Source organism: Balaenoptera ricei, chromosome 4 (genome assembly GCF_028023285.1).
Source record: "Balaenoptera ricei isolate mBalRic1 chromosome 4, mBalRic1.hap2, whole genome shotgun sequence".
In the NCBI taxonomy this organism is placed as follows: Eukaryota; Metazoa; Chordata; class Mammalia; order Artiodactyla; family Balaenopteridae; genus Balaenoptera; species Balaenoptera ricei.
Genome location: NC_082642.1, coordinates 64773180 through 64917358, shown reverse-complemented (window position 1 = coordinate 64917358; position 144179 = coordinate 64773180). Strand labels below are relative to the sequence as shown.

Sequence of the window (144179 nt, the reverse complement as noted above, 5' to 3'; positions counted from 1 at the left end):
ATTGATAGTCAGAGCCTAGATCTTATTTCATTTGAGGTTTGCCAAATGATGATATTTTAAGTCTACTATTCCTTGAGTGTGAGGATACAGCTCATACAGGAAAGGCAGGTTCAAGCTTTATTCTTTTCCAAATATTTAGCTGGTTCACTAACATTCTCCAAAGGTGACCAATGAGATTATTTTTAAAATGTCATTATGCCTTTTATAATAAATTTATTTAATGTTTGTCTTAATGCTCAAATTATTCCATCTTTGGCCAGTTGGTGCTGTTTCAAGTTGGTGCTTGAGTCTTGCACATAAGATTTTTAACTACTTTTGGGAAAAGGGCATAGACACTCTTTCCAGAACTTTCACTCATAGAGCAGTGGTGTCCAAACTTTTTTACTGTTAACTCTCATTAGAAAATATTTTCAAGTGTGAATCACCACTGTATGTTTATTTATAGATTATACACATGTACTATTATTTAATATATTATGTGCATAATAACACCCCAAATAGAAAGTTTAAAGGATGAGATGAAGCTGAAATAAATAATGTTTTAGAAATCATGGCCACCTAGGAGATCACTGGATATGGCTCTCTTAGCCAATATCTTGGCAATGGCAGGGAGCTCCACCTTTGTCTGGTGAAAGCCAGCCATCATAAAAGAGACTAGGCTGCTGGCCTCCAATACTGGGGCCTGGAAAGCTCAGTCCAGTTTCCTGCCAAGAGTCTGGCCTTGAGCACAGCTGAGATTCCTAAAGTGTCCTGGCACCCCACCCGGCTCTTTCAATGTCCAACAATCTGGTGAGCAGGCCTGAGATGAGTAAATGTTCAGAAGAGGAGACACACAGGCTGGCTTCATAGATATGGAAACAGAATCATATTCATCTCTCCGAGAAGGAAAAATTTGAAGTTAGAAAGTGTGACTTCCTTTGAGAAAGGAATCAGCTGATTAAAAAGAATTGATAAAGCAAATTACTGAAAAGTACTTTTTCATTGCCTTCCTATGCTGATAAACGAAGCCAAAGGATAAACAAATATTTATGACTCAGGCTGCTAAACAGAGGACTTGTTTAAGTAATCTGGTTGAGACAAACTCTCAAAGACTCAAGTAAAGATTCTGCTCCATCACGAGTAACAGATTTCCTCAGTTGTGCTTTTATGATATTCAGTTTATGAGGACTCTCTTACTGCCAAATTGTTTTGATATTCAACTAAATTGCAAACCTTCATGCTTGTCAATAACTCTGAAACATGTTTAGAAATTGTGAAACATTAATAAGTAAGGCTGGTGTTGGAAGTAATGGTGGTTTATGCAAGGACCCTGTTGTTATCTCTTCAAGGTGTCTGAATATAAAATCAACTCTGATATTTACAAAAACAATCTTTTGTTCTCCAAAACAATAAAAAAAAGTCAGAACAGCATCTGGCTTTTGAAATGGTGCCCACATTCCCTGCCTCTCTTTTGTAAAAGTTTAAAAGCAAACCTGGATAAAATAAAAATTTCTCTTTGACAGTTTCTAAATTTGAACATGGAATTTTACTCATAATTTGCAATTGTAGCAAAGAAAGTTAAGAGCTGAAAGGACCTGAGAGAGTAAGATCATCTTTAAGAAGCAGCAGAAACTTCTAAATGGTTCATCACCTGAAATTTTACTCTAAGTTATTCATTTCTATGAGTTAAGGGTTGCTAACCCTAGAAGAATGCAAATATGCCAAGGAAGCAGAATATAATACTGCTAACATTTTGGGTGAATCAGTCAGTTTTCCTACTGATTGAAGCGACCCAGGCAGAGAGAGTTGGCAAATTTTTTGTGACAATCTCTTCAAGAGATGGGAAATTTTTTCACCTACTGACTATTTTCTGTACAAACACTTAAGCCCTGTTTTTGTAATGCCAACCACTCTTACTGAAAAATAAAATTTGACCAATTTTAGCATCTATACTAGAGATTTATCCCAAAAGTTCAGTTCTCAAAGTTGGAAACAAAAGGCCTGAGCTTTTTATTTTGTCACAATCACCTTCACCTTCAGGAGGGCTGGCTAGCTCTTCAATTATGTGATGATGACCCACCACCCTTACTGCTTCATTTATAAAATACCTTGGGATTCTAAATGATTTTTCTACAAATGCTCACCATCACCAATTTATCCAAAAAGGAGACAAGTAAACTACATCATCATGGAAAAATCTCCTATTCTGTGTGATTTCCCAGCTGGATTAAGTACTTAGAGGCCCTGGGCAGGCAGACAGACGTTGAAAAGACAACTGTGCTCTATTATGTAAACAAGTAAAAACAATTTCAAACTATAAAATACTTGTATGGAATCCAGCAAAGCATTTGTATTTCCCATGATGACCACTTCAATTTATTTTTCAAATATAAAATATCAAATTTTTTTTAAAAAAGGTTTTTTGTTGCTTCTCTTTTTGCTGATCAGCATGTGCCTGATCTTCTCCTCGGCTGACCCAGTCCCACGTGTTTTCGTCACAGAAGACAACTTGCTACGTAAAGCTGGATTCCTGTCAGGATTTCAGTTTCTTGGGAATGGGTTTACCAGTTAATAAACAAGTTTTTATTAAGCATTTGCTAATGCCCAGTACTGTGCTGAGTACTGCAGGGAACTCCAAAGCTCATAAGTATGCAGGTGGTATTTCATTCCAAGTGTTTATAACCTGGGAAAGAAAGGTGAGTACGTGAAAAATGTCAGTTGTTACACAACATGGATCTGGAATTGAGTATCTGGGGGACACTCTGGAAGAAAGTTGGACTTGTGGTGTTTTTTTTTAAATTACTTAAATTTTATTTTCTATTTTGAGTAAAAATATTCAAAATTCCAAATTCAAAGTTCCAGAGATATTCCTCTCTCCCCTATCCTTCAACTCCAAGTTTCCTCCTCAAAGGCAATTGACATTACTGCCTTTTTGTATATTTTTTCAGAGATATCTCATGCATATATAAATAAATGTGAGTAGATATTTTCTCTCCCTTTGGAGTTACAAATTGTAGCTAGTCTGTGCCTTGAAACACAGAGGTAGTATGGTGTAGCAAGCTATCAAAAGCTGAGGCTCTGGGTGGGGGGCTGAGAGCAATAGATGAGGGAGATTAAAAGGTACAAACTTCCAGTTACAAAATAAATGTCATGGGGATGAAATGCACAGCCTGGAGAATAGAGTCAATAATCATGTAATATCTTTGTATGGTGACAGATGGTGACTAGATTTATTGTGGTGATCATTTTATAATGTACAGAAATACTGAATCACTATGTTGTGCACCAGGAACTAACATAGTGTTGTAGGTCCATTATTCTTCAAGAAACAAACAAACTCACTCACAGAAAAAGAGATTAGATTTGTGGTTACCAGAGGTGGGAGATGGGGGGAGGAGGAATTGGAGGAAGGTTGTCAAAAGGTACAAACGTCCAGGTATAAGATAAATAAGTCCCAGGGATGTAATGTACAACATGATTAATGTAATTGACACCGCTGCATGTTATATATGAAAGTTGTTCAGAGAGTATATCCTAAGAGTTCTCATCACAGGGAAAAACATTTTTTTTCTTTTTCTTTTCTTTTGTATCCTTATGAGGTGATGGATGTTCACTGAATATACTGTGGTAATCATTTCATGATGGACATAAGTCAAATGATCACGCTGTATGCCTGAAACTTATACAGTGCTGTATGCTAACTGTATCTTAATAAACTGGAAGGAAAAAAAAAAGCTGAGATTCTGGAGCCTGTGTTCCAGTCTTGGCCCTGTCATTTTTCACCAGTGTGACCTTGGGCAAAAGTCACTGAGGCAGTTCACCGATCTCTAAAATGGAGGAAAGTATGAGTATCTGCCTCTTAAGATTGTTAAGGATTAAATGAGCTAAGGTATATTAAATGCTCAGAACAGTGCTTAGCATGTAGAAAGCACTGTAATATGTTAGACGTTACTATTTTCACATAATATGTCTTGGAGTTTGTTCCTTATCAGCATAAACAGAAGACTCTTATTTACAATTGCTTAATGTTCCATTGAAGGACATACTATATTGTGCTTGGCCTTGAATGATGAGCAATATTTAGAAAATTAGGAAAATAGTGGTGTTATAGGGCATCAGGAGATAGAGGAAAAGTAACAGGTTATCACTATGCACCTTCAATTGGCTAAATTTTATTTATTTATTTATTTGTTTGCCGCGCCTTGCAGCTTGCGGGATCTTAGTTCCTGGACCAGGGGTCAAACCCAGGCCCCCTGCAGTGGAAGCTCAGAGTCCTAACCATTAGACTGCCAGGGAATTCCCTAAAATTTAAAAGACTGACCATACAGTGTTGGCAAGGATGTAGGAACAAGTGGAACTCTCTCACACACTGCTGATAAGTAGGTAAAATGGTGTGATCATTTTGGAAAACAGTTTGGCAGTTTGGCAATTTCTTATGAAGTTAAACACACATCTGTCATATGAGTCAACCATTGCACTGCCAAGTATTCACTTGAGAGAAATAAAAATATATATTTGTTACTGGCAAAGCCCAATGGGTCCCTGGGGAAAAATAAGATGGTATCTACGTGATAAGGTCTAACCTCTTCTTTTGTGCTTAGTCTAGTTTCACTTGCTTTTAGGGGGCCGTGTGTAGTGGCCTTGCGCCTCACACATCGGATTAGGGTTCCCAGCACAGAACTGCTGCTCCTGACACCCCAACTTGGCAAGCTGTGTACAGAAGTGCTGCACACGACACCTCAATTCAAGACAGTGACTGCGGACCGTGTGCAGACACGCTGCCCCTGGCACTTCAGTGTGAAGTGCCGTGAGCCACAGAACTTCGCCTGACCCGCAAGCACTCCAGCCTTCCCTCTGCTCATAAGAACCCCAGAAAGCAACCCAGCCCAGGGCCTTTCAGAGAGAACGTGTACTTTAGAGCTTCAGCTCACACCTCTCCATTCTTTGATCAAAGGATAAAGCTTTCCTTTGCTTCTGAACCAAACTCAGTCTCATTCTACTGGCATGAGGTACACCAGGCAGGAGGATCCTTTTTGGGACCTAACTGAAAAGGGTCCGTAACAAATTCTGGCGACCACGAAGGATGGACTGTGGCCTTTTCAGCCGCACCTATCCACCAGGCTCCGGGCTCACCCCGGCTCCAGAGGGAGGATGGCAGAGGTTTTGGGAGGTTTGCGTAAGGATGACTGACTCTGATCTTTGAGTTCACTCCGATGGGGTAGAACTTTGGCAGCCTTTGGCCAAATTCAGAGCAACTCTGCCCAGCAACCCAATACCCAGGTGTGGTAAGCACACAGCGTGGCCCCCAGAGTCATCTGGACTGCACCTCCTTGAGGGGATCACACTGTGGCAGTGTCGGGGACTGGAGACTGAAACTCACACGTGTCTGCCCACTGCCTCTGGCTGGCCTCCCACGTTACCAGACAAGACGGGGCCAGGCAGTCTTGCCCACTGTGTTGCCGGTAGTGCTGGCCTCTCGGCCCCTGTACAAGGCAGCAGCAGCTGCAACAGGGCTTCTTGCCCTCCTTGCCAACCTCCAGGGGTCAACAGTGCATTCTCCATCATCACAGTTTGGTAAAGGAAAGTGGCCTGCCGCGTGAGTCAAGAGGCTAGATGGGGAAAAGGCCCAGGTAATAAAGACTGCCTGACAAAACGGAATGAGGGCAGAGGATCTGAGTTCAGGAAAAGGCACCAGGGACACCTGAGTATGAAAGGGCCCTAGGTACAAGACCGGTGACTTGACCGTTTCTGGTCAGTGACAGTCTCCCTGAAGTGGGCTGGGAAGCCCCACGAGCTGCTTGCAAGACCAGGAGCCCCATTATCAGGAAGGCCTGTGAGCTGCTGGCAGGAACAGGAAACACCCACCGTCTGACCTCTCCCTGATGTCTTTTCCTTCTAATCTTCCAAGCTCCTTCCCCCTTCTGCTTGCGAGGCAAGCCTCGGGTGATTCTTTATCAACTGAGGTTCCACGGACACTCTTCCTGGTATCAACCCTCGAGATGTGGGGAGTACCCTGGTGGGGGGGATCCCTCATGCGTTTAGCTCTCACTTGGCAGGAAGTCTAAAACTCCTTTCCAGCTGAAAGAAGGAAAGACACCCGCCTCAGCTAAGCTGCTCTGACCTGGAGGCAGTCCCGTCTTCAAGCACCGACTGAGAGTCAAGGGGAACCCCCAATCAGAGCTCACTCCTATTTGGGTCTCTTGAGGAATCCATTAACAGCTGGGTGCTGGTTCCAAATTTCCCAAACTGGAAATCTTATTTGGGTCAAATCTTGTGGCATTTGCATGCCAACAAATCACTCCAACAGCCCCGATGGTAGTTGGAAAAAAGTCATAGTAAGGGGTTGAGGGAAGATCCAGAGGGGTTCCTGAATTTGATTAGTGGAATCTTTTAGACCCATGACCCACATGGGCTGACATCTAGAGCCTCCTCAATGTACTCCTAATGGGGGAAGAAAAGGCCATGGTCTTTTAAAAAGCCTGAGAGGAAGTAGACAAAGAATAGAAACAATGTAGGTCATGTTATTTTCAGACCAGGAAGTCAAGGGGTCCCAGATAACAAACGCAACTGGGACCACTGAGACAATGGATAAGGGGGTAGAAGGCAAAGGCTAACCAATTATAAAAATATGATCCTAAAGGGAATCCAAGCAGCAGGAAAGACACCTGTCAATTAGAATAAGATAAAGGAAATCAATCAAGAGCCAACGGAAAACCCTTTGGCATTCCTAGACTGCCTCAGGGAATGCCTTTGAACATATGCTACAACTGACCCTGGGTCATTGGAAGGGAATGCAGTCCTGAGGTCGTGTTTCATTTCCCAAAATGCCCCCGACATCAGGTGCAAACTTCAGAAACTGGAAATAGAACCAGATACCTCTACCCCTTGCCTGGTTGAGGTTGACTACCAGGTGTTTAACAACTGAGATATAGAGGAAGAAACGTCAGAAGATAAAAAGGTGTGGAGGCAAGCCCACGTCCTGGCTGTTGCCCTTCAATGTCAACTGGTCACACGGGAATCTGGACTAACTGCCCAGACTCCATTGAGTGACCCCAAGTCCCCACCGAGGGATAACAAGCCAAGGAAACTAGGACCTAATCAGTGCCCGTGTGCCACGTGTAAACAAGAGGGACACGAAGGAGAACGCCCTTGCCACTCCCAAAGGGAGACAGAAATGGCAGATCCTGGCCACTACCCTTGAAGGCAGATGGTCCAAACAGATGAAGAATGATGGGGCCATGGGGCTCCTAAGCTGGGGCTCCATCTGGCCCCCGAGGAGCCCTGGCTAACATTGGACATAAGGGGAAAGCCTGTCAAATTCTTAGTCGACACCAGTGCCACTTACTTGGTTCTGAAGACCAGATCAGGCAGACTCGACTGCAAGAGTTGTAAACTTCAAAGTGAAGTAAGTCAAACAGAGATAGACAAATATCATATGATATCACTTATATATGGAATCTTAAAAAATGATACAAATGAACTTATTTACAAAACAGAAATAGACTCACTGACAAAGCAGACTCACTGACAGAAAACAAACTCACTGACTCACTACCAAAGGGGAAGGGGAAAGGATAAATTAGGGCTTTGGGATTAATATATACACACTACTATATATAAAACAAACAACAAGGACCTACTATATGGCCTTGTATATAATATATATACTTGAATATATACTATATTCAATATGTTGTAATAACCTATAATGGAAAAGAATCTGAACGAGAATACGTATACATATGCATAACTGAATAACTTTTCTGTACACCTGAAACACTGTAAATCAACTATACTTAAAAAAAAATTGTTCCTCTGGATGTAGAATTCTAGGCCAACAGTTATTTTCCCTCAAAATTAATAAAATATAATGAAATTAGTTTTAAAAAGAGTTGTAAAATTATGGGGGTAGCAGGGAAGGCCCAAGACCAGGCATTCAGAGAGCCATTAGACAACCCAGTGGTTACTATAAAAACCTGTCACACACTAAATCCTGCCACTTTAGTACCTACAGAAACAGGGTCCTTGGAACGTGATTGTGTAGAAACAATAGATACAGTCTATGCCAGTTCCCCCAACCTAGGAAGCGAGCCTCCCCAAACCCTAAAGAGGAATGGTTCATGGACAGGAGTCGTTTCATGAGGGAGGGAAAAAGGCTGGCAGGATACACAGTAACCTCTCAGACTCCAGTAACAAAAAGGATTACAGAAGATGGACAAGCGTCCCTGAAAAATGAGGGGCAGGACAAAAGACAGAGGAGGGATTTGTCACTGCCAAAGCCCGTTAACAATTCCCAGGAAATAAAAACAGCATCTGGGTAATAAAATAAAGTCTCACGTTTTTCTTTTCCTTTGTGTTTAGTCTAGTTCCACTCGGTCATAGGCAGCCGCGAGCAGAGACCTCGCACCCAGCACTTCAGACCAGAGTTCCCATCGCAAAACGGCAGCAGCCGACACCGCAGCTCCAGCCGTGTGCAGAGACGCTGCGCACGACACCTTAATCCAAGATGGCGGTGGTGGGCTGTGCGCAGAGGGGCTGCACCTGGCACTGATACGAGTGAATGCCACGAGTAGCACATCTGCGCCTGCCCAGTGAGAACTCCACCCCACCCGCCCCCGCCCCGCCCCGCCCCCTCCACGAGATCCCTATAAAGCAGCCATGCCCAGGGCCTATCGGCCTGTTGGGGAGAGTGAGTGCTGCAGGGCCGAGCTCACATCTCTCCATTCTCTAATCAAAGAATAAAGCTTCCCTTTGCTTCTAAACCGAACTCGGTCTCCTACTGGCACTGGTGACACTGGGCAGGAGGGCCCTTGTTGGGGCTTGACTGGGGAGGGTTGGTAACACGCGGACTTGTACGCAAGTGGACATAGCAGCTTTGTTTTCAATTGCCAAAACCTGGAAACAACCCAGTGTCCATCAATGAGTGAGTAGAATAAACAGGTTTTGGTGAATCTATACAGTAGAATACTATTCAGCAATAAAAATGGACAAACTAACGATAAATGCAACGTGGATAAATCTCAAAATAATGTTGCAAAAGAGTATATACTGCAATGAGTTCATTTATATAAAATGCTAGAAAATGCAAACTAGTCTATACTAAACAGAAAACAGATTAGTGTTTGATGAGTGGATGAGTGGGGGTGAATTATAAAAGGAGACTGGGGGGGATGATGAATATGTTTATTAACTTGTGATGATAGTTTCACAGGTATGTACATGGGTCAGAACCCATCAAATTATGTGCTCTAAATATGTGCAGTTTATTGTGATAAAATATACCTCAGTAAAATTGGGGAAGGAAAAAGAAAAAATTGTATATATTCAAAACAAAAGGGTTAGAGCACCCATAATAAGCTAATAGAAAAACTAAAATTTTTTAAATATCCAAATACAGTTCATTTGAGTATGCATACAAAAATAGCATAATACCAAATAACCCCCAAATCACTTGCATTTAGTTCTGTTTCACGCTTTCCCTTCCTTGCTTCCATACCCAAACTGAGTATGTTTGTAGGAGAGGAAAAATCTTTCCTTCTACCCTTCTATGGTCTCAGCTGGGTCTCTACAAAGACAGATTAATAGCAGAAAAACAAACAGAAGTTTGTTAACATCTCACACATACATGGGAAAAACTTGGGGAAAGAGAAGAGTAACTAGAAAAGGTGGCTTAGAACTCCTGCTTTTATAGCATTTTCAACAAAAAGCAATAAATTTGTAGAGAAATGACAAGACAAAGGAAAGCAGTTTTAGGTTTCCAAGGGTGGCAAACGGTGGGAAGGTAAACATATAGGAGGAAAATAATGGAGTAAGGTTTGTTTGCAGATTCCTTGGGTTGTCTCTGGGCTCATAAGAGTCCAGAATCATCTCTAGTAAAGGAGAATTTATATCCTGCCTTTAGGCAGAAAAGGTGGAGAGTATGGACAGTTTTTCCTCTGTTTGCTTCTTCTTAATTGCCTTCAGCTCAAAATAAATTTATGTCAAAGAGTGGTATTTGGGGGTGACATATTCTGTTTTCCTCTACCTTCATTACTCAGTTGGGGAATTTTTTTCTTTTAATTGCTTTGTTTAGTCACTTAATATTTACTTATTGAATTAAACTGGTTTTTTTTTTTCCTTCAGTAGGCGATGGGAAAGAGCTTGATTGGGATGTGTGTGTGTGTGTGTGTGTGTGTGTGTGTGCTCTTCGAGGTGGGATGTGTGGAGAGGTGGCTAGTAAGTGGCAGGGGTATCTCTAGTCAAAGCTGTTTCCCTTACACCAGTGATTCTCAAACTTTTTTGGCCTCAGGATCAATCTTGCTCTTAAAATGTATTGGGTGCCTTAAAAAACTTTTGTTCAAATGTAATGTATGTCAATATTTACTGTGTTAGAAATTAAAGCAGAATTTCAAAAACATTTATCAATTCATTTAAAAATAACAATGAACCCACTGCATGTTAATATAAGTAAAATATTTTTATAAAAGAGATATTTTCAAAAAAAGTTAGTGAGAAGAATGGCACTGTTTTGCATTTTTGCCAATCTCTAATGTCTGGCTTAGAAAAAGACAGCTGGATTCTCTTCCTTCTTCATTCAATCTATTGTGACATCACGTATCATGTAGCCTCTGGAAAACTCCACATGTCATGTACAGTCATGAGAGCATAGGAGAGAACAAGGCAAATAACATCTTAGCATTGTTAAAGTGAGAATTGTTTTCACTCTAAGGACCTCAGTGAGAGGGTTCGGTTTTTTAAAAATTTATTTTATTTATTTATTTTTGGCTGTGTTGGGTCTTCGTTGCTGCGCGCTGTCTTTCTGTAGTTGCGGCAAGTGGGCTTCTTATTGCGGTGGCTTCTCTTGTTGCAGAGCATGTGCTCTAGGCGCGTGGGCTTCAGTAGTTGTGGCACGTGGGCTCAGTAGTTGTGGCTCGCAGGCTCTAGAGCGCAGGCTCAGTAGTTGTGGCACACAGGCTTAGTTGCTCCACTGCATGTGGGATCTTCCCAGACCAGGGCTCAAACCCATGTCCCCTGCACTGGCAGGTGGATTCTTAACTACTGTGCTACCAGGGAAGCCCAGTGAGAGGGTTTTTACCAGCCCCAAAGCTCTTCTCTGGGAGAGACCTTGAGCCCATGTCATTAGGACCACCTTTGTCACAGCATCCAGCTGACACTCTACCCTGTTTTACAAGAGTTACCACTGAAAGAGGGTCAACAACGTTCCCAGTTTTACAAAATATTTACCAGATAAAACAGCTGGAGCCTCAGTAATGTCGGGGAAAGTGGATATGAGGCCAAACATTACAAGGAATGTTTATGTATCTGATTAATATTTGTCCTCAAAGCCTTAAAGATGTATCTAAAACTGGATTTTAAAAAATCTTTGTTATGGCCAAATTACTCTGAAAACTGGCCCACTAAATGAAACACCTGGAGTTGCATAAGGCCTCAAGGGAACAGTCCCCTGAGCATATTTTTCTTGAATGGCACAGAGTTTCACTGTTTTCATAGACAACAATAGTCAGTCGTTAAGGGCTCTTTTAGGGCAGAACATGGTCTTCCAGTCAGTCTTGCCTGAACCAGTGGGTTAATTTCATGTGATGTGCAGAAACCCGGTATTGTGTGTTAATGATACTGTTCCTTACCACAGAATTTGAGAGCTAATGGTAATTGCGCCTCCAGGAAAGGTCTAACTTCATTTAATGTATAAATTACATAAAGCCTGTTTAAGGAACGAAAAAGTCAGTAGGTTTTTGTTGTGCAATGGTTCTTGAGGTTAATTGCTTACTTTCTCAGCGAGAAAAAAAAAAATTAAAAACCAGAGTAAAATTCCAATGGCAAAATCCCTCCTTTCCTACAGTCAGATTGCTTCTTTTTGCATTTGATCATGTTTACTTTCATCTTTTCAGTGTAGTGCAGAAGATACGTGATAAATAGGTATAGAACACTACTCTTGAGGGCTTTACTGGAACTCATGGTACAGTACTTTGTAACTAAAGAATGAGGACGGGAGGGTAAAGGAGCTTGTTTTTTAAATTTAGAACAAATAAATATATGCAAAAGAACCTGCAAAAATATAAATTGTTTTATTGTCAACAAATGTTTATTGAACCCCACTACGTGCTCTGTCATCAGTATCATCAAAGGGTGCTGTGCTGGGCAATGTGCAGTGTATGCACAGGTATGAGGTGTCCTCCTACTCTGGAGTAGAGATAACACTTTGGTTGTAGAGATAAGCACTCAAGGTAATACTAGATCAGAACAGAGATGCAGCATTGTATTATTATTATAATATTGCATTATTATTATCATATTAGATCAGAGCAGAGGTGTGACAAAACAGTCAAAAGGCTGAGAGATCCCTTCTGCTATAGATTGCATGTTTGTGTCCTCCCAGAATTCATGTGTTGAACCTAATCTCCAATGTCATGGTGTTTGGAGGTAGGAACTTTGGGAGGTGATTAGGTCGTGAGGGTGGAACTCTCGTGAATAAGATTCGTGTCCTAAGAGAGACCCCAGAGAGCTCCCTAGCCCCTTTTGCCATGTACCAACACAGATCAAGATGGCTGTCTATGAACCAGGAAGCAGGTCCTCACCAGGCACTGAATCTGCTGTTACCTTGATCTCGGACTTCCCAACCCCTAGAACTGTGAGAAATAAATTTGTGTTTATAAGCCACACAGTCTGTTAAAGCAGCCCAAAGGGACTAAGAAAACTCCTGTCTGGGAGAAGGCTTTGTGGATCTGGTGTGATTTGAGCACTCAAGTTCTAGAAGAATAGAGTCATGTGGTATCACTAACACCAGCACTATTCTTCATGATTTCCTGGCCTGAAACTAAGTTTGCGGTATGTTGAATGTTTGAAATACCTGCTAGTATAAACCTCTTTGTTTCCCACAACCCCACTCCCCAAGATTTAAAGAAGGAGAGAACCAAAGAATTTCCATTGTGAAATTTTTTAATGAGTTTAGTGTAAATGATTCAGAAACATAAGGATTTTATTTCCCTTAAAATAAACAGAGATCCCAGCCCAAGGGGAAAATATGTGGCCAGTGCAGCTCGCTGTTTGCCATGTTCGGGCAGGGTGTGAGGTTGGGAGGACCATTTGACCAGGGCTTCTTTGCGACATGTTGAGCTGACTGCTGTCAAGGACACTTTTTGCTATTGAGCAAACTGATGGTCATTCCCATTTTGCTTGACTAAATAACTTTCTTGAGAAAAAAAAAATTAGACATTGTTAATTAGATATTTCCCTAGAAAAATCTAATGGAGTCAATTCTCTTTTGGTGTTGTGTAGTAAAGAGTCTATCTTTTACTGCAAAAAGAGGTCTGGCCTTTGTCCTTTGTCCTCAGTTGCTGCTTTTTTTTTTAAAATTTTTAATTTTATATTGGAGTATAGTTGATTAACAATGTTGTATTAATTTCAGGTGTACAGCCAAGTGATTCAGTTATACATACATATGTAACTATTGTTTTTCAAATTCTTTTCTCATTTAGGTTGTTACATAATATTGAGCAGAGTTCCCTGTGCTATACAGTAGGTCCTTCCTGGTTATCCATTTTAAATATAGCAGTGTGTACATGTCAATCCCAAACTCCCTGACTAACCCCCCGTCCCCCCTGGTAACCGTAAGTTCATTCTCAAAGTCTCTGAGGCTGTTTCTGTTTTGTAAATAAGTTCATTTGTATCTTTTTTGTTTTTTTTAGATTCCACATATAAGCGTTATCTACGATATTTCTCTGACTTATTCACTCAGTATGACAATCTCTAGGTCCATCCATGTTGCTGCAAATGGCATTATTTTATTCTTTTGAATGGCTGAGTAATATTCCATTGTGTATATATATATATATATATATACACCACATCTTCTTTATCCATTCCTCTGTCGATGGAAATTTAGGTTGCTTCCATTTCTTGGCTATAGTAAACAGTGCTCTGATGAACATTGGGGTGCATGTATCCTTTTAGACCATGTTTTTCTCCAGATACTTGCCCGGGAGTGGGATTGTAGGATCATGTGGTAGCTCTATTTTGAGTTTCTTAAGGAACCTCCATACTGTTTTCCATAGTGGTTGCACCAATTTACATTCCCACCAACACTGTAGGAGGGGTCGAAAGAAGGCATACAGATGGCCAAGAGGCACATGAAAAGATGTTCAACATCGCTATTAGAGAAATGCAAATCAAAACTATAATGAGATATCACCTCACACCAGTCAGAATGGCTGTCACAAAAAATCCACAAACAATAAATGCTGGAGAGGGTGTGGAGAGAAGGGAACCCACTTACACTGTCCTCAGCTTTTTGACAGGAGAGTCTTTGTTAGCCTGGGGGCCAGGCAATTAGTCACAAACTGAGGTAAGGTGGGTGTTTTGAGGTGGTATCAGTGGACCTCTTGAGGGGCTGGAACTTGAGGTTACCCACTGGATAAAGACTGGACACCGAGGCTGGGGTAAACTTTCTTGGTTGATGATATTCAATGCGTATTGTCACACATCAATGTCAAGAAAGTGACAGTATCATGACTCCATGGGAAGAGGAAACAGAAACAGCATTTCGTACTCTCTTGGACTCTGTCCTGTGTACTTCTTCCCTTGCCTGATTCTAATCTGTAGTGTTTAGCTGTATTAAAGCATAACCATAACAGCTTTCAGTGAGTTCTGTGAATTCTTCCAGCAAATCATCAAACCTAAGAGTGGTCTTGGGAACCCCTGAACTTGCAACTTGTGTTAAAAGTGAGGTTGGTCTCTTCTGTGGACTGTTTTCTTCTCACTTCTCAGTTGGCTAAACTCTCACAAGTTTAAAGGCACATCTGTATGGCCTGCAAAAATCCCTACCAGCTCGGCTTTGCTGCCTGAAACCCATCAATCCTGACCTATCCTAATAAAGCACAGGCCAGGATATTTCTCCCAATATTTTGGTCAGGAGAAATGATATTAAAATAAAGATAAAGGGCAGTTTGGGAAAAGAGGATATATATACAGATAAAGCTGTCCATCAAAGTACTTATCAGAAGAGTGAACTGATTATATAAATTATGATATTCCCTAGAGTGAATATTATTTTAAAAATCAGATAGATATTTTTGTCCTAATATGAAAAGATCTCCAAAATAGTTTATTAAAGTATAAGAGCAAGATGCAAAGAATTAGCCTTTTTTAATTTTAATTTTTTAATTAATAACTCTGAAGCAAAGGGGTAAATGCTTTACTGAAGAAGTAAAGAAGTTTAAACAGTTTTCTTTGGGGGGGTGTGTGTCCTAACTTGGGCATAGGATTTGCTTATTGGGGGACCTGGAATTGTGAAACAGAAGGAAGAGAAGTCAGTACAGTGTGTGTTAAAGAGGAGGTTACTCTTAACAGTCTACTCCCCTCTGGGGAACCCCTGAGAAAATGTGTAAAACGCCTTCACAGTTGTCAGCTCAAGGGACAGAAGAGGGGAGCATGTACCTCCTGCACAGCCCCCAGGTTCCCCTTGGCCAAGGTTTGTCCAAGGCGGGTGTGCACTTCCTGGCACATCCAGGCTTGCACCTGCAGTAGAACTCTGGGCAGCTCCCCCCAGCCTCCCTCAAGGTGGCGGCAGAGGAGCTCCAGGGCCAAGAAGCAGAGCTCCTGGGTTCAGCCAAGGCAGTGCTGTCCTGTGAGGCCTGCACACACCCGGCTGTCCCAACAATGCCTGCAGCAAGCCGTGGGCTCGGAGGATGTCAGTCGGGACACAAAGATCTCTGACGTGGAGTAGGATTCTCATATTAATCCAGATGCTGGACTCCCAGAAGATGTAGAATTTCTGGAATCCCAGGTGCAGTCATGACCCGGGAAGACTCAAAGTCAGAACCGAGACGACTGGACCAAGGGGAGGCCACCACTGGCCCTGCTTTCAGGATTTCTCCCCGCTGCTTCAGCAGTATCCCGTCCACACCCGTTGACGGCGGGGGCTCTCTCCTCCACAACTGTTGCTGATCTTCTTCCTCCCTTTCCCCCCTCTTTCTCCTGCCTCTGAAATTCTTTCATTGCCTGACAACCCATTCTGTATTTAAACATACATAGCCATGAACTTAGGTAGTATTGGGGGGATTTACATCTCGTTTCCTCAGTTGGAGGGTTAGCTCCTTGAGGTCCAGAGTCATGAACTGTGTTTCTCTGCACCTATCAACACCTGGTAAAGGAATTATGGGTAACAGATGGCCAATCCATATGTGGTTGATTGTGGATGCTGGCCCCATGCTGCCAAGCTCCAAGAGCAGCTAATTTCAAGGCAAATGAATGAGAACAGCAGCACGGCCAGGGGTCATGTGTAACAAAGGGACTAAATGTGCTTGTCCTCATCGAGGCAATGAATAGATGAAGAGCCAGCTTGGGTAAGCACATTCTGCTATTGGCCTAAAGTTCATTTTCACAGGGACATTTCTGGTAAAGCCCTGAGCTTAGGACTGCCTAGATAAGAATGCACATTAGCCAGTAGAGAACATGACAATAAAAGTGAAATGGGGAAAATATGCCTCAGAACAAAGAATACGATGTGCTTGCTTTAGGAAGTAAGACTCAAGTCACGAGTTATAGAATAATCAATACCTTCCGCCTTCTAACCTTAACGTTTAGGTCAGCTTCTAGGGTAGGGGGCTGCGGCAGACCAGTATTCATAGTTCTTCTCTCCTTCCTGGATTGCTCTTTTGAAGCTAGGTGGCCTTGTGACTTGCTTTGGCCAACGAAGTATTCATGGAGGTGATGCATGTCATTCCCTTGCAGAAGCATTTAGGAACCGGTGGCCAAGTCTCCAAGCTATCTTCCTTTGCTGCAACAATCATGGGAGCAGGTATTCAGATAGAGTTGCAACAAAACCGGGGCAGGAAGATGGAGTGCGTACACTTAACCTATACTTACTGAGCCCCAGCTGTGTGCAAACCACTTTTAGATACTGAGGATATGGCAGCCTCTACTCTCTACTTTCCTGTCTGCAGGGCAGACATCTATTAATATTTTGACTTATATAAATCAGCATTTAACTCTGGCTGTGACTCACGAAGGGAGGTAGAACGTGTCAAGAGAGCACATCACATGGACATCCTGAGGTCTAATGACAGAGTTCATTTAACAACAAGTAAGAGTTACCAGTTAAAGAATAGCCACAGCTGGGGTTCTGAGGCAGAGAAGGGAGGAGTGAATCTGAAGAAGAAAAGGCCAGTATGGCTGGACAAGAGAAAGTGAGGACACGGTCCACCAGGCTCATGAAACACGTAGAAATCACATTGTACGGCCTTGTGGGCTTTGTTAAAGATTTCAGTCTCTTTTTCTAAAACTTATTTGGGTATTCCTGAAACAATTAATGGTCATGTATCACCCTCCTATCATATTTTTCTCCACCCCGGAAGCCCTTGTGGAATGGCACGGAGTTCCTTCTTGCTGAGAGAGATTTAAGCAACCTGAGAGATTGCGCACGTACTCCTGTCCTATGAGGTTCTTGACTGGTGTCTCCCACCCCTCCGTAGCTCCCACCATCCCACCCGCCCAGTATCGGGCAGGGTTCTTCAGAAGAGACCAGGATCTGCTCTGGTTAGATTGGCAAAATGGGATTTGTTACAGGTACTATATCAGTTATGGAATCATGGGAAAATGGATTCTGAGTTGTGTTTCCAGGAAGACCCTAAAGCCACCCCATATTACTGGGTCACCAAGAAAACTGCTGCCCTGTCACAATGAGGCCACTGCCTGTTGAAGCTGGAAGCCACTGCTACAGCTGCTGACCCAAAACCACACACATCAGGAAATTGGACATCACGTAACCCACCCCTCTCCCCATGTACCTCAGCTGCAAATTCAAGGCTTGCACAAATGCACCGGATCAGCAGAACCTAAATCACATCCAGAGCCTAGCTCTGGGGGAGGCTGGGAAAAGGCGTTTTAAGTCTGTAGTCTCTGCAGTAGGGAAAACCTGCTGGATGGGGTTGAAAGAGATTTTGAGCGTGTAATTCATGGTGTTCATCACACCACATATCGAAGGAATCAAAGTGAGATCCCCGCTTTTGAAAATCTTCCAATTCTCACATTAGCTCTTTAAAATCCTCTACTTATCTAGTGCCACTCTCCTTGTCTTTCTATTGTCTTTTCCCCTATCAAGAATAAAGCCACTGGGCTTCCCTGGTGGCGCAGTGGTTGAGGGTCTGCCTGCCAATGCAGGGGACACGGGTTCGAGCCCTGGTCTGGGAAGATCCCACATGCCGCGGAGCAACTGGGCCCGTGAGCCACAACTACTGAGCCTGCGCGTCTGGAGCCTGTGCTCCGCAACAAGAGAGGCCGCGATAGTGAGAGGCCCGCGCACCGCGATGAAGAGTGGCCCCCGCTTGCCGCAACTGGAGAAAGCCCTCACACAGAAACGAAGACCCAACACAGCCAAAAATAAAAATAATAAATAAATAATAAATTTTAAAAAAAATTAAAAAAAAAAAAAAAAAGAATAAAGCCACTATAGAAGTGTGTATTACTCCACTTCTTTTGCATTTGGCTAAAGCATGTGCCTTTCTCTCCATCTGTTCCTTGCTTTAGGAACATTAGAAGCTGTAAGAGGGCAAGTTACTTATCACAGATGAGCTTTGTCAGAACCCAGCACTGCGTAATGTACATATACATGCTTGTTATACAAATGTTATTTGTCTCATTATGTTCCTCTGTAAGGAAGCTGCTCCTGTTTTGAGAACATTTAAAAGGGAGCATAAGTAATGCAATTGGGATGAGCTGCATTGAGCCGCCAGCTTAAGGACCAGAGGAGGGTAGATACTTCAAACCTCTCCAGGCCTATATTATTTTCTGTGACTAATTGGACAGTGCTTTTACACCTCTCTCATTTTCTTTGCATTTCCTTTATCTTGGGCTGCTTTCATAATCAGGATATGTCGAGGTAGAACTTTGATTCTCAGAATTCTGTGAGTCTTGATGTTCTCCTGGTGCTGGGCACAGGGCAGGTGATATCTAGGTAAGGAGAATGTTGGGAGCATCTAAACCCATCTGGTGACTTTTTGAGCTCAAATGGATACGTTCCTTATGCTACAACAGCGGTCCCCAACCTTTTTGACACCAGGGACCGGTTTCCTGGAAGACAATTTTTCCACGGACGTTGGCGGGGGATGGGGGAGGAGATAGTTCAGGCAGTAATACGAGGGCTGGGGAGCGGCAGATGAAGCTTCACTCACTGGCACGCCGCTCACCTCCTGCCGTGCGGCCCGGTTCCTAACAGGCTGTGGACCGGTACCGGGGGTACCAGGGACTGGGGGTTGGGGGACCTCTGTGTCCCAATTTGCCAATAAGGAGATGGGTTCACTGCAGGAAACAACTAATGACCAACAGCCCTAAAACGGGAGAGAAGATCCCATGGGCAGGCTTGTCACTACATCCTTCATGATAACTCACTGCATAATAAGGGATGCATGGGTGGCTGATGATATAAGAGACTAAGTATTAGGGGCTGTGGAGAGGCCAGGAAGGTATTGGCTGCACCTAAGATCCTACACTCAAGACTGGTCTCTGTCCTCTGTTACCTTGGGACCCCAGAGGGGCCTTGGGTACAAGTGGAGGGCCCACAGCAAAGAGAAACCATCATTCCTACTCCCTGGCGGTTATTTCTAGATCTTCGCATGAGCATCCGATTAGCCCTAATGGTTGGAATAAATGCCAGCTACCTCATAGTCCTGGTGGTGATAATGATTATGATCATGATGACATCAGAATCTAACATTTATTGAGTTCTTGCTATGTCACAGGCACTATAATAAGCACCTGACATGCATCATCTCATCTCATCATCACAAAATACTCTGTATTATATGTTATTATTATAACTTCTATTTTACAGAAGACAGTATTGAGACTTAGAAGTTACAGATGTCCGGGATAACACAAAAAAGAAGTAGTTGAGAAAAACCTAAATGTAATAAGATTTTATTCAGGCAACATATTCCAACTCTTCTATTCTTTTGTCTACTATTTACATCTGTATTTCTAAATAATACACTTATACTGTCATTTCAACTTAGGTACTATCTATTGTCTTCCTGGTAGGGCAGATGAGAATTTATTTCTGTAAACCTCTACATATTTCCCCTTTCCACAGCCCTTCAATATGGTTATTCCAGAGTTTTGTAATATAACATTTACTGTTATATTATGACAGCTATGTAAAAACTGTTCACATCTTAACCATAAAGTATGTCAGAAATGTATGTACATTTTTTCCTGTAGTTAATAATAGCTTCATTTTTTAGTAACAGCTTTATTGAGATAAAATTCATAAAATATAATTCACTCATTTAATGTGTACAATTCATTGGTTTTTAGTAGATCCACAGAGTTGTGCAACCTTCACTACAAACAATTTTAGGACATTTTAATCTCATCGAAAAGAAACCACTTACCCTTTAACTATCACCTTCCCCTTCCCCCACCTTCCCTTACACCTCTCAGCTTTAAGCAATCATTAGTCTACCTTCTGTCTCTATATATTTGCTTATTCTGGATATTTAATATAAATGGAATCTTATATGTGGTCTTTTGTGTCTGGCTTCTTTCACCTAACATAATGTTTTCAAGGTTCATCCATGTTCTAGCATCTATCAGTACTTCATTACTTTTTTTAGGACCAAATAATATTCCATTGTATGAAATCACATTTTATTTATCCATTCATCAGTTGATGGACACTTGGATTGTGTTTACCTTTTGCCAGTCTGGCAGTTCCTCAAAACTGTTGACAAACCAATGTTGGTTTGTCTTTGCCTATCTTCTATTCACAGCTCTCGCTTTCTCTTGAGTCCTTCTGTATCTTAGAGCAGTTTTTATTTTTTTATTTTTTTTGAGTTTATGGATTTATTTTATAACTTTACACGTTTAAATTTTTAAAAATTCCGAAAAGGGAGGAGAGTTCATCACAAGCTTTATAATACATAAGCTCTGAAAGCACACTTTAATTATTTTTTAAAGTAACTGATAATTCTGAAGATTTTAACAAATACACAGTTGAATTTAAATTCCATGTGATATTGAAGATAGCCAAGTGTTCTATTCCAAGATACAGTCCCAAACCAACCAATGTTTGGAGGAGAATTTCTACAAATCAAAAAGACTTATTTTCTTTAACATGTACTAATACGTATAACAAACATTCATAACTATTAGAGCAGTTTTTAAATGCCCATAATTCTTTGATACTCCCTCCTTCAAAGAGTGGGGCTCTTTCTTCACCTTGAGTATGGGCTGGACTTAGGGACTCACTTTTAACGAATGGAATACGGTGGGAGGGATGGTGTGTGACCAGCTCATCGCAGGCATAACTGCTTCCTCCTTGCTTTCACCCGCGAATCACGTGCTCTGGCATGTCAGCTGCCAGTTTGTGAGAATATATCAGGCAGCCCTATGAAGAGGCCCACATGGTGTACCTTGGGAGAGGAGGGTACACCAGGACTGCTTTCCTAGCTCGATGGCTTTGCTGTTGTTATGCTAAAGAGTCAAACAATATTGCCTTATGCTTTTTGAAACTACCTTTTCTGCCCCTTCTCCCACTTCATCTGGATCTTCTCTTTTTGCTCATAGTATCTCTGTGCTGCTCAATTTAGATTCTACTGCCAGCAGATCCTTCTCCGTGAGGGATTTTGTCCTGGAAAGGAGAGTCAATTGGTTAGTTCTGAGATTTAGTAGGGCCCAGACTGTCCCACACCATCTAATCTTGCCTTTGCTTTCACCCTTAGAACCTAGCTCTGGCACTGTTCCCCAAAAACCCATGGGCTTCCCTGGTGGTGCAGTGGTTGAGAATCTGCCTGCCAATGCAGGGGACATGGGTTCGAGCCCTGGTCTGGGAGGATCCCACATGCCACAGAGCAGCTAGGCCCGTGAGCCACAATTGCTGAGCCTGCGCGTCTGGAGCCTGTGCTCCGCAACAAGAGAGGCCGCGATGAAGAGTGGCCCCCACTTGCCGCAACTAGAGAAAGCCCTCACACAGAAACGAAGACTCAACACAGTCATAAATAAATAAATAAATAAAAGAACGTGAATTTCTTTAAAAAAAAAAAAAAAGCAAACTGGGCTATTCATTTCAGTAACAGTCAAGTGGTCTTAGTTTGCATTCAATTTCCAATCAGTTTCTCAATCTATTTCATCTGAAAAAAAAAAAAAACCAATTAGCTTTCTATGCTGAGTGGGCACATTTAGATTTTAGGGTAAGTACCTTTGGCAGTTTGATTACAAGTTGGATGCCGTTCAGTGCCACCAGAAGACCCTTTGCCTGCTTTCGACTTCCTCCTGCCCACTTGCTGATACCCTGTGGGTCTTTCTGCTGTCAGTTAATCCGCCCTTTCCTTGTATTCGAAGTTCACAGGATACCTTACTACTTTTATAGTAGATAATTGTTGTGCGTTTGTTGTGGTGGTGGTTACTGTTAGAGGAATAGGTAGATTCAAAACTACACGATTGCCACTTTAATCTTGCACAGAAGTGATCACATTTTTAATTTCTAGAAGTTCCTTTATTCCCTAGATTTCCCCCTTTTTACATCTTCTGATTCTTGGTTTATGGGCCCAAGAACTCTCGAAGTATAATAGTGATTTAAAAACTTTTTTTCTTCTCCTTACTTTGTCCTTATTTTCTCCAAGTTCCCTTTTTCTTACGGTTTCTGCATCTCATTTTCATATCAGAGTCTTTCCTCAACTATCTTGAGGTCTTTGGCCCTCCAAGCACTTGTAGAATGAGGGGCTCTGTGTATATAGGTGGGACCTGTCAATCAGTGGTCTTCTCTGTAATTGCTTGGGCAGCAACAGATTCATTTAGTTGAGGGACTCTACACAGTCAATATCTGCAGGTTTTTTCTCTTGGGCTGGTCAGTTTCCCAGATAGGTATCCCCGCACCTACCTCTATTGGGTGCGGGAAGACGGTGATTAAGCTTGGTTGCCAGTGTGTTCTTAGAGGAACTAAAGGGGTCGTAGGGAGAGATCTCATGCTTCCGTACACAGACTTTACTTCACCCCCTATCCAATAAGGTACTCGAAACATGACCAGTGTCTCTGAATCCAGATCCTCTGTGTTTCAACAGTTTCTGAAAATAAACTTTCTATCTTTTCCAGGTGGGGGGACGACGGCGGTCTCCTGTCTGCTCCGGGGTGAGAAATGGAATTTAATAGTTTAAATTCTTATACTTTTAAACTAATCATCCTGTTTTCAGCCCTACCCATTCCTACCTCTTCCTTCAGAGTTACCTGGTATAATGACTGGTTCACTTACTGAACCTTTGGGGATTCTGAAATTTGAAAAATCTGTTACCCCAAACTTTGCAGGGAATTAACTGTAAAGTCGGGTAAACGTACCCTCCTCATGCTCTCTAGATTCCAAAATTCTGTTGGCATCTGTCCAGTTCTCTTTATCCTTACAGATTCATGAAGTGATTGTGTTTTTTTAATTCCTTAATTGTTTAAATGGGGTTCAAAAGGAGTGGAGGTAAACACATGTTTACCTTTCTCACCTTTTTAATAGAAGTTTTGTCATCCTTTTAATACATCCGTTTTCTGCTTAAATTAACTGAGAACAGTAATATTAACTAATGCTAGAAATATATCTACAATAACATGTTTTCAAGGCAAGAGGTCTGAATAGGGCTGAAGTAAGCCCATGAGACATGTAACTCAAGACACTGCATGCTGCCAGAATGCTTTAGAACCGAGTGACTGAAGTAAGTTTTTAAAAATTACATAGGATTTTGGGCTTCCCTGGTGGGAAGTGGTTGAGAATCTGCCTGTCAATGCAGGGGACACAGGTTCGAGCCTTGGTCTGGGAAGATCCCACATGCCGCGGAGCAACTGGGCCCGTGAGCCACAATTACTGAGCCTGCGCGTCTGGAGCCTGTGCTCCGCAACAAGAGAGGCCGCGATAGTGAGAGGCCCGCGCACCGCGATGAAGAGTGGCCCCCACTTGCCGCGACTAGAGAAAGCCCTCGCACAGAAACGAAGACCCAACACAGCCATACATACATACATACCTAGGATTTTTACTTTATACTTATTAAAACTTACTTAGACATTTAGGTATGGATTTTTAAAAATCATGTTGTACTTGTACATACATAAGAAGAAAAATAAAAGCAGAAATTGATTAAGGTACTCTTAAAACTTCTTTACATTTAGAGTCCTAGCCTTGTGAATCATGTTTTTTTAATATATTTTAAAAAAAATTTTAATTGTAGTAAAAAAACCCCACATAACATAAAAGTTACCATCTTAACCATTTTTAAGTGTGCAGTTCAGTAGTATTAAATATATTCATATTGCTGTGCAACAGATCGCCAGAACTTTTTCATCTTACAAAAGTGAAACTCTGTACAGATTAGACAACTCCCCATTTCCCCCTCCCCCAAGCCCCTGGCAACCACCATTCTACTATCTGTTTCTATGAATTTGACTGCTTTATATACCTCATGTAAGTGGAATCATACAGTATTTGCCTTTTTTATGACTGGCTTTCTTCTCTTATGTCCTCAAGTGTCATTCATGTTGTAGCATGTGTTATGCTTTTTAATAAAGTAAGTTTTGTGGAGAAAGAAAATGCATTTCCCTTTAAGAAGCAACACTGAAAATATGATTCACTCTGAAAACACTGGATCAAAAATTTTAAGGCCTTTGAAAGCATTCCTCAAAAATGCTTTAAAATATACGTTAGGCTGAAACCTCAGGATGGAAAAGAAAAAAAAGTATGCCTCACTTTTACAAAAACAAAAATCGCTTCAGTGCAAGAGAAATTACATGCCAAATATGTATTATCCTTGGGGTTTCATGGCAAGTAACCTTACCTATGATAATACAGTAAATATAATACAGTAACTACTCTATTAAATGCCAGCCATTAGTTTTCCCAGAGGGCTCTTAAATGAACGCCTCTGATCCTGGGAGGAGAGGCAAAACCCTAGTTTTTAGCTGCTGTAGTCTGGTTATGTTGTGATCTGAAAATTTCTCCAAATTCAGTTTCCGGGATTTACCTTCACAGAGTAAAACCCAGTGCAGAGACAAGGGGGAAGCCATTCTTAAAGCTCGAGTTGGTGTGGGAAGCCTGAGTACTTGCACAAGTTTGTATATAAAGAGAAATTTGCCAAATACATTTTGAAAAAATTTCTTTTCTAAGCGTGAGCATGGTAACCTACTGCTTAACCCACTGTATATTAAGAAATATGCAGGTGCTTTCCCTCTTGTTCTCACAAGTCTGCCTTTCTTGCACTTGTTCCTTTTCTGATTCCCTGTTAGCTCTCAGTTGCTTCCTTCTCTTGCTTTCCTCTCCTTTCTGCCTTCCTTGTTCCCTACGGTATTTTGTTTCCTCCTCCGATCACTCGAGTCCTGTGTACTTTCTGACCTTTCCTGGCTCCCTGGTCTTTCCCATCCTGCTCTGTGGTGTACTCATCTGCACATAGAACCCAGCGGGGCCTCACCAGCTGGGTGGGGTTTCACTTGGGGAAATTACCACATCCTGGAGCACCATCCAGCAGTGTTTTCTTAAGACGTGGGAGTTGGAGTCACAGCAACTGGGGGGGGGGGGGGGAGGCAGTAAAAGCATTTACGGTGATGGCTCTCCAAAGAATGACAGTGTACAAACCTCCCAAAGGTGAAATTGAGTGAAAATGACCATAGAGGTAAGTCTTGGGTGGGAGCCAGGGGACCAGTGAAAGGAAAAGCGCCCCCGGGGTGATGGTGGAATCAGGATGCGGCAGTCAGGGCAGCAGGTTGTGGCTGGATTCACAAGCTGAAGGTCTGTCTTTCCCACCCAACCTACTGAGGCTCGGTCAGCTATGGGGCTGTGGCTGGAACACTTGTCTGGTTTCCTTGCTGTCTGTTCCTGCATAAACCTGGTGGGCCGGATCCTGCTTCTAGTTTGGAGAAAAAAAAAGAATGCCCAGTTGTGACTTCTAAAATAGTACTCCGTGTGTATGGAACATTCCATCCCCCAAGCATGGAGGTGGGCTCTACAAAGTCATTTTGAGGGTCCCCTGTGTGCAAAATGTTTCTTGAACCATTCTGGAACATTGTAAGACCTATTTTATAGGGAGGAAGCCATGAACATTGTAACTTTAAGAATACCTATTAGGCCCTAGCCTAAGGACAGAATCTAAATTTTATTAACAGAATCTAAAATTTCATTTATAGCTTTATCCCTTTAGTTTAAGTCTTGAACCCTCCCTTAAAATGTAAGCAAATCCCCGGAGGGATTCATAGATTTACCCTTATGAATCTTGAGCCTCAAATCATACCAGAACTACCCTTAACCTCCATCCTCCATTCTTGCTCCAGGCAAACCAGAATTCACTCCTAGAGGCAACCCCAGGCTCCTTTAGATCTTCATACCTGGAAGTTTCTGAGCCTGATTTTTCTGCCTGGGACACTTCCCTCTCTCTCCTCTTTTTAGCTCTCTCAGTTCTTCAAAACCCAGGCAATGCCACTCATTGTTCAAAGGCTGTGCTCCAAGACAGGCTTGGTCCAACTGTGGGTTCCCTGACTATGTGGGTCTCTCCTCCCTGACAGCCCTTGCTCCAGTGTAACCATCTTTCCACCACGTTAAGACTTCAGTGACATGAGCTGTGTCTTGTTTATCATTGACTCTCTTAGCATCGAGAACAGTGAGTTCTGTTTATGGAGTGAATTAATTCTTTACTGCCAATGTGTTCAATTCTTTACTGTGTTTCTATGGGGTGTGGGTCAAGGGCTGCAGTAGAGAAGGTGAGAATGCCAAGAGAAAAAGAAACGGTAAGCCAAGAGATGCAACTGGGGTCCCTGGAAGCAAACTCCTCTGGGCGACAGTTTTGCAAAGGGCCAGACAGCTTAGAGGCATGCCAAGTGCTCTGACGCTATCTCTCCCGGAAGGTAACTTTAATTGACTGTTGAAATTTTAAAAGTATTGACACATTTAATGCACTTGCCAAAGTGGTATTTAATGAATTGTATCTCACAATAAAATAAGGCAAAGTTTAAAACTCAAATCTGCTTTGGATTTGTATCTGCTACCATCTGTTAGTTCCAGGATCCTGGGTTGCATCATTCTTATTTTTATGTTAAACACTACCAGCAATAAAAACAGAAAGTAAGGGGGAAATAAAGACAGGTGTAAGGAAGTTAGGATTTCACACAGGCTTGACAGACTCTTGTTTTCTTCTGAAATCCTAGAAAACAGAAAACCACAGGAAGATGGCTTATTGAGAAAGACACCCTTCAACTTGTCCATGAGTCAAACAGGGAACAAGAGTTCCTCACATGGAGAAACTAAACCCCAGACTTCATTTGTCAACAAATGCATCAGGGGGTCAAAATTCAGGTCCCCCAAAGCTGAAAACAGAAAAGAGAGCCATGACCTTAAAACAACTGATTTTCGACCCAGCGACGAGACACCAAAACCTAATGAGTCTGTTCTAAACATTTATTTTGTTAAATGCTTTAAATAATTTGCTCATTTTCCTTTTTTGTTTTGGCCATGCCACTCGGCTTGCGGGACACCAACCAGGGACTGAACCCGGGCCCCCAGCAGTGGCAGCGTGGAGTCCTAACCACTGGACCGCCAGAGAATTCCCCTCACTTTCCTTTTTTTTTTTTTTCACTTTCCTTTTAAATTATCAAAAGTAATATGTTGCAGAAAGGTTTAGAGAAAAATACCCTATTTCCTTTCATTCTAGCACAAAGGGTCATTTCTTCAAGATTCTTTTCAGCCTTTTATTCATATACATGCATTTATGGTCAACGAACCAGTCAAACACTGACTATCTGCTATGTGCCAGTCACTGTTATTAGAAGTACAGCCATGAAAAAGAGAACATTTACGTACATAAAGAACCAAAAGCAGATGTAATTTCTGTGTGATAAGTCATATGTAGACAAAGCAGGCTGAGGATACAGAGAATGACGGGCTGGGGGTGCTATTTTAGATGTGGTTGGAAGGAAGGAGTCTCTGATTTGGTGGCATTTGAGCTGAGATCTGAAAGTCAGCCACGTAGAATGAATGAAGCCAGCTACACAGGTATTTGTGGGAGTAGTTTTCCAGGCAAAGGGATGTGTAAATGCAAAGGCCCAAGATGGGAGTGAGCCTGGAGTGCTTGAGAGCAAGCCAGGAGGTTAGGCATGCTGAAGCAGGATGAGAGATGGAGAGAGGATGAGAGTAGTAGACCAGTCAGAGAGGTAGCTGGGGCCAAACGGACGTACTTTGTACAGTTATAAGAGCTTATAAAGCCCGCTTGATCTTACACGGAGCTGTGATCCTACTGAGACATATTATTATACTGCTCAGTTTTCATATTGTTACATGATGTTCATATGCCTAATTTTGACAGTGGCATAATATTCCATTACATGCCTATGCCATAATTACTTAAGTTCCTTTTCTGCCCTTTAGTGAATATCTTTGGCTTTCCCTCTCCCCTATTTTCTGCTTTACTCTGTTTCAGCTAATCAGCATAAATTCCCAGAACAGAGATTACAAATACAAGGGTTATGAAAATATTGCCAAATCTCTCTCTAAAGTTGTGTCATATACAATGCCGTCACTATATTATTAGATTAAATGTATTTTTAAAACACTTTAAACTTTTTATGCAAACATGTACAAAAGAAGAGAGAACAGTATGAGTCCCCATGACCACCTCCCTCTAACAATTACCAATCCATGGCCAATCTTGTTTCATTTATACTTACCCTCGTGTCCGTCAGATTATTTGCACCAAATGCCAAAAATACCATTTTACCTGTAAGCAGATTGAATGCATTTTTGGAAGTAGAAAATTAAGAAGTCTACCTTTAAAAGAAGGCAATCAGAAAGTCGTTGATATTTGTTCTAAAGTATGATTTGGAGCTTCAGGAACATGGTTAATGGATACCCATGACCATGATTCAATTAACCGTGCAAGGCCAGTCAGCTGGTTATCCCAGCGGGCAACACCATGCGTGGCTTCTCCATTTCCCTTTCTCCCCAAATCCAGTGGCCCCTGGAGTCACGTGAATTCTGTCCCCCAAACAGGTCTGGGACCTCATTCCTCCTCTCCGCTGCTGTCCTGGCTTTCATCGTCTCTTGCCTGCACCACTGCCGCAGCTTTCTCCCTGGTTTCTCTACTCCTGGTCTTGCTCTATGGCCAGCCTGTCCTCCACACTGCTACCGGGTGCTCTTTCCAAACCACAGATACTGTGGTGTCTCTCGCCGGTTTAAAATCCTTCACTGAGTCTTTCTTGCCTTGAAGAGAAAGTCTATACTCTCCAGCATGGTCTTCAAGGTGTTTGTGATCAGTTGAATATCTCTTCACAACCTCTGCCTTCCCCCCAGTCTTATGTTCATCCTCTACTCCTGACATTCTGACTCACTGTTTCCTGAACTGGCCACATTCCCCCGAAGTGGGTCCCTGTGCCTAGAAAGACCTTCCCTTGTGGCATCGTCCCTCTGCACCCCTCCCCCATTTATCCCTCCCTCATGTCCACCCACCTGGCTGACTTTCACTCACCCTTTAAGGTGCAATTTATCTACCACGTTCACCTGGAAGCTTCCCAAGACCCACCCACTGGACTTTGGACCCTCTGTGGCTTTCTTGTCTGTCTGCTCCATTAGACAGGTAGCTCCTTGGCAACAGGAACTTGTTACCTCGGTTCCCTGTACAGGATCACCCATGTTACAAACATGTAAAAATGTTTCATGAAAGCATTGGGATTCTTGGTTGTAAACAACGGAAACAAACCCCTACAGGTTTAGCTTGGAAAAGAACCTAATGAGAAGATACTGCTTGGCTCACAGAATCACCTGGAGAAGCAAGAGCTCGGTTCAGCAGTAAAGCAGCCAGAAAAGGCCCCGAATCACTCCATGGAGCTGCTTATGTGTGGTCACTTTGCACCCTCCATGGCGTGCCAGCCAACCTGCATCAGCTCTGACTCATCTGTTTTATATATTGAGGTGTGACATAAGATATTTTTTGAAGGAAGGGTTTTATAGATTTAAAAAAAAAGAAATATATGGTCTGTAAGGAGATGCCCGGGGGCCTCATAAATTGGTACTCATATTTATACTTAGGTGATTTGATAAAGATTTGTCATCTTGATTTATTTTGGTTATTGAGGAACTGTAAGACTAATATTCATTCATTCGTTCAGTTATTTGTTCATTCAACAAATGTTTACAAAGTACCTCTGATGTAAAAGGCATTGCAGAGTCCCATCTTCCTGGGAGGCCTCAGTAACTTTAAGTCACTATGCTCCTGAGAAATGAACCAGGCAGGAATTATAATTTCCATTTTATAGATGAGTAAACCAAGGCTCAAAGAAGTTAAGTGACTTGCTTACCTGATGGACCCATGAGTTGAACCAGGTTTTCCAGGTGTGCTGCCTTGGACTTGCCAATCATATAAATATTACAGAGCTCCCAAGTAAGATGTGGTCTGAGAAGAGATTCCTGAATCTGTCAACTGGTTGGTGGGTGGACCGCACCCCACCAGCCTGCAAATCTTGTAGCTGCTCAGCCTTGAGACCAAAGAAAAAGCCTGGAGACAACAGAGACGTCAGAGTTCATTGGTTAAGGGGCACCTTACACAAAGGTCCTGGAGCAACACTCCTTCCGTAGATGGCCGGCAGCGGACAGGACATGGCAATAACCTTCACTACTTGGTGGAGAAGGAGGCTACCATTTATAGGGGAACTGATGTCAGGTGGGCTCCTCAGTTACCACGGAAACCAGCAGCAGGGGCAGGGGGCAAGCACGCAGGCAGTTACTGATTAAGCCCTATAATTAAGAGGATTGGATAGTCATGTGAGTGAAGCAGGGCCTGGTGGAACAGGGGATGGACAGAGAGCAAGAGAACAGCCATCTTGAATGGCCTGACCATATATAGGCCATTGGTGGTGACCTCTGAGAAACAATTTATTTGGCTAGGCGAGTGTGGCAACCAGAATGTAGAGGGTTAACTGGTAACTGTGGTGAAGAAATGGGGTCAGCAAGTACAAACCGTTCTTTCCAAACATTTGACAGTAAAGGAAATGATTGACACAACAGTGGCTTGAGGAGAAAACAAAGAAAAAGAAGGTTTGGTGAGGCTGGAACTTGAGCACGATTGTAGGTTGAGCCTATGGAGATAAAAAGCTAAAAACCAAAAGAGAGAGCAATAAGATACAATGCAGAGAAAAAAAATTTTTTTTTTTAAATTTATTTTTGGCTGTGTTGGGTCTTCATTTCTGTGCGAGGGCTTTCTCTAGTTGCGGCGAGCGGGGGCCACTCCTCATCACGGTGCGCGGGCCTCTCACTATTGTGGCCTCTCTTGTTGCGGAGCACAGGCTCCAGACACACAGGCTCAGTAATTGTGGCTCACGGGCCCAGCTGCTCCGCGGCATGTGGGATCTTCCCAGACCAGGGCTCGAACCCGTGTCCCCTGGATTGGCAGGCAGATTCTCAACCACTGCGCCACCAGGGAAGCCCAAGAAAATTTTTTTAAGAACAAAAACTTTAAAAAGCACCTGCACATAATGGGCTTTGGAGCCGATTGCTCTGGGTTCAAATTCTGACTCTGCTGCTTACTACTTAACAGTCTCTCTGAGTCTCAGTTTCCAAAGCTATGAAATAGTGTAACTGTGACTCTTTTCATTAAGTTTACACAAAATGCCCTGTACTCACATCCTCCATCCACAACTCTCCTCACCCAAAATTAGCGTTGCCAGAAAAAATACACACAATATTTGGGACGTACTTTTACTAAACAATGATTCCTTGTTTACCTGAAGTTTAAGTTTAATCGGACGCGCTATTTTTATTTTTCCTAAATCTGGCAACCCTACCCAAAACATAATACCTTGTATCCAATGTACCATAATAAAAATTGAAGGCCAAAATGAAGAGGTAAACGGTAGGTGGATGATGCTGTCCCCTACTGGTAGAATGTGGCAACACCAACCGTCCCCGCAAAGATGTACAGCCTGTAGGTGGTTTTCTTAAAAATAGCAAGCCACCAAGAAAACAAAACAAAACAAAACAAAACAAAACAAAACAAAACAAAAATAGCAAGCCACCAGACACACTGTGGAGGAGAGGGGGAGTTTTTATTATCCTGCTAATATTTTAGTCTAAATTTACTACTACTGTAATGCCACTATCTTTTCATTTCCACTGGTACTAATATATTTCTTTTTTGCTATGTGGTTGTATACGCTTTGTCAGGGGTAGTAGAGTATTACTGCACATTCAGAACTTATGCTTTCCTATTGGATTCCGGTATACTCTTTGCATGTGTTTTAAACTGTACATCTTCACTTACAAAACCTCTTTAAAGTCACTGTCAGTACATGCCTATTCATTTTTCCTTACAAAAGTACAATGTGTTTCACATGTGTCTTAAATGTTGACACATGCAGTAGGTAAAGCCCTGGTACACAGTAGGCACTCAATAAAATTATAGCTTTTTATTTTTATTTATTTAACTTTTAAAAATTGTAGTGATATCATGTAGTGTGGTATTATTACAGTGGAACTTGGTAAGGGTGCCACATAAAAAGTCCCTAATGACGAGGACACATGAGGCTTTCTGAGTGTATTCTCTGGCAGGAGTTGAGGAAATACAAAAGCTCTCCCAGGGGCTACTCTCTCCGGATGTGTCAATTGAAGGGTCTAGGAAATGAGCAGCGAGTGCTTCACTCGCTCCCTTTATCCATCTGAAGCTCATCAGTGGTGACCGCAGTGCTTCCCCTTCCTCACCTGTCTGGTTAGGAAGCCAGGACCCGGGCATACCCCCAGCATTGCATTCACCAAAGATGTTTGTGCGTCCTTCCAGCAGCGCTGTCTTAAACGCTGTGCTAACAAGTTTACCTCTTTGTCCAGGAGCAAAGCTCCATCTACATGCAAGAAACCCAGGTCAGGCCACGAAAGAAAAGCCACTGAGTTCCTCAGGCTCCTTTGTAGGAAACGGGTCAGTGGAGCAGCAAGTGTTGAGCACCGACCGCAGGAACAGAGGTCAGGTTTTGTCCCCTTCTGAGGTGAGGTTTCACAAGGGACCAGTTCAGGGTTGTTGTCCGTCTTCTCACTTGTCTTATGGCGATCATTATGCATCTTTAATACACTCTGTCATTCACAGCAAATTCTTCTTTATTTTTATAATACAGCTAAGACTATCACTTCAGAAATGGAATTAAGATCCAGGATGGAGGAAAATGAGCCGTTCCTGCAGAAGCTGGGCAAAAACCCTGTTGACAAGTGTCTAGATTTGAACAACTGTAGACTAACAACAGCTGACGTGAGGGAGCCAGGTCTGTATGGAGTTGACCTTGCCCAGAGGCACAGAGGGCCTTTGGGCTGGGATGAGCAGGGAAAGCTCGGTCCTCACTTGGTAATCCGAGGTCTGCAGGGTGGCCCAGACAACTCAGGAAGTGCAGATGCAACGCTTTTTTTTTTTTTTAAACAAGTTAATTGATTCTTCCTCAAGCTTCAAAGATTTGAGCCGTGTTTAAGAGGGGGGTTGGTTTGTTTTTCCTGAGCAATTTTACCTCTCTACTGATTACCTCTAGCTCCCTGAAACATATCTGTTCCTGCACAGGATATAAACTCATCCATAAAACTGAGCCCTGCTGGGAATTTAAAGGGGCATCTTGTTGTTATCTGTGGAGTGAAAACTATCACTGCCAGCAATTATTGCTCACACCTTTTTACACAAAAGTGCAACTACTGTTTGTGACACTCTAGCAGGAGTTTGGTTGCAAAGAACCATCTCCCCAACACCCTGACACCACCTTTTTAAAAAACCCTCTTTTTTCAGATACCTTAAATCAAGTCTTTAATCAAATTAGGTGTGTCTACCAACAGAGGTATCAAAAGAACTGCGTTTTGAGTGAGGGGTCCTTGAGTATTTTAATTAAAATCCATGCCATTATATTTGAGACAGATCTCTTACGAGGGAGCTCTAACCATGCCTGTGATTCTCAAATGCCCATGTACATGTCAGAATCTCTTGCAGAACTTGTGGAAATGCAGGCACTTGAGTCCAACCCAAACCCACCGAATTGAAATCTTTGAGGGTGGGCCCCAGAAATCCTGTTTTTTTCCTTCTTAATATGTTCAATAGGCTTTCATACTTTATAAAGTTAGGATCATGGTGAACAAGATGAAGTTGCTAAAGTGCTTTGAATGCTAGTAGAAAGAAAACATATTTTTTGCCCCCTAAGCATGTTTTTAGAGTTTCTTTGGAATTATGGAAGGTCAGGGATTGCTATGCCTGTAACTCTAGAAGCTCACCATGCAGCGTCTGACTGCTGCCACTATTTTAACATTCAAGATAGATGTTTAAAAGCAAGCAAGCAAAGACACTTTCGCCCCTTGACTGGCATTTACATTCTTAAGTCTTGTTGCTGCAGGAGATAAATATGACCTTTGAGAATCTTGTTCACAGAGAGTAACTTCAATTTTCATGAGCAATGGAGGAGACTCAGAGAAGGTTCTGGTCAGGGTTTGTGCCAGTCTAAACCTGCACATGTTGGCCCATGTAGGTATAACAGGAACTTTGTAAGGTGGTGACTCCCAGGTGATCAAGATAAGAAAGAGAAGGTAACGGGCACCCTCAGTCTCAGCGGTCCTGCCAACGGAGTATTCCCCAGACCTTCAGCCTGAGGGTCCAATAGGACGACAGGGTGACGGGTGTCAGGGGGTTTTGCAAAATAAAAGGACCAGTATACACATTACAGTGACAGTGGTAGTAACAGTCCTAGCAGTGGAATTACAATTTCCACTACAATAAAGGAGTACTTATGAAATCTTATGGAAACACCACTGCATTTTCAGAGTGCAGTTATTTGGCGGAAATAGAAAACGTCCCAAGAAATAGGTAAAGTAAATGTCACAGTGTCTCCAGTTGTGCGGCTGAGAGATCCCTGCTTTGTGGAAAGTCAGCAAGTCCACCCTCCTTCTATCCTCTTACAGAGCAACAGGCAGTGGACCCTATTTACTACAAATCACAAATTACACACACAAATCTGTTTTTTCTTGTGTTCACTTCTAGTTGCTTTGCTGCCTTCTCTCCCAGACTTGGAAAAACTGGATATTTCCTGGAATGATTTCATAGGCAGAACCCTCCATTTACTCATGCAGCAAATGCATCTTGTCAGCAAGTTAAAAATTCTGAGGCTGGGTAGCTGCAGACTTACTGCTGATGATATTCGAGCACTGGGTATGATGAATGCTTCCCTTAAGAGATGGCTTCCCTGGAAGGATCTTTGCAACCCAAACCCTCAGGGGGGAATTATCTGGGTCACCACCCCCTCAGGTGCCCATGGACGAAGATGAGAGCGCTGCCTGTATATGATGTGATACTGTGTTGAGCACTTGTATACCTTCTAAGGAGCTGTGTAACCTGCACCTAGCATCGTGCTAAGCCCTGGGATAGAGAAGGGAACAGGCTGACCAAGCCTCTGTTCTCATGGAGTTTAAGTGGAGATAGTAACTGTAAAATGTGCTCACTTTGGGTCTGTTACCTCATCTGTAAATTAGAGGAGTTGGGATAGATAATAATTAAGTTCCTTTCCAATTCCAAAATAGTACTTCTCTCTTCTATTTTCCCATTCCCATTTTTAAAAAAATGATCAGAACAAGATTTTTCAATTAAAAGCAATGATTTAAATAGGACTAGAACCTCAATTAAGTTAGTTTATAGTATATCAAACATTGGATAACATAGAACATAAGATAAAATTTGTCATGCTACTAACCCAGCTGCTTTACTGGGTTATGAACGCTGGGTTATCTAGAATGCTTGCTGGTTTTAGATGCAATTAATACTTTTTCTGTCTTCTTTTTGTCTGAAGTTTCTTATTTCGATCATGTATTTTGATCATTTACATCTCTGCAAAGATTTCTGTAAAAGCAACAAAATTTATGCCAATGTCTTCTCTCTAATCCTTCCCTAGAAAATGGGGGCCAGCTGATGTTTCCTGGTTCACCCTTCCTATAGCTAAGGGAAAACGTTATACATCTCAGAGCTGGCCTGATCCTTTCAAATCCTAGTCCCACTTCTAATTCTCTTTGTGACCATGGACAAAATACTTAAACTTTCTGAGCCTCAGTTTTATTATCTCTGAAAAGGGGTGATATCCACCTCAAAAAAAATTATTGTGAGCATTAAATAATTTCTGTAAAGTACCTACTACGTGCTTGACACATAGTAGGCGCTCAATAATCGATAATTCTTTTTTTCGCTATTCCTTCATCCAAAATTACCTTTCTGTGGTTTTTCATGATCAGTTTAGCCCCACTGGTTAGCAGCTGGTTATCGTGTACCAGGTTCTCAAATTTAACATACTGTTACTCAGGCATGAAAAGAAGTATAGATTATTTTCTATGACTAATCTAATCTTTTTCATGATCCACCATCCTTAAGAAACCAGGAAGTGGAATTTCTGCCCTGGGACCCACTCTAAACTCATCTGGTCCAGGAGAGAGTCTGCACCCTTGTCACTAATGTTTTGTGTCCTTTCCCCTCTCCCTGAGATTTTATCCTCTTTGGAAGGCCTTCTGCATCCTCTCCACCAGGAGGGGCTTTCTTATCATCCATACTCTGCTTAGCCTTAATGGCAGATGGAGTATAAGGAGAATAAATGGTTTACTGATAAGAAAACATAAATCAGGAGGCATTTCAACATTATTACACCTGTTACAATTGCTTAGTGCAGGATTGCAAATGCCTAGGCCCTCCAGTGCCATATGCACTGCAGACAATCATGTACTCTTTCTCCCTGATCCTGGGGGATGCCTCAGGGCGATACATATCCACGCCCCTTTGACTGGCAATGGCATACAAAATGACACCTGTTTATCCCTGGCTTATGATATTATAACTCCTGGAGAATTTGCATTTTAACCTGGGGCTCCTGGACTCCAAAAACCTTAAACCATGGAATAAATAACCAGTGGCAGAAGTTCCAGTCCAGTAGTGGACGGTGGAAGAGAGGCTTCTGGACACAGTGGACCTTCCAACACTCTTAACTGGTGCTAAAATTGACTCCAGACATTGAGAAAGTACATTTGTCATGTGTGCGGCTCACCATTCTGTTCTGCCCCCAAAGCAGTGAAAATTATTCCTAAGGGCTGATCTCCCCACAATCCCCCTGTCCTCTCCCAGCTTCCGCTCTGTAGCCCTCAGATGTTTCCTGTGTGAAATGGTATCAGAAATGTCAAGTGTCACCCCCCCCCCACCCCGCACTGCCTCCTCCTCCACCCCAAGGTTGCATCACTGTTATGAGCTGCTGGTGCCTGATGCTCTCTTACTGGTTCCTCCCTGCCGTGGCTGGATCAGTTGTATGTGATATTCTTGATGTCAAAGTGAGCTTTTCCTCTGTGGTGGCCAGTGCCCTGCTTTGCTTCTACCTCTGGCCAATCTTCCTCTGGCCAAAATATAAACAGTGGTTATGCTGGGGAATAGTATTATGGGTGATTTAAATCTTCTTCATGTTTTATTTATTTTCTAAGTCTTTTACACTTCTGCCTCTGGCCAAGCTTTCAGCAATGCTGATCCCCGGAGAAGGTGGTTGAGAGAAAGTAGACGGACTGGTAGAAATATTTACTACCATAAAAACAATTCGGTAAAACCACCCCTACTAACAGGTGGATTTTTTTTTTTTTTTTTTTTTTTAACACCATGTTTGCTTACGAGCATGGCTTCAGAACTCTGGAGGTACTAGACTTGCTGTGCCTGTACATGTAGAAGCTCACCCTGCTGGGAGTGGGCAAGAACTGGGTCCTTTTCTCCTCCCTGTTCCCTGGCATCTAACCAGTAGCTGGCCCGGCTTCAATACTCCGTAAACAATGGCTGTATTGATTTTGAAATGAATTCCCTGCCTTGCGGATTAGCGATCAACCTGATCTTTGGGCCATTTTGTAACAGGAGAAGCACTTAAAGCGCTGCCTGAACTTGAGTTGAATTTGTCCTGGAACAGTAAATTGGAGGAAACTTGCCTCTGATCCTCCAGACATTCCGAGAAGGAAGCAAGATACAAATGCTTGAGCTTGTGGACTGTGCCCTCACGTCAGAAGATGCGGCGTTTGTGGGTAAGTGGAATTTGGAAGAGTCCTTCCCAGGAAAAAAATGTGAAGGCACCCATGATTGGATAGCTTGGAAATCAACGTTGGCTGTGTTTTCTCGCACCCTGAATTGAAAGAGTGGTTCACTATATCCCAGGTCACATGAAGATGTACCTCCCTCCTGCCTGCCCCAACTTTCACACCCTGCATCTTTACTGAGTTGTCCTTTAGATTTCCTTCCTTCCAGGTCAGTTGCTCCTTAGGCTGCAAAACCTTGAAGTACTTGATCTTTCTATTAACAGAAACATCGATGGCAGTCTCAACAGTATTGCTCAGGGATTAAAAAGTACCCTAAATCTGAAAGCCTTGAAGTTACATTCATGTGGATTATCACAAAAGAGTGTCAAACTACTGGGTGAGTTAGCAATGGCTAAAGTTTCTATATAACTTTATATTATACGGAAGTTTTAAGCTGTTAGGAAATACAACAAAATATAAACAGTGGTTATGTTGGGGAATAAGATTGTGGGTGATTTAAATCTTCATGTTTTATTGATTTTCTAAGTCTTTTACAGTGAGCATATACTTTCATGATTACAAAAATAATCTTTTAAAACGGCTGATTCTGAAAATGCCAGGATATTTTAGGTCGGAGAGAGACACTGTGCAAAATAAGTGTGCTACTAAAGCTGTCCATTTTTCTCTTACTTTTGAAAATGCCAGCATTATTTTACGCTTAGTAGTAGGAAGGAATTGGTATTGATAAAAAGAACAGCTTCAGTGACATCTGTAGTTAAAATTTACTCTGCTATAGAGTATCCACATTAAAGAATAGGAAATGAAATGTGTTTCTATCCCTTCAACTTCTAGAGCCTGTGAAATCCTTCTCCCTGGCAGTTTGAATAAGTCTAGAATGCTATGACAGCACCAGTGCTCAAGGATAGTAGGGGAAGATTCATTAGTTGAAAGATTTTGATCAAAACCATTGACGATCAATGCAGATCACAGGGAGTGTGTATTTGAAGCCACTGTCAGGTCCGAAGGGGTAGATGGTACAAAGTGGACAGTTATCCCACTTTCTGGGCTTTTGTCAACATAGTGTACATATTGTCTCAGTCTCCCCTCTCCACACCTGCCCCCTCTCCTGCTCCACTCCTGCCGACCGCCTTGTAATATGTCAGAATGGGGTTCTGACCTTCTTTGTAGATGCTGCTTTTAGATACTTGTGTGAGCAGAGGACACTAGACCTTTCCTGCAACAAGGAGATGAGTGGAGGGTTTGAAGACTCCCCGGGGCTGGCCACGCTCAAGCACGTGGAGGGGCTGGATCTTCACCTGTGCTCACTGACGGTCGACGACATGGTGTCACTGAGTAGGTACCGCAGAGCCTAGGGAGGACTCCTGGAACCTTGGCATGTGTTTGCAAACCTGGCAAATTTGAGATGTGCTGTTTATGAAGTTACCGGAAGGATCACATCATAAAAGTTTTGTGAATGCCCCAATATAGTATTCGGCAAATATTAAGTGCCCAGTAATTGTTAGTGAATCTAAACTCCTCCTATACACATCTGTAAAGGATAGATGTGGCGCTTGAGGGAGAAAATTTTGAATTTATGTGGCTGTTTAGAAATGAATCTGCTACTGTCACAAAGTGTATTACAAATAGGGATGTAGAAGGAAAGCCAAAACGAAGGGTGTTGAGTCTTTCTCGCTAATCAAGTGAAGCCGAGGCACTTAGATACAAATGAAGTTACAGAAAGTCAGTGGGACGGTGCATAACGGGTGTACATTACAACTTTAGGTCACTACGCTTACTTTCCTACCACAGACATAGTCCTGTAATCTGTAATGTATACGTGCAGTTTCCCCTAACAAACAGCAAGCATACTCTTGAGATTAAAGGTTTTATTCCGCCTGCAGCCACAATAAACCTTCAGAATGCATCCAGACTCTGACCATGGCTTACCATTGAGACCTCTACTACCCTGGTCCAGCCCACTGTCACCTCATGCCTAGATTATTGCAGGAGTCCAGATGGTTTTCCTGCTCCTCTGTCACTCTGACTGCATTCTCTGTTCCTTCCCCCCGTTGACTACTCCCGCCACAGCATGTGTGCAGACGTTCACGCAGACCAGCCATGCTCTGCTCTCCCTCCGTACTACCGGCTCCTCCTGAGCAGGGATGGGGTTTTTTTTTCAGTATCTCTCTGTTGCTTATGCACAGGGTCTGGCACATAGTTGGCAGCCAGTAAATGCTTGTTGAGAATGTGATTGATTGAATGAATGAATCAATAAAGAATGAGAAAAAGAATCTTTTGTTGTTGTTTTTAGTACAATTGGGGGAGAAAAACAGTAAAAATAGGTCTTTAGGTCTAATATTGATTTTTAGCCCTGCTAAGTTATTTCTTAGACTCTTATCCCTCAACTGGGGAAAATGAGAAGAGTTCAAGGCTTTCATGAAGATTTTAAAGTAGTAAACAATCCCTTTCTGAGCTCCAGGTGGAGACCGTGAGGTGTCACCATCCCCTTTTCCTTATGAATGTCGTACCTGTGGAGACACTCCTGAATTACCAGTGCACCAGATTCCAACTAATGAATTTCCCCTGCTACAACTGTGTAACATGAACGTCCTGTCTCATCTTATTGCTCAGGGGAAGATTAAAGTGCTAGAGGATCTGAATTGTTAACGCTAGTACAACAGAGGGATTAGCCTCTCTTACCTAGATCTGCAGCCACGAACACGGGTAAATGGCCCCAGAAGGGTAATGGTTATTTAAAAACTGTAGTGAATTGCATTGTTCTCCTGCTTAATTTTGAAAAGATGGAATTGAAAATACATCCTGTTTATACCTTATGATGTTAAAGAATTGAACATTCTTTTATCTGATCATTCTCGACAGCTCCAAAGGAATGGAATTAGAGGTCATTTGGCCAACAACGTTTGATTGATCATCTAATTGTTCAAGGCGCTGTGCTGTAGGCTGAGGGAATTCACAGGCAGGAGCTTCAGTCTGGTGGGGGCAGTAATAAACCAAATACGTGGTGAAGTACAAGGTGCTGGGGGCGTTAGAAGAGGGAGACACCACAGCAAGTACCTGCCCTTTTTTCCTTCCCTTCCCCTTCCTTTCTCCTGTCCTTCCCTCCTTCCACTAACATTTGTGCCTCTGATTTCCAGGCTCTGAGGCACACTCTGGGCACGAAGCAGCCCCTACACACAGAGCTCACCTTTGGGGAGGGAGGGCAGAAGACAAACACATACACAAACAAATCACGTAATGGGGGGTGCTGGGAGGAAAAGAAAATAGGGAGATGTAATAGTGACCAAAGGGTTACTGTGGCTTTGGTGGCCCTGGAAGACTCTGAGGAGGTGAGCCAGCCCCACAGAGATCCCAGGATACTGCATTTCCCACATTGGAAAGAACTAGGGCAAAGGTCTGGAAGCAGGAAAAGCAGCAGAAAGATAGCAAAGCAGGGGTAACTCCTGGCACAGCAAGGGCCTTCAGGACCCCGTTCCAGTGCTGTTAGCCACAGATATCTGTTCTGATTTCTTGATTTCATTGCCTTTCTAGTACTTCTGACTTATAGTCTGAGAAAAGAATGATCGTATCAAACATTAATTGAGTAGTTAGTGTGTGCCAGGCACTGTACCAGGCACTTTACATATACCAAGTCGTTTTATCTTCCCATTGCCTCTGTGAAGTAGTATTGTTATTCTTCTTGAGAAAACTGAGGTTCAGAGAAGTTAAGTAACTTGTCCGAAACCACACAGTTCTTTAGTAGCAAATCCAGGATTAGAACCACCAGTTCTGTCTCCAAAGTCTTTGCTCTTAACTTCTAGCCTTGAGAGAGGCTTGGAGAAGAGCCCAAGCTGCATACTGGGAAGAATGGCTGGTGTGTATGTTGTGTGTAATTGTGTGTAAGGCAGGGCAGGGGTCAGAGAGGGAAGAGCTCTGCTTGCTGATCAAGAAGACTGTGGGACCCAAACACCCTGAAGACCCTTTGCGAGATACTGCCTAAAACATGTCACTGTTGATGTTTTAATAGCCCAGGTTATCCCTTTTCTCTCGAGTTTTCAAGAATTGGATTTATCTGCCAACAGAAAGATGGGCAGCTCTTCTGAAAACCTACTCAGCAGGCTCTGATTTTTACCAGCATTGAAGTCATTGTTAATCAACAACTGTGCTTTGGAAAGTGAGACTTTTACTGCCCTGGGTAAGAGCATTCCCCAAATCCCTGCAGGCACTGGTACCATAACATCTGAGAGGGGAGGCCTCTCTTTGCCTACAAATGAATTTCATTCCAAGGCTCAGCTGTAGGCAAAGTATTAATTTGTCTTTCTTTCAGGAAATATGCTCTCTTAAAAGTGACTTTCAAAGCCACATGAATGATTTCTGGCATTGTAAATTTAACAGTTAAAATTTAAAGTGTACACAGTTGGCCCTTTGTAACCATGGGTTCCAAATCCGTGGATTCAACTGACAGCAAATCGAAAATATTTGGAAAACAATTTCCGGAAAGTTCCAAAAAGCAAAACTTGAATTTGTCTCATTCAGGCAACAATTTACACAGATAGCATTTACATTGTAATAGGTATTATAGGTAATCTAGAGTTGATTTAAAGTATATGGGAGGATGTGCATAGGTTATACACAAATACTGTGCCATTTTTTTAAAAAGATTTTTAAAAATTAATTTATTTATTTATTTTTGTCTGTGTTGGGTCTTCGTTTCTGTGCGAGGGCTTTCTCTAGTTGCGGCGAGCGGGGGCCACTCTTCATCGCGGTGCGCGGGCCTCTCACTATCGCGGCCTCTCTTGTCGCGGAGCACAGGCTCCAGACGCGCAGGCTCAGCAGTTGTGGCTCACGGACCCAGTTGCTCCGCGGCATGTGGGATCCTCCCAGACCAGGGCTCGAACCCGTGTCTCCTGCATTGGCAGGCAGAGTCTCAACCACTGCACCACCAGGGAAGCCCCCTGTGCCATTTTATATAAGGGACCTGAGCTTCCATGGATTTTGGTGTCTGCAGGGTGTCCTGGAAACAATGCCCCTGTGGATACGGAGGGACGGCTGTATAACCAGCTCTGAAGGCTCATATTCCTGGTAACTTGTACAGTATAATTTGGAATTGCTGGAAAGGGAGGCAGTTACTAGTGTGTGAGCCTAGCTGGCTGCTAGCACCTAGTCCCAGCAGGGTTTGTCGTCTCTCTCAGGAATCTCGGCGTGCCTGAAGACCATGGATACAGCCCGGCCTACATCAAGGATTTACTAAATCTGACATTTCTGCCTATGCCGGGGCAAGGGCACTCTCTGCGAGTAGAGGGAGACATTTTGAGGCAAAGGGACTTTGCCCAGTTTTCCCAAATATACCACCCAGGCATCTAGCACTTTGAGCACATAGTGTCAGGGCTCCTCAACCACCTCCAGCTTCAGTGATTCCCTGGAGGGACTCACAGATCTCACTGCTGAGATTTATTACTACAAAGGGATACAAAGCAAAATCAGCCAAGGGAAACATGCATGGGGCAGAGTCCAGAGGAAACCAGGCCCAAGCTTCCAAGATTCCTTTCCCGGCAGAGTCACAAGGACGCGCTCCGTTCCTGCAGCATGTTGTGACGACATGGTCTGAAATGGTCCCCGGGGAGGCTCTCCTGAACCTGCAAGTCCAGGGTTTTTAGTGGGGCTTGGTCATGCAGGCACCCTCTACGAAGCACATACCAAAATTCCAGGCTCACAGAAGGAAAGCTAGTGTTCAGCAGAAATCATCTTTAATTAATTAATTTATTTATTTATTTTGGCTGTGTTGGGTCTTCGTCTCTGTGTGAGGGCTTTCTCTAGTTGCAGCAAGCGGGGGCCACTCTTCATCGCGGTGCGCGGGCCTCTCACTATCGCGGCCTCTCTTGTTGCGGAGCACAGGCTCCAGACACGCAGGCTCAGTAGTTGTGGCTCAAAGGTCTAGTTGCTCCGTGGCATGTGGGACCTTCCCAGACCAGGGCTCGAACCCGTGTCCCCTGCATTGGCAGGCAGATTCTCAACCACTGCGCCACCAGGGAAGCCCCCTAAATCATCTTACTTGTACACAAACACTGTAGGCACAGCGAACCACCCTTGTAAGTTAGGGAATGGTGACAACACTTCCAAATTCCAAGTTCCCAGACGTCAGCCAAGGGCCGACCTTGCCAGCAGGACTTTGTAGGGATAGTGGTCTCAGGCCTGCTAGGTTAACTCTATTTTGTACACATGCACAAGACTAGTGTGGTTGGATTCTGGTGCTTCCTGGGTAACAGTGAAAACAGAGCCCTTCTCTCTGACCTTCCCTCAAGGGTTATGTCTGTTGACACTCCCTTAAAAATGAATTGTCCTATGGACCCGACAGGGCTATTATTAATGAAATAAATGCATTCTATTAATAAAAAATAACAAGTAGTTATTTATTAATATCTGTCAATAAAAATAAGTACATATAATTTATCCCAAATTCTAAGAACTCTCTATTTAGGGTACTCTTGCTCTTATTTTCAGCCCAAGTATTCTGTTCGACACACAGGGTCTTGGTCCTTGCCATGTACTGCTCCCAGCCCTCCCCCAGCACTGCTCATCTCATTGGCCACGTGTCTGCCAGGCAAAGTTATGATGATCAGAAGGTTAGGTGTATTAAATTCATTTTTTACTTAAGATATTTTCAACTTATCGGGACGTAACCCCACCATAAGTCAAGGGAGACCTGTTTAATTCAATTTGAATTAAGAAGTAAATCAACAATAAAAAAAAAAGAAGTAAATCAATTAAGTACATATTTCTCTATATCACTTTGAGAAAAGAAAGTTCAATTTCTTATTGATAGGTCTCTGTACCATAGGAGTGGGAGGGTGCTCTTGTTAGATATTATAAAAAGAATATATATCTACCCCTCAAACATATATTATTTTTTAGAAAGAAGGCAGAAGAGTTTAAAATGTAATTAATGGCTATACCTCGTGGATAAGTTGCTCTGGTTAATTTTAATGTTAGGGGAAACCGAGAACTAAGCAGAAAATCTTTGAATTTCCTTTAAAAATCTTTCCAGTATACACTATCTCCCTTCTTTGTCTCTGTTAACTGCAGTTAAGTAAACACAAATACATTTTGGTGTTTCAGAGTTCTAGGGAGGTTTGGCCTTGTCTCTGAATTTCAACAGCGACCAGGACATGTAAAACCAGGACACACTCTGGAAATCGTGACAAGCTGTGAAAACTGTTCGTCTCTTTCTCCCTCTTAAATGTGAAGTGAAGGAAAGAAATCTCAGTCAATAGTGAATTCCATTTAATCAAGTTTTTAAATTATTTATTTATTTATTTATTGGCTGCGTTGGGTCTTCGTTGCTGCACGTGGGCTTTCTCTAGTTGCGGTGAGCTGGGGCTACTCTTTGTTGCGGTGCGCGGGCTTCTCATCGCGGTGGCTTGTCGTTGCGGAGCACGGGCTCTAGGCGCACAGGCTTCAGTAGTTGTGGCACGAGGGCTCAGTGGTTATGGCTCCCAGGCTCTAGAGCGCAGGCTCAGTAGTTGTGGCGCACGGGCTTAGTTGCTCCGTGGCATATAGGATCTTCCTGGACCAGGGTTCGAACCCACATCCCCTGCATTGGCAGACAGATTCTTAACCACTGCGCCACCAGGGAAGTCCCCATTTAATCAAGTTTTACTTTTCTGAAGTTTCCAACATTTCTCCCAAATAAAAATAGACAACATAAACTGAGGCCATGAATTTCAGGCAGGAGAAACGGTCTCTACAACTGTCTTAACGTCACTGATAGTAATATGTTGCCCTAGCCTAGGTTCCTCAGATTCAAGGCTTATGACCTCTAAGGAAACCTAAATTATTGCTATTCTTATCGCTGTCAATTTCAGCTGAAGCCTCCATTCACCTCCCTGCTCTGGAAATAGTCAACCTTTCTTGGAATAAGTGTGTTGGCAGCAACCTAAAAGCTGCTCCTGGAAACGCTAAAGCTTTCAACATCCCTTCAGGTGCTGAGGCCGAGCAGCTGTTCCCTGGTGACAGAGGACGTGGCTCTTCTGGGTTTTACCTACTGGTTCCATCCAAAGCAGTCCTGGCACTCAGGGCCCAGCGTGCCTGCCCTGCCAGTCCAGAGGAAGGGAGGCGGAGAAGGCAGCGAGGCCTGGAGCTAAGCCCTCTGTGCAGCTTTCCTGCTCCCTGACATCTGCTTAGGAGAGAGCTGGTTGAAACAGATAAGGGCAATTCTAAAACCAAAAAGACAGTGGAGAGTGTTTCATAAAAGGAGATGGAGGAATTTCCCTGGCAGTTCAGTGGTTAGGACTCCATGCTTTCACTCCCGGGGGCGAGGGTTCGACCCCTGGTTGGGGAACTAAGATCCCGCAAGCCACAAGGTGCGGCCAAACATTAAAAAAAAAGAAGAAGAAGAAAAAAAAAGGAGATAGACATAGATATGGTGGTCGAAGAAGAAGGATTACCTGATGTAGAATAGAAAGTTGGAACACTGGATGTGGATGGGTGAGGCTCCTTGTCCTTGAGAGGTGTGTGCATGTGTGGATTGTGTTTACGCCTATACCCACCTTGGCTCAGCTGGGTGCAGTTTTCTGTGTTCACCTACTGTTTCCTGTGGATAAATTATGCATAAGCAAACAAGAAATTTGTGTTATGCTCACACTGTTCTCTGATATTTCAATCTAGTTGGAACAGATATGTGTTTTCAAAACAAGTGTTATGGCCAAACACTGTAATTAGAAGATGTGGACAAATCATTGTGATTTTCTTTTGCATTTCCCTAATGACTAATGATGGTGAGCATATTTTTATGTGTTTGTTTATGTGTTTATCTGTGTTTATCTGTAAACTGTATATATACCTTGGTGAAGTGTCTGTTCTAATCTTTTGCCTAATTTAAAAAACTGGATAGTTTGTTTTCTTAATGAGAGTTCTTTAGATTTTCTGGATACAAGTCTTTTATCAGATCTATAACTTGCAAATATTTTCTCTCAGTCTGTAACTTGTCTTCTCATCCCCTTAACAGTATCTTTTGCCTAGCACGACTTTCAGTTTGGTTATTTTTTTAAATATTTATTTATTTGGCTGTGCCGGGTTTTAGTTGCGGCATGCGGGATCTTCATTGCAGCGTGAGGGAGCTTTTAGTGTGGCATGCTGGATCTAGTTCCCTGACCAGGGATCAAACCTGGCCCACTGCATTGGGAGTGCGGAGTCTTAACCGCTGGACCACCAGGGAAGTCCCAAGACTTTCAGTTTTGATAAATATCTATTTATCTATTTGCTAATTTGATGGATAGAGCTTTCTGTGTTGCATCTTAGAACTTTTTGCAAAACCCAAGTTCTCAAGGATTTTCCTAGGTTTTCTTCTAAAAGGTTTACATTTACATTTTACATTTTGACTTATTATCCATTTTGAGTATTTTTGTACAAGGCGTGAGATATGGGCTGAAAATCTTTTTGCGTATGACAGCTCAATTATTCAGGCACCATTAGTTGAAAAGGCTCATTGAATTGCCTTTGCATTTTTGTCAGAAATCAACTGGCCAGTTTGTGAGGGTCTATTTTTGGTCTGTTCTGTTCCATTGGTCTATGCATCTATTCTTTTACTGATACCATACTGTCTTGATTACTAAAGCTTTATAGTAAGCCTTGAAATCAGGTAGCATGGGCATTCTGACTTTGTTCTTCTTTTTCAAAATCATTTTGGTTATTCTAGTTCCTTGACATTTCCATATAAATTTTAGCATCAGCTAGTCAATATCTACAAAAAATCCCGCTGGAATTTTGATTGGGATTGCATTGAATCTATAGGTAAATTCAGGAATTCAGGAAAATTCAGGAAATGACATCTTAACTATATTGAGCACTCCCATCCATGAACACAGTATATCTCTCTTTTTATGTAGGTCCTCTTTGATTTATTTCATTGGTGTTTTGTAGTTTCTACCATGCAGATCCTGCATATATTTTGTTAAATTTATATCTAAGTATTTAATTTTTTGGTGCTATTATAAACAGTACTGGTTTCTAAATTTTGATTCCCAATTGGTCATTGCTAGTATGTAGAAATACAATTGATTTTCATATATTGACATTTTATACTGAGGCCTTGCTAAACTCATCTATTAGTTCTATGAGATTTTTGGTAGATGCTGTAGGATTTTCTACATAGGCAATCATGTCATCTATAATTAGAGTCAGCTTTATTTCATCCTGTCCAGTCTCTATACCTTTTATTTCTTTTTCTTGGTTATTTAACTGGCTAGGATTTCCAGTAGATGTTGAATGAGGTGAGAGCAGACATCCCTGCCTTGTTCTCAATATTGGGGGGAAAGCACTCAGTCTTTCCCATTAAGTATAATGTTAGCTATAGGTTTTTGTTTGTGTTTTGTAGATGTGCCCTTTATCAGGTAAAGGAATCCTAATCTGGCTAGATTTCTTATAATGAATTGAAGATATTTTGTTGAGGATGTTTGTGGCTGTGTTCATGAGAGATAATTGCCTAATAGTTTTTTTGTAATATCTTTGTCTGGCTTTGGTATCAGGGTAATAATGACCTCAGAAAATGAGTTGGCAAGTGTTCCTGCTTCTTCTATTTACTGGAAAGATTTTGTAGAATTGGTATTATTTTCTCATTAACTTGAAACTTCATAGAATTGACCACTGAACTTGTCTAAACTTGGAGTTTTCTTTGTGAGAAGTTTTCAACTACAAATTCAGTTTTAAAAATAGATATAGCACCATTCAGGCTATCTCTTTCTTCTTGAGTTTTGGTACTTTGTGTCTTCCAAGGAATTGACCCATTTTACTTAGGTCGAATTTATGGAAATAAAGTTGTTTTCTTATAATCCTGTTAATGTCTGCTAATCACTCTGACTACTTCTTCTGTGATCTCTTTCCTCTTCAACCACCTGCTGCAGAAAATTCTCTGCTTTTAAAGGGCTCCTGTGAGTAGGTTAACCCCGCTTGGGTCTGCGTTTCTTAAACTCAGGTGTGCCATGTAATATAACCCAATCATGGGAACCCATCATATACACAGTCCTAGGAATTAGGGTTGAAATCTTGGGGTCACCTTAGAATTCTGATTACCACAAGAGGTTTATCAATATTATCAATCTTCTCAAAGAGTAAGCCTTTGGTTTGTTTTGTTTTCCTGAACTGGATACCATTAAACATATTTAAATTATTTCATTTAAAGTTATTAAAATTTGCTTCTTCCATTTTTAATTTTTTTGGTCTGCATCATATTTTATTAATCATAGCTCCAGCCATTATATATTGTTTCTTAATTTTTACTACTAGGTTTTCTTCCTCAGGTCAAATTTATACTTTTACATTTTTTCAAGAGTATTTTTTCCTTCTTTCAATTTTTAGTCAATAACAAGTATTGCTGTGTGTGGCTTTAAACATTGCCACTTAACTGTTTTGATTATTTCTAATAGAAACTTTAAGAATTTGTTAATCACTAGTAGTTTGTGTTTTATTCTTTCGTAAAGAACAGCATTGGTTTTTTCATATAGTAAGCTACAAAAATAGTATTTTCATGACCTATGATACTATTACCCAGATTTTAAAAAATATAACGCACATAAAATACTAAAATATAATAAATAGAGTACTCACATCATTGGAAAATTCAAATAGTATAGGAAAGGTAAAACAATGTCTGAGATTTGCTTTAAAATACTAAAAAAACAAACAAACAAAAAGTAGGGGAAGGGGACTGGATGAGCCAAGATCAGTGTAATGAAAATAGCGTTGAAGCTGATTGATGGGAAGATGGGAGTTCTCACTCCTATTCCATCTACTTTTTATATGTTTGAAAATGTCTGTAACAGAAAACTTTCTAAAGGGAAAAAGCATGCACATTATCTTTAACACTTAGCTAGGTCCTGAGAACATGGTGAGTAATGTTCCAAGACAGAAAGATAGGAAGGGACACGATCAACATGAACACCTAGGGACCAAATGCAGCTGTTGAGTGTCCTGACTGGGATGATGAAAATGATGGGGACGGAGCATCCCACTTGGTGTGGAAGCCATGATGTCTAAGGAATGATTGAAGGACCAGGGCGTGTTTAGGCCTACAGGGGGGACATTTGAGGGGACCTGACTGTTGTCCAACACTGCATGGTTGGCACGAGGAAGGTTCCCAGCAGGAACCAGCAGGCTGAGGTGGGCAGTGGGGAAAGTCAGATAGGGCCTAGAGGCATGGTTTCCTCCCGCTGAGAGTTGCTTCCCTCTGCTGGGGCAACCTGAAGAGGGACTTCTGGCAGAGTTGGGCTGGTCCCCAGTAGAGAAGCTGTGAGAGGGATTTCTCTCTGATCATCGATCAGGTTGAATGAGGAGCCTTCCAAGGTCCCTTCCAACTCTGAGATTCTACACATCTCATCTCTGTAATCCATTCCTGTTTTGGGCTGAAAAGGGAAGCATGTCCTGTCTGCTTTGGCTGTCTCTCCTAGCTCCTTTTCTTGGCTTCATCATTAACTGTTATTTATTGAGAGCCATTTTGGGTAGTACTGTGATATGTGCTATTCAAAGGAAGACTTGATCCATGTATTAAAGTCTCTAATTGACCCATGAATTAGAAATTATCCAAGCATATTTTGCCCATGGAAAGTGCTCGATTAAATAACTGTTGAATGAAGAATGAATAAGCAATGAATAATTAAACAGCATTAAACAGCAAGAAAACTATTCAGAAATGGTCCTGAGTTAAAGCCAGTGAGCCATGACTCTTCACCTTTAATTAGAGAAAGTCTGCAGTAAGAGTTGGGACTCCAGTGTAGCAGAGAGCAGGAACTTGACAAAAAAGACACTCTTTGGTATGGGATTTGGAAAGAGAAAGAAAAATCCATTTTCAAGCTGTACATGAAATGCAGAGGGGAAATTTGTTACAAGAGTAATTTCAGATGCCCTGAATAAAACTGCTAGCTAATAACATTTCATTACTAAGTATCACTCTTGTCATTACGAATCCTGGAGCTACTGTGTTGTGTTATTGGAAGTGGGAAATGGTCACACTAGAAAGTATCCTTGGCTTTTAGCATTTAGAGTGATTTTGTTTTTCAGCATCGGTAATCCAGACAGGTCACCTGGCCAGGCTGCGGAAGCTGGACCTGAGCTATAATGACAGCATCTGTGATGCAGAATGGACGATCTTCTGCCAAAACCTGTGGCTCCTCAAAGAGTTAACCGAGCTGGATATTAGCCTTCAGCCATCAGCTTTTTGGGAGTGTGGACAATGGTTTAGACACTTGTTATGTGCCGTGACCAAACTTCCTGAGATCACCGAGATAGGAATGAAGAGGTGGGTCCTCCCAGCCTCACAGGAGGAAGAACTAGAAAGCTTTGACCAAGATCACAGAAGCAGCATTCACTTTGACCATGGTGGGTTTCAGTAAGCTGACTTCTCGAGGCTCAACTAAGCTACACACCATCCTAAGGGGGAAGAAAAGAACAAGAGTGAATCCTGGTGAAATCAAGGAGTACCAGCTTCTGGGCTGTTTGGTGGGATTTACAGTACAAAAGCTTTGTAAATATATATTGTCTATAATAATCTAATGTGAGCATGTCTTTATCCTCTATTTTATAAAACAAGAATGACATTTTTCAATGGATTTTCATTTGTTTTGATATATAGTTAGTTCACTTACTGTTTAGAAGCCCTGACAAAACCGCTTAGATTCTGGTACTGCATCTCCTTTTTTCTTGCCCTGGAATTTTCTGGCCTCTCTTTTCCTAAATATTTTAAATATAAGGGTGTGTGTTTATGAGCATGTGCGTGTGTGTGTGAAATTCTAATGTGAAAGGCACTAACTGTGGAACATTTTCATGTTATCTTTACCATTATATGTATCTTAATGTGGTCCACTCACATTTTTATCAGAAAGTATTCCTTTCAGTGGTTTATTATTTTATGTTCTCTTGGCTTTTATCTCAGATATAAACCATGAACACTAATAATGGCCACTGACATACAAATCTTCATTAAAAGTGGTCGAAAATTCAAAACCCAGTATCAAAAAATACCTTGTTAAAATAAAGTAAAATATTTTGTTGCTAAAATAAACAAATTAACATATTACCTCTGAGCATTTCCTTGACATGGAATTTGCCACATAAAACCTACTTAACTCATTAAGGTTTCTGTGCTGCTCTAAGTGATTTTTGGAATTTTTTATTTTTCTCTTACTAGAGCATGAAATTCACTGCATGGCAGAAGGGTCTGTTCACACACTTCTATTCTGATATGCTCCAGTCAAGTTAGGTTTTGCTTTCTTCTTGCTACGCTAATAATTCTTATTGCAATCATTGTTTGAAAGACACGTAGAATTTGAAATCAATACCACTCTAAAAGAAAAAGTCCTCATGGGAATTCCCTGGCAGTCCAGTGGTTACGACTCGCTGCTTTCACTGCTGTTGGCCTGGGTCCAATCCCTGGTCAGGAAACCCACAAGCCATACAGTGTGGCCAAAAAAAAAAAAAAAAAAAAGGAAAAGTCATCAGGGTGAGGAGATCTTGAGTGGTATAAATGGAGATGTTTTAGGTAATGATTCTTCACTTCTTTGGGCATTCCCATGAATTCCATGAACACCTGTGCTCATGCAAAAACCTATGAACAAATGTTCACAGCAGCTTTATTCATACTAGCCAAAAACTGGAAACAGAGCAACACACTTCAAAGGGTGAATGGTGAAACAAACTATGCAATACTGCTCAGCAACCAGAAAGGAATGAACTATTGATACATGCACTACTTGGATGGACTGGAAGTGAATTATACAGAATAAAAAGGCCAGTCCCCAGGCTTCCCTGGTGGCGCAGTGGTTGAGAATCTGCCTGCCAATGCAGGGGACACAGGTTCGAGCCCTGGTCTGGGAAAATCCCACATGCCGCGGAGCAACTAGGCCCGTGAGCCACAACTACTGAGCCTGCGCATCTGGAGCCTGTGCTCCGCAACAAGAGAGGCCGCGATAGTGAGAGGCCCGCGCACCGCGATGAAGAGTAGCCCCCACTTGCCGCAACTAGAGAAAGCCCTCGCACAGAAACGAAGATCTAACACAGCCATAAATTAATTAATTAATTAATTTTTAAAAAATAGTAAGGTTATGATGCTGGTATATAGTATTAAAAAAAAAAAGGCCAGTCCCCAAATGTTACATACTATGTGATTCCATTTACATGATCTTCTCGAAATAACAAAATTACATGGTAGGGATTGGAAGAGGGGTAGGTGGTAGGTGTGACTAAAAGCAATAGCACAAGGGAGATTGGCGGTGATAGAACGATGCTGTATCTTGATTGTGGTGGTGGCTTCACAAAAGCTACATGTAAGAAAATTGCATTGGACTACACACACTCGCACACACACACACACACACACACACACACACATGCACACACACAAAAGTGCATGTATAAGTGATGGAATCTGAATAAGCTCTGTGGCTGGTAGTGATGTCCATTTTCTGGTTTTGTTACTGTACTATAGTTATGTAGGATGTCAACACTGAGGGAGGGTGAAGGGTGCATGGACCTCCCTGTACATTTCTTTGCAACTTCCTGTGAATTATTTCATAATTAAAAGTTTTAAAAGTAGACATGATAGTACAGTGAACCTCCATATACCTATCACATGCTTCTACAATTACCAATTTTTGGCAAATCTTGTTTCATTTGGATCCTCCACACTTACCTCTCCCTGATATTATTCTGAAGCAATTCCCAGGCATCATAGCATTTTTATCCATCAACATTTCAGTAAAAGAACCTTTATTTTTATAAATAACCATAACTCTGTGAATAATTTTTGTGTGGTAGGCATCTAATTCCTAGAGATTTTGCCCTCTTAATCCATCAGGGTTCATTACCTCAATTCATACATTTATAGAATTATTTCTTATTTTTCTTTACAGATTTTCCTTTTACATCCTTCTTTCCTTTCTTATCTTTTGGAGAATTCCTTCCCTTCTTTTGCAATTTCAGCAGGTCTTCAAATTTCCCAAATCCTTTGCGTACCATTATTCCACGCCACCATGCCTGAATCTGAAAACAAGAACAGTATCAGCTGGTATCACAATGGACTGGGGATGGTTACAGCTCTTTGTTCTGGTATGTAGTTTTCAAGATGTGGAGAATGGAATGTCACTAGAACTCTGAACCTTATTTTCTCTCTTTCTCAACTGGCCAGTCATCCAGGCAAAGCATTTTTCAAGTATTTGGTGTTTTGTGTGCCAGGCACTGTTCTAGACATTTGGGAAACAGCAGTTAAATACCAAAGTCACTGGCTCTGTGGAGCTCACATCCCAGGGAGGGGAACAGACAATAAACAATAAACACATGACTGTATAATCTGACAGATGGCGGAGGTGACAGTGCACAGCAAGGGGAATGGGTATGCCTGTGCCCTGCCTTCCTCTTGTTCCCGGACTACCTGCGCTCCTACCTACAGGCAGCCCTTACTTGTTCTTGAGATCCTATTCCTTTGCACCTACTCAGGAAATCTCTTCTCTAGTAGACAATTCGAACCTGCCAGTGGCTCCCCGTTTCTCTCAGAATAAAAACTCAAGTCCTGGCCTCTCACCTTCTGAGATGGCCCACACTCTGTCTGTGGAGTGTGATTCTCCCAAGGTCATTTTCACCTTTTGAGATGGACGGCATTCTGTCTATGGAATGTGTATCTCTCTAAATAAATCCACGTCTTAAACAAAAACAAACAAACAAATCCCCCCACAAAACTCAGGGCCTTGCAATGGCTTACAAAGCCCTATCCGATCTGTCCCTCCCTCCTGATCTCTTAACTCTCTCGTCCTTGCTCACTTGCTCCAGCAATGCAGGCCTCTTCACTGCTCAGACACACGCAGGCACTGCTCCAGCTCAGGGCCTTTGCCTTTACTGCTTGCTCTGCCTGGAACACTCTTCCTAATATTCAGATGGTTCACCCCTCCACTTCTTCAAGAATTTGCTCAATTGTCATTGCTATGGACTGAATTGTGTCCCCTGCTCCCGCAATTCATATGTTGAAAAGCCTTAATTCCCAATGTGGTGGTATTTGGAGATTGGGCCTTAGAAGGTAATGAGGGTGAGGCTCTCATGATGGAATCAGTGCTCTTATAAGAAGAGACATCAGAAAGCTTGCTCTTTCTCTGTCACGTGAGGACACGGTGAGAAGGCAGCCGTCTGCAAGGCAGGAAGGGAGCTCTCACCAGAAACTGACCATGCTGGCACCATGGACCATCCCGGACTTCTAGCCTCCAGAACTGTGAGAAAATAAGTTTCTGTTGTTCAAGCCACCCAAGCTATGATATATTGTAATGGTTGCCTGAGCTAAGACAGTCATTTTCCCAATGAGGCCTACCCTGACCATCTCATTAAATTGAAACCCCTATAAATCTGAAAAAAAAAAAAGATACAAATGAACTTATTTACAAAACAGAAAGAGACTCACAGACTTAGAAAACAAATTTATGGTTACCAGGGGGAAGGGTGGCAGGGGAGGGATAGATTGGGAGCTTGGGATTGACATGTACACACTACTATGTTTAAAATGGATAACCAACAAGGACCTACTGTATAGCACAGGGAACTCTGCTCAATATTCTGTAATAACCTAAATGGGAAAAGAATTTGAAAAAGAACAGATACATGTATATGTATAACTGAATCACTTTGCTGTAGACGCGAAACTAACACAACATTGTTAATCAACTATGCTCCAATATAAAATAAAAATTTAAAAAAAAAGCGCTAACTGAAGTAATATCAGATGAAAGAACAGAGATTAAATATAGTAAGTGGCTACTTTAGTAGTCCAGTAGGATGGAACAGCAGTCTGAACTCTGCCAGTTTTTCCTGCCTAAATAAATGTTTGGACCAAAAAAAAAAATTGAAACCCCTATAACACACACTCACACACACACTACTTCTGGCAATCTCAGTTCCCCTTAGCTTGAGTTTTTTCCAATACCAATTAATCACTTTCTAACATAGTATACAATTTTATGTTTTATATTTCATGTTCTTATTCCTGTCACACTAGGCTTTAAGCAATATGAGGACAGAACTATTTGTCCATTTTGTTCAGGGAATGTATTTCCAGTGCCTGGTACATAGTAGCAGCTCAGTAAATAGTTGTTGAACGAATGCGTGAATGAGGTGGGTGGAGGTATGCTGTTTTATAGAAGGTGGATGAAGGGCAGATGTGTGGATATTTGAGCAGAGGCTGAACTAAGTGAGGGCCGGTCTCATCCACATCTGGGGGAAGCACCTCTGGGCAGAGGCAGGAGCCAGTGTTAAGGCTCTGAAGCAGGAGCACGCATGGGCCTTGAAAAAACACCAAGGACCCCATTTGTGACTGAAGTAAAGTGAAAATGGGAAGGATGAGATGCAGGGTGGAAGCAGCAGATCAGTTAAGGTGGTGATTTTCCAGGAGAACAGTATTGCCCAGGAGGGGGATTCTGGAAATTTACGAGGCTTTTTGTGTGCTAAGATTTAACAGACCTCTATTTTGTGACATGCACCCTGGTCCACAAAGACTTTCCAAGAGTGTGCAGGCTTAGATAGGTTGGAAGCAACTCATTTCCAGAGCTTTAACTTCCATCCGTACCCCTCGCTGAAATGTATCTGCCAAGGAACACAACTGCTGACCCTCTAGTTGTAGCTGCCCCTTCACAACTGCCCCTCTGGCAGTCTCTCATCTACCTGAATCTGACCAGGGGGGGTTGCCCTGGACTCCAAAAACCTCTGGGACACCAAAAAAAGAGATAATTAAAAATAGTAGGACTTCCCTGGTGGCGCAGTGGTTAAGAATCCGCCTGCCAATGCAGGGGACACAGGTTCGAGCCCTGGTCTGAGAAGATCCCACATGTGGTGGAGCAACTAAGCCTGTGAGCCACAACTACTGAACCTGTGCTCTAAGCCCGCGAGCCACAACAACTGAGCCCCTGTGCTGCAACTACTGAAGCCTCTGCGCCTAGAGCCTGTGCTCCGCAACAAGAGAAGTCACCGCAATGAGAAGCCAGCGCACCTGTGACGAAGAGTAGCCCCTGCTTGCCGCAACTAGAGAAAGCCCGCGTGCAGCAACGAAGACCCAATGCAGCCAAAAATAAATAAATGTATTAAAAAAATAATAATATTGATGTTGGCTCTACAGGCTGGGTAACCAATCCTTTTGTAAGTCAGGTGGTTTCCAGCTCTTTGCCTTCAAGAAAATTGAAGTTAATTTGTCAGCTTAGAGCCTGCTATCTATTTTTTGGGATATATCTGGAAGAAGTTCAGAGATATGTGAGGCCCTGTCACTTAAAACAAAACGATATAGGCAAAAAAAACCACTTTTTCCATTCTTGTCAACTTAAGAATTTAAACAAAGTTTCTCATTTGTAAAATAAAAAATAGGAATGGAACTGATGCCAAACTTTATCTCATTCTAGCAATAATTAATATTTATGCAATGATATATAAACTATGTGAAAAAGTCTTTCCAAAAATCCTGTAAGTCAAATAATTAAATATCAAAATTTATAATAGATTTTATATTATTTTGGTCAATTTTATACTACTACTAATTGCACTAAGACTCAATCCAGAACATTACAACACTGTGATCATAGAAAAAAATTTTAATTTAAAATTTTAATTTATATAAATATTTTTGTAGCCTAGAAGTATGAGGTGATCTGTAAATGACATACACACACACACTAAGGTTAATTCTGAGGGGAAAGTGGAATGGAAATACACGTTCAAGAAGAAAAAGAAATGACATAAAATTTTGACATGTAAGATAAGAACTTGTTTAAGTATTTTGTAAATTGATGTTTACTGACATATCAAATCATAATGGTACTTAGATTCAATTGGATACATTTAAAATACTCATCTAAAACTCTATTTTAAGATGTCAGTATGTAAAATTCACTGGAAAGTAAATCCTTTGCAATGATTTAAACTTAGTGGCAAAAAAGGTTAAATATCAATTTTAAAATGTGCAAGAGGGTGCATGGCTTTTCAAAATGCTTTTAGGAAGTATCCCCCAAATATTATTTTCATTCTTCCAGTGTAGTCATTCCTGAGTATATACATATTAAAATTAATATTTTAATATAAACTTTTTGCCTTTATGTTGCAGCTCGGGCATTATTTTGATTTATTAAAATTATGTTTGTGGTAGCTTATATTATCTATGAGTTTAATTTCAGAAGCGTAAAGGAGGTATCACACAATATTTACCAGGAAAGGGAGGATGTTAGGTCTGATATGATTGAGGGCCATTGATAAAGGGTCTTACAGACCAAAGACTAACTCTTATTTCAGGTAAAATGGAGAGTTGCCCACTTCAGCAGAGGCATGGCAAGATCTGACCTAGGTTTTAACAGCGTAGGTCTGACTGCTGAGTGGAAGATGTATCACAGGGGAAGCAGGTGAGGAAGTAGGGACACTAGTTGGAGGGCTAATGCAGTCATCTGGGTGTGAGATGATGGGGGTTTGGACCAGTTGAATGAAGAATACTGAATACTGACTGAAGTGGACACATTCCTGGGCTGTCTGGGGTATCCTTATGTTTCCATGGGCTTGGTGGGCAAGGAGAGTGAGAAGGATCTTAGCCCTTTGATGCTAAGTTAGGGGCAGAGCAGAACTCTGGTCTCTAGACCTCTGATCCATAAATGTTTTCCTTTCTAATTTTTCAGCCTCATCTTACTGACTTTGTTAACATAAGCTTTTCACTCCAGTGAATAGTCCAACAGTTTTAGATAGTTTGGGAATTTGAAGTTTTGGTTTCTTTTGCCTATTTGTCGGCTTCTCATCTGACAAAGAGAAAAGGAACAGAAAAGACAAAAAATGCTAGGATGATGTTAAAAACTCTCTCGCTTAGCCCCGGGGATATAAAAGTAAGTAAGAATCTCTAGTCTCAAGGTATAGATGTGTACAGAGCAGCCTCATAAATCTATAGTTTAACACTAATCCCACTCCAAGCAACTGTGAATATGTTATACAAAATTTTTGCTGATTTTACCTTTGTTGCCATTGTCTTCATATTTCTTCTCTCTTTAAGGTACGCCCATACAGCCTCAGTGCCTTCGGCACACACTATCATTGGGGGTTCTTCCATGGGATTGCCCATCAGTGTCAGAACTTTTAGATTCACTAGACTATCCAGATTCTCTGGAAGATGGGTGATCAAGTTGTCCTCGAGCCGTAATTCTTTCAAAGCTGTAATGATTTTTTAAAAATAATGAGTTTGTCTTAAAAACAAGCAAAATTAAAGCATGCATTCTTTAGTCCAATCACTTTGAAGTGTTAGTTTCCTCCTATGCCATGTAACAAAAGATGGCACATTTAATGAGGCAAACCAAGTTCTCTTTTTTATAACAACTCAAACTTGTTGGAGCCAGTGTAAATCAGTGTTAGAGACAGGAAACTAGTAAATACTAAAAAATGTTGAGAAAGTTCCATTCCTCCAGGGATCAAAGAGAGGATAAAAATGCATGGTCAGGGGCATGACTAAGGAGTACCACATACCCACCCCTGCAGCTACTCTTTGAATTATGTCCTACGGGTATGGGCAGGCAACAGCTTCCACTCATATTCCTTCATCCTCCTTTCATTAAAGAATAAGTCATAGCTTGAAAACACATCTATAAACTTGAAGATTCAGCACATTATGGCAAAAAAAAAGTTTTTATTTGGTTCCAGTAGGATCTCAGCAAAAGCCTGTTCAGTGAATGGATGGATTTACAAATAGTGGTTTAGCCTAGTGGAAAATGTTTGCATGTTCAAATATGAATCATATATGATTTTTCATGTCAATCATGTAGCTCCAAAAGTCTCCTCTTGCTAATTTCATTACTCTGGGTCAATCCTTTTCCTTTTATTCAAGTGACGTATTGACCTAATGCAAATTTAATACAGGACCCCCAACTCCAAATTCTGGCAGATAGTAGGTATTCAGTAAATTCTTGTTCATGGCATAATGACTATATGGATGAATGCTAACTTTCTTAGCAGTTGCTATTTTCTTTTCAATTCTTAATAAACAATCTAATTGCCTTTGTGAGGCTCTTAGCTGTACTAATCTGGCACCTGGCCTTCCCCACACCACTAGGAAGCTCTGCAAGGAGATGATGGGGTAGGTCTAAGCTCTCATCACTGAGATTGATCTTTAGTAGGGCAAGGAAGCCTTCAATCATGGGAAATGCTGGCCTCAAACTCCACTGGGCTGTGGATCTACAAAGATTCCTCACCTTGTGCTTGGCAAATGGCATCTGGAAGTTGCTTAATCAGATTGCAGCGGCAATCAAGAATTTCCAAGTTGGGCATTGATCCCAAGGATACAGGCAGGTACTTGAGATAATTGTTCTCTACATACAGCTCTTTAAGACTCTGAAATAACATGAGAGTATACCATAATGATCCTTACATTGATAAAAGAATTATGGTAACCAGAATGACCTGTGAGTTCCCATGTTCTTTCTTTCTTTTTTTTCTTTTAATATTTATTTACTTAGGCTGTTCCGGGTCTTAGTTGCTGCATGCGGACTCCTAGTTTCAGCATGCATGCAGGAGCTAGTTCCCCGACCAGGGATCGAACCTGGGCTCCCTGCATTGGGAGTGCAGAGTCTTACCCACTGGACCACCAGGGAAGTCCCTCCATGTTCTTTCAATGGGGATATTATGCATTGGGATAAAGGGAAAAACACATTTAAAGAATCATCATAAAAAACTACAATTATTTTTGAGTTAAGCCATCAGTTGCGGTTCCCATGTATGCAGGGAAAAGAGAACATGGGAATCTAGTGTTTATTTGTTTCACGATAACTTTATGGAAAAACAGTTTGGATCATTTAACTACAAATATCATTTGCTCCCTTTCAACAGCTAATTCTCTGTGGCAGTTGCTACAGAACTGCAATTGTCACAAACATCAATCCAACATTGGCCAAGTGGATGTAGCCAAAATGTACAGAGAATAGGTTAACTATTTTCAGACTCACTGGGCAAGATTTTAATGTTTGCATTTCACCCTAAGATTTTGGAGAGTGTGGCGTGACATGTACAAGGAGCAAGTTGATGAAAGGAGTTCTATGAACACAGGGCAAAGGAATAGAGAATTAGGAACAGGTGAAAAGTACCTGTTCTGTACATGCCATTGCTCAGTTCCATGACTGGGAGTTATGTAGTGGCTTACACCTACTTTATCATTATTAAAGTGTAGCACCAGGAACATGAAAAAAAATTCTTTAAAGTACACATGCATAAAGACACTCTGGTATGGCTACTTTGAATGATGTCATCTTGTTGCTTTGCTAGGATTTAGCATAGTGCTGTGGACCCATCTTCAGCATGAACCTGGTGCAATAGTTAAGTACACCATGATATGCCTTCCACCATACAGGGAGGGAAATCACACTGTCCCATCCAAAATGCAGACTCCCAGCCATGTCATCTGTATGATACCTTAACTTCAAAATAGTATAATTTTCAGAGAATATTTTTAAAAAGTGGAAATTAATTGGAAAGTGGTATGGCTCAGTTTCTGCAAATAAAACATGCCAAACCACACAGTAGAAACAAGTATGGCTTGACATATCCAAGAGCAATTACAATAAAATGTTCTTGGAGTATGCATCCCAGGGCTGTTCAGGAAGACAGTGGAAACCTCAAGGTGTAACAGTGACTGCTTGCTGGGAGCTAGGGATCTTGTATGGATGATTCCACATGCAACCTGTGAGAACAACACCATGTCTTCTCAATATCAACCAATTTAAGGAATCAGGGCATGTAATTCTTTGCCTGCTCGTTTGGGGAGGCTTACCTGTAGATTCCTAATGCATTCTGGCATATGGGTAAGCTTGGCTCCCTGATCTTGGCCAATGTATAATTTCTCTAAAGACTCTAAAGAAAGGATTTCTTCTGGAAAGGAAGAAAACTGATTTCCAGTTAGTCCAAGAATCTTCAGTTTTGAAAGTAAACCAAAGTCTGAAGGTAACTGGAAGTATTCCAAAAAGATAAGTTTCAGGTCAAGATTATTTTTAACAGTAAGAAAATAAATTGGGCTTTTAGTTTTGAGGCAGAATGTTTAAAAAATAAGTAGAGCAATTTAGCATCTCCTACTGATGAAAAGTTAGCTCATATGTTTGCATATATAGTATTTATACTCATAGATCTAAAGTCTGGAGTTCTACTTTTCCCCCAGCCTCTCTGCTCTTTACTTTTATGCACCGGATAAAATTAGAGCAATTTTTAACCGACTTTATTGCAAAATTTTAAGCTGTAGTGTATCAAATGCTTGACACTACTGAAAGAAAAAGTACTAAGCTTATTAGTGTAATATTGCAACTATAATATTCATAATTAATTCTGTTATTGGAACTGATCAATTAGTGACATGACTCTCTCTCACCCTTAAAGGCTTTAGCTCAGCAATTCTGAAACTTTAGTTAAAATCTCAGGTGGAAGGAAACAATGAATTACAATTGTATCTTCTGCCCTCCAGTAAATCCCAAGGCTATCTGTCCTGGTATTAGGCAGGCATTTCACAGACTCCCACTCCCAGACTTTCAGAGTTGGAAGGCCTTAAAAAGGTCTCTCTATTCTAACCCTCTAATATGGTGGTTGAATATGTTCCATAGCTAGCCATCCAGCCCATATTTAAACACCACCTCCTGGGATGAAAAGCTCATTGGATGAAGACCACTACTTATCAAATTTCCTTCTCCTGTCAAGCCAAAATCTGTGTCACTAATACATCCACCTACTGGCCTCTTTCTGGCCCTCTGGAACCACATGGAAAAATCTCATTCTTAAAATATGTGACACAATCACCCTATTGATTATGTTACAGAAATGCCTATTTTCTTGTAGGAAAAAAGGCCCAACTCTGTGTCTTAATAGCTTCTTAACTCATTTTGAAATATAGTTCCCTTATCTGGTTTTATTCCTCACTGGGAAATCCTTCCTCACAGGTCCCTGCTTCAGTCTTTGGGCTTTCCTCCCACCCATTCCCTAATCTGCCACTCTACTTTTCATGAGAATGGTTAATAGAGTTTGGCTCAGCCCAATCTCTCTCTAGATGGGTGGAATAGGTAAATAATTAGTGAATAGATTATCTCTATAGTGGGCTTTCTTTTGACCTACAGGCAAAAGTCTCATACACTTGGAATCTGCCATAAGACATTTGTCTCTTTATTGTGTAGTGTGAGGGTTCATTTTCTTAAAAAGTTATAAACTGTTTACAGTTTTACTTATTTATTAACATTAAAAAAAGAAAACTCAGAACAAGTCAACCTCCAGAGAAACTGATGTTTAAGCTTTCCTTCTCGGCTATTTCAAAATTCTTCGTTAGGCCCTTAGATCCCTTCAATGGGAAGCATCTGCATTCAGTGCAGGCCAAAATAATGGGGAAAGAGTTTTCAATCTAACCACTTCATTATAACCTAGTCATTTCACTCTTATTGCTGTTTACTTAGTTCATAGGTTTAGCTTTTCTTTTTCAAAAGCCCACTGAATTTTAAAGATTTTTTTCCCCAGGATATTTAAGATCTAATAGTTAATCCCATCGTAGTCATATTAAAGTATAGTGTAAGTAAATTTGGATGTACAGAAAACCTGCAGAGCGTCAAATGAGAACAATTATTGCTGACACTATAATTGAGCTGTAGCCATTCTGAGGTTGAATTTTCCCCCTTAATAGTGTGAATGAAAAATGTTACCAGCCAAATCAGTAAACAAAAGATGTTGCAGCCACCTGACAGTGAGCCCTGAGGGAACTCAGGATGGAGACAAATGGGCTGCCCACTCCCAAGCCCTCAGCCACCGCAGTCAACCTCCCTGGTGCACCCTGAGGAGACTCAGGATGGGAAAGCACAGGATGCTGGCCCTAGATAGCTGAGGCGCATATCAAAGGAATGATTTCAGTGAGCCCAGACTCTTGCATCTTCCCATACACAGAAAAGCGCTAAATTCCTTAACTTGAGAATTTGGTTTTCTTTAATTAACAGTAATCTTTTGAAGTTCCGACTACCTAGACTTTGTTGCAAAAAGTCCTGTATATCTCCGCTCCTCCCTTCCGTCTGTGGAGCAGTCCCTCTGAGCTATCTGAGAGGCTGCGTCCCCCGCTTAAGTCCTCAGTTTTGTCCACCAAATAAGACATAATTCTCAACTTTTGGGTTGTCCATCTTTTTTCAGTCAACAATAGAAATGTACCATACAAATAAAATCCATCTAGATACACACTGAAAGTTAGCTACTTTTGCCTCCATCTAGGCAAGAAAAAGCTACTGGCCAGGCTTCTAGCGCCAGAAGCCCATGAGGTAAATTTTGGGGTGTGAGAGATAAGGAGTTGGCTTAAGGGCAACGTGTCATTATGGAGAGAGATGCATTGGGAGGTTGCTGGAGGCATAATAGGAAATTGAAAAAGGAAGGCGAAAACCGCAGAAATACCATCATAAGAACTGAAGAATAATAAGCACTGGTACATGGAGATTTTCACGTTCAACATAATAACATTGAACGTGTTCACATTTCGGTGCAGTTTGACTTGCAGTAAAACTTGGTATTGGGTGAGGCTAATCTTTGTTAAGGAGCCATCTGTGTGTGATTCCCTCCTCCACCCTGATTTCTTAAAATGTCTCACAGGAAAGGATTAGGTATCACTCATGACTCAATAGGATTTAAGTGAACTTCCCAAGGGCGCCTTATATTTTGAGCCTTTCACTCCAACTGTGGAATGACAGACTTTGTTCACTATAAAAGGAATTTCTTACATGAGGTGCAGAAGAATTGGGAGATGGGCAGCGGGCTTCTCATAGAACCTCTAAAATCCTCCAAGGTGGGCTGCTACCTAAGTAGAGATTAAGTCCTAGATTCTCTTCCTAAATCTTAAAGTCATCATCAAAATATTTACTTCCTGAAAGGCAGTTTTGAAACTCTCTAGCAATGAGGAAAACCAAAAAAAAAACCAAAACCCCAAAGTTCTAGAAATTGAAAGTCTAGTAAAAGATTAAAAAAGAACAAAAAACAACTTTAAGGCTAGGACTTTTATAATGTACGAAGTACATGAGAGTGGTGTTCACGGCTAGGAAAAACAGACCTAATATTTGGTTACTGTTGTTGATTTCCAAACCTCCCTTTCTCTCTCTCTACAGTTGTCTTTTGCTTTTAACAGAACTCTGTTCTTTTAAATTTTCAAATATGAAAAAAAATAGAGATATATTCAATATCTTGTAATAACCTATAATGGAAAAGAATCTGAAAAAGAAACATATATACACAACTGAATCACTTTGCTGTACACCTGAAACTAACACAACATTGTAAATCAACTATACTTCAATAAAAACATAAAATAAAAAAAAGCATCTGTACCCGCCATCCAAACCTTTTGTTAATGAACAAAATGAAATACTGCAATTAAAATTGAGTTCTTATGATCCCATCCTCATCTCCTTGACTTCCTCCCTCTTCCAAGAGGCAGCCATTATTAGGAATTTTGTGAGTTTTTTTTCCAGTACATATTTTTATACTTTTATTACATATAAAAATATCCATAAAATGTGTTGTGTGTATGTAGTTTTGTGTAATTAAAGATTTATATGTGATATAATATTCTGCAGTTAGGTGTTTTACTTTTTAATAAACATCACAATTTTGAGATCTATCCACGTTGGCACGTATAACTCCAGTTCACTTAAATTATTGTGTAGTATTCCATTTTACAAATATACCGCAATTTACTTGCGAATTCCTCTACCCACTGACATTTAGATTATCTCCCATACGTCATGATTATCAGCAATGCTATGATGAACGTTTTTGAACACAGCACCCTGCATACATGTGGGAGAGTTTCTCTGGGGACAAACTGATTTTGCAGTTTCCCATGAATGGAACGTTAAGGCCTAAGGTTGTATGTGTCAGAGAACTCTGCTGTTTCAGGAAACCCCGTTAGGAGGTGGTCTTGTTAAGAACATGAACCCTGCAACCCAATGCTGTGGGCTGGCATCCTGACTCTCTCATGTACAGGTGTGTGGCCTTGACAAGTTAGTTAAGCTCCCCATGCCTCATTTTCCTCATAGATCATTGAGGATAATATCACCCACATCAAAAAGTTATTGTGAGGATTAAATGGGATAATATCAATACATGTAAAACATTTAGCCCAGTGACTGGCACATACATATTGTAAGTAAACATCAGCTACCATTTATGATCACTATTGCTATTCAGGGGGGAAAAGTAACATAAATGGTGACCCTGTTGGATACATCTGTTAACCCCGGATTTTCACTCATAAACTCAGTTTGAATTTCCTGATGTTTAGACACAGAACTACACCAATTTAGGGCCGGAAGGGCCCTTGGTGGGAGCATAGCGACAGCCAGGAAGGGAATCGGTACCTGGCATATTTTATTATCATCCAGCGCCAGGATTTCCAGGTTCTGCAGCTCACAGATCTGCAACGGACAGCGTTCCAGATAGTTCTGGCTGAGATCGAGGAAGCGCAGGTTAACCAGGCGTCGGAAGGGGCGGCGCAGCACCCGCAGGCCGGTGTTGTGCAGGTAGAGCAGGTGCAGCGAGGTCCACCTGCAAAGGAGGTGCGGCACCTTCTCCAGGCGGTTCCCGCTCAGCCCAATCTCCGTCACCTGCGAGAGCTCGGCCAGGGTGTGCGGGATGGAGTGGAGGCGATTGTGGGATAAATCCAGCACCGACAGCTTGGAACACTGGCACAGCGACTCCGGGAGAACAGGCAGGCTGTTGTACGCCACGTAGAACTTCTGCAGCTTCGTCAGGTTCCCAATCTCTTCTGGGATGACACTTAGCTTGTTCTCATCCAGGTCGACGACCTCCAGGTTGTAGAGACCACACAGCTCCAGAGGGAAAACTTCAAGTTGGTTTCGCTTCAGGTGGATCTCCCTCAGCTTGGTCTGGTTCACCATTTCCTTGGGCAGAGATTTCAGGTGGTTTCCCGCCAGTCCGAGCAGCTCGAGGTGGTGAAGGTGTTTACACACGAGGATGGGGATCTCCGCCAAGTCCGTGCGGTAGAGGCGGAGCTCACGCAACTTGCGCATGCCGCTGAGGACCCGAAGGGACGAGGCCGGGAGCGGGTTGTCGCTCAGGTCCAGGCCCTCCAGGTTGCTCAGCTTCCCCAGCTCGGGGCACAGATTCTTCAGCTTGTTCTTGTTCAGGTAGAGGATCCTGACGTTCCTTAAATGCTGAATATCCTTGGGGATTTCTGCAATCTGGTTGTTTTCCAGATGCACTTCCTCTAATTCTCGTAAGCCTAAAATCTCCGCTGGAATGGTAAGCAAGCTCTGATTAGAAGCGTCAATGAAAAATGTTCTATCAGAGACCTGTTGTGGATCATTTTTCTGATGAATTCTAGATGAATGTCCTGATTTTGTGCTGTCATTTGACATTATTCTGATGGAAAGTTCAAATATTCAAAATCTGAAATATTGTGAAAAGAAAGAAAAAAATATCAGTTTACCTGCCACCAGATTTGGTATCCTTAAGAGAAATAAACTTTAGTTGATTAAATTTAGTGCTCACTACGACACAACATAAAATGTAGGTTTTTGTGTTTCATGTTGGGAGAAGACTGCTCTTTCTCCTAACAGGTTGACTCATATTTTAAAAAAAAGGATTGTCTAATTTCAATTTTTAGAAATGCCTCTTTTGATTCTATTTTCAGGCTGGATGTGGAAGGTTGCAAAAGATCATTGCTCTTACCATAAACACCGAGAAAACATTAGGAAAAAAATAGTATTTTAAAATATTGCATTTGGGGGAGTTCCCTGGTGGCTTAGTGGTTAGGATTCCGGGCTTTCACTGTCGTGACCTGGGTTCAGTCCCTGGTCAGGGAACTGAGATCCCGCAAGCTGCGTGGCCAAGAAACGAAACAAAAATTGCATGTTTCCTTAAATCCCCCAGAGAGTTGTGGATGTAAAGAAGGCCAGTAGAATTAAATTCTAGAGATGGACTAGACGTTCCTAAATAAGGAGACCAGTGGGCACTTTCATGCCCGGTGGCATTTTCAAGTTTGGGGACTGGCGTGTGGAGAAGCAAGCCTGCCATAGGCACAGGCAAAGGAACTTCTGGGACGAGGAAAAGCCAGCCAAACTTTTAACAGCCATGTGTGAGCGGGCACGGTGGATTAGAATCCGTGAAATCGAGGGTAGTCATCAGTCAGATCCATTAAACTATAACTTGCTTAATAAATAGTACACTGTAACCTGCCTTCACTGATAAGCTCGCTTTAATTGTTTTTACAAAAACTTGCGTATCCTCCAAGCATCGCGTAGCCTAAACAATGCGTTACAAGACCCATTCACCACCCCTATAGATAATATCTCTGACGTAGGAGTCGTAAGGTGTTTGCCCGATTTGTTTTTCAGGAACTTGGAGTCAGCTCTGGTCCAGGTGGCTCTCCAGCCAGTTAAGACTGGTTGAGACTACTGACCCTGCATCTGGGCATGTACGAGTGTCTGATCGGTGACCATTTGCCGTCAAAGGGTCAAAAACTCCACCCTCAGAGGACGCTAATGTCACGGTATTCTGAACATGCGTCCCATGAAGAATCATGTAGCTTAGTTGTGCCTGCGCAGAACGATGATTACCTCACTTTTTTCTTATCTTTCCCCATGCTCCCCACACCTCAGGCCACCCTGCTTCTTTATCTCATAAATATCCTAAGCCCCTTGTCTTTGGGGAGGTGGATTTGTGACTTGTTCTTTTGTCTCCTCGCTTGGCTGCTTTGTGAATCAACCCTTTCTCTGCTGCAAACTTTCACATCTCAGTGTTTGGCTTGCTGTGTTCTCAGGCAAGTGAACCTGGTTGGTAGCATCAGGAGCTGAATGCAGAGCCAATTCTCCCCACCAGCTAGTTCACCCCTAATGGACTGGGGCTGACTCCGTGGCCTTAGGGAAAGTTGCAGGTGGGATGAAAAAGTAGAGAGAGATCCTCTTGTCTCATGGTCTTAGATCTCTAAGCCTGGCTGGGGGGAAGCATTTCAATCCTTAAGTAAGACATTTGAAATTGCAGTGAACGGAAATGAATTAAAGTTGCACCCAGAAAGAAATTAAAGGGACAGATAGATCATGTCCATGGGTTAGAACTCTCAATGGTAAGATGTCAGTAGTCCCCAAACCGATCTGTTGTTTCAGTGCAATCCCAATCAAAATCTCAGCAAGCTTTCTTTTTTCTTTTTGGTAGAAGTTCATATGCTGATTTTAAAATTTATATGAAAACGTAAAAGACTTGGAATTGCAAAAGACAATCTTGAATAATAACAAAAGTGGCAGACTTACACTACTAGATTGACAAATCTTACAAATCTAAGATGTTAATTTTGTACTGCAGAAGACTAAGCCCTTGGTTGTTAATACACACACACACACAGACACACACGCACATGCACAGCCTAAGGGGGGAGGCAGGGAAGACTATGACATGATGGTGGCCAGGTTGATTGTGGCCTCTCTGCACTTGCCTTTTAGGGTGGCGGCTTTCCTGCTGGAGGACTAGGCCTCCCATCCAGCACAGAGGCCCAGGCAAGATGGAGGGGGGTGAGTTTCCAGCCCCACACTTAATATTATTGCTTCTTGCAGCATAGCAGCATGGGGTTCAGATCCTTGTTGCTATATGCCTAGCCTCAAAAAGAGCTCTGGGATGGTGTTGTCCTCTGTTATTTAAAGAAAGGAGAAGATGGGGAATTACCTGGTGGTCCAGTGGTTAGGCCTAAGTGCTTTCACTGCCATGGGCCCGGGTTCGATCCCTGGTCGGGGAATCCCGCATGCTGTGTGGCCAAAAAAAAAAAAAAAAAAAAACCGGAGAAGATGTATCATGGATTAAATTATGTCTAGAACTAGTTGTCTCCAACATCTTTGTCCTTATCTAATACTGTTCAGTCCTGTAGGATAAGATCTCATTTCCTAAATACAGATGACTGACAATGCTGACAGCTCCTAGGCAATCAACAGTATCCAGACTGAGGTGATAATATAAATAAAATAGAAATAGAGAACACCAAGGACACTTAGTTATGTGCTCTAGGTTTTACTTAACCAATTTAATCCTCACAAGAATTCTAAGGAGGCACCATTACAATCCCTGTTTCACAGGTAAAGAAAGTAAATAACTAAAAGGGCTCTTCTCAGGACATAGTAGGAAGCAGGAGCAGAGCATTATGACCTAACCTCACCTCCTCACCTAGGTTTTTAACGTCATTTGTTCACGAGAAGCCTGGTTTTTTGTTGTTTTTTTTTAAATTGTGGTACATTTCTTATTTATTTATTTATTTATTTATTTTGGCTGTGTTGGGTCTTCGTTTCTGTGCGAGGGCTTTCTCTAGTTGCGGCAAGCGGGGGCCACTCTTCATCGCGGTGCGCGGGCCTCTCACTATCGCGGCCTCTCTTGTTGCGGAGCACAGGCTCCAGACGCTCAGGCTCAGTAGTTGTGGCTCACAGGCCTAGGTGCTCCGCGGCATGTGGGATCCTCCCAGACCAGGGCTCGAACCCGTGTCCCCTGCATTGGCAGGCAGATTCTCAACCACTGCGCCACCAGGGAAGCCCGAGAAGCCTGGTTTTAATTAAAATCTTTCTTCTTGGGTGTGAAGTTTCAGGCTTGACTTTTCTTTTCCAGTCTTCCTACACAGTCATCTGGGGGAAATTTGTGTGCACTGGCCACTCTAATTAGGGTTCGCACAAGTACGTCTGGGCTTCCAGACACATAAAAGAACTTAGTTCTCTTAACATTCATCCTGCTCCGTGATGAGACCTTCCTAGAAGGTCTTGAATGGGTGTGTATATTATCTCACATTAATCATATCCCATATGTGTTTGGAATCAAGTTGCTAGCCCTCTGAAAGCTATTTATATTGTATATGCTTAGTGGACTTAATAAAAGGAGGTTCTAAAGCCAGGATTTGCAACAGCTGCCAGTAAATAAGAATGGGGAAGACTGATTATTGGCTATTTTTTCCTAGGGATTACTTTCTGAAAATGGTCAAATTAACTTATTACAACCCAGTATTACTGAGAAGTTTCCAAGTGGAATTACTGTTGCTTCGTCATTTCAAGGAGTGAGGGTTTGGAGATTTTAATAAATAGCCCTTCTTTGTGTAAATTTAATGCCCAAGAAAACCGTTTAAGAAAATAACTCTCTCAAGTTTACATCAAGTGTTGATACTTCTGTCTCCAAGTCTAATTACACACAAACTGGATAGGTAAGATTAGGGTCCTGAGGTTAATATGACGTGTGACTCTCTCTGATAGCAAAAATAACCATTTCTAGTTAAAATAATTTCAAGATTTTACTTAAAACTTCACCTGGGAGATCTTCTCCCTCTAACACAGACAAGCTAAAAGTAACCTTAATTAACCTAGGACTGGAGAATCATGTAATGGTAACACCACCCCTTGCTTTGATAAAAATTTCTGGGAAACTATAATATCCCTTGAAAAAATTTTAAGTCTCCTCTCAAGTAATACTGAGATGAAGTTCCATATAAACTTCCGACTTGAAGTTCCATATAACCTATAGAAAGTTGAGTGGACAACTTTCTATAAGCAAGTAATTTTAGATTTTGGTCAGGGGCAAGGGAGAATCTACATGGCTCAGCTAATAATAAAGGCAGATTCTCTTGGGTGTGATATTGTGATATAATAAGAAATATATGGTCTTGGTCTTTTCCCCCAAGTTCTTGACACAAGAACTTCTAAAACCCTTGGAATTTTCTGAGTAATAGGAGTGAGAATAGAAGAATGGAACATCTCTTGCTATTCATAATAAGCCCCTTTCAACCACACCTGAGTTTATACTAATCAGGTGACTCTAGTTGGGGCCCCAGATAGCTTCAGGATGGAGGCTGGTTGCCAGAGGAATGAACACATGTTTAGAGGGGAGGAACTTTCAGCCTCAGCCCCCAACCTTAGACAAGGGGAGAGGAGCTGGAGATTGAGTTAAATCACCAATGGCCAATGATTTAATCAATCATGCCTCTGTAATGGAACCTCCATAAAAACCATCTTTGGTTTAGAGAGCTTCTGAGTTGGTGAACACATAGAGTACTGGGAGGGTGGTGTGCCTGGAGAGGGCACAGAAGCTCTGCATCACTTCCCCATACACTGCCCTATGCATCTCTTCCATTTGGTTGTTCCTGAGTTGTATCCTTTAAAATAAACTGGTAACAGTAATGTAGGGAAGCAAAACTTGCCATCCTAAAATATCTCTTTAGTGTACAGATTATTTCAAGGTGAAAACAATCAAGGCCCAAAAAAACTCAAAAAGAAATTTTTTTTTTAACATCTTTATTGGAGTATAATTGCTTTACATTGTTGGGTTAGTTTCTGCTGTATAACAAAGTGAATCAGCTACACATATACATATATCCCCGTATCTCCTCCCTCTTGCATCTCCCTCCCACCTTCCCCCCCATCCCACCCCTCTAGGTGGTCACAGAGCACTGAGCTGATATCCCTGTGCTATGTGGCTGCTTCCCACTAGCTATCTGTTTTACATTTGGTAGTGTATATATGTCCATGCCACTCTCTCACTTTGTCCTACCTTACCCCTTCCCCTCCCCATGTCCTCAAATCCATTCTCTGCATCTGCGTCTTTTCTCCTGTCCTGCCCCTGGGTTCATCAGAACCATTTTTTTTTGTTTATTTAGATTCCGTATATATGTGTTAGCATACGATATTTGTTTTTCTCTTTCTGACTTACTTCACTCTGTATGACAGACTCTAACTCCATCCACCTCACTGCAAATAACTCAATTTCGTTTCTTTTTATGGCTGAGTAATATTCCATTGTATGTATGTGCCACATCTTCTTTATCCATTCATCTGTTGATGGACACTTAGGTTGCTTCCATGTCCTGGCTATTGTAGATAGTGCTGCAGTGAACATTGTGGTACATGACTCTTTTTGAATTATGGTTTTCTCAGGGTATATGCCCAGTAGTGGGATTGCTGGGTCATATGGTAGTTCTATTTTTAGTTTTTTAAGGAACCTCCATACTGTTCTCCATAGTGGCTGTATCAATTTACATTCCCACCAACAGTGTAGGAGGGTTCCCTTTTCTCCACACCCTCTCCAGCATTTATTGTTTGTAGATTTTTTGATGATGGCCATTCTGACCGGTGTGAGGTGATACCTCATTGTAGTTTTGATTTGCATTTCTCTAATGATTAGTGATGTTGAGCATCCTTTCATGTGTTTGTTGGCAATCTATATATCTTTTTGGAGAAATAGCTATTTAGGTCTTCTGCCCATTTTTGGATTGGGTAGTTTTTTTGATATTGAGCTGCATGAGCTGCTTGTATATTTTGGAGATTAATCCTTTGTCAGTTGCTTCGTTTGCAAATATTTTCTCCCATTCTGAGGGTTGTCTTTTCATCTTGTTTATGGTTTCCTTTGCTGTACAAAAGCTTTTAAGTTTCATTAGGTCACATTTGTTTATTTTTGCTTTTATTTCCATTTCTCTAGGATGTGGGTCAAAAAGGACCTTGCTGTGATTTAAGTCATAGAGCATTCTGCCTATGTTTTCCTCTAAGCGTTTTATAGTGTCTGGCCTTACATTTAGGTCTTTAATCCATTTTGAGTTTATTTTTGTGTATGGTGTTAGGGAGTGTTCTAATTTCATTCTTTTACATGTAGCTGTCCAGTTTTCCCAGCACCACTTTTTGAAGAGGTTGTCTTTTCTCCATTGTATATTCTTGCCTCCTTTATCAAAGACAAGGTGACCATATGTGTGTGGGTTTATCTCTGGGCTTTCTATCCTGTTCCATTGATCTATCTTTCTGTTTTTGTGCCAGTACCATACTTGTGCCAGTCTTGATTACTGTAGCTTTGTAGTATAGTCTGAACCTGGGGAGCCTGATTCCTCCAGCTCTGTTTTTCTTTCTCAAGATTGCTTTGGCTATTTGGGGTCTTTTGTATTTCCATACAAATTGTGAAGTTTTTTGTTCTAGTTCTGTGAAAAATGCCATTGGTAGTTTGATAGGGATTGCACTGAATCTGTAGACTGCTTTGGGTAGTATAGTCATTTTCACAATGTTGATTCTTCCAATCCAAGAACATGGTGTATCTCTCCATCTGTTTGTATCATCTTTAATTTCTTTCATCAGTATCTTACAGTTTTCTGCATACAGGTCTTTTGTCTCCTTAGGTAGGTTTATTCCTAGGTATTTTATTCTTTTTGTTGCAATGGTAAATGGGAGTGTTTCCTTAATTTCTCTTTCAGATTTTTCATCATTAGTGTATAGGAATGCAAGAGATTTCTGTGCATTAATTTTGTATCCTGCTACTTTACCAAATCCATTGATTAGCTCTAGTAGTTTTCTGGTAGCATCTTTAGGATTCTCTATGTATAGTATCGTGTCATCTGCAAACAGTGACTGCTTTACTTCTTCTTTTCCGATTTGGATTCCTTTTATTTCTTTTTCTTCTCTGATTGCTGTGTCTAAAACTTCCAAAACTATGTTAAATAACAGTGGTGAGAGTGGGCAACCCCGTTTTATTCCTGATCTTCGTGGAAATGGTTTCAGTTTTTCACCATTTCCCTACTGTTGCCAAATTATTGATCTGAAATAGCTTCTCAGGACTTATTTCTTTTAAATAGACTCAAAGTGGCATTTTATCCATTTCACAAATGTTTATATCTTTCAGTCCTGCACCCATACCACCAAACTATAGACCTAGTAATTTATAAACAAAACCTTTTTTCTTCTTTTTCTTTTTTAAAATTTGGGTTTTCAAACCGTTATCTTGCATAACGAATGAGCAAGAAGGCATTGGGCACTGTTCCATTTACTAATCATTGATATACTTTCTCATCTCTTCAGAAAATAAGAATGTAGACTTCACATAACTCACTCTTCTTTTATCCATGGGCCAAAACATTTTTAATAACAGAACACCAATTTTTCCATATTCAGTACACAAACAACATGCATGCATTAACCCCACCAGAAATCAGCACTTCAGCAGAAAATTCAACCAGGAATTTACTCTGCTTGCTAGCAGCTCAGTTGAGCCATCTGAGAGTTGGGAAAAATAGCTAATGAATATATTAAATATTAATTTCCCCAGATCCTTTGAGTTCTATCTCCATATTATCAGGAAATAACTTACTAGACCATATTATCTGTGTTTCCTCAAGACATGACTTCCTTAAGTCATAATTAAACACCATGCTGTTGGCTTTTTAAATAAAATAACAATAAAAGAAAGAATCATTTGAAAAATATTTCTGGATCTTCTACAAACCTATAGTCAAAGACATGTCTATTAAGTTACTTACATAAATATACACCGACTAAGCCTTCCTACTATAAGGTGCCAGAGAAATGTAAATGCTGCCTTTTATTGAAGCATGGGGATCGCATACAGTCAGCCCTCCGTGTATCTGATGGTTCCACATCCATGGATTTGACCAACCTCAGATGAAAAATATTTGACTAAAAAAATCCAGAAAGTTTCAAAAAGCAAAACTTGCATTTGCCGTGCCCTGGCAACTATTTCATAGCTTTTACATGGTATTTACAGTTGTTTATATAGCATTTACATTGTATTAGGTATTATACGTGGTCTAGAGGTGATTTAAAGGATGCAGGAAGATGTGCATTGGTTATATGCAAATACTATGCTGTTTTATATAAGGGACTTGAGCATCCATGGATATTGGGATCCGAGTGGGTCCTGGAACAAATCCCTGAGGATACTGAGGGACGACAAGGAATGACATCCTCACATATTTTCTTTGGTTCTGACTTCTAGAAATCTCAGATTCGAGTTAGACCTCTACTCCGAGTTCTTGACACATAAGCACCCAGTGAATCCACTCAGCATCCCTCTCCCCTGCTCCCCTACCCACCCCCAGTCAGGGAGGTTTTTTTTCCCCCAAACTACATCCCTCCTCCATATCTGGAAATCACTGGGGGTGATGAGAAAGGTACTAATGGAAATGAGCTGTACATGTGCTGTCTTTTTGACCATCCTATTTGATACGCATTTTGACATTGCAGGCTGTCGTTCTGTGTAAATACTGTTTGTGTTTTGCTAAGGCAGATGGGGAGAACAGTGCTGAAGGTGCTGTTTGTCTGGTTAAAGCAGCTCTTTCCTGTTTACCCTGTTCTGACCCTGTTTGTTAGTCACTCTCTAGAACAAAAGTCTAATTCTGCTCTTCTTGCTCCTTTGGAAGAGTATTCTTCCCTTCCCCTGGGGCAGCAATTAATTAATCCTCAACCTCTCTTTCCCCTATTTTCTTAACTCAAAATTCTTTAAGGGAGGAATAGGGAAGGGCGGGTGCTGAACTGCACCTACACTCACACTTCAGTATTTCAGGCTACCTCTCAACTTTGTTTGTAGCACGTGGGGTAAATGAAAATATAATTGTCTTTTCTATCATCATCATGTGTAATCTGAAGAAATACTTCAAGAGATGCTTAAAATCTGTGGGCTACACAGGGTTTCAAGAGACCTCTGCCTTGCCTGGCACAATTTCTTGGCAGTGGAGCGGTGGTCTGGAATTGGCTGGTGGGGGAGTGGGAAGGAGAGAGGACTCAGACATTTTGTTTTTCACCTTTGAACTGTCTTCCTAAATGGCCTGTTTTTACCTTGAGGATCTTCCTTGCACCTTTGCTCAGGCAAGGAGTCTCTGACTGGCTCCAGAGTCCTCTACAGCAGGGGTCCCCAACCCCTGGGCCATGGACCGGTACCGGTCTGCAGCCTGTTAGGAACCGGGCCGCACAGCAGGAGGTGAGTGGCGGCGAGTGAGCGAAGCTTCACCTGCCACTCCCCATCGCTCCCCATCGCTCACATTACAGCCTCAACCATCCCCCCCCAACCCCACATGCCTCCCCCCCCACCCCATGTCTGTGGAAAAATTGTCTTCTACGAAACCGGTCCCTGGTACCAAAAAGGTTGGGGACCGCTGCTCTACAGGGGCCTACCACTTCTCTTTGATCTATGGTAACCCCAAATAGAGGGCCTTCCTTCCCTCCTTCCTTTTCTTCTCTCCCCCAGGCCCAAGTACCAAATCCTGACCATGTTACCCTGTAACTATCGCTGGGTTCTGTCTCCTTCTCATTCCCCAAAGTCCAGTCTTAGCTGAGGCTTTATGATCTCTCCTGAGCTACTTCATACTGCATCTCCCCTAGGTCGTGTCAAATCCATCCTCCATCAGCTGTTCCCCATCTGAGAGCTCCCAGTGCCCTGCCCCGTAACAGCTGTGCTTCTCAGAGGATGCACAGGACTCCACGTGGATCTGGCCTCGCTTGCCACACAGCTCCCCCTTCGCCCCCAATACAGACACAGTCCGGGCTCATCTGGGCAGCCCCAAGTACCTGCACATCTCCAGATACACACAAAGCAGTTCTGCCCTCTGGCAGGTTCACCCGGGCCAGTCAGGATGATACCTCTTCCAAGAAGCCCTCCCTGATGCTCCCACCCCTCCACAAGACTGATCGACAAGCCCCTTTATGCCCCCTTACCTCCGCGCCCCATCCGTGCTAGTGCCACTCTGTGCTTTTGCGCCTGGCCTCCGCAGGTATGTGCACACTTTGGGGAGAGGACTGTGTCATAATCGTCTTGGTATCCCCGGCCCCTAGCCCATCAGCTGTGCCCCCTAAACCTCGAGAACTTCCCCCTGCAAAGGAGCCAGGGTGCCCTCCCTCAGTGTGTCTTTAACCCAGGGCAGGTGACCTGGACCCAGACGGGGTGACCAAGGAGCCTCCATAGCATCGGCGTTCACTTTCCGCCCAATCAGGTCTCAGGGACCGAGGGAGTAATGGCGAAGGTCGCCACAGCCGGCTGGTTCCGGCGCTCAGGGTCGCGCGGCGGATCCGCTCCCGGCGCAGATCGTTGGCGGCCTGGGGCGGCTGGCGCACGCGCGCGGTCGTCATGACAACGCCGCTGCCACGGCCGGCGGGATGCAGCGAGCATGCAGCAGGCCGGGCCTGAGTCCCGGACCCCACCTTCCGCCCCATCTGCGACCCCTACTCCGGCGTGGGCTGCGGCCGACTGTAGCGGTAAGAAATAGGGGGTCCTTTGGCGCCGGCCTGGCGCGGACGAAACGCGCGAGGGCCGTCGAGGGCAGGCCGATTCCTCCGAGCAGACTTCGGGCCAGAGGTGGTCCGGCGGGAGGGAGCCCCTGGGAACCCCAGCTGTGGCCGGAACTTCGGGGCGCCCCCAGACGCAGGCGGGAGCGGAGCGCCAAGTTCCCGCAGCGGGTGCGCAGTTCGCGCGGTGGGTTGTCCTGAAGTACTAAAGTGGGTGTCGCTTTGCTCTTATGGTCTCTGAGAAGGTTGTCTTGGATATACTTCTTGGGCCCCTTTTTGTGCAGTCTCCAGAGAGCAGGGCCCAGGTGGGCGAGAGGGTCTGGAAACCGCTCTTTGCACCTCTACGCCAGCTCGGTTTTAAGTATTTCTGCACCCATGAATTATCCGGTAGCAAGTTAAGTATAGTGTGAACGCCCTCTCCCTCCACCATTTCCATTTTGGACACTTGTGTTGTACATATGAAATTGTGCCAGAAGCCTTCGTATTCCTCAAAGCACCATGAGATGAGCATTGATATACTCTGCTTTTAGCATAAGAGGAAATTTAAGATCGAAGAATTTAAGTAACTTGTTCAGCCCACACAGACGTTCTGGGTAGGCACCCAAGTCTGACACCCTCAACCCTTGGATTTCCCAGTACTTGGCTGTTCCAGTATAGGAGGGCATTGGGAACCACCTCCAAAATGAGCCCTTAACTAGAATTTTTTAAGCAGGCTGTTAAGTAAAAATTATTTGGAATTCAAGACTCAGGTGTGGATTAAAAATGAAATCTAGGTTAGAGTCTTGACATTTTCTTGTGTAATTGGTTATTCCTAGGTTTTGCTTTACACTTTGCAGACTGGTTTATTATTTTCTCCTAATATGAATACACTATAGGAAATAAATTATTGGTGCCATAGAATCTTGACATACAATACTTAGGTGAATTTTAAATAAAAGAGACAGTAGCAGAAAGATATAGCTGAAGCTTTAAAATAATTTACATCCATGGCCAGGTAATTAAATACAAATATTCTTGTAAATTTCTTTAGCTATATTTAGCTTGTAATCTAAGATTCCTTCATGCCTGCACAAAAACATGACTTGTAAGTCTGACATCTGTCTGCATGTCCTGGATACGGTTGTGCCAGATGAGGGCAGGCAGAATGAACGTCAGAGAAATTCTCAGGGCAATCCTCTCTTCTCTTTAATGACACACTTAAGATCGTTTAAAAATCAAAATGGAGTAACTGTGGTACAGGCATGCAAAATGGAGCCAAGTGGCCACTGTGGATATGATTTCAGATGCATTCCTTCATCACTGAGAACTTGGATTTTCTCTGAACTGTATCAGACTCAAGGACACTACCAGCTGTTTTCAAAACAGAATCTGCTAGCAGCTGCTAGTTGCAACCTTGTAGTTTCAAATTAGCCCCCACCTTTGCAATTTTGTAATCGTTTCAGACTCCTAACAAATCCTTGCTTACCAAGCACCCTTACGTCTTGCCAGCTCCAATCCTAATTCTTGACAAACAATTTATGTAACCTTGTGGGTTTTTTGCCTTTGTAAGCCTCCACCATTTTGTAGTCTGGTGGGACACAGTTCAAGTGCTTATTGGATCTGTGTCTCCTGTGTTGCAGTCCTAACAAATCCCAAATAAACAAGTCTTTATTTCAATCAGGTCTCTATTTCTGAAATGTTGTTTAACATTTTTAATACCGAGGAAAGTAGTAGCCAGAAGAGAGGAAAGAAACCCAGTGGGAGTCCAGCTCCAGGAAGTAAATCCGTTTGAGATCTACTTGCTTTGTTTTCTGTTGAGGACGCTAAACTAGCATTTTTTGGATTGCATTCCATTTTAACCATGGTCACGTAAGTCCTAAGTCTGGGAGCACTTTTAACCTCCCTCCCCGCCAGGCTCAACAATCTGAGGAATCTTTGAGCACCTGAGAGTTTTAAATGTCCTGAGAAGTGTTGTAGATAGGAATCTGTTTAGCATTGTTCAATTCATCATTTCCCAAACTTATTTGACAGTAAAACCTATTCTATTTAGAGCATCTTTGATCATCTTGTAGATTAGTATTTCACAGAACACAATTTGGGAAATATTGTGCTAAAGTGTTATTTAAATACGTGAAAATTTCCTAAAGTAAGTGAAAGATTTCTTTAAAAAATTTTTTTAATTGAAGTATAGTTGATTTACAATGTTGTGTTAGTTTCAGGTGTATAGCACAGTAATTCAGTTATACATACGTATATATAGGTATATTCTTTTTCCGATTCTTTTCCATTACAGGCTATTACAAGATACTGTGCTATATAGTAGGTCCTTGTTGTTTATCTATTTTATATCTGGTAAGTGAAAGATTTCTTATGTACATCCATCCACAAGACAGAAATTATGCTGACATTAAAAATTTTCAGAGAATATCTAATGATATGGGAAAGCTGCTCACAATGTTAACTGAAGAAAAAAAGGATATAGAAAAAGAAAAATAATAGGGAGGAAATACCCCCAGACCTCAGTTGTGGTGGTTCTTTGGTAGCGGGATTGCTGATGAATGTTTCTTTTCTTTTCTTTTTTTTTTCCTTTATTTTCTTTTTGATATTGAAATTTCCAAGTTATCTGAAATAAGTGTGGGTTAAATTTATTTATTTATTTATTTGGGCTGCACTGCAGTTCAGTGAAAGCACAGAGTCCTAACTACTGGACCACCAGGGAAGTCCCCTACATTTATTTTTTAAAAGTTTATTTTAAAAAACTATAAGAAAAGTTTATCTGCTTTCACTTGTGTAATATGATGTTCCTCATCTTAAATCTTGTTTTGCACATTTGTTTAGCAAACTCTTTAGTTCATGTAGTGCAGAAATCCACTCAGCAAATAAGATCTTTGGGATGTAGAGACTTAGAGAAGCTGGATCCTAAAGACCTCAGGCTGATTGAGCAGTGAGATCTCTGAGCGTGGACTCTTAAAGAGACATACCCAAAAGGCAGGACAGAAAATACAGACAGTGGTGTGTGCTCTAAGAAAAGTGTCAGCATACCTTCTACCCAAGAAGGCCTGGGCCTCAAAAAGGGTGCTTTTAGAGTAATAGCAAAGGGGAGGGGGGAGGGATAAATTGGAAGACTGGGATTGATATATACACATTACTGTATATAAAATGGATAACTAATAAGGACCTACTGTATAGCACAGGGAACTCTACTCAATACTCTGTAATGACCTATATGGGAAAAGAATCTTAAAAAGAGTGGATATATGTATATGTATAACTGATTCACTTTGCTGTACACCTGAAACCTACACAACATTGTAAATCAACTATACTCCAATAAAAATTTTTTAAAAAGTAATATCGAGGGCTTCCCTGGTGGCGCAGTGGTTGAGAATCTGCCTGCCAATGCGGGGGACGCGGGTTCGAGCCCTGGTCTGGGAGGATCCCACATGCCACGGAGCAACTAGGCCCGTGAGCCACAACTACTGAGCCTGCGCGTCTGGAGCCTGTGCTCCGCAACAAGAGAGGCCGCGACGGTGAGAGGCCCGTGCACCGCGATGACGAGTGGCCCCCGCTTGCCGCAACTAGAGAAAGCCCTCGCACAGAAACGAAGACCCAACACAGCCAAAAATAAATAAATAAAATAAACAAACTTGAAAAAAGGCCACAAGCAAAATTTAAAAAAAGAAAAGAAAAGTAATATCGAAAACAATAAGACCATTAAGGAAAAGTGCAGGTATAACAGAGGAACAAGTTCTTAACTCCTGTTTTGTTTCTGTCTTCCTTATTAAGGACTGGACAGGGAAAATCACCTTTAGAAAGAGGAACTGGAAGGCCAGGGTAGGTGAAGCGCTTCTGTGAGCTAGGCCTCAACTTGGTGTTAGGAAGAACAGACAGAGCTGTATTCAAATGCCATCAACGTGCATGGTATAGAGGGTCTCCAAGAAGCTTATTGGACTTGGTGATTTTTCAGATCCCTTTTGAGTTTAGACTCTATGATAAAATTGTCTTTGTTTGAAGCCATGATAAGCAACCTTGAGTCACCCTAACCCATCATAGCAGAGTAGGAAGAGACTTTGGAGTCAGTATGATTCTGTACTCTGCCCTTATTAGCTGTATGATTTTAGGCACAATACGTAATTTCTCTGGACATCATTTTCCTCAGCTGCCAGGCCTGTTACATAACAGAGGTTAGTTCTCCCTTTGTGTCACTTCCAAGTTAGTGTCTGCCCACTCTTCAGTGGGTACTTCTATGGCCCTAGTTCTCCAAACAGCATTTTTCTTCTCTCCCATTCCTTCGTATTTTCCTTCCCTTTCTGTATTCTTAACGTCATCTCCTTTTCTTCACCCTGCCCTCAACTCTATACGCACACATTTGTATCTTTGAAAGAAGTCTAATTTTTTTCTGGCGGGGGGGAGGCTCCTGGGATAATGTATATGCGATGAAGGGTAATGCATTTATTTTTCAAAAGCTGCAGAACCTGTTGGCGGTCTACAGGAATATTATTATGAGCTATGTATGGAAAAGTCCCAGGAAATTAAACCTTTTATACTGCATATACTCCAAGAAGTGGACGAAGAAATTGAAAAGGGGTAAGGAAGACAAATACTTGATTACATCAGTAACATTCACTGATATTCATCTGTGTGAAAATCCTGGAACACTGAGTGATTTGAAAGCCATTTGCAAATGCTTGATAAAGTGGACATACTTTTTGATTCAGCATAGATGATTGACATGGTTAGGTCTTGGAGGTAGTGGAGTTTACTGAAAAATGACTAGACCAGCATTCTCCAAGTCTGGGTTCCAGATTTGTCCTTAACTCCTGTGAGCTGGGTTTATTTATGCAAATCATTGAAGTCTTCAATGTCATTATTTGTCAAGTGGGAATACTTTGGTTTCCTTGTGGTTGAGAAATTAAACTATGCGTATGTTAAAGTGCTTTGCAAAAGCTGTAGAATATTCAGTAGTTTTAAGTTACTTGATATAAATCTGTATTGTGGTACATACTTGGTTCCAGTAAATGCTATCCATGATGTTACTAAACATGAAGGAAAAATACTTTTATTTCTTTACTGGATTTTTTATATTTTAACAGATTGGTAGGAATCACGTTAAATGTTGCTGGTAACTGTCACTTAATGCCAGTAGAAAGAGTAACAGGTGAAGATTTTTGGATTCTTTGCAGAATTTTAAAGAATAATCCATATATTAATGGTATGTCTCCTTAAGAATCATTCCTTCCTGCTTTCATTTTCCTGATTTTAAGTATTCATTAGAAGGAATATCAGCTTCTATTCATCTGTGTTCTTCAGGTTTGGATGTTAGATATAACCTCATAAGTGATGTTGGCGCATCCTATGCTGCAAAACTGCTTCAGGTATTATTTTACTACAAAATGTTCTTGGTTCATTTTTTTTTTCTCCCAGGACCCAGTTAAGAACCAGCCCTTTCTTTGGAACGTGCAGGGTTTCAGCACCCCTAGCCTGCTAAGCTAACCCTTTATTGCAGACTTCACTTTGTAGATACCCAAGCTGAAATGCTGTTTTATGGTTGCATTTTATTTAAGAAAGACAGTGTGGTCCACCAATCAGAATAAGTGTCGTTAAAGAAAAGGCTTTGTTTCAACCTCAGAAGATTGGCACATACGTATGTATGTCTGTATTTTCAGTTAAAATAAAATGTTTAAAGCAGCATATATCATTTTTTATTCTTCCCTTAAATTGGCTTTTTAATTTCCTATTTGTTCCATTCTCATCTGCTACAAGTGCTTATAATGAGCTTAAAATGATCTTAAAATTCTCATGTCCATGAAATGGCACACAATGTAAGGACAGAGTGAAGATTAAAAAAAAAAAATGAAGTAACCAAGTTATTTTCATCAACCACAAATAAAAATGCTGCAAAAGCATCATCATCAAAATATTCTTAGTTCTGTTTACAGTGAAATCACCTAGTCTAATCACACACACACAAAATACTAGTTTTGCAAAATGTCAAGTGTCCTGACTCTGTGCCATATTTATAACACTTGAAATACACTAAAAACCCATTTGTGGGAGGGAGGGAGATGCAAGAGGGAAGAGATATGGGAACATATGTATATGTATAACTGATTCACTTTGTTATAAAGCAGAAACTAACACACCATTGTAAAGCAATTATACTCCAATAAAGATGTTTAAAAAACAAACAAACAAACAAACAAAAAAACCCATTTGTGTATTTGGTCTCAGTAGAGCTGGTACCTAGAGCCTCCTGAGTCATCTTTTGCAAACTTATACACTATGGTTAAGTACATAAAGCACATCCATACTTTGAATCATTGATCAAAAATGAATATAGTTCTTTTCTTTATATTGCCATTATATTTGTTTAAATGATCATGTTGATTTTTTTCCTTAATGGTCCTTTCTTTTGCTGGACCTTGAAATTTCCTGGTTATAAAGAATTTTTTTGGAGGTAAACACTTTTACTTAAAAAGCAGCTCTTATATATTATTGATTTCTAATAATACACATGTAATAGCTTCTTTTCTCTCCTTATTTTAGAAACAACATAATCTCATTTACTTAAACCTTATGTTTAATGACATTGGGCCTGAAGGTGGAGAACTGATTGCTAAAGCACTACATGTAAGCATTCATATACCTCAAACTAACATTTTATTTGGGAATTTTAACTTCTTTAGTTTTAGCTTGGAACCAACAGAAACAAATGTTAATGTCAACTTATTTTAATATTGTACGAATGTATATTTTTTATTTCACTTCAATTTATTAAAATCTGGACATTACATGAGCACTTTTGAACTCATTTTTAAAAATAAACAGCTTTATGGATAAACCATAATGGAAAATATAAAAAAAGACTGTATATATGTGTATAACTGAGTCACTTTGCTGTACAGCAGAAATTAGCACAACATTGTAAATCAACTATACTTCAGTTAAAAAAATAGAGAATAAAAAAATAAAGAGCTTTATTAAGATATAATTCACATATACAAAATTTACCCTTTGTAAGTGTTCAATTCAGTGGTTTTTTAGTATATTGAATACAGTGGACCCTTGAACAGCACAGGTTTGAACTGTATGGGTCCACTCATATGTAGATTTCTTTCACTAAATACATGCTGCAGTACTACACAATCCACAGTCAGTTGAATCTGAGGATGCAGGACCTCGGATACAGAGGGCCAAATGTAAAGTTAAAGTCATTTTCAACTGCACAGAGGGTCATCGCCCCTAACCCCTGTGTTGTTCAACAGTCAGTTATATTCACAGTTATGTGACCATCACCACTATCACTGTTTTTAGAACATTTTTCCCCCAAAAAGAAGCCCTGTACCCGTTAGTAATCCCTCTCGGTGCTTTTCTCTCTCACTCTCCAGCACCTGGCAGTCACATCTACTTTCTACCTGTAGATTGCCTATTCTGGCCATTTATAAATGGAATCGTACAGTATGTGGCTTTTAGTGACTGGCTTAATGCTTTCAAATTTTATCCATGTTGTAACATGCTTCATTTCTTCTTCTTGCCAAGTAATATTCCATTGTTTGGAAATATCACATTTTGTTCATCCATTAGTTAATGGACATTTGGGTTTCCACTTTTTGTCTATAATGTATAATGCTGCTATGAATATTTGCACACATTTTTCTGTGCATGTATGTTTTCAGTTTTCTAGGGTACATACCTCGGAGTGAAATTGCTGGTTCACTTGGAAACTCTGTTTAACATTTTGAGTGACTGCCAAACTGTTTTCCAAAGTGGCTGTCCCTTTTTACAATTCCACCAACAATGTATTGGTGTTCTGATTTCTCCATATCCTCACCAGTACTTGTTATTGTCTTTCTGATTTGAGCTATCGTAGTGGGTATGAAGAGGTTTTGTGGTTTTGATGTGTGTGATTTCCCTAATGAATAAAGATGTTGAATAACTTTTTATATGCTAATTAGTCATGTGTATATCTTCTTTGGAGAACTATCTGTTCAAATCTTTTGCCCTTTCTGGAGTCCCTTATTAGATACATGATTTGCAAATATTTTTGCACATTCTGTAGGTTGCCTTTAACTTCCTTAGTGGTGTCTTTTGAAGCACAAAATTTTAAAATTTTGATAAAGTTCATTTAATCTATTTTTTCTTTTGTTGTTTGGCTTTTTGTGATGTATCTAAGAAGGCTATAACTTCATGACTTTGCCTAATCCAAAGTCATGAAGATTTACACTTACATTTTCTTCTAACAGCTTTTTGTTTTGGCTCTTTCATTTAGTTCTCTGATACATTTTGAGTTAATTTTTATATATGAGGTGAAGTAGGAGTCTAATTTCATTCTTTTTCATGTGGATATCCATTTGACCCAACACCTTTTGTTAAGACTGTTCTTTCCCCATTAATTTTGACATCCTTGTTGAAAGTCAGTTGATTATAAATGTGAGGGTTTATTTCTGTACTCTCCATTCTATTCTTTTAATCTATATGTCTATCCTTAGGCCAGTCTCACAATATCTCGACTACTGTAGTTTTGTAGTAAGTTTTAAAGTCAAGAAGTGAGTCCTCTTTGTTCTTTTTTCAAGATTGTGTTGGTTCTTCTGGGTCCCTTGCATTTCCACATGAATTTTAAGATCAGTTTATCAATTTCTGCAAAAAATGCAACTGGGATTTTGAGAGGGATTGCTTTAAATATTTAGATCAATTTGGGGAATAGTGCTCTCTTAAGTCTTCTGATCCAGGAACATGGGATGTGTTTCCATTTATTTAGGTTGTTTTTATTTTATTTTTTTTAATATTTATTTATTTTTGGTCACACTGCACTGCATGTGGGATCTTAGTTCCCCGACCAGGGATTGAACCTGGGCCCTCAGCAGTGAGAACACGGAGCCCTAACCACTGGACCGCCAGGGAATTCCCCATTTATTAGTTCTAACAGCTTTTGTTTTGTTTTGGTTTGGGTTTTTTTGGTGGATTCCTTAGAATTTTCCACATATAAGATCATGTCGTATGCAAACAAGAGTTTTACTTCATTTCCAACCTGGATGCCCTTTTTGTTTCTTTTTCTTGCCTAATTGTCCTATCTAGACCCTCCAGTACAATGTCAAATAGAAGTGGTGAGAGTAGACATCCTTGCCTTCTTCCCACTCTTAGAGGGGTTTGACTTAATTTTAAAGATAATTATTTGCACTTATATGTCCAAATATTTATTCACTAGGACAATGAAATGTCTGTAATTTTGTGAAAGATTTATCAAAAGAAATGAAATAAGAGAAGGAATTAAACTTCGCAAATGTCTGAGAAATTGTATCACTTTCAAAATGATACGGGGGAATGTGAAGTGATTGCTTAATGGGTACAGGGTCTCCTTTAGGGGTGATAAAAATGGTTTGGAATTAGCTAGAGGTGATGGCTGCACAACACTGCGAATGTAGTAAAATCCAGTGAATTGTACATTTTCTTGCTTATTTTTTTTCCTGCACCGTGCGGCTTGCGGGATCTTAGCTCCCCAACCAGGGATTGATCCCAGGCCCTCGGCAGCGAGAGCATGGAGTTCTAACCACTGGACCGCCAGGGAAGTCCCAAATTGTACATTTTAAAATAGTTAATTTTGTGTTATGTGAATTTCATCTCAATTTTAAAAGGTGGTGTAATTTTCTTAGAAGATAAATTTATAGATTTTCTAATGAAAGGAAAGTTATTAAAATCTGCTTCATTTACTGGTCATTATTTTGGTATCTATTTCCTGGGCATTCTTTCTACTAAACTATTAAACTAGATTTTTATCTGTTATGGGAAATTGAATGTTACCTTTAAGGAATATATCTTCTATCTCCATGAAAAACTGATGAGTCTGCAAATAGTAATATAGTCTCCTAACTCATGTAATCTAAAGAGAATTCTGTGGGTTAAAATTTTAACCAAGTTTTGCCTCTTTTCCTTTTCAGAAGAATACAACTCTGAAGCACCTAAGAATGACTGGAAACAAGATTGAAAATAAGGGTGGAATGTTTTTTGCTGCAATGCTACAAATTAATTCATCCTTAGAGAAATTAGATGTGGGTGACTGTGATCTGGTGAGTTAAATTGGGTATGAGATAGTCACTCAGATATTGGATCATTCTCCCTGGAAACTAGCATAGAGAAGTGTCAGAGACCAGCTAAATGACAGTTTATGAATGATTAAGCTTGTCTCTAAGGTCTAATATCAGAGAAAATATTTTTTTAAAATAAGCATCAGATTATAATAAATAATATTATGGAAGACTACCCAGTGTAATAAAAATATTCCTAAACTTCCATCTGTTACCCTTCTTAACTTGTATGGGATTTTCTAAAGAAGAAGATTAAGTTCCTTTTAATTAAACAAATACTACTTCATTCGTATAATATAAATTTTTTACTTATGGAAACATTTTGCAGTGAGTAGTTATGTTATAGCATAAAACCTAAGGTTATGCTAAGAGCTGCTCTGAGCCTTCATCTGGACTGATAATGAGAAGTCTGTCTGTTCTGCATGTCTTCAAATTCTAGGCTTCATTTTCTCAAACATGCCTTCAAACCTTCAGGCCTACTGTTAGGAACCTATTGTTAATAGGTTAATGCAAAATTACTGGGACAGGAAAACAGTAAGATGGGCCAAGGAGGCTCTTTGGGGTAATAGGCTCTAAAGCTTAAGAAGGGGGTAGATGCAGCCAGTATGGTCTTGGGAAAGCATTAATTCAATATACAGTTGACTCTTGATAACACGGGTTGAACTGCTGGGGTCCAGTTATATGCAGATTTTTGTAGTAAATACTACAGTTGCTACAGGATTCAAGGTTGTTTGACTCCATGGATACCAAGGTACACAGTTGATCCTTGACCCTTTAAGGGTCAACTGTGTATTGTCTACACATACCAGTCACAATTCTAGATTCTAAGGATATAAGAGTGCATCAGATATGGTCTCTGCCCTTATAAAGGTTATATTTTAGTTAGGAAAACATCAGTAAATTAGAGAAAAGTGCTACAAAGTTGGCAAAGTACTCTGATAATGGGCAGAAGGTAATAGGCATGATAGGATGGTTACCCGAACACCTGAGGAGGTCATACTTAGGAGTTGTGAAGGATGAGAAAGAGCTCCCTTGAGGAGGGTCCATGGCAGAACATTCCAGGCAGGGGGTCCAGAACACACAGACTCTAAGATAGTGCTTCCCCAAGTGTGGTATGGGTAGCATACTGACTGACATAATTTGAGGTAATTTTAATACGTATTTGTTTTTACAAATGCTTTCTATTTATTTCAAGGGATTGTGGCTTTCCATTTATGGTAGTGACACAGTTTTAAAATAAATATAAAGGAAAAAGTGAGTTGATTTAATGGAAAAGTATTAGGTAAATAGTAAAACTGATACTCAGATATGGCAAAAATCATGAGGGGAGTACATGAATGATGAAATACTGAGTCTGAGAACTACAAAGCCAGAGTAGCTACACAAAGGGAGTTAAATGCAAATTATGGAAAGGCTTTAAGTTGAGGGGTGACATGATATGATTGGTGCTTGTAAAAGATCACTCTTGTTTCTCTGTGGGGAATTAGAGGGTGGTGAGAGGAAGCCCACTGACCACTTAGGCAGTTTCTGCAGTAATTCAGGTGGGTCATGAGGACTGGCGTTGGGGTGGTAGCTACAGAGATGGACAAATTTGAAACATCTTTTGGAGGCAGAATCTGTAAGACTTGCTGATCAACTGATAGAGTAAGAGGACTGGTGAAGTGGAAGAAAGCCCAGGTTTTCTGGTGTAACAACTAGATGTGTGTGCATCACAGAGATGGCAGAGGACTAGGCCCTTCCAATAAGGTAGAGGGAGGCCTGTGGGAGCAGTGAAAAATGTGATTAGTAACCCTTTCCTGCCACAAACACACACTTAAAGTACTAGTATGAATGTAAAAGAAAGCTTGCATTAAGGATATACACTATATGTAGTATAGAGCCCTAGCTGGGATCCACTTGTGTGTCTGTATTTCTGTGCATCATGTAGAACCTTGAGGGCTTAGGAGCAAACCTAGAGGTAAACACCGGAGGAAATGGATACTGAAACCTTAAGAAACTCCCCATGTATGTTATAGATTTTAGGGCAGAGAGAAAATAACACAGTAACAATTCATTTCTGAATTTGATCAACCTACCATTGAAGGATCAACCTACAATTTTGATTTGTCAGAATCCAGATTACTGATCTTGAAATATTAGGGAGGTTAATTTATATACTTTGTCAGTTTCCTTAATGAACTTACCTGTTTTTAGGGAATGCAGAGTGTGATAGCATTCGCTACAGTCCTAACTCAAAACCAAACAATTAAGGGATTAAACCTAAACCGACCTATACTGTATGGTGAACAGGTATGTATTCAAAGTGAGCAGTTAATAAGGCTACATGTGAATAAAACGAAGGTACTACTTACTGAAGGTTATGTCAAGATTCATGAATGCATTGTATTTTTAGAACTGTAAACTACTGTTTACAAAGAAAAACTTGAAAGGAAAATTTTAAATTCTCGGTAAGAGTTTTATAAATATGGTTTTAGATGTTGCTTATTTAAACAGTAAACATGTCGTCTATTTTTCTTATAAACTCATTCTCAGTGAGTAAACCTGTGAGGGGCAGAGGACTTTAAGATGAAAGCATAAATGATTAAAGCTTTAAAGGCTGGAGGATTATAAGAGCCCAGTGTGAACTGTTTTGTGATTTGTTTGTTCTTGATGTGATGAACCATTTACATTTTTGAAATCCTGAGCAATAACGGCAAATTGCATATGAATAGCAGTCTGGGAGGTCTGGACTTGGTGCTTCAGGTAAGCTGCATGCTAGAGACAGAAAGATGGTAAAAACATGGTTCCAACTCTCAAGGCTTCTCCTTGCCCCTTAACATTCTTTTAGGTGGCCCTCCTCTCTTATCAGCAAAATGCTAGGGAATAAGAACTCGTTTTACTATTGGTCTAAACAAAAACAGAATATCTACTAAAAGAAAAAGTTCAAGGACTTTGGTCTTTAAATCAGCTACTTCACTGTTCCCCATTAGTATGAGTAATTGAGAATTAACCATATTTTAAAAATATTTTTCATATTTGTAAGTATATTTTGCATTCGTTGTCTACATAGATCTCTCCCTTTGAATTATCTCTGTACTTTCCTGTATGAAAAATTTTGGAATTTTACATCATGTTAATTGCTTCATGTTTACAAATTTAACCTCAAAAAGACAACCAGAATCCACAAATAGAAGAACCTACTTTAAAGACCAGCAAAATACCTGGCTCAAAGTAAGCATTCAGTAAATTGCTTCATTTCTGATTCTTCACTCAGTAAATATTGGAATGCAACCCTAAACAAGAAACAATGCTGGTGCCAGGGATAGTGTCAAAGCACACAGCCCTCGTTTTCAAAGAGCTTTTTTGCAGTCCACACGGAGGGAGATCCACAAGTCTGGAGAGTGATATGCTCAGGGTGCCTTGGGAGCAGGAGAAAAGACAGAGAAATCAATGCAGGGGGATGAGAGGTGGCAGGGAAGCGTCTCAGACTGAGGACATGTTAAGAGATTTGAAGGCTGAATCAAAATTTTCCGGATTAAAGCCCTGCGGAAGTATGTTAAACTGTATGAAATTGCATTCGAAGCACAATTCCTCTTTTAAATGTTCAGTGGTGTCATTACTCCTAAATCCATCTGAGAATAGTTATTGAAAGCCCAGCGCCCCCACTAGAGAAAGCCCGCGCGCGCAGCAACGAAGACCCAACACAGCCAAAACATAAATAAATTTAAAAAAAAAAAAAAAAAAAAAAAAAAGCCCAGGGCTCTTTCTCAGGCCCCGGACCTTGCTCTTAGCCTGGTGCTTCTGGTCAGTCAGCTAGACTAGCCTGCTTTCTGTTCCTCTCCAAGGCAGCTGCCCCCTTCTATCCCTGACAGTACTAGTCTCTTAAATGGTTGTGGAGTAGAATCCTCTTGTGCTTCCTCATACTTGCTGTTCCCAAATACAAGCCAGCAAACCTGTTTCATTTAAGGGTTTTACTGTTCATTATCTGGGGAGCTTGGAAAAACGCTGATGCTAGGTGCCACCCTAGGCCAAACTAAGCCACAAACTCAGTGAGTGGAGCTAAAAAAAAAAAAAAAAAACCCAAAAAACAAAAACCCTTTACTATTTTTGATACTAGTTCCCTTTCTTAATAAGGATGGTCCCTCTTTCAAGTTTCTTGACCTAAAAATGCAGTCGAGGGATACATCATATCTGTATTGAGTATGTCCTCTGTTCCAGGCACTATGCAGACCAATACTGGACCTCCTAAGTGGTCAGTTTTCATTTAAGATTTCAGACTTCAGCTTCCCTCTGGATATGTATTTTCAGTGTCAAAGCAATAACTTAAATCAGATACCATATTATAGAATATTGAACAATAATAAATGCTTTGTGGTTTTCTATAGAACACTAATTTTGTGCCAGGTACTTTTGTTAATTTATTTACTTCTGTGAGGGAAGTAAAATTTTACCTATTTTATATAGAAAAGGGAACTGGGACTCAGCTAGATGAAATAATTTGCCCAAAGTGATAAAGTTAGTACAAGGTAAAGCTAGCATTTGGACAGTTTTATTATAAAGCTCATGTACAATCTGCTATTGCTATGTGATTTTATTTAACTTTTATTTTTTCTCAAAGTACTTTTAGATAATTCGAGCATATATGGCTATCCATGATCAGCATTTCCAGTGACTATAAAACTTATAAAAACAGCAATAATGCATCAGGACTTATCATAAAATACTTTGGCCCATTTATTTTAAGACGTGCTTTGATTCTGTTAAAAATTTAAAGTACTTGGTGTTCAGATCCTCACTGAGGTTACATACCTTTTGTCTGGAAGCAGCGGAGGGAGGGAAGAAGGAAGGAAGGAAGGAAGGAAGGAAGGGAGGAAGGGAGGGAGGGAGGGAAGAAGGAAGGGAGGAAGGGAGGGAGGGGGGGAAGAAGGAAGGGAGGAAGGGAGGGAGGGAGGGAAGAAGGAAGGGAGGAAGGGAGGGAGGGAGGGAAGAAGGAAGGGAGGAAGGGAGGGAGGGAGGGAGGGAGGAAGGAAGGAAGGAAGGGAAGGAAGGAAAGGAAGGAAGGAAGTCTTCCAGTTACCAGCAAACAAGAGTAAACCATATTTATAAATTTGGGATGACTTTCCAAGGGGTACTGGATATATCACAGGGTGAGTGTATTTTAAAAATAGAATCATGATGGGCAATGTCTTTGTATTTTGTCTAAAAACTACAAAGAGTGGCGATCAAGAGCAAAGTTTAGAAACGTATGTAAGGGGCAAGAACACCTTGTCTTGAGAGGACAGCAGTAAAGGGGTTTTCATGCTCAATTTTTTTTTTTTTTTTTTTTTTTGGCCACACCGTGCAGCTTGTGGGATCTCAGTTCCCTGACCAGGGATTGAACCTGAGCTCCAGCAGTGAAAGCTCTGAGTCCTAACCACTGGACCACCAGGGAACTCCCTCATGCTCAGTCATGGGACCAATTATTTTGATTTTTTTTTTTCCTGCTGAGATGATTGTTGCTTTTTTAGTAATGATTTTTTTTAACCAGCCTCTCTTAAATCACTTAGTCACTGCACTTTACAAGTGCCTGCTGCCTGTTTCTAAGACAGTAAAGATATTTGTGGCAAAATGATTGTTTTAAAAAGCCATGCCAAACAAATTGCAAATAGTAGACTAATAGTCTTAACTGATAAAATCTTTTTAAAAAGCTAATTTAAATAACTTTGCATGTTTGGAATAAACATGTACTGCTTCAAAATTATATTCTAGAAAAAAGACTATCTATTTTTAGGAAGAGTCCACAGTTCATCTAGGCCACATGTTGAAAGAAAATCAGTGCCTTGTTGAACTACACATGTGTAAGCATGACATAAAAAACTGTGGTATGAAACAGTTATGTGATGCACTGTATCTGAACAGAAGCCTACGCTACCTTGATGTAAGCTGGTAAGTTGATAACTTATATATTAATTCAGGAGTTAAATCATGGGAATAATCTCTGTAAATATTCACTGTAGATAAAATTCTTTGTTAGACACTAATTCCAAAATTAGAAAATGCAACCATTGTTGTCAACTTTTTATCTTGAGCCTTAGTATTTATTCGGCTTATACCGATATAATAACTTGAGAGCAATTTAAATATGTAAACCAGAATAGAAGCAACATTTTATGGCAAATTTTTATTAACTTTTTTGGAAATTGAGTGATTAAAATAAATCTTAACTAAAATAGAAAGTACTTATTACTATATAAGTTTTCAAGCATGCTATCTCTATGAATAAAAGAATACTTCATATTTCCAAATATAACTACATATTTTTCCTTTCCCAGCAATAAAATAACTCAGGATGGAATGGTGTGTTTGGCCGATGTACTGAAAAGCAATACTACCCTGGAAGTAATAGATCTTTCTTTTAACAGAATAGAAAATGCAGGAGCAAACTATCTCAGTGACGCTCTTGCTTCACACAACAGGACTCTTAAAGCGTTAGTATGGTTTTATATTTAACCAAAATAACAGAAAAACTTAAATTTTTTAGAATACTAACCTTAAACCTCTTACCTCTTAAGATTCATGGTGAAATATGAAAACTCAGTTTCTAAAGTGACATATTAAGTTACAGGAAACATTTCAATTTCTTCTATTTTTCAAAAGTAATGTCTTTTAAAAATTAGATTGATTCTAGTTATGACTGCTTAAAATTAATGAGAAAATTCTTATTATTTTATCCTAAATTCTAACAGAAAAATTATAATCATTCAATATGATCAAGACTCTAAAATAAGAATGAATCAAAGAAGAAAATATGACTTGGATGACTGTATCTTGAAAAATATATCTGTAATCCACCCCAAACCTTTACTGAATAATAAATAGAAAACAATAGACTGTTTATTTCCAAAATGTAGGTAGCTCTACTTAGGTACATGAAGTATCCAATTAGGAAATTAAGTTTCTTGGATTTTAGGAATTATTAGGTCAATATTTTGATTATACATTAAATGTATTTAATGCTAAGACTTAACACAATAAAATGTGTGTCATAAATGCTGTTGCTAGCTTACGCATTCTCGTTGTGGAACTGTTGGTTTCCAGGGTTATTACTTTTTGGTTTTCCATAGGTTGTCAGTGGTAAGCAACAACATAGAGGGAGAAGGACTTGTTGCACTTTCACAATCAATGAAAACAAATCCCACACTCTCTAATATCTACATTTGGGGAAACAAATTTGATGAAGCTACACGTGTGGTAAGTTTTTTTCTTCACTGAGGCTTTTTCTGGGGTTTTCCCTATAACGTCAGATGTTATATACAGTTGCCTTAGACATGATTACAAAGTGTAACGAGACACTGCAGTTTTGATAAATTTTAATGTTAAGTCCTAAGAATTAGCTACTGGAAAGTTTTGTGGTTGAAATAGGAAAAGATATCAAGTACTACATATTAGTATAAATATCACTGAATTACACAGTCCCAATTTCTCCAAAGTTAAGTTTTTTTAAATTACAATTGTTGATTTATTTTAAATTTGCTGTGGCACAATCTCCAATCTGCTACCCAATAATTAAACCAAGACACAGAATTTGGAGAGATATAGTAAAAGCTGTCAAAATATTTGGTGTGTTGCTTATGTAAATACAGAGAACCCTTGATACTACTTTCAACACAAAAAGCATAGTAACAAATAGTTTTCATTTGGAAAGAAGAGAAAGAAAAATAAGATGTTAGGGGACTTCCCTGGTGGCACAGTGGTTAAGGGTCCACCTGCCAATGCAGGGGACACGGGTTCGAGCCCTGGTCCGGGAAGATCCCACATGCCGCGGAGTAGCTAAGCCCGTGTGCCACAGGTACTGAGCCCGTGTGCTGTAGAGCCCGCGAGCCACAACTACTGAGCCCACGCGCAGCAACAAAGACCCAAGGCAGCCAAAAAAATATATATATAAGATGTTAGAATTCTCAAAAATTGCCAAAAGACTAACCAGAATTCTATCACTAAAAAGGCTAATAAAATGTACACTATTAAAAAAAAATCCTTGATTTCAGAAAAACATCATATCCACATTCTACACACTAGAGGCTGAGTTGGAATTACTAATGACAAGCTACAGCAGAAAGCAGCTAGACTTTTGAATCTTTTACTGTCTAATTTCTGCCTTTCTTTATAATCGCAACCTTACTGATAAACTAGTTTAACATGTTTGTACGACACTTTTATGTAGATATCAATGATCCATAAGAGATATACAAAGAAAATTCTACAATGAAGAAATAATTAGTGGCCAGCCAGGCCAGCATCTAATACTATGGGAATGGTCTCTCTAAGCCTAAATCTGTAGATTACCTTCAGGGGGTCCATGAACTCCGTATAGTTGTATGCCAAAATCTGTGATTGTTTATTTTTATGAAAAATGGATCCCTGGCTGTCATCGGATCTTCAAGGGCATATACAACAGCACTCCATCCTCATTTATGAGTCAGTCACCTTAGGACTTGAAAATTTTGACCATGAGACCTTTGGTTCACAAAATTGGTAATACATAGAATTGTTATCTCTGGGAGTCATGAAACAACAAAACATGCCTAATAACGTTAAAACGTAGAAATAAGTTTTGCAAGATTGTAATTACATTGTGTGGAATTAAATGAATAAAAACTACAATGCCTGGAAAATATTAAAATTCAGCAGTGTTATTCAGAATTTTTTATTTTAAACTATAAATTATCACATCTAATTTGAATGTTGAAATTTGTTTAAGCACTGTAAAATGAATAAACTATTTTCTTAATGATACAGTTTTTCTTAAAAATCCTAGGCATATTCAGATTTAATTCACATGGGCCGTCTAAAATCAGACAATACAGATGTGGAGCCATTTGTGGTGGATGGACACGTGTACCTTGCAGAAGTCTCCAATGGCCTTAAAAGGCATTATTACTGGACACCAGGTTATGGAGAAGCTTGCAGCCCATCATCTAATGCAGGTTTTACTCTTGTACCAGTAGGTCAATATCTATGAAAAACAAGCTTTAAAGTAATTTTCATATATTTGTCTTATTACTCTTCACAGAGATTATATTTTATTGTCTATTAAATTTTCTTTCATAAATTAGAACAAGTAAAAGAGATACTAAACTGTGAATAACTGTCCATTGTGAAAAACTGAGTAGTGTAATTTTTTCAAAGAAATTTAGCAAAATAGGGACTAAAATTTGAACACCTGGAGAAGGAAATCAAGGAACTAATTTCTTTTTATAAAGAAAATATACCCAAAGAGTAAAGTAGCATACAAGGAAAGGTCATTATAGGTATCCTAACTGAAAGCTGTCATGAAGTGGTAAAAAGGTTTCAGGTGGCAGATTCCAGGGACTGTCAAGGGGTTTAGAGGTTGAAAAAAGTATTTTAGGTATTTTACAAATGGGTATTGATACAGTTTCACAAATCCAGGCAAATATATATAAACATACACATATACAAATACATATAAATGTATACTTTCCAAACAAGTCAGTGCTGCCAGTGAACTTTTAAAAAAGATAATTCTCTCTTTTGGAGGATGCCAGTAACATTTTCATGATTTGATGGCAAACAATTACTGTTGTCTGTGGTCAATCCTGTTTTCAAATTAAAATTTCTATGAAGAGGCAATAGACACCACGATCCTTTGATTACAGACCCATGTTCACAAATTAATTCATACATACCACTTAACTGTTTAATCTGAATGATTTATTACTGCTAAAGCTGGGCAAAGTGTGAGAAAAAAAATTTTATGTGAACAATTTAAAGAGGTTACTTTAAGTTCTGCAGTCTAAATGTAAAAACCATCTATCTCTAAATGTTGAGAGGAATAAAGGTGATAGCTTTACAGTTGTCAAAGTATTGGCCTTCACTTAAAGTACCGTGAATTCCTCAAATCATAGCTGTATTTATTCAAAAAATTTAACATTAAAAAAAAACCCCACATCTGTTATTATGCATTCCTTTAACAGATTGAAGAATTAAGATAAATATGCCCTACTCACTACTTAATGATTTTTAAAGTTCAACAGGTTTTTCCTTATATTCAGCACCTCATACCACACTTCTATACTCCCTGGGGAAACTGGGGTGGTGGTGGTGAGGGGGTGGCACAGGTGGTGGTGGTGGTTATGAAATGGGAAGAACATCTGGATAAATTATGAGCCATGATTTTCACTTAATGTTCTAGAGTTACTGAGCCAGAAAAGACCTAAATGCCTTACCAAATCCATTCTCATGCTTTCAGAGAGATGAATTTGATTTTACTCTTAGCTATTAGCTTTTATCAAACTTTAGTTTCCAGTGTTCTCTACATGTTTCAGATCTTACTCTCTTTCCACTTTAAGATCTCTCCTCTGCAGATATAAAGACTAGCTGTTTTTTACAAAGTTCTTTTACATTATTACATGCTGAATATAGCTAGAAATAATTAACTGTATCTAAAAAAAAAGTTGTATGTCCGAGGAAAGGCATGTCTATAGTGTTAAAAATGCAATAGGAAATTAAAAAAAATTTTGTTTTTTGATCAAATTTGAAAAACTGCAGAATTCAATGAGTGCAAGAAAACCCTGGTATAGGAAAAAATACAAACATTTCTAACAACTGTCATTACATTTGGAAAACATTAAGCTGGTGAGGAAATGCCACTCCTAGCAATTAGAGAGCCAATAAACTCAGACTTGAGAAACACTATGACAGACTTCTGTCACAGACACTTGAACATCTGTCCAAAGAGTAAAGATAGTTTAAACTGAAGATACTAAATGAGCATTTTTTAAAGTATGGAGCATTAGAATCACCTGGGGCAAATGTTAAAAATACAGATTCTTAGAGTGAGAGCTACTGAATCAGAATTTCCGAGGATAGTCTGGGGAATCCGCATTTTTACAATCCAGGTCATCTTTAATCTCACTGAAGTTTAAAAACCAATGCTCTGGTTTTCTCATTCTTCAAATTAGTTTCTTTCATATATACTTCTTTTAAATGGAAGTATCTAAGTGAATAGCAAGATGAATTATCCCAAAGCTAACCCATCTGTGTTAACCAGGACCCAGATAAAGACAGTAAATGCCATAAGCTTCCCCAGAACCACCTCCAACCATCTTCCAATAGACAACCACTATCATGATGTCTAACATCACAGAGTAGTTTTGCATGTTTTGGAATTTTATATAAATGGAATCATACAGTATATATACGCTTTGTGTCAGACTTCTTTTGTACATTATATTAGTGCACTTCATTCCTGTTGTTTAATGTAGCAGTGTCTATTCAGCTTTTATTGTTTTGAAGTATTCCATAATATGCTGGATAGTAGAGGAGTCCATAGGATTCTGAAAGAGATACTCCCAGGCTAGGACACAGCCGTATCAAAGTAAACCTTCCTAATGCAGTTTGCTTTCCCAAGCTACTCTCTGTCCCTCTGTGCTACAGAGGGGACCCACAAGTTCCTATATTCTCCCAAGGGGAGACTGACAAGGTAGCTGAGTGGGAAGCAAATAGGTAGATGGGAAGTAGGCTTATCTGGAGCCTGCAGTGGAGTGGCATGTGCTAAACCTGCAACCTGACTTACACGGGGCTGCTTGAGACATTTTTGCAGAAGTCTCAGAGCTCTCTTCTCCACATCCAAGAGAACTAAGGTGAAGCCAGGTCAGCCAAGAATTACTGGGCTCTGACCAGGCTAGGAAAAACCTGATCACATATTTTACAAGCTGTTGCCTATTGCATGAGAGGCCAGCAGGATGCCCAGAGAATAAAGAGTGAAGACAGTGTCTTCCCTGATGCCATTTTGCCATGCAAGCCTCCTCTCCTCCCCATATATGTGGACAGCATTTTAGAGAGAAGACAAAGGGTAGAAATAAGACAGCAATTTTCAAAATGTTTAAGCACTACCTTAAGATATTATAAATTCTAGCTGCTTTATATCAGATTAGGTTTTAAAGTGCCTAGGACTAAAAGTTAATTTTTTTCCAGACTTCCCACTGGGTGCGAGAGTTCTGTAGGAAAATTCCACTTCTTCTGCACATCTGAATTGTAACGAGCAAATCTGCAATCATATACAGGTTATACATTTCCTTCCATTTTCCTCTTAGCAATCATCCTTTAAGATCCAGCTCGAATCCAGCCTCATATTACAGTGTTGCAGACTCTATTATGCTCATCATTCAACAAAGTTTCAAGTTTGAAGCAAAAAAGCAAGAAATAAAGTGGTTTATACCTTTTAGATATTTGATAAAATGATCTTGTTTGCTGTACACACTCTGCTTTTCAAACTAAATGGTAGTATTCATTATGTCTTATCTACTACTCAAACCATAGCCACCTGGGTTCTACTCCCACTATTATTACTGCAGCTGCCTTTCTCAGGGGATCATGCTCCAATTACCCAACCCAATTACTCAACCCAATGTTGTCTTTGATTTGCATCCTATCTAATTTCTCTGTACCACGTGATCAGTACAAAGCCACTTTTGTCTTTGTGAAACTTGCATCACCCTGGTTTTCTTCCTATTATCACTTTCCATCTCCTTTTCTGTCTTTTGCTCATTCTTAAAATGCATTTCCCCCAAGATTTTGTCCTCATCTTTTGTTCTTCTGTACCATCTCCCAGGGTTGCCTAAATCATTTCTATCACAATAATTATTAGCCTTATGCTGCAAGATCTGTATCTCTAGCTTTAATCTCTGTTGGGTTTCAGTCCCCATTTCCAACTACTGCTAGACATTTTCACATAGGTATCTCACCACCGATCAAATTCAGCACATACAAAATAAAGTCTTCTCTTCCATAAACCTCCCCCTTATCTTCCCTAGCAGTTAATGGCACCACCATATACTCAATCGCTGAGGATCAGAACTTAGGATTCTAAGTTGAAACTGCCTAACTAACTACACGCAACAGAAACTGACTCAAGCCTGCTTAAGAAAAGGTGGATTTAGGGAATTTACGGGTTCACTCCCTGCCTGGGGAACTAAGATGCTGCAGGCCGCGCAGCACAGCAAAAAAAGAAAAGGAAAAAAAAAAAAGAAAAGGGGGCTTTACTGTAAGAATTTAATAGGCAAAAATCACTGGCATCCAGAACAAGGAAATGAAGCATAGCTGTGTGACCTCAAGAATGGGACTGCAAAGCCAGAAACCAAGCCACTTCTCTCACAGGGCCTCAGTCGCTTGGTTCTGCAAACCTACTTCATCCCCTTGCTTCGCTCTATAGATCAGCTCTCTCTGCTTCTTCACTATTTCCTTTAGACTCTGGCTTGCTTCAGTGACTCTGGACCAGATCTAAATGATCTTTTCTTTTCCATGTACACCAATACCTAGTAAGTCTCTGAATTTCATAGCTCAAATTCTTAAGAAAGTCGCTCAGTTTGGCCTAAGAATTGTTTCTCCCTGGTAAGGTGTTCCGTCAGCTGTGGTCACAAGTATGGAATCATGTGTTACAAATGAGGCTGTCTAATCCCTGCCCTTCAGCAGTCAACTGTAGTTGAGTGTGTGAGATCCTGGATTATAAACATGGCTATCTAACCCCACTCTTTCAGCACAGGCTAAAGGTAGAGGACTATTTCAAGGTGGTATAGATACAGTGCTAGATGTGTCTTTGATTCCTATCTCTGCCACCACCTTTCAGACTTTCTGTCCATTCTCCCTACCTCAGTCAGCTGTGTACAAATTCCTCCCATTAGCCATCTCCTCTTGTTTGCCTATCCAGGGGAGTAACAGCCCTTTCTCTGTCCACTCAACTTCCATTGACTGCTCAGCATTTCCTTTCTTTCCTTCCTCCACTGTAACACTTGGCATTCAGGCTTGTCTTTCGCACTTGACTGTAAACTTAAAAGAGGAGATTATCTTATTCATCTTTACAGCTGTATGTATTCTGATTTCAGTAATTTTCCAGCATTTGAAATAATGGCCAGATATTTTAATCCAAATATCTGATTCACATCCATGGTGTTTATTTCAGTATATTCTTGAAATTAAATACCCTATTTCTGAATGATTACTGTGTTTACATGATAATTATCTAAATTCCTTAAGCAAATACACCAAACCTCTGTTCAGTGAAGGGGGGCAGGGTTTGTAGAGGACAGACGAGTAGACCATATCACTGTCTCAAGAAATGCTCCAATAAGTAAATATCGGTATTGTTCATATATAACGAGTAAAAATGTAGAATTTACAGAAATTGCATTAAAGTACAATTTCTTTTTATTTGGTGGTATTTCTAACCAAGTTCTAAAGACTCAAAATCTCTGAGTAAAAAGTGAAAAGTTATATCAAGAGCTTCATTTATCAAGAGCCCACAGAGAGACTTCCCTGGCAGTCCAGTGGTTAGGACTCTGCACTTTCACTGCCGAGGGCCTGGGTTCAATCCCTGGTCGGGGAACTAAGATCCCTGCAAGCTGCGTGGCGTGGCCAAAATAAAAAAGAAAAATAGAGCCTACATATCACATATCAAGAGCCCAAAGGAAGAACAGCAAGAAAAGTTTAGGATAATAGTTCTCAATGTTTGGTATGCATTAAGATCACCTATGGAGCTTTTCAGCATGTTCTGGAGATTGTCTGATTCAGAGGGCCTAAGGTGGGGTGGGGCTTGGACACCACTATTTTTAAACTATGTTTCTGATATGCATCAAATGTCAGTTACTGTTCTAGGATATTTTAAAAAATGAGTACATGTAGATTGTGTTTATAAAAGCATATTTCAACTACTCTCATTTGCACAACTGCTGTAGAAATGAAACATACAGAAAAGTGACACACTATTGTTGCAAGAGAACTGACAGAACCTTTTCTTTTGAAAAAAATAAAACCATTTTCTAAGATCTGTCTATCAAAATCATTCTATGAAATTAAACATAAAACAAATACCAGCAAAAAATCATTTATATATAATCTATGGTTTTTTAAAAAGCCTAAAATCTAACGATACAGAAAGAATAATCTAATACAAATACAAAACAAAATTAATTTAGAAAATAATTTCTCAATAAGATGTTCAGCATCCTAAAAAGACTTTAAAAAAACTTAGCAATACTTACATAATTAATAGAACTTTCCCAAAACACTGCATTGTAGCAAATATATTTAAAGATGAATTTAACTGATAATTGTGAGTGTTACAATGATAGCAAATACAACTAAAATATATGCATATTATGATAAAGAATAATACAGCATTATGAGAAGAATGACAAGACAAAGATACTCAGTCTTCAAGCTTTCTTTACATGTCATTCTGGAAGAGCGTCAAGCCATGTCAATTTAAAATAAAATTATTTTAGCTAAGAAGCAGATAATGTGATGAAGAAAAGACAATAAATCAACTTTAGTCACTCCAATCCAATAATCCTAAAAATAATAAATTTAAAGGCTAATTTATGTAAAGGCAAATGCTAATTATCATGTTAGAGGAAATTTGGTAAATACTACCCTTACAGAATTATGACATCACTATAGCAGTTTTTAAAAAGAAATTTTGTTCATTAGATGCTTGGATTAATGAAGATGTGAATTAAATATAGCCTCTCCATTTCAGCAGACTTCTTAAAAAGGCTGAGTCTTAATTTTCTTTAATTTCTTCACATTCCAATAAATTCCTATTGAATTTAAGCCAGAATAGATTAGTTGAACATTTTTATAACTTTATAAATTGTATTTAAACCCAGTATATTAAATTAATACATATGCATAATTAGATTTCTTAGATAAATTAAATACTAAATTTGATGTATGTTATACAAAGGCAATATTTCAAACTCTATTTAATTAAGTCAATCCCACTGGTGGCAATTTATTGTAAAAATGCTGCATGTGCTGTAAAATGGTGATGATCTGTACAGTTTAGAAGAATTTAGTTTTATTAAGTCTTCTACTTGGTTCCTATGACTAGGAACCCCAGAGAAAATACAACTAAAGAAATCAATACCAATAGAAAATACATTAATTTTGTTACAGGTGTAGTTTAAAAGCAGAAAACAAATGATGCACAGCAGAAATAAGAAATAATGTCACCATGGTGTTTGATCAGCAGTATAGGAACTGACTTTGAGGAACTGATAATTTACTGTCCAAAGATTAGGCAGTGAAATAAATCAATATGTGGGAAAAATGGGAGGGGGAAGAGTGGTAGTAAATATCAGAATAAATCTGAATTTTCTCAGTTCATTTGGAAGGAAAAGGACTACTGTGAAACTACAACCACCATGAACTGTTGTGGTTTAATCTATAAAAATTTAAAACTCGAAACTTTCAGAAAACTCAAGTATAAAATATTTAATAAACTGGCTTTCTGATAACTCAAATGTTCACTTATAATTGAAGTTAATTTCTTAACTATTTATGAATATAATGTATCAAGTTCAGAAGACAAGTGTTTTATACTATGCATTGTTTCTATTTAGAAAATTCTTTTTAGGATTTTATATTTTAAAAAGTGCATAAGAATATAAGAGAGGCTTATCAAAAATTTTCAAAACTCAGTATATTTTCCTCATCTCCAGTAATCTAGAAACCTATTAAAACAATCTGCATCAAATCTGAAACTGTCTTTAATAAGATAAAAACACCAAATATCTATTTAAAATTCATTTTGAAAATGTAGTCTCAGATAATTCAAATCAAAAGTACTGACCATTGGTTTTATCCAGAATACTGAGTTCTAAATGAACAAAATTTATATATAGTTTTCTAGTTTTTAAGAGAAGCACTTTTTGTTTCATTAGAAAAGTTATTACCTCCAATGGACTATATTAATAGAGAAATAGCACAATTCTTACTCAGTACCTAAATTTTCTTAGGCAGAGATAACAAATTTTTTTCCCCCATAGTTTATGTACTGGTCTACGGGGCTTAGTAACAGCACCACTCTTGGGCTGATACTATTATGGATTTTGTTTAAATTTTGAGGGGAAGAAAATAAACACATCCCATAGGTCATAAGTGAATCATAAACTGATAGATTCCGCTTCAGTAAATGAAAGGCAATTCTAAAATGAAAATAAATATGGAATTAAGGCAGCTCTAAAAGATAGTAAAACTTATCCACCCCAAATAGTGCTACTGTAGTATAATTCATTCCTTTAAAAGCTGTGTGTATAATGTAGACATAAAAGCCAAATATCAAAATAAGCATTGCACAATTATGATGCAGCATCAGGTGCTTTTACTTCAGTGAATGAAAAATAATGGCCACAACTCAAATGAAGGGTTCATTTAATATGAATATATGCACCTTACCAGAGATGTTTATGTTTACTACCAGAGACGATTTAGCAATTCCATATTCCTCACAAAGTCAGTATAATTGTTGTAAAAAAATCAATTGTGGTTCTGAATACCCGTTCACAGTTGACCTCAACAATGTATCTGATGTAGGAGACTGATTATCTGTGACAGGCAGAAGCATGTGGTGGTCCTCAGTCCCAAGTGGAAGAGTTAGTGGTAAAGTCATATCAGAAGGCTTCACATCCAAAGTTTCTGATAAAGGACTTTTTTGTATGGAATCTTGTTCACTCAAGGGATGATCCTCTATACTGGAATCTAGAATTTTATCTGTACCCGAAATGGAAGGGAAAAAAATTCACCATCTTTAAAAACAAAACAAAAACCATGAGGAAGACTCAATCTATTTACCACCCCCAGAACTTGCATTCCAGCCCCACACCTTTAGTCACAGTTTCTTTTTTGCTGATTTGCCCTTCACATTATCTATACAAATCCATTATGGGCCTCAAGGTTAGGTTTAAGCACCATTATAAAAATGGACTTAATTGTGCTGGACCAGGGTAAGCTGTTTCCTATCTACTTTATCACTCATTTGTCAGTTTTTCATATACCACCTTGTGACATCTGTCTACCTTACTGGTATGTAACATTCTACTTAGGTGTGCCTTGAATGCTCAACAGACTATAAATTCCTTCAAAGTAAATGTCTAATTACACTTCTCTAATTCCTTCAAAGTACCTTATAATGCTACACACATAATAAGTACCCAGTTTGTTCACTGAATGTATTAATGAGTAGTTCATATTATTCTGTGAGTTCAAGTTCAGAGGTATGGCACTTTCATTTATTTTCAGAAGGAAGAAATTCTGTGTTACTCAAGGGAGTAATTACCCCACTGACTAAAGAAACATTTTTCCCTTCAAATTTTCCACTAGCTTTACCACGCTCTTCTCACTTCAAAGTACTGACATGATTTCAATCTCACCAACCTTGTTAGACAAAATTTCGTATTTGCTTTTTTAAAGTTATGATTGTTTTTGCCAGACTATTCTTCAGTTCAGCCAGCCAAGAATACAACTTGCGCTCTCTTGTTGCGATGACTCTCTTCACAATATTCTCTCTGCCTGGGATGAACGTTCCCTTTCCCATCTCCACCCTTTGAACTCTTCTCCACCTTTCAGTTTACCTAGAATTAAGCCTTTCCAATACTCACCTCAGAAGGACTTAATCTCTTCTTCAGTATTCTTGCATCTCTATTATATCCTGTATTTTGTGTTGTAATCAGTTATTTATTTAGATTTCTGGTCTCCCACACCAGATTGTAAGCTCTCCGAGGACTAGGACTACGCCTTGTTCAACTTCATATACCCTGCACAGTTATGTGTACTTTAGAGGTATTTAATAAATGCCTGTTGAATTAATGACTCACTGAAGTTTTCAGACATTACTACCTCAATCCTTATGATGTTTATATTTACTATCAAAGACTTACTATCATCTCTACACAGTGAAGAAGACTAGTGTTTTGTTTCTAATCATGACAGAAGGGTAAGCACAGTGAAACTTTCTCAAGGATTCATTTTAAATAACAGACTAAAAATTTTGTAGTCTGGCTTTCCATTTCATGCATCATAACAATTTGGGGATACCCGTTTCCCTATTTCCTCTTATACATTTTTGGACTAGCGTTCATGATGCTCCTTTCTTCGCATTAACTACAGTAAACCCCAGTTAACCTAGATTCTAGTATGGGAAAGAGTGATATATAGTTGTTTATGTATTCTCTCATTCTTGCAATTGTTCATATATCAGGTTTTTATTTATTTATTTATTTATTAACATCTTTATTGGAGTTTAATTGCTTTACATTCATATATCAGGTTTTTAAAGGAGGAAGTATTTCAAGCAATGTTTATTACAAGGTCAATATGGAAAGAAATTCAGAGTGAACTCATCTGAACATTATAAAGCTACCTTCCTCATATGTGTGCACCTAGTTTTTAAAAATATATATCTAATTTAAACTGTTACAATGTGTATCTCAACATTTTAAGGAATAGTACAAATATGAGAGCACCAAATTTTTAAAAAACAGAAGCATTTACCAGAATGGACTTTTGTTTTGTGCTTCTTTAAATTTTTAATATCTGTGTAAGAATTTCCACATAATTCGCAGATAAATGGTCTTTCTCCTGAAAAACAAGTTAAAAAATTAAAATCTCAGTATTTCAGAAGCTGCTAAGGCAAAAATATCAATGTTCACGAACACAATGCAAACATTATATTGTTTAAATTTAGTTTCAAATTACCATTTTAATCTCTTGGTTCTAATATAGTGAAATGAAAACTTCTATACACATAGGCACTCCTTTCCTTTATAATACAAAGCGTCCCTATTTCAAGGAAAAATCGAGCATTTTCACTAACAGAACCTTCAAACTAAAAAAAACTTACTTTTTTATTTCTATCAGACATTTAGTGAGTGCCAATTATATGCCAGACTCTGGCTAAGAGATGTAGCTGGGGGAAAAATGCGTAATTATGGTTTCTGCTCTCAGGTAGCTTATAAATTAGAAAATCCTTTAAAAATACTCACAGAATAAAAATACTACAAAATTATAATTCTTCTGAAATAAGAACTGTTCATTGCTTTATAATGCAAAGTAAGGAACATGAGGATATAGAAGTTGCCAATAAACTTATTAACTGTTTACTAGGTGCTCACACTATACTAGATAGGAATTACAAGAAATAACTATTAGAAAGAAAAAGAACAGTACATTTTCAAAGTGGTGTTCTCCTTTGTTTTAAAAATTTTTGTGTATTTCATATTTTCTTCATACTACTTATATACTACCTTTTACAATAACCATGTCAATATTAAAATATATTCCTAAAACGTGCATACTGAACACTGTTTAATAAGAAAATCTGATATTATCTTGGTATTATCTATTCCTTTTCATTTTTTGGTATTATCTGTGTAATTTTATCCAAATCATTTAAAAACCATTGATTATCTGGCACACTTCTTAGAAAATCTACACAATTCTTGACCAAATTTAATCCATAATCCAAACAACTAAAAAACCAAAAATAAACAAATAAAAAGTTGATATTCATACATTAAAATATAGCTACAGTTAGAGTATGATTAGATACCATATAGTCCATAATGGTTTAAAGTCAAGGTTTACATAAAAAGAAATTAGAGAGAACAAAAAATAATACGTTCTCCCTAAACACAGACCTGTATGGGATCGAAAGTGTTTGTTGAGCTCTCCTGAGGAAATAAAACTTTTCCCACAAATACCACATATGTATGGTTTTTCACCTAGATGGAAAATAAAAGATAGCGAAGTGGTGTACTATACCAATATAATATTTATCAATTACAATAATCTAAAGTAAGCTGTTCTAAAATATTATTTAAATTAAAACCTCTTTGTATTGTATTTTAGAGGTATTTTCAGTGTGATCCAACTTAAATGAACATTAGTAATTACTTTACGCTGTTCATGTAACCTGATGCTTTTCATATAATAAAACTTTCTCCAAATATCCTTCTAGTAGACTAGAGGTGGGCAAGAAGTCTGATTTTTATATAATTAAAAACATGAAAATTCATCAATCCATATTTCAATTTTTGCTGTCTATAAGATTATTAAAGGGGAATAAAATCATTTAGGAAAGATCTATTAAAAAATTACCCTACAAAAAAATGAAAATTTTTGAACAACAGGTTTTGCTTCAAAATTGATACTTTGGGTTTGAAGTATCTATTTAATTTGCAAATCTTACAATGTCTGTGTAGAAAAAGTCCTAAGAAGTTATTAAATCAACGTTCTCCCCAAACTCACCCCAACCCCTTAACTTTACAGTTTTATCCAAGGGAAATGAAGCTTCAAGACCCTAAAGAGTTCTTCTAAGGTCATAAAAAATGTCTTATTAACTCAAGTTTATATATTTTCAAAATTATCTGATTTTAATGTATATAAGTTACATGATAAAAAAATTTCACCCACTGTGTATTATTCTAGAAAATAAGTCTGCTTTTATATCTAATATTTATGTGAAAATCAGAAACACAAAAAGCTTCAAGAAGCACAGACACAACAGATATATAACTACAAAGCCTGTAACCTACTTTTTGTAAAGGCTCAATTTCCCTTTTTCTTTTATTTACAACTTTCCTTATTTTAAGCCATCTCTGTGTCAAATTCTTACCGGTATGTTTTCGAGAATGAGTAATAAGAGAACTAGAGACAGCAAATGCCTTCCCACAGGTGTCACACACATAAGGCTTTTCTCCCGTATGCCTTCGAACATGATAGGTCAATGTGCTGGCTTGGGCAAATCGCTGTCCGCACCTATCACATACATATGGCTTCTCTCCACTATGCTTCCTATTAGTAAATAAATATAAAGATACATGTTGGCAAGTAAAACAATCTGAGGATCACGCCACACAGCAAACATTTTTCATACAATTCTTCATGCAGTATCTCATTTCATCTTAACAGATCAACAGTATGTGTTTAAAATCAAGTTTTCAATGTATACTGTCAAGAATAAATGTTTTGGTTTTCAAAACATTAGTTCTGAGATTAGTTCAAAGTTTTGCCATCAGCCTTATGTGGTAGTCAAGTGTGCCCATAATACTGCAGGCAATTATTTTTGTCTGTCCATTCACTCACTCTTCAAAACTCTTTCCTCAAACCTTCAGCACCTCCTCACCTATCCTCACTCTCAGCTGATGTCCTTGCTTCCTGTTTCACTGAGAAAAATTTAAGCAATCAGAAGTAAACTTCTACCACACAAATCTCCACCTATAGGCATCTGTATCTATAGAGTTTGCTTTTCTTAACTCTAATATGAGAATGACAGTTCTTCTGAATCCAACTACTCCAGTTTATATACTTAAGATACTATCCTCCTTGCCTACTCAATGATGACTCTTGCAGTTTCCTCCATCCTATATCATCTAGTTTCACCACCCCTTTGGATCGTAGCATACAAATATACTGATACATCTCCCATCTTAAAAAAAATAAAAAAAGACCCCTGACCTTACTTGCTCCTCTATTTTCTGTTCCCCTTTAGTAAAATCTTGAGTCTCCAATGGTTCTACTTTCATTTCTTCTCTACTAGCCTCTGCTAACACTGCTTTTGTCAAAACCACTGCTAACCTCTCACTTTGCCAAATCCAATAGTCAATTCTCACTCTTAAATCTCCCTATCATCAGAATTTGACACAATGATTACTCCCTCTGAAATCATTTCCTCCACCTGGATTCCAAGACAGCCCAATCTTCTGGTTTGCCCCTATATTGGTTGTTCCTTCCTAGTCACTTATAATGACTTGCCCATCTCCCAGAACTCTTAGTTAGTGCGCCTTATGACTCCATCCTTTGATCTTTTTTATCCATCTTCATTCTCTTGGTGACCTCATCTAATGTTATGACTTTAAATACTATCTACTCAAACCAGTCCCCTGACTTCCAGACTTAGATAACCAACTATCTAATGCACGTTTCCATTCAGATGTCTAATAGTCATCTCAAATTTAACATGATCAGAACTCTACTCCTACATAAACTGCTTTATCCACAAATCTCCACTTCAGTTAATGGTAATTCTATCTTTTCAGATGCTCAGGCTCAAAACTTGAGAATCATTTTTAATTCTACTCTTCTTTTTTTCTTTCATACCCCACATCCAATGTGCAGCAAATTCTGTTTGTTGTACCTTTAAAATACATCCAGAATCTGACTACCACTTATCTCTTCCACTGCTCTCTCTCTGACCTGAACCACTGTCACTCTCACTTGGGTTTTATCTATAGCTTCCTAACTGGTAACTTTGCTTCCACTCTTGCAGTCCTACAAGCTTTTGCTTAACATAGCATGCATAGTGATCCTCTTACCATGCAAGCAGGATCACATCACTTACTTCTCATTCTCAAGAGTAAAAGCTTCATAATGACCTACAAAACCTTCACCATCTGGACACCCTAACACCACTCGGATCTTATTTCCCTCCCCCACTTATTCCTCTCCAGGCACCATGGCTCCCTTGCGGTTCCTTCACTGTGCTGAGAATACTGTGTGGTGGTACCACAATTAGAACTCTACTGTCCTGAATTCTCATACAATAGTCTATTTAAGGCTATAGTGAATGACAGACTCAAAGATCAAACATCTGTTTTTTTTGTTTTTATTTTTACCTTGCATGAATCTTGAGATTGCTAGAAGTTGCAAATTGTAAATTGCACACATCACATTTATAGGGTTTTTCCTCACCATGATGCATGCGACTATGGAAGACTAGCTGGCATTTCTGAGCAAATCCTTTATCACACAATTCACATTTGTATGGCTTCTCACCTAAAAGTAAATAAAATTTATATTTAGAAGGAAATACTGTTTTAGTTGCTTAAGCCATACAAGCTTTCAAAAGAGTTCATCAACAGTACTAGTTTCAGTATTCAGAAAATATTAACTCTAGAAGTAAAAAAGCAAATAGGATATTTTTCCAGATTGATTACTGAAACCACCAGTAGAGTTAAAAGAAATTAGTGTTTCTTAGTGCATAATAGTGAAAAGTGATCAATGAGAGAAATACATAATGCATCTTAAAAAGCACAAATCTAAGTGTACCAATAAAGGTAAATATAGAGGCTGAGGAAGGAATGTATATATAATTTATGTTCAGAAGTTCGACAAAGAAGCAGGTGGTGAGATGTGTTGGTAAAATCTGAGAATCAGCCTGAGTTGTAATTACTTCTTATCAGTTTCAATATATTGTCTGTTAAATATTTAGCAAGGTAGAACTAAATTTATGCTCATTTTGTGAGGGAAAATGGTTTAAAGAATTCACACACTGGGACTTCAGAGTATCAGTTACAACAAAACAAATAGCCATTAAATACTTGGTCACAATTACAAAGACATTTTCAAGTCTAACATGCTCAATACTTTTATGAATACAAGTACATAACCAAATTTTGGTCACAAACAGTCAACAATGTATGTTAATATGTTTATAAAAATATTATTTCAGTCACAATATAAAAACAATTATACTTTCCATGAACCACTCTTACCTGTATGAGTTCTTACATGCGTTTTCAGCTGGTTACATTGGGTAAATGCCTTTCCACACAAGTGGCAGACATAAGGTTTGACTCCTTTATGTATTCTCATGTGCCTTCGCAAGCTGCTGGCTTCTGAAAACACTTTCCCACACGTGTTACACATTGGTTTGGCCTTGGAATACCTCTGATCCAGCTCTTCCCCGGAGCTCTCCAGCTCGTAAGAGTTCTTGACACTGGCTATGTTAGACATAGAGTGTTCTTTCAGAGCACAGTTTGGCTGTGATTTTCCACGTTTCCGTTTCACTGTAACAGTTTGCACAATATCTTGTGCTGGAAAAGTATTTTCCACAACTGATGTCAACTCAAGTTCTGAATTATTTCTTTGTGCAACTTGTTCTATTACAGGCGTGGACAATTTATTTGCATCTAGATATACTTCAACAGATGCATTCTCTAAAATGTCACTGGGATATTGCACTGTTTTATTCTGCCCTGTTTTCTGGGAGTTGAAGGGCTTCTTCTTCTTTTTAGTTTGAGATGACTTCTTTGCTAAAGCCCCTTGTTTAGGATTTGCCTGAACTAAATCTGTAGACCCTTCTGATTTCTCCCGACTGTTATAATCTCGTAGAGTAAGGAGACAAGTCTGTTGATTCAATTCAATGTTTCCGGTAATACTAGATATCTCTGTAGAAGAGGGATTAGCAATAAAAGCAAAATCTTCCATCTTTATTTTACATTTAGTGACCACCTCTTCCACTTTGAGATAGTCAGCAGCCTGATGGATTTCTTTAACATTCCAACTGTAAGGAAACAAGGCTAAATGACAATGTTCTGATCAAAGAAAACACGTTTTGAAACAGAGCTACACAAGTATTTCTGTCTTTTAAAGACCTAATGAAGTAGAATGATACAAAAGGCCTAAGAGAACAAATTTATAAAAAATTTATTCACTCAGAATGTTTAGGCAAAAATCTCCAGTTTTACAGAACTTGAAAAGATGAAAAGTAATGGATTATTCATATGTACAACCATGGAAAAACAAAATGTTAAAATTTCTACGTGTTAAGAAAACAGTTGGAACACAAAAGTGGCTGTTAGCAACTTACTGCCTCCTCCCATTTCTCCTGAGGCCTCTTCAGATACCAAGCAACTTTTCTGGACTGGAAACAAGAAGAGTCTAAAGAAATTATTATCTTCCTCTGCTCCCCTGTGAGGGACTTCAACTGCACTTCTCAGACTTTCCTGTGCATGTGAATCACCCAGGGATTTGTTAAATGTAGATTGATTCAGTAGGTCTGCTTTGGGGCCTGAGCATCTGCATTTCTAACGTATGCCCTGGTGATGCCAATGCTGATGGTCCATGGATCACATTTGGAAGAACAGGGTTTTAGAATGCACTAAGCTCTCTCTAGCAACCTTCCCAGCTTTTTTGTGTGTGATCCCCAACCCAAATTAGCTGGAGAGTTTGTCATGTTAGAGTTATGTAGAAAAGATTAATGTTCAACATTCCAATCAATATTTACTGAGCATTTCACTTTATAAAATGCTTAATCTGCCGACTCAGGAGCCCGCAGTGTGGGGTGGGGTAGGGTGGGCAGCTGCCCATTAGACCAGCAGAGCGGGACTGCAGGGGTGCGGCCCTCCCTCCCATGGCCTTCTGTTCAGATACCCAAGGGGCCCATGTGCACCCCTGGGATCACATGGCCGAACACAGGACCCCAGAGGTTTCCAGAGTCTCTGCCTACCAGGGAGGCTGGGGCGGCCCTGCCGGCCCACCTCTGAGCAGAGCATCCCCAGATGGGGCAGAGCTGCATATGGCTGGGCTAGACAGGGAGCGGTGGGGCAGTGGGCTCGGGAAGGGGCTGAGGGTAGCAGACAGGGTGTTGCCTCCTGCCTGCAGGTGGGGAGCACCCTGACTGAGTGGGTGGCGAAGGGCTGGTCACCAGGCCCAGACCCCCAGCTCCTTTGGTTATAGGCTGACATCACAGTAGTGGCTCATGGGAAGCGGTTAGCTGGGAGGTCTGAGGCCTGGCTCACGGGGTCAGGGAGGAGCTGGGGGAAGCGGACAGTACCGCGAAGGCAGATAAAGGGCAGCAGCCTCAGGTTTCTGCCCCCGACTCCCCTGGTGTTTTCCAAGCCAAAGCCTGCAGCTTACTTTTTTAAAAAAATTTTTTAAAAAGAAAAGAAAAACAATTTATAAAAGCAAAAAATTAAAAATCTCCTTATTGTTAAATCTTTTAATATGTATTGTTATATGTACTGAATAAAATGTGAAAAGCAAAAAAAAGAAAAGAAAAAGCAAAAAAAAAAAAAAATTTACTGAGCATTTACCATGTGTGGTACTGAGAGCAATATTAAGAAATACCAAATAGTCTCTGCCCTCCAGAAGTTTACAATGTAGTGAAAGGCTGGCTGTTCAATTACGCTAGCAATGGCTCTGGATTACTAGCTGAATTAATTAGAATAAATCAGCATCTTTGGGTGCTTCAGTTTTCTTAGCTGTAAAGTCAGAGAGCTGAGTTGGTATTAACACTAAAAAATATGCCCTTTTAATTATCTGATGATGGATACATACATAAACATACACATACATACATACATACACACACACACACCCTCAAGTAACCTTCCTACTTGTCATTTTCCCCAGATATAATTTAATTCCTCAGAAAAATTAAGTAGATTTATAGGCTAGTTTGGAAACCTAATCACCACTTTTAGTGAACATTTTATTCTCTGGGAAAATCCATGCCAAGTTCCTAAACATACTACAAATAAACTTTTGGAAAATAATCTGTTTGTAAACTGACTCCCTTAGCTAAGAAAACAATACTTAAAATAGTCTTTTCTTATGGCCTTTGGCTATAATTCTGGAGCAAATAACGAACGATCTTTGTAATCAAGTTAACTCCCTGTTTGCAAAGATATAGCATGAATGCCCCAAACATAAATACAATCTTATTCATCTTCCATACAAAATGCTTTTTGCATGTATACAGCACTGTCACTCTCTAAAAACATTACGTTTCTTAAGCATTTTTATTGATTCTGCTACACAGTCTATTAAAATACAATAAATGAGAGTCCCTATTAGAATGAAAACCAAATTTACTCCATCACTTATTATACTTAGGTCTCAAATTATAATTGTGCTTAGTGCTTCATAAAATGAATCACCAACAAGGTGGGATAGCCTTTAAGACCAATACAAACTAGTACTGAGTCGCACACTAACTGTTCAGTACTGAAACAGTAATTCATACAAATTATTTATTTCACAGATAGCCTATAATCTGTTACAATTAAGAGAATCAGCATTTGTTTATGTCAATAACTGATCTGCTTTTGTTTATAAGCATGAAGTTAAAGTGCCTGCAAACTTGCTTTCACTTTTTGAATAGTCACTGAAAGTCATTTAATTACATATTGCCAGGTATATGGCTAACTGCTTTATATGAGTAATTATAATCCCCATTTTACATACAAATGAAGGATCAGAGGCCCAAAGAAGTTAAGTAACTTGCCCAAGATCACAGAGTGTTAGAACTAAGATTTGACCAAGGTAATCTAGCTCCTGAGTCCACTTAATTCTTTATTATTCTGTTTTCTTAATCACTAAGTTGTACAGACTTTCTAGTTTTGGTATATGTCTTCTCTTGCATTTGTGTCTGGGCTCAAACAATTGGCTCCCCATCTCCCCAGGAAAGATATGTATCAAAAAAGACTGAGCCAGGGACTTCCTTGGCAGTCCAGTGGTTAAGACTTCACCTTCTAACGCAGGGTGTGTGGGTTCAATTCCTGGTCGGGGAGCTAAGGTCCCACGTGCCTCGGGGCCAAAAAACCAAAACATAAAACAGAAGCAATGCTGTAACAAATTCAATAAAGACATTAAAAATGGTCCACATCAAAAAAAAAAAAAAAAAAAAAAAAGATTGAGCCAAACATCTGGCTCTTCTTCACACTGGTTTTTTGCATGAAGGCTCAAAGTAAGGCACTCTTCATTGTGTTCCCATCAGTTCAAGATTTTTGGCAAAGTTATTTGAGAAAAGGAAACCACTAAATTGAAGATCAACCAAAATTCACTGGTTTTGTGATTATTTTATATTATGTATTCTAAATTTTTAGATCAGAGGTACTTGTATAGCCAAATATTCAGTAAATTTAAATAACATCATATGACATTCATCTATGACACTGCTTTGTTCCTTTAATCAACTCACACAGAACTGACTCAAAAATTTCATTACATCAAAATTTAAAAGCAATTCCAAAGAGCATGAATGTTTCCTTTTCAATAGGATTAAGGAACATCCTAATTCCAGCTTTTCAAGAAGTATATTTCCACGATAAGCTGCAGTGTAAAGAGAGGGAAGAACTTTGCTTAATGTGTACATGCATATATCTATAGACATCATCTGGAAAACAATGAAAGAATATTTACCGAAGTGTTAAGAGTGGTTATCAGTGGGTGGCAGAATTTCAGGTGTTTCCTTTTTTGTTTTTTCCCTAATTTTTCTCCAATAAATGCGGAATTAATGGGCTTGTAGAGTAGGATAGAGAAGAGGAAATAAAGGAAGGAAAGTAATGTTCATTGGGAGGTAGTAAATCCTAAATCTTCACAGTAACAACCAATGTAATTATTATCATCTCATTTTTACAAATGGAGAAACTGAGGCCCAGAGAGGCTATATCTTGCTCAGAGACATGGTGACTTGACAGGCAAGATCTAATTCTAAAGCCCATAATCTTTCTATGTCAGATGATGATCTATTCATGTTTACACTTTCATAAAAGACGGAGAAAAGAAGACAGGAGTAAGTTGATTGGTTTCTCTTTCCTTTTATCCCCACCACCTTTTGCCCAACAATGAGTAAACGTATTAGTATTAATCTAATTATACAGTTCACCACATATGAAAGACACAAAATGCCTGCATTATCAGATTCCTCAGAACCTACTTCTTGTCAGTGCAGTGACAGCATTAAGCATCTCAGAGAAGCATCCTAGCATCTTAGACCAGACTTAAGCATTAGCACTGATAGCTCTACCAGGCAACAGGAGTCATGGCCATTAACAAGCCAATGAAGATATTTTCCCGAATCAAGATCAGGAAGAGGTCCTGCAGGTTGCTATTTATAGCTGGAAATGGGAGCACTATTAAAGGCACACAGAGATTCTTCCTTCTTTCTCCATCTATGCCTCCCCACCCCAAACACCTTAAGAGGTAGGGGATAGAGAGTGATAGAGAAGACCAGAGGAACATAAAGACCAAAAAGCAAGGGGAAATTGGAATTCAATTAAAATTCATCATATTTTGATCTTTAACTTTACATAACTGAAATCACAGGCTTTGTTTCAGTAGATAAATCAAATGTGTCAAAAACCATGCTTTAATCGTATTAACATCTGTACTTTTTGTGCTTATGAAATGTGGTCTGTTTATCTCAAATCAGAGACACTGACTTCTTTATTAAAAACAACACTGTGCACATCAATATTTGAAGACTCAGAGTTCAGGGACTAAATGGAAAAAAACTAATCTGCTTTAGCTCTAAAGACTATTGAGCAGCTTTTGTAAGTGGAAATAAAATGTGTACCTTACCTGTCAAGATTTAGAGTTCCTGTGTATATAAATTCCAACAGTTTCTGAAATCCATCAGCCTTCACCTGACTCTGATCAAGAAAGACATTGTTCTCTGAAGTGCTTCTGTAGATCGCACCAAAATACTCACTAAACGAGGCAAGCACATTCCTATGAGCTTTAAACTGGAATTCCCCAATTACTATGGTGCAGTCACAAAGAAAACCTGCTTCCCGTTGTTTGTTCAGTCTCTCTAAAAGGTGCTCACAGTGGTGCGAATACTGCATTTTGATATCAGAATCGAATTTTACCCTTGTTCTAAAAAACAAAAAGAAATAGTAAATCAGTAACCCTAAATTTCATCAAACTTTTCACCCAAGCAATTGGTGAGTGAAGAGACACAGAACATGAAATAAAGTCTGTTCTCATTTTATATCTCCAGAAAATTCTTATCAAACAGATATGAATAAAACTGCCGAAGGGATAAATGCCTTTCTAGCTTTTATTTCAGCTTGGTAAACTAACACAATCCTTTGGACACGTCAATAAATGGCGATGTGCGAAAACATTTTCCACAAAGTGGAAAAAAAAAAGCACCGCAAAATTTCACGCTTTTGCATCAGTTGAACCTTCAGACTTTCAAGCTCAGTAGGCACACGTATATTACGAAAAAAAATTAACAAACCACTAAGAAATGATTTTTTGGGACAAAGGGAGAAAGGACACGGTATGAGTTCTTTAAAACTGCTCTCAATCGCTTCTCGGCCTTTTGGCTAAGATCAAATGTAAAACTCTCAAATCATTGAAACCTGTTAGCTTCCTCGGAGCACAGTGGCTTCAAACGCAAGGTGGGCGCCCAGGGGGCGGAGAACGAGCAGGGCCAAGAGTTGTCAAAGGTTAGGTCACTCGCCCCAGGAGGCCACACCCCTCCCTACCCCGCCTCCACTCGAGGTGGCATCGGAGAGTGACTGCGAAAGCCGGTCTCCCCTGGCTTCCGCCTCCCTGCCCTTCGCCGAGCTCCCACTCCCGCGAATTCCCACAGCAGAGGTTGTGGCCAAGGCCAACACCGGGGCTGCCTCGCCCAAGCTTTCCACACTAACACCTTCACTCCGACCTGAGCGCGAACTCCAAGGAGCCTGCCCTCCAATGTCCCAGGGTCGAGAGAGAGCGGGGACAGCAGGCTGAGGGAGAAGACAGAACTCACCTATAGCAATCCAAAGGGGAACACAGTTTCCTCACTCTCTCTCCGCCATCTTGGAAGGACGTCACCGCGCCACGCTCCACCTCTCCCTTCTTCCTCCACGGCGACGTCACATCCGGCTCCGGGCATTCCGTGGCAACCCCGTAGGCTCTAGGACCTCGGAGGCCCGATGCCGGCCTGTGGGGAATAGTCTGGCGTACAGAGACACCGCTACCTAGCATGCCAGGAGCTAGGGAGAAACAGGGAGAGTCCTGGATACGAGATCTAAGGGCTCGCTCACAGCGCCACGCCTGTCTTCCTCATTCTGAGCATTCTGGTTGGAGGACAGTCGGCATCTCGCGCTCGGCCCGCATTGCGGGCCGATACTGAACCGCACTGAACCGCGCTGCACCGCGGGCCTCTTTCCAGGAGCCAAATGGCGCATTGCGTGCTGGGGCTTGTAGTTAGTTGCTCGTCTTCTCCCATCATCCTCCCCTTCCTTGAGGCCCCACGAGTAGGAACAGCTGCTTTGTGTACTCGGGCTCTGGGCCATGGGAATTTTTGAGCTGAAACTGATCACCCCTTTTTAGTTTACGTACCCGAAAGCTCTCGGGAACCCACGAGTCTTGTTTGCATCAGCCAACTGGAGCCCAGTTTCCAGGATACCCTTACGTGGTGATTGAAGTCTGAGCTATATGAAAGCGGAGCAAAGCAGTAGGGTACACTGGGCATGCGCGTGGGGAAAGGTGGGCTTTGTACCGGAAAGGGTTCTTCTGCGTCTGGACTAGAAAATTTTTAATACAATTATTTACATCGTATTCAGATTTTGTGCAGTGAGGGAAAGGGGTGCCAGTTATCTGCGTAATATAAAAAGACGCAGAAACGGTAAGATAAGTCGTGCTGATATGTTAGGGTGAATTCTTTCATACTACCCGCGGACAATATAATCTAAGAAAACCAAAATGTCAACATTTTTTCTTGTTAAAAGTTGTGGCACAGGGAGCTCAGCTCGGTGCTCTGTGATGACCTAGATGGGTGGGATTGGGGGGTGGGGTGGGAGGGAGGTCCAAGGGATGGGGAGAATATATGTATATATCCTGATTCATGTAGCTGATTTCACTTCGTTGTACTGCAGAATCTAACAAAACATTGTAAAGCAACTATACTGCAATTAAAAAAAAAAAAGTTGTGTCAGGACCACAGGAAATTTACTCGTGATTTTATATTAAAGGACAGTCTCAACTTGAATTTATTCTTTTCTCTCTTGAGATTTTTTACAACCAGATTCTGTTTGCTCTCTTTGTAAATTCTTTCTTGCCGGTAAGAATCATGTTTGTGAAAAAACCCACAACGGTTAGGTTTATAAGAAAAAAAAATGAGGCTGGTTCTTTCTTGATTTCATCTTTATGAATATAATTTTTTTCTGATTCCACTTTATTTTTGTCAGAATCCTTTTCAGTAATTTATTAATTCAGAAATATTTGTCTTTACTATGTGTCAAACAGATACTAAGAATATGGAAAAAGCATAAAACATGGTCACTGGCGTTTAGAGAAATCAGCAATCTCAGGGGGAAAACTAATGGAAAACCAAATGACTTGTAATACAAAGAGTGCTGGGGGCAACAGGGCTTATTTTTTACGCGGTGTTTGATTACCCTTACTAGGCTGTACATTATATCATTTTTTCAGTATCAGGTTGTGAGTTTTAAAAAGTTTTTTTTTAAGTCTGGAGCACTTCTTCCATGTGCAAGCCGTTAATAAAAAAACATTTGGTGAACAAGTAAAATACATCCAAGTTGAAAGTTCAAATTCCCAAGGTACTGCAAATTACTATCAGGATTATGTTTTTTAAAAAGCCAACAAAACCCAATCCAAAAATGGGCAGAAGACCTAAATAGACATTTCTCCAAAGAAGATATACAGATTGCCAACAAACACATGAAAGGATGCTCAACACCACTAATCATTAGAGAAATGCAAATCAAAACTACAATTAGGTATCACCTCACACAAGTCAGAATGGCCATCATCAAAAAATCTACAAATGCTGGAGAGGGTATGGAGAAAAGGGAACCCTCTTTCACTGTTGGTGGGAATGTAAATTGATACAGCCACTATAGAGAACAATATGGAGGTTCCTTAAAAAACTAAAAATAGAACTACCATATGACCGAGCAATCCCACTACTGGGCATATACCCTGAGAAAACCATAATTCAAAAAGAGTCATGTACCACAATGTTCATTGCAGCACTATCTACAATAGCCAGGACATGGAAGCAACCTAAGTGCCCATCGACAGATGAATGGATAAAGAAGATGTGGCACATATATACAATGAAATATTATTCAGCCATAAAAAGAAACAAAACTGAGTTATTTGTAGTGAGGTGGATGGACCTAGAGTCTGTCATACAGAGTGAAGTAAGTCAGAAAGAGAAAAACAAATACAGTATGTTAACACATATATATGGAATCTAAAAAAAAAAAAAAAGGTTCTGACGAACCTAGGGGCAGCACAGGAATGAACACGCAGACGTAGAGAATGGAGTTGAGGACACGGGGAGGGAGAAGGGTAGGCTGGGACGAAGTGATAGAGTAGCACTGACCTATACACACTACCAAATGTAAAGTAGATAGCAAGTGGGAAGCAGCTGCATAGTACAGGGAGATCAGCTCAGTGCTTTGTGACCGCCTAGAGGGGTGGGATAGGGAGGGTGGGAGGGAGACGCAAGAGGGAGGGGATATAGGGATGTACGTATGCATATAGTTGACTCACTTTGTTATACAGCAGAAACTAACACAACATAGTAAAGCAATTATAGTCCAATAAAGATGTTAAAAAAATAAAAAGCAAACATAAGGAGCATCACAAGACCCTGTTAAGTGGACGTAAGCAGGGGGAAAAGAAATAAGCTGTTTCCGCCCGGTTTCGAACCGGGGACCTTTCGCGTGTTAGGCGAACGTGATAACCACTACACTACGGAAACCCGCCTGCTGGAAACGCCTGAGAAAGTCCTTGGTATCGCTGTTGTAACGTGCAATTCACAAGCACTTAAAGGTAGGGTTAGCGTAACTTTTAACAGAAAGAACAATGAAACCCCCCCCCCCCCCAAAAAGGAAAAATAACCGTATGTCCAGTTGAACAGTACTACCATTTCAAAAGTTGGAATTTGCATACACTTTTTTCAAAGCCCCTAGTTAGAAACCGGGCACCCGTTGGTTGCACTTTTTTTGGGTTTACTTTCTTCTACGGAAAAGAAGTGTCATATTAGTTTCTTTTCTTCGCGTTACGCTGTTGACAGTCCCGGATGAGTTTCGGGGCTTTGGCCGGCTAGGAAGGGCTGGCCGCACGCGAATCCCGGAGTCCCGGCTCTCGCAGCCGGGCGCAGCTCCGCGCAGCCCCAAACTTCCTAGCTGTTACTTAGCTAGCGAGAAAGCGATCCTTTCAGCCTCTGGTGGAGGGACGTGTCGTTAGCTCTTGAATTTCCTCCTCTGCTCTGTACTTGTTTTAGACGGCACTTGTTTTAAAATCTTCTACAGGGTGTGCAAAATTGAAGAGGTTAAAAAAGAAAATCAGACATCAAGAAGCACTTTTTTGGCACGCAACATGCATAAATTTTTCTAAGCCTGAGCTTCATATGACCTAAGGAATATCGTTTTCCCTGCAAAGAGGCAGACACATCCTTATGCCTAAACATCAAGAATTTTTAGGGAATGAGAATGAGCTTCCATATTACACCGGGGGCGGGGGCGTGGGGTGCGTAACCTGATGGGATTGCTTAAAAAATTTAAAAGTGAGATTATACTTTCTTGGTTTTGAGTACGTTTTGCTTAAAAAATTTAAAAGTGAGATTATACTTTCTTGGTTTTGAGTACGTTTTGCTTAAAAAATTTAAAAGTGAGATTATACTTTTTTGGTTTTGAGTACGTTTTGCTTAGAAAACACGGGGAAAGAAACACAACAAAGTACTGCCCAGAATGTATAGAAATAATAATAAAAGTATTTAAAACCCACTTTAAGTCCTAGCACTTTTTCCCTTTCTCTTTTTAGAAGCTGACGAAATTCTCTTTTTAGAAGTTCAGAAGCATGAACCGTGCCTCCCCTGCTACGACACTTTACCCTGTCAAATCTCTCCACCTTTCTCCAGTTTCGAGGGCGCATTTCAGAGCTTCCCGCAGGCCCTTGGACAGACATCTATTAACCAGGATGTAATGACGTTGAGAAATAAAACTGTTTTTATGGCTCATGGAGGTATTAGAGAAAGCCTCTTGTGAAGGGTTAGATTTGTATCTAGCTTTTTGGGAAGAAAGTCAGGTTTTCCTGATATTGGTATTCCCGGATTCCAAGGGGGTGAAGAGTGGTCCAACCCGGGTGAGACGCAATCGTGGGTGGCACTTTAGAGTGCACCTTGCATCCATTGAGTCCCCGGCCTGGGGCTCCCCTCCGCCTCCCGCCCCCCCCCCCCCCCAGCCCCCGGCTCCCACCAGCCTGGCTCAGGCCCCGCGGGGCCGTGCCGGGGTCTCTATGACGCGGCGTTCCAGGTCGTCGGACCGGCACATCACTTTCCCCGCTCTCCGCGCAGCCCGCAGCCAGGGCAGCCCGAGCGGCCGGGCGACAGGAGGCGGCGGCGACATGAGCTACTACCAGCTACCGGTGGTGATCGACAACGGCTCAGGAGTGATCAAGGCGGGCCTGGCTGGGTCCCGGGAGCCCCAGTTTGTCTACCCGAACATTATAGGCCGCGCCAAAGGCCAGACCTGGGGGTCAGAGGGCGCGCAGGAAGTGTGCGTGGGAGACCAAGCGCAGCAGCGGAGAAGCTCACTTTGCATCAGGTACCGCCTTCTCCCGGCGGGCAGGACCCTCGTGGAGGCGAAGTAGGGGGAGCCCAGAGGAGGGGCCCGATACTGAGAGGAAGGATAAGAAGTGAGGAACAGGAAAGTCTCTGCCAGCTATCATTATTGCAAACGCTCGAGCCACAAATCTCTGAGGGTACCACATACCTAAAGAGTGAACATCACTTGCTCCCTCTATCTATTCAAATGTATTCAAACGTACAAACACAATTATCGTTCATAAAATACAAGTTCATTTAGGAATGTTAATTCCAGGTACCTTTGTCTTCTGGGCTATTTGTTTTCAACTAACTGATACTAAAACTGTGAAGATTTCCCTATTTTTTTTTTTTTTTTTTAAAGCCAAAAAGGGTATTCCAAAGAGGCAGGGAAGATGGAAAGCAACAAAAATTGCAGAGGAAGGTAGCTGGGCTATCTTTTGCTGGCAGTTACCATCTCTGAGAGGCTCTGGCAGACACTGCCCATAAAGGGCTACTGGTAATAAATATGGGGATTAACCCATGTTTGAAGACAGTAGACACTGGAAAAATGTAAAGCTGCCATTTATCTTATCGCTTTTCCTACAGCTACCCAGTGGAGCGTGGTCTCATTGCTTGCTGGGGGGACATGGAGATCATGTGGAAGCATATCTATGACGATAACCTGAAGCTAAGGCCCTGTGATGGCCCAGTCTTGATTACAGAGTCAGCACTGAACCCACTGGCCAACCGGCAATGGGTCACTGAAGTATTTTTTGAGCATCTGGAGGTTCCTGCCTTCTATATGTCCATCCAGGAGGTGCTAGCTCTCTTTGCTGCTGGCTTCACAACTGGCTTTGTGCTGAATTCAGGTGCTGGGGTTACCCAGTGTGTACCCATCTTTGAGGGTTACTGTCTGCCTCATAGTGTCCAGCAGCTAGATCTGGCAGGTCTTGACCTTACCAACTACCTCATGATGCTGTTGAAGGAGCATGGCATCATGCTGCTTAGTGCTTCACACAGAAAGATTGTCACAGACATTAAGGAAAACTATTGTTATGTGGCAATGAACTTTGAAGAGGAAAAGGCCAAGAAAGCTGATTGTATAGAGAAGGTTTACCAACTACCTGATGGGAAGACACTCAAACTCCATGACCAGCTCTTTCATTGTCCAGAGGCCCTCTTCTCTCCAAGTCTCATGCATCTTGAGACCCCTGGCATTGATAAGATGTGCTTCAGCAGCATAATGAAATGTGATACAGATCTGAGGAATTCCTTTTTCTCCAATATTATCCTTGCTGGGGGATCAACCTCTTTCCCTGGTTTAGATAAGCGGCTAGTTAAAGATATAGCAAAGGTGGTGCCTGCCAACACCCCTGTGCAGGTTATTGCTCCCCCAGAAAGGAGAATATCAGTGTGGATGGGAGGCTCTGTTCTTGCATCCCTCTCTGCCTTCCAGGACATGTGGATCACCGCTGCAGAATTTAAAGAAGTCGGACCCAACATAGTGCACCAAAGATGCTTCTGAATACAGATAAAATGGTTAGAAGAAAATGTTGTGAGTAAATGTGACAGAAAACTTTGGATATTATATGTTGCGGGGAGAACAAAATATTTCAGTTATTGGAAGGTCCATGTCTCTGTTGCATTTCTATAATGGGGGCAAATAATGATGAAGCAGTCAAATAACATATTTATTGAGTAGAACCAAATTAAATGCTAGAGGAGACATTACTCTTTTAATTTTATTTATTTGGCTGTGCCGGGTCTTAGTTGCGGCAGGCGGGCTCCTTAGTTGCAGCATGCATCTGGGATCTAGTTCCCTGACCAGGGATGGAAGCCGGGCCGCCTACATGGGAGCGTGGAGTCTTAACCACTGCACCACCAGAGAAGTCCTGAGAAGATGTTATTATTTACCTTGTAGATCTTACACTTCCTTTGGAGGGAGAGAGCAATTTGTGGTACAACATGATATGTGCCAAATGAGTGATACAGATTGAAGGTTGTTGAAGTTTATGGAAGGAAGGTGGCTATAAGGGAAGATTTCATAGCAGAGGTATGCCATCATGAATGGGGTGGCATTAGGATGGTGTGGGAGCATAATAAAAGAGGGCAGATATTCAGAAGAGCATAGTGGAAATGAGCAAGAAGCTAGATATGAGGATGAACAAAGCATATTCAAGGCATGTTTAATACACTGGTTTTGTTAAAATGAAGAGCCCGTATTGAACAGACTAAGAGCAATGACTAGGAAGGCAAATTAAGGCCAGAGACTGGAAGGCTTTGTTTTAAATGTCCTATAGGCAAAACAGGTACCATTAAAGATTTGAAAACAGGAGACATAAGGAAATTAGGATGAATGTGGTGGTAGTTTAGAGGATAAATTGGACTGGGAAAGGCCCTGGAGATTCAGTGATCAATTAGAAAGTTGTCAGTGTAGATATAAAGTAGTCAAGTCTTATACTCAAGATTATAAGCAATAGGAATTAAAAAGAAGAAATTATGAAAAACTGACAAGTCTTGGTGCCTAATTAGTTATGAAGGGGAAAGAAGGGTCTGAAATGACGAAGGTAGCTGAGAGAATGATGGCAGTGTTGACATAACTCAAAGTATGTAGTATCTGCTCTATGCAAAGCACCGTGCTAAGTGCAGTAGTGCTAAATCAGGAGTCAGATTGTGTCCTTAAGAAGCCAGCAGTCCAGTGTGAGAGGTGAAATTCATACTTTAACTGCAATAATATAAGGTGAAAAGTGATTTAGTGTTCTAAGAGAAGTATAAAATGGGACTCATAGGAGGGAAAACAACTTAAAGGCTCAGGGAAGGCTTTTGGGGGCTGGGCTTGAAGCTGAAATTTAAACCTAATAGAGTGCCTGTCCTTCTGAATTTAGGGGCAGTATATGTGGGTTCAGGTCCAGGCCCTGCCACCTACCGGCTGCATGATTTAAACAAATTGTTTAAACATTTTGAAGATCAATTTCCTCATTGATAAGTGGGGTTGCTAATCCTAATCCTTATCTGTCTCACAGGGTCCTTATGAAATACAAATGAGATAATGTCTCTATGGGAACTTTCAAAATGTTATTTTTTGCTTACAGAATTAGACAATTTATAGGTCCAGCTCATGCTACTTCCTCCATAGTCAAAATCGATTATTTGTATCCTTCAGCACATTATATTACTTGTACTTTTATTGACCACTTAATTTATGCAGCCTTATCTTTTGGTTTGCTTGTCTTTCTCCCTTACTAGATATGTGCTTAAAGGACAGGGATTGTGGGCTTTCTCTTTTCATCTCTGTCCCCTTCCCTGATGACTTCTGTGGTGCACTCCCAGTAGATATGCAGATATATAGAATTGACCAGAAGCACACTGATGGCAGAGGGAACATTAGGGCAAAGCCTCCAAGGTGTAAAAATCATGGGCATGTACAAGCAGCAGGAAGTAATTCAGTTTGGCCTGAAGCATTTGTGAAGAGGTGCATTTCATTCTTTGAAATGTGTTTATCATTTTAGTGATTGTAAGCAAAACTACTAGATTGGATAAGGTGTAGAAAATGATTATCTGAGAGCAGTTTGAATAGTCAATGCTGTACTCACTAGAGTCACAAGCACTGTAGAGAGAATTGTTGCAGGAAGGGGGACCCCTTCCAGGGCCCGGGAGTGGGCTCTTGTCTAACACTCGGAAATGCATAGTCCGAGGAGACACACATGCTGACAAAGCAAGAGGCTTTATTGGGAAGGGGCGGCGGGGCGGAGAGCAGCAGGGTAAGGGAACACAGGAGAACTGCTCTGCCACGTGGCTCGCAGTCTCGGGTTTTATGGTAATTGGGTTGATTTCTGGGTTGTCTCTGGCGAATCACTGTGACTCAGGATCCTTCCTGGTGGCACACGCATCACTCAGCCAAGATGGATTCTAGCGAGAAGGATTCTGGGAGGTTGGTACAACACATGGACTGGAGTCTCCTCTCTCCTTTTGACCTTTCCCCAATTCTTCCGGTTGGTGGTAGCTTGTTAGTTCCGCATTCCTTACCAGGACCTCCTGCTTAAGATACCTCTCGCAAGTGGTTACTATGGTACCTGGCCGGGGCAGGCGGTTTCAGTCAGTGGTTCTCCTAACAGAATGATCCCAACCCCCCTCACTTTAGAATTCTTAAAGTGCTTTTTTTCTAAAAGAAATTTCGGCTAAGCTGTTTAGATACATTTGTCTAATTTAAACTTCAGCATCCCAGAGAGACGGGCAAGACAAATAGTATTCCCATTTACAAATTAAGAAGTTGAGATGTAAAGAGGTTAAGAGATGTAAATTTAAAGTGATCTCCGAAGTAGCTTGCTAGGTTAGGCAGGCGCACCGTCCTTAACTGTGGTTTCTTAGGCAGTTAACCCAACAACTAGCCTGGAATATTCTGTACAGATTCTAGCCTCTTCATTGGGGTCATAGATGATCCTTTTCAGGTGATCTAGGGAAAGGAAATAAAATGTGAAATTTCCGTTTAGTTATATTTTCCCCTATCTTAAATCATATCAAACCAACCCCCTTAACATTTTACTTTTCTTTCAGATCGCGGTGCCAATAGCGACAACTCCATGAAGTTCACCCAATTGAAGAGTTCAACTTTTAAGATTAGCCAGTTATATGAAAAACAGCATGTACCGGCCAATATAAAAACCTGCTACAATTTATGGTGCATTGTTCTTTTTTAACACAACCACGACACAACATTAAAGCAAAGTCAATGACTGAAAAGCCTTTATTTCCTAATAAAAGGGAGATTCAGTCCTCAATGTTGAGATCGAGGAGGGAGTAGTTATACGTAATAAAACAACCTCTGCTCAAGAAGTTGAAGAGTAGGCTTTCTAAGGAAGGGAACAGGTCAGGATCGCGGAGGCAGCCCAATGAACCAAGCCAAGATTCTGTTCGGGAATCTATTTTGGTAAAGTTCTCTAACAAACGTGATGATCCGAACTGAGAATCACTGTTTTGGCCCTACAAGTTTTGTATGAACTCCACTTCTTTAAGATAGTAACGTGCACCTCGCCTGGTCTGTAAGGGATGGAAAACAGCGCTAAGAAGCATTCAAGTTAGTTTTCAAATTACAAGTTAATTCGCCTCAAGAAAAGACCCAAATCCTCCCGTAGGGAACGTGTGGGTGGGGCGGCGATTGTCCTCATGGCCGGAAACAGAACTTTTGAAAAAAAATTTTGCGAGACCGGCTCTCGCGAGAGCCGTGGCGGGAGGGTCCCAGCCAATCCGCGCAGGTGGCGGCCGCTCCCTTTATAAGGAGACGCTGGAGGAGGCGCTGTGGGTTGCGGAGGGTGGGCCCGGGAGTGGTGGCTGCCGTCTTTTGTCTAACCCTAATTGAGACTGGCGTAGGTGCTGCGCTTTTGCTCCCCGCGCGCTGTTTTTCTCGCTGACTTTCAGCGGGCGGAAAAGCCTCGGCCTACCGCCATCAACCATCCAGACTGAAGCAAACAAAAAATGTCAGCCGCTGGCTCGCTCACCTCTCCCGGGAACCTGCGTGGCTCGCCCGCCCAGGCCCCGCGCCCCGCCTGAGGCCGCGGTCGGCCCGGGGCTTCTCCGGAGGCGCCCACTGCCGCCGCGAAGAGTTGGGCTCTGTCAGCCGCGGGTCGCTTGGGGGGCCGAGGCGAGGCTCTTACCGCAGGGAAAGGAACGGAGCCGGTCCCCGCGCGCGGTGCGCTTCCCTGAGCCGTGGGACGTGCACCCGGGACTCGGCTCAGACACTTGCAGCTGGAGGAGCTGCGGGGGTGGGGCACGGGCAGTCTGCTTTCTCCTTGGAAGGAGGGACTCCGTTCGTGCGCGTCCGTCTCCCTCGCCGTCAGTGGTGGGCCTGTGGGCCTCCAAACTTGCAGATTGGACCACAGTGCGTGCAAATCAACTGTCAGAAGGACACGTGGAGGCATCTCCAAAATTGGTCCAAATGAATGGGCAGTTAGCCTAATAGCCAGCTAGCCGTTCCTGTGTAGGGCTTTTTTGTCCTCCCCCTCCTCTGGTTTTGTTGCCCTTTATCATAGTATCACAACGCAGTTCCTGCTCTGCGGATTTTGTCGAGGTTTTTGCCTCTTCCAAAGTAGATCACGATCAGTCCCGACAATCGGGTATGGAAGAGCAGTGATTGTTTTTTTTGTGAGATTATTAAACACTTAATATTTGTTAACTGGAAGATCTAGTCTGTTCTTAAAACAGTGGAAATTCTGTTCCTTAATGGTCGTTGCTTTTCGTCTTTGTCTCCGTCTTTGGATGCGAAGTATTAAGTGGTGACAGAGAAGTGTACGAAGAAATATATATCCCTCCCCCCCCCCGCCAAGAATTGGGTCAGGTTTCTTTGCCCGGGGGTGGGGGGGGGGGAAAGAAAAGAAAAAGGCCCATTAGGAAACAATCAACAGGTCATTCTGCCCATTTGTCTCCGAAACCTAACTTCCAGGTTTATGTGGGAATTGAAGTCAGTGCCTTCACTTCCTTGAGACAGCCATTCTGGCGGCAATTGCTGGGAGAGAGAGTACCCAGCAGCCTGAATTACAAAGGCAAATTATCAGTGTGATATCCAGCCTGGAGCTGGACCCGAAAATGGAAAAGAAAAATCAGGACCATGTCGGTATATACATGAACGTGTCTAGCATTTCATCCTGTTGCCTGAAGTAGGTCCCTTAGTGTCGTCTAATACAATTCTTAGCCTGCAGTTAAGAAATGTGAAAAACCTGGACTGCACTGTTTCTGGTAATATTCTCGAAGAAGGAAAACGTTTTCCCATCAGCATGGTTTTGTGGAAAGAACATGGGGTAAGTTAGTGAATGACGTTCTAGTTCTGACTTTGCCAAAGATTTTTCTTGGTTTTTCAGGTAACTCAGCTAGCTTCACTAAACTTCCATTTACTCAGAAAGTGACCTTTTAAGATCGTTTTTGAAGACTGCCAGGGTTCCTTGAACTAGAAATAAATAGATGTCTTTTGTTCTTGCTCCATCTAGTGGTACTTTTGCTTCTCCACATGTACAAAATTTGTGATGGAGTCTGCCCTGAGGCAAGGATGGCCACTTACTGGGGAGAAGGTTCCCACCTACTGGGGAGAAGGCCCTTTTTTTTTTCTTTTTTGCTTTCGGCCTCCTGAGGCCTGCAGGGTTTCCCAAACACATGCCCCCTGCAGTGGAAGCCCGTAGTCTTAACCACTGGACTGCCAGGGAAGTCCCTCTCTCTCTCATTTTTAAAAAAGAAAGTAGTGATTTAATAAAGACAATTTAAAAGACCACAGCCGTTTTCTAGTTCTTATACTTGAAATCCTCTCCTCGACAAATGTCTTGTAAACATTCCAAAGGAAAATCCTCAGTATTATGAACATTTGATATATTTTTTTCTGTTTTGGCAGAATGATTCTCTTCATTAAATTATATAATTTTGGAGCAAGAAGGGGCCATAGAGTTCAACCAATGAGATAATTTACATGACAACATTTTGGAGATAATAATTATGGCAAATGTGACTTCTTATTGCTACAAGATTTGAGTCCCTCTACCAGATGAAGAAACTCCCTTGGCTAAGTTAATTTTTTGCAGAGTTGGGACCAGCAGTTAGCCCCCTGAACTTTAAAGTCCAGTGTTCTGTTTACTGTGTGGCACCTTATAGCTGCATTGGCTTGCCTGGGAAAGATGATTAGTGTTAGCTCCACCACCATTTTCTGGTTTAAAATAAAATAACATCTTTAAAGGTTACTTGCCTGTGAGCTTAGTTTTCATCCCCTGCTCTCTTCCCTCCACAACCTTCTTTGATAGGATTTTGTGCTGGAAAGTCCATTGTGTGTTTCACTAGCTTACAAGTACAGTTTACTCTTGTTATTTGTGGTAGTATGCTCTATAAAGTCACCTTAACACTGAATTAGTGAATATGAAACCATTTCTCCTAGGGGAAATACAAGATTAGGTTCCTGAGAGCCTCTAGTCACATCATTTTCATCAACTGATCAATGAATAATCTTGTTTTATGTGTGTTTCTATTTAAGGACACCTTATTTAATATATATTATTTATTCATTAACATTGAACTCATATTCAACAACACTGTATATAGCTCTTGCCTGTATATGAGCTGATCTACACATATATTTTCTGTAGGCATATCACAGCTTTCTTTCACTTAGGAACACCAGACAGCACTTCAGCACTATACTTGGGGTCATTTTAAACAGCAAAATCATCGACAAGCACCAAAATGAAAAAAAAAAAAAAAAAGTGCCACTAAATAGATCACAAAAAGGGCACTTGTTTACAGTGTTCTTTTTGGAATAAGTAGGCAGCGTGTCCCCTTGTTGGACCTCAGTGGGGAAACTTTGTGTCAAGTGACTCAAATTTTTCACTGCTCAGCATGTGTCCATGAATGACTGTAAAAACGCTGTAGCTATTGATTTTGGGGTTACAAATAAATTTTAGTAGGTGGATTTACAAATATGGAATCTGCGAATATTGAGGATTGCCTATACTTCAAGGTCTTTGCAACCCCTGTACCTGAGAGAGACTGCATGTATCCACATGGCCCCGGAAGTACTTGGGGCTGATTTCATGCCTTTAACAGTATTTAAACAGTGATTTGCAAAGGGTTTTAATGGGGGAAGGGGTAAATGAAATTTGAAAATAACTATTTGTCTCATTTATTTATTTTTAGTTACTTATGATGAATTTCAAATAATAAAGGAGAATGTGAGAATTTAATGCTCGTGAAGGAAGCTATAGCTTTAAAAATATTGAGAAACATGGGTTTTGTTTTGTCTTTAGAAAGAGAGGCTTCTTTTCCAAGGTCCTGGGTTGGCTATAGTTTTTGATTCTGAGGATGAGGTGAGTTTTAATTTAGTTTGTCCTGGTTCTGCAGTCAAAAATTCCATATTGGCCTGGCTCAAGACATAAGAGACAAATAGAAGACACCTGCACCCTCACTCACACAAAGTGTAGAGGAAAAGTAGTTTTAAATTAAACTAAGGTGAGGATGAAATGACAAAAGGTAATTGTCATTCCTTCCCCATTTATTCTTTTAAGGTAATAATGTGTGATGGAAGTAAAAACAGCAAAAATACCCAAGGCTTAGGCCAAGGTTTGCAAATTTAAATATCTGCAGTGCACCAGAAGGAAACAAAAGGAGTGAATCACACCAAGAATAAAGACTGTGGAGATGGTGGGGGAAATATCCCTTTTACAGGGGAAGCAGCCTTGTGGGAACGGAGGCCTAAAATTGGAAATATTTCAGGGGGAGACAAAAAGTTTAGTTTATGTGAAGACTGATTTTAAAATGTTGATAGTTAATTTAAAATAAAATTACATATTGTGTGTGTGTAATAAATAATTTGGATGGCTTTTATTCCTGAGTCCTGAGAAGTAGCTTCCATATCCTTGGAATTTCCTGATTGGTAGGAGTGCCTTTCTTATTCCTGGTGGGCCCCTCAGACAACACCTATAGCTTATGGGATGACCTAGATTGGACTGGTCACATCAACAAGACCAAACATGTCCTTATCAGCCAGACCTCCTAGGAGAGGAGTGGGGCTAGAGACTGACTAATGACTCAACCAATCATGCTGACGTAATGAAGTCCCAGTCAAAACTCTGGAAACTTTGAAGCTTGGGTGAGGAAGCTTCACACTGGGGACCCTCCCAGACCTCACCCTGTACATCTCTCTCTTTGGCTGGTTTGGATTTGAATCCTTTTTCTATAATAAAACTGTAATCATAAGTATAGCACTTTTCTGAGTTCTGTGAGTCATTCTAGTGAATTATCTAACCTGAGGGGTTAGCCAGCTGAATTGTAGCCAGCTGGTCAGAAGTGAGGATGGCTTGGGGAACCCCAAACTTTAAGCTGGTGTCTGAAGTAAGGGCAGTCTTGTGGAGAACTGTGTCCTTAACCTGTGAAGTTTGACCTAACTTGGGTGTTGGTGTCAGAAGTCATTGCAATGGGCCACTCAAAAAACCTTTTGAGGAAAAATCTGGCCCATCATAGCTACTAATCTGTGACCTTTGGCCTACACAAATTCAATGATACCAGAAGTCAGGAATGATTTTCCCAGAAGTATGGGAGTTTGGGCCATCCCACCAGTTACAGGCTTATGCAAGATAATTGTACGTGAAAGGAGGCTATGCTCTTAGCATCTTTTATAGGCCCCTGGGAATATCACTAAAGACAGAAATTTCAAAATAAATCTTTAATAATATTCTGAAAATAGAACTGGAACTCCTCCCCCACATATAGGACTTAGGACACCTACGGTATTTGCTCTTATGAATCAGCCTGAGGGATAGGCCTGTCCTTCAGTGTCCATTCTTTCAGATCCTGGTGGGGCTGTGAGGAGAGCGAAATCTGACTACAAGTTGGATCTGTTTCTTTTACTTTAACCTTTGCTTCCCGTTGCTTTTGTTCACTAAAAGGATACTGTCTATACACAATGGCCTGCCTCAGGGAACACTGCCCCTCTTCCTGAATGTTAAACAAAAGTGCCTTTGTTCAGGGAAACATCCTGACCCTGTCCACCTGTGGATGGCTGAAGAAAGAAGAAATTAACACATCCCCTCCTCGAGGCTGGCCATTCCAGGGGACATATGTGAATCTTATGGCCTTCTTACTTTACTTCCTCCGCCTCTCTGTTCTATAAAAGAAACTGGCATCCAAACCCCAGTAAGATGGTTTTTCAGAGACACTAGTCTGTCATCTTCTTGGTCTGCCACTTTCCAAATAAAGTCGTATTCCTTATGTCAACACCTCATCTCCCGACTCATTGTCCTGTCATGCAGCAAGCAGAGCTTGGACTTGGTAACATGAGGAGGCTTATACCATCACTTGGTGGAATTGAGGCCATTTCTTCCATACCCTTCCTCCACCTTGGTTTAGCTCTCCCTTCTTAGAAAGTCATCACAGTGTGCAGTATTGAAACCAAGCAGGACCCTGTGGGGCTCCTGGGTACAAATCCTTTCTGTGTCGCCCATTTCTGTTAGGTTGGCCAAAAAGTTCATTCCGGTATTTCCATAACATCTTTTTTTTTTTTTGGCTGCATTGGGTCTTTGTTGATGCCCATGGGCTTTCTCTAGTTGTGGTGAGTGGTGGCTATTCTTTGTTGCGGGCTTCTCATTGCAGTGGGTTCTATTGTTGTGGAGCACAGGCTCTGGGCACACAGGCTTCAGTAGTTGCAGCATGCGGGCTCAGTAGTTGTGGCTCATGGGCTCTAGAGCACAGGCTCAGTAGTTGCACAGGCTTAGTTGCTCCGCGGCATGTGAGATCTTCCCGGACCAGGGATCGAACCCATGTCCCCTGCATTGGCAAGCGGATTCTTAACCACTGCGCCACCGGGGAAGTCCCTTCCATAACATCTTATGGAAAAACCCCAACACACTTTTTGGCCAACCCAATAGTTCGTAGGAAATAGGCTTCACTCAGCCTCCATGAACTTCCCTGAGCTTCAAAGGGCAGGTTCAAACAGTTGCTAATCAAGGAGGAGAGAGAATGCAGAAACAAGGGAGGAGCAGTCAAGAAACAATAGTGTAGCCTTGGGGTAGGGTCCCGGTTCCTCCTCAAGGAATATTTATAACAATATCTTTGAGTTCTTCTGCAGAACTAAGGCCCCCACCCAGGTGGAGGATGGTAAGTTCAGACTGAGCACAAGATTCCTGGAGCACCACCCTGGGTTACCTCACCACCAACCAATCAGAAGAAAGTCATACACCCTATAGCCCTCACCCCAAATTTTGCCTATAAGAACTCTTCCCCAAAAACCAATTGGGAGTTCAGGTTTTTTGAGCACAAGCCACCAGTTCTCTTTGCTTGGCCCTGCAATAAACCTTCCTCTGCTCCAAACTCTGACGTTTTGGTTTATTTGGCCTCACTCTGCAACACGCACACAAACTTTGTTTGATAACAGTATCTTCAAATTCTCATTTCTTCCTTGAGAGAAAAAGGAAACAGGAAGAAATGGTCAAACAATTTTAGCCTGGGTTCTGACCTGGCCAGAAGAATCTAATATAAAAGTCACCCAACTTCAGATTCTACATTTATTAAATGGATATACTAAGACTTACCTTTAATGGCTTTATTAAAGAGGAGAAGTAGGTCTTATTCTCATAGTTTGCAAGGAATGATTTTACAGCTCTCTGATAGGAGCATTGTGGCTACTCCAGCAGAAAGTGGTTTTGATTTGTGTTGGGTATACAGGTAAAGGATGTGTGGAGAAGGGTGGAAGTGCTAATGTCAAGTTTTTTATATAACACTGATTATGAACTTGGTGCACATCTGCAATAAGACATGTTGTTCTAGGGACTTCTGTGGTGATCCAGTGGTTAAAATTCCATGCTTCCACTGCAGGGGGCACAGGTTCAATCCCTGATTAAGGAACTGAGATCCAGCATGATTCACGGCTGGCCAAAAAAAAAAAAATAAAGTTGTTCTAGATGATGTTCACTATCCTATATTTTGTCTTGAGAGTTGTAGGTTTTTACTTTGGTGATATTTATGTGTGTACCATGACTGTCTATGTTAGAAATGTTAAAATGAATAATTATAGGTATTTAAAGCGATTCTAGGAAAACCCATCAGAAAAAAAATACAGCAATGAAGAAATAAAAATACTGAATTTTTATGTCAATTTTTGAATGAGGATATTATAGCTAAAATGAAAAGCATTATTTATATATATCATTTGCAGAAAATAGTTGAATTCATCTCACCATTACTTAGAAAGTAAGTAGCTTACTAAAGTGAACCAAGTGACTTATTTTCAACCTTGGGAGAAAAACTCAATTAAAGCTACAGTTGAACTATAATGGCACCAAGGAGTTCAACTCGACCTCATATGCCAGATGATAATCATCTTTCAAGTGTATAAACAAGGAAGCATAGTTATCAAAGAATGAGAAATACATTTGTTCAAAGACCATTTACTGCTTTAACAAGAGGTGAAAGCTTGCCAGAAATGTATAAACACCTAACACGGTGCTATTCATAGGCTTAACATGTTCAAAGACTTGGGGGGCAATTTAAAAATATCTTTGAAGTTGTGGGTATTCATCATCATATCTAATAATGCTTACTTTCTAGAGCCCCTCTCTAAGGAGGGCAAAGCAATTTATCTGACTTATTTTCATGACATCCTTGTGAGATAAGGCAACTACCATTATCTCCATCTTGTAAATGGAGAAACTAAAACACTGGGAGGTAAAATCACTTGAAGAAGGTCAGTAGCAGGCCCAAGAATTTAAACATACACATTAAAGCTTTGAACTCCCATTTTAGTTTAACTACAGAAAACTAAACAAAGAATTAAAAAAATAAGCATCTCATACTTTTTCTTTCTCCTTTTCAGTTAAAGAATAATTAATGGTCAATCATTTTGTCCTTGTTTGCCTTGGTAAGGGAAACTGTCTAAAATCAGGCTTTTCACAATAAGTAGACTCTTATTACACTGGAAGGAATGAAATATTTGCAAAGCTGTGACATTCATTTAACAAACACTTACTAAATGCCTAGTCTGTAACATGTTGCTTTGTTGAGACTTCAAAGGTGAAAAACATATTTCCCATCCTTAAAGATCTTCCTGGAGAGTAAGATTATATAAGCAGATTATAAATTGCAGTTCAGTGTTATTTAAATTTAAGTAAATTCTTCATTTTATTCCCCAAATTCTTCCTCACTTTTCCCATCTCGGTAAGCGCCGCTGCCGTACACTCAATTGCTCAAACCAGTAATCTGGGCATCACCCTTGCCTCATTCTCCCCTCACCTCATCATATCCTCTGGTCTATCTCTAATTCATTCCATTGCCACCACCTTACTCCCGTTCACTATCATCTCCTTCACAGACCTTCTGACTAGCTCTCTGCTTCTTATCATGTCCTCTACTCACCACAAAGTCATTCTTCACAAAGCAGCCTGAGTGAGCTTATTAAAATACTAACTGAACCGTGTTTCTTCTCTTCAGTAGTTTCACATTGCACTGGGAATAAAATCCAAAATTCGTATCAAGGTTTTGCATGATCTGGTCCCTCCTTACCTCTCCAACCTCATTTTATTTATTTATTTATTTATTTATTATTTATTTTTGGCTGTGTTGGGTCTTCGTTTCTGTGCGAGGGCTTTCTCTAGTTGTGGCAAGCGGGGGCCACTCTTCATCGTGGTGCACAGGCCTCTCACTATCATGGCCTCTCTTGTTGCGGAGCACAGGCTCCAGACTCGCAGGCTCAGTAGTTGTGGCTCACGGGCCTAGTTCCTCCGCGGCACGTGGGATCTTCCCAGACCAGGGCTCGAACCCATGTCCCCTGCATTGGCAGGCAGATTCTCAACCACTGCGCCACCAGGGAAGCCCTCGCCAACCTCATTTTAACCCCTCTTCTCTTACACTGTGCTCCAGCCACCCGGGTTCTCCTCCTTTCGGTTCCCAGGACTTGCCAAGATCTTTCTCACCTTAGCTCCTCTGCTTAAATTGCTCTGCCCCGGCACTTGCAGTTTTTGACACTTTCTTATCGTCATCTCAATTTAGATACCACTTCCTTGGAAGTCTCTCTGGCCCCCTTTTAAAGCAGCTTCCCCTTCCTAGTATGACATTATGTTGGTTACCCTCATACCATGTTCTCCTGATTTGTAATAAATTATTTGCTTATTGTCTGTCTTCCTCACTGGGCTGTAAGTATAGAGGCAGGGGCCAAATCATTTGCGTCATTGAAATATCCCTGGTGCCTGGTACATAATAGGTACTGAATAATTATTTGTCAAGTAAATGAATGAGTGCTATTGGGACAGAAGACAGACCACCTAATCGTAACTGCTATTTTACCAGCACAGAGGCAAACTGCTGAATAGATATCTGCCAAGTAATAATGCTTTCTAATTTTTTTTCAGTTATAAAATTAATGTAACAGTACCACAAAAAACGTTGAGAAGTGGAAAACAATCACATTTCAGTAAAACTCAAGTACCATTGGCATATTTCTATTTCCTTTTTGTATGTATATTTTATATAATTATAGCTGATATGTACATTTAATGTAATTATTTTTCAAATTCTGCTTTTTACCCTTGGTAGTAAATCACAGGCATTACTTTTTGATATTACAGATCCTTCAGAACCATTATTTAATATTGTTACTTAATGTTCCATTGAATGATTGTACAATAATCTAGATAACACTTTGCCTACTGATGGATATTTAAGTTAATTTCAATTATTTTCCTGCTCCCGTGAGTAATTATTATGCACATTTGCCATATTTTTTTCTAAATTAATTGATTAATTTATTTATGGCTGTGTTGGGTCTTCGTTTCTGTGCGAGGGCTTTCTCCAGTTGTGGCAAGCGGGAGCCACTCTTCATCGCGGTGTGCGGGCCTCTCACTATCGCGGCCTCTCTTGTTGCGGAGCACAGGCTCCAGACACGCAGGCTCAGTAATTGTGGCTCATGGGCCCAGCTGCTCCACGGCATGTGGGATCTTCCCAGACCAGGGCTCGAACCCATGTCCCCTGCATTGGCAGGCAGATTCTCAACCACTGCGCCACCAGGGAAGCCCAATATTTTAATTTATTTTTATTTTTGCCCATATTGCGTGGCTTGTGGGATCTCAGTTCCCCCACCAGGGACTGAACCCGGGCCACAGCAGTGAAAGCCCGGAATCCTAACCACTAGGCCACCAGGGAACTCCCTGCCATATTTTTAGATTATTCATTTATTTAATTACTAAGAGTGCATGACTAACACAAGGGATAGTATTGGTTTGAAGGAGAATTGTCCAGACTTGTATAGTACGTCTGGGTAATCTACCTATTTTGCTTTCTCTTCTAAAATTTCCCAAAATAAAATTTTTTTCTGGGTTACCACATACATTTGCTAATCTAGAGCACTAGCTCTGGCCACAGCTTCAGACTTTGGGTAACTGTGTAGATTTAATCATTGATTTCTAGAGTCTAGAAGTTTTGTAGAGTCTAGAAGTTTTGTAGAGTCTAGAGTTTTCTAGAGTCCTTCTACTAAAATGAAGGACACATTATATCTTTCCTGTCTTATTCCTCATCCTCTTTCCTAACTTGCTTTCACGGCCAGTCAGTTTTAACAAAGCAGAAGGTAAAGATGACAGGGAGAATGAGAGAGAGAGAAAGAGAGAAGAGAAAGGGGAGAGAGAGAGAGAATGGCTAAAAACAGAGTGAGTCTATTTCTTGGGGAGCTTTGTGGTTCTGAGTTACAGGGACAAAACATATCAGTGCAGAGGCTGAACATGGACATAATGGTGCCTCTCCTACATCACACCCTCCTCATGCATTCAGTTGCAGCCAGGCACTGTAGGTGGGATGGTTTGACCCTTGCCTATTTCCGGAATGGTTCTAATTCCATCTCCCTTGCCATTGTGATTGTTCTGGGATGGTCCAGGTGAAACAAGTCCAGCACTTCAGTTTAATGGTTGAGTGAAGTAAGGGTCTCTCTCTTCGGATGGGAATGAAGAAGCCAGAAACCAATGTTGCTGCTATTAGCAACTAAGAGGGAAACTATTCTGAGGACAGAGTCAACACATAAAGAAAGGCAGAATCCAGAGAAACACAGAGAGAGAGGTGGAATCCTTAATGGACTGTACTGAAAATCTTGCTCTACTTCTGGACTTTTCAAATACATGAACTGATAGATCACCTTGATTGTTTAATCCAGTTGGAGTCGAGGTTCTTGTTGCTTCTACTAAAATTACTTTAACGATGCAGAAGGACTGGCATGACTGCCAGTTTTACTACTATCTTGCCAAGGAATGGTACAGTGGTCCTGTCCTAAAAGAGGGGTTAAGATGGCTTCTGTCCTAGAAGGAAATGTTCTCTGTAAGATAGGAGGCCTGACTCAGAGACCTCTGGGACCTGCTCTTCTTCCACTTTAAACTCCCATGCCCTGGACCCCCAATGATAAGTGGCATGTGGGATCTTAGTTCCCAAGAACCAGGGATCGAACCCACACCCCCTGCATTGGAAGTGCGGCCACCAGGGAAGTCCCAGCATTGACCTTTCTAAAGACAGGACTTGCAACTTTCAGATACTATATTTGCAAGTAAATTTTCTCCTATTAGGGATGCTTTGTAGCTATCAAATACCATGGATGTGGCTTGTGATTATTTATAATATCAAACAGCAGAGGCACAGGGGCTGTAATGTTGAGGCAGAACCAATCTTGACAATAGACCTATGCTATTCAGGATATAGGCCCAAAGGCTAGGAAGTTGAAACCACAGAGTGTGCTTGGAATGCTTATCCTAAGAGGAGAAAGAATCTTTTCTTCTGTGTGTGTGTGTGTGTGTGTGTGTGTGTGTGTGTGTGGTATTGATGTGTAGCTTTTCAATAATGAGATATACAATAATGAAAACTTGAAGTTCTCCTGCCCTTCTCCATCTCCCACTTCCATTCTTTCCTTTCCCCAGAACAGGCTCTCACCTTATTTGCTTGGTTGTTTATTACAGAGAAATTCATATGAATAATGTTATAACTGAAGTGAGAATATCCATCTACTTTAATTTTTAATTCCTAGGTTTCTGTCTCGAGCAAATGGGATGGATACAGGGACTTAATAATATGAGGAAAAATAGATTTTGTAGGTAAGTCAATGATTCAGTGTTTTTATGTTGAGTGAGATGTGAAACATCCAAATGGAAATATTATACAGTTGCCATTAGTTCTAGTTTGTGTGTAGGACAGTCCCTGTTTGTGCCTATCATCCCAGTGTAATTATTAAAAATGTCCCTTTTCATTCTCAAAAATTTTGATTTATACAATGTGTTACACGGTCATCTTATGTATTGGTAATATTAGTTTTAGTGGATTAGGGAGGCGTGATATTGTAAAAAGAAATATCTATTTGGTCTTCCTCTCCTTTTCTGGCACAGATCTCTTAAAACCCTTGGAATTCCCTAAGTGGTAAGAGTGATAAAGATGTCTTGATATTCATAACAAACTCCTTTCAGCTACACCTGAGTTTATGTTAATAAGGTGACTTTTGGAAAGCACCTAAGGTCGGGGGGCTGGTTGCTAGGGGAATCAACCAGGTGATTAGGGGTTGAAACTTTCAGTCCCACCACCTCCCTCCCACCCCTCCACATGAAGCTAGAGCCTAGGTCACCTGCAAGGATTCCTTCATTCTTCTAATACTCAAATAACCCTTCACTGAATACTTTAAAATACTTATTTTATTAGCACAGAAACACAGTCTTGTAGCTACTATTGTTTGAATTTTCTTATTGATTTTTAAAAATTATTTTTATTTTTATTGTTGGCTGCAGTGGGTCTTCGCTGCTGCGTGCGGGCTTTCTGTAGTTGCGGTGAGCCGGGGCTACTCTTTGTTGTGGTGCACGGGCTTGGTTGCTCCGCGGCATGTGGGATCTTCCCGGACCAGGGATTGAACCTGTGTCCCCTGCATTGGCAGGTGGATTCTTAACCACTGCACCACCAGGGAAGTCCCTAAAAAGGAACCATTGATACTTGCAACAACGTGGATACATCTCAGGCATTACACTGAGTGAAAGAAGTCAGTCACACAAGGTCATATAAATATGATTCCACTTACATGACATTCTAAAAATGACAAAATTATAGAGAGGGAGATCGTGGTTGCCAGAAATAGGGATGATGGAGGGAAGTAGGGAAGGAAGTATCTGTAAGTGGGTAGCATGAGGAACATCTTCCTGAAATAGTTCAGAATTGCATTGGTGGCTACACAAATCATATTTGATAAAATGACAAAGAACTATACACATATATTGTACCAATGTCATTTTCCTGGTTTCGATATTGTGCTATAGCTGTGTAAGATGGTCCCACTAGGGGAAACTGGGTGAAGGGTGTCTGGGACTTCTCTGTACTATGTTTGCAGATTCTTGTGCATCTATAATTATAATGAGAGTTCAAGGGATTACAGACACTCCGCCACTTCTCTGCTCATAAGCTTCTCCTATAACCGTTGTGTCTTCCCTGCATATACGACACTAGGCATATGTACCTGGGACTTCTTTGCATGACATTTCCTCCCTAGACTCACCTGCTGATACCTGCTGAGCATGTGGCATCCAATAATGACCTGTGGTTCTCAAAAAGTGTCCCCTCTGCTGGATCATGTACTATACAGGTTTCTATCACCTGCACCTTCCCGATTCCTGCCATACTCCCCAAGCAGAAACAGATCTGTTATTTTTCATTTTACCTAGTGCTCCTTCATTCCTCTGTCAGGGAACTTCTAACAGTGTTCTGTAAACCCAGTTGCGAGGTTGCTTCTTTCTCACCTCCCTTAGACTTTGAGGCTCTTTGAAGGATAAGCTGGTCTGTCTTCCAGCTTTGTATTTCTGATGCTTGTGAGAGCCTTGCACATGGCTGGTGTTCAGTACACATTTGTTAAATGAGCAAATAAACTGACTCTAGTGAGGGCCCCTTGAAAACAGTAAATGCTCTACCAGTGTTAGATATGATGAAAATCCCTTAAAGCATCCAGCATAATAAGCCATAATGGTTGGAACCAGAAATGCTGATATAGCAAAGTCAATTACCAATTTTTAAAAACTTTAAGTCCTTTACAGACACGCATACACACACAAATATACGTATGTACACACCATACACGGTGCATGGTGGGTAGTCAGCTTTTATACTTGGATTAACACACTGCAGAGATGAAAGGTCTCTTTCCTTTCTTTACATAGACATTCACATTGGGGGCTTGCATGGTACCATCCACACATCACGCTTCACATCCACTTCTCTCCAGCGTGAGATAGCTGACACAGGACGTCGCATGGTGCTCGACTGTTGATAGAGTTAAATAAATACTCTTTAAAGGGAAAGATACTTTCTTTTCTTTTTTTTTTTTTTTTAAACTTTTTATTTATTTATTTATATTTATGGCTGTGTTGGGTCTTTGTTTCTGTGTGAGGGCTTTCTCTAGTTGCGGCAAGCGGGGGCCACTCTTCATCGCGGTGCGTGGGCCTCTCATTATCGCGGCCTCTCTTGTTGTGGAGCACAGGCTCCAGACGCACAGGCTCAGTAATTGTGGCTTACGGACCTAGTTGCTCCGCGGCATGTGGGATCTTCCCAGACCAGGGCTCGAACCCATGTCCCCTGCATTGGCAGGCAGATTCTCAACCACTGAGCCACCAGGGAAGCCCGGGAAAGATACTTTCTTATGTGTAAAAACAACTGAATTTCAGCCACCAAATCATTTCCTCCAGCTCATCACCAGCCATCAGAAAAATGACAGG

At 40.6% G+C, this 144179-nt stretch overlaps 5 protein-coding genes, 1 long non-coding RNA gene and 1 other non-coding gene across 13 annotated transcripts; 3 read left to right on the top strand and 4 right to left on the bottom strand.

The window, feature by feature from the left end:
- Positions 1 to 27188: 27188 nt before the first annotated feature.
- On the top strand, positions 27189 to 51369 carry LRRC31 (leucine rich repeat containing 31). The gene is given in 12 exon segments (XM_059921991.1): positions 27189 to 27371; positions 32873 to 32879; positions 33073 to 33216; positions 34959 to 35126; positions 37836 to 37889; positions 37892 to 37999; positions 38220 to 38387; positions 39179 to 39343; positions 42015 to 42182; positions 45850 to 45923; positions 45925 to 46018; positions 51038 to 51369. Coding segments are annotated over 12 exon segments (1665 nt in total).
- A 2306-nt stretch (positions 51370 to 53675) lies between these two features.
- On the bottom strand, positions 53676 to 77807 carry LRRIQ4 (leucine rich repeats and IQ motif containing 4). Its single transcript, XM_059920499.1, has 6 exons — positions 77458 to 77807; positions 69680 to 69758; positions 66361 to 67411; positions 60208 to 60346; positions 58980 to 59176; positions 53676 to 54013 (listed from the first exon to the last, which is right to left on the bottom strand). The coding sequence occupies exons 3-6, from the start codon at positions 67378 to 67380 to the stop codon at positions 53861 to 53863; spliced, it is 1509 nt and encodes a 502-aa protein (XP_059776482.1). The 5' UTR covers positions 67381 to 67411; positions 69680 to 69758; positions 77458 to 77807; the 3' UTR covers positions 53676 to 53860.
- On the top strand, positions 77700 to 97916 carry LRRC34 (leucine rich repeat containing 34). 4 transcript variants are annotated; one of them, XM_059920501.1, is made up of 11 exons: positions 77700 to 77994; positions 82476 to 82590; positions 83097 to 83215; positions 83314 to 83378; positions 84550 to 84633; positions 87939 to 88067; positions 90279 to 90374; positions 93835 to 93989; positions 94376 to 94531; positions 95168 to 95294; positions 96859 to 97916. In XM_059920501.1, exons 1-11 carry the CDS (start codon positions 77907 to 77909, stop codon positions 97060 to 97062), a joined length of 1338 nt encoding a protein of 445 aa, XP_059776484.1. In that variant the 5' UTR covers positions 77700 to 77906; the 3' UTR covers positions 97063 to 97916. The 4 variants fall into 4 exon arrangements, with proteins under 4 accessions (XP_059776484.1, XP_059776485.1, XP_059776483.1 ...); XM_059920502.1 differs by having other exon boundaries at positions 82470 to 82590; positions 90288 to 90374; XM_059920500.1 differs by having other exon boundaries at positions 77701 to 77994; positions 82470 to 82590.
- A 5108-nt stretch (positions 97917 to 103024) lies between these two features.
- On the bottom strand, positions 103025 to 119807 carry MYNN (myoneurin). 3 transcript variants are annotated; one of them, XR_009502855.1, is made up of 9 exons: positions 119167 to 119807; positions 117984 to 118280; positions 112391 to 113181; positions 111512 to 111671; positions 109513 to 109691; positions 108536 to 108619; positions 107391 to 107477; positions 105297 to 105611; positions 103025 to 103657 (listed from the first exon to the last, which is right to left on the bottom strand). XR_009502855.1 is itself a non-coding variant. In XM_059920497.1 (8 exons), exons 1-8 carry the CDS (start codon positions 119382 to 119384, stop codon positions 105355 to 105357), a joined length of 2073 nt encoding a protein of 690 aa, XP_059776480.1. In that variant the 5' UTR covers positions 119385 to 119806; the 3' UTR covers positions 104933 to 105354. The 3 variants fall into 3 exon arrangements, 2 of the variants coding, with proteins under 2 accessions (XP_059776480.1, XP_059776481.1); XM_059920497.1 differs by lacking the exon at positions 103025 to 103657 and having other exon boundaries at positions 104933 to 105611; positions 119167 to 119806; XM_059920498.1 differs by lacking the exons at positions 103025 to 103657; positions 108536 to 108619 and having other exon boundaries at positions 104933 to 105611.
- Positions 119808 to 122060: 2253 nt separating this feature from the next.
- Positions 122061 to 122133, bottom strand: TRNAV-AAC (transfer RNA valine (anticodon AAC)). The gene has a single exon. It is a non-coding gene; the product is annotated as a tRNA-Val (tRNA).
- A 1560-nt stretch (positions 122134 to 123693) lies between these two features.
- On the top strand, positions 123694 to 128621 carry ACTRT3 (actin related protein T3). 2 transcript variants are annotated; one of them, XM_059921989.1, is made up of 3 exons: positions 123694 to 123979; positions 124567 to 125499; positions 128515 to 128621. In XM_059921989.1, the coding sequence occupies exons 1-2, from the start codon at positions 123780 to 123782 to the stop codon at positions 125483 to 125485; spliced, it is 1119 nt and encodes a 372-aa protein (XP_059777972.1). In that variant the 5' UTR covers positions 123694 to 123779; the 3' UTR covers positions 125486 to 125499; positions 128515 to 128621. The 2 variants fall into 2 exon arrangements, with proteins under 2 accessions (XP_059777972.1, XP_059777971.1); XM_059921988.1 differs by having other exon boundaries at positions 124567 to 125515.
- LOC132365290 (uncharacterized) lies at positions 127666 to 129735 on the bottom strand. The gene is made up of 2 exons (XR_009503068.1): positions 129456 to 129735; positions 127666 to 128413 (listed from the first exon to the last, which is right to left on the bottom strand). It is a non-coding gene; the product is annotated as an uncharacterized LOC132365290 (long non-coding RNA).
- Between the last annotated feature and the right edge of the window lie 14444 nt (positions 129736 to 144179).

Coding starts and splice junctions, on each gene's coding strand:
- ACTRT3 (XM_059921989.1), top strand. CDS start 123,780: ATGAGCTACTACCAGCTACCGGTGGTGATCGACAACGGCTCAGGAGTG. Junction 123,980..124,566: donor AGAAGCTCACTTTGCATCAG/GTACCGCCTTCT, acceptor CTTTTCCTACAG/CTACCCAGTGGAGCGTGGTC.
- MYNN (XM_059920497.1), bottom strand. CDS start 119,384: ATGCTAGGTAGCGGTGTCTCTGTACGCCAGACTATTCCCCACAGGCCG. Junction 111,672..112,390: donor GCATGTAAGAACTCATACAG/GTAAGAGTGGTT, acceptor ATTTACTTTTAG/GTGAGAAGCCATACAAATGT. Junction 105,612..107,390: donor CAAAACAAAAGTCCATTCTG/GTAAATGCTTCT, acceptor TTTCGGGTACAG/ATAAAATTCTAGATTCCAGT.
- LRRC34 (XM_059920500.1), top strand. CDS start 77,907: ATGCAGCAGGCCGGGCCTGAGTCCCGGACCCCACCTTCCGCCCCATCT. Junction 77,995..82,469: donor GGCTGCGGCCGACTGTAGCG/GTAAGAAATAGG, acceptor ATTTTTCAAAAG/CTGCAGAACCTGTTGGCGGT. Junction 83,379..84,549: donor ATGCTGCAAAACTGCTTCAG/GTATTATTTTAC, acceptor TCCTTATTTTAG/AAACAACATAATCTCATTTA.
- LRRIQ4 (XM_059920499.1), bottom strand. CDS start 67,380: ATGTCAAATGACAGCACAAAATCAGGACATTCATCTAGAATTCATCAG. Junction 60,347..66,360: donor ATGATAATAAAATATGCCAG/GTACCGATTCCC, acceptor ATGTTATTTCAG/AGTCTTAAAGAGCTGTATGT. Junction 54,014..58,979: donor TGAAGACAATGGCAACAAAG/GTAAAATCAGCA, acceptor TCTTGTTTTCAG/ATTCAGGCATGGTGGCGTGG.